We start from the raw sequence: 144,179 nt of genomic DNA on the forward strand, positions 1-144,179 counted from the left end.
TGCATTCCAAACAAGAGATTGTACTGACGTGGCACCCAAATGCAAAGCAAAAGCCCTAAACTATCCTGGCTTTTGTGCAACCAAACACACCCTCAAGTTTTCCATTTAATGGTGCAATGCTGGGTAAACATCGGGACATGTGAGGTCCATTGGGTTTTAATAATTAGTAATAAGGATTTGCTAGCGTCGCAAAAGGCATTTCGCGGCGGATGATCTGTTGCATGTGACAACAACCACATTAGGGGTGCAACTTGGGTCGGGTTGAACCCGAACCCGACGGGATGAACCTGATTTTTGGGCGGGTTGGGTTGACCAAATTCGGGTTGGGTTCGGGTCCGGGTTGGGATTTGGCAACCCGACCAAAATTCGGGTTGGGTTGGGTTGGGTATCAGGCAACTCGACCCAACCCGTAACCCGACAAAGAGTAATACACGTTTTTTACTTTTTGTATTTTGTAGCTTTTGACGTTTTGTTGTTTCTTTCCATCCTTTGCAAATATAATAATAGATACTTATCAAAAACAAAAAAGTAAAGGGCTAAAATCACTAAAGCAAAAACTCTAACCTATAAGAGATCTCAACCGCAAGATTGAAGCATGCAAAAATCGATTGATTGGATGATCTCAACCTTCTTTTTTCTAGAGTAAACACCCGCATATCCTTATGATTATGATTGTCATGTTTTCCTCGCATCATTTGCAGTTATTTAATATGTGCATGTGTTCTAGTAGTGTTTTACTGTTTTTTTTCCTTTGGTTTTGAACTTGGGTGCCATTTCCCTTACTAAATATCTCATCTGAAATGTCTAAACCCGACCAAACTTGGGAATTCGGGTTGGGTTGGGTTGGGTTCGGGTTAGGGAAACACCAATTTGGGTTGGATTGGGTTAGCCATCCCGGGTTGAAAGTTGGGTTGGGATAGGGTTGGAGGTTAAGCTCCTCGGATTGGGTTGGGTTGGCCTCAACTCGACCCAACCCGACCCGAGTAGCATCCCTAAACCACATAGACTCACTTTTCATAAAAAAATTTCTTCATTCACGAGGTGTCTACTCTCACATGCAACAGACCATCCGTGAAATGCCTTTTGCATTGGATGCTAGCAAATCCCTTAGTAATAACTTGTTATAATATATGTGGGAAAGTGATATATTCGCCTTCTTTTCTTCCCCAGGCCAGCCACCTCTAGCGTATTAATGACTACTCTTTTACACTAAATGGGGTGGTCAGGGGAAGAAAAAAGGGCGAATATATCATTTCCCTATATGTGAGTCCCATTTTTTAGCTGTTGGGCCCTCTATCTTAGCCTCACTTGTAGATCATTGATTAATACACATTTTTCATTTTTCGTGCCAACTGCCCTCATGCTCTAGTGGTTTGAGGCAATAATTGCCATAATCTCTGAGGTGTAGGGTTCAGCTGGTATGCCCCAACGTAAATACAACGTACCACGAAAACCATCTCCATTGGATGACCCTAACACTTCTATCTATAGAGATTTCTATATGTTGTAATTTATCTATATGTTAGAGAGTAAGGATCATCCCATGGTGCCTAGTTTGAGGGGACAGTCTTGTAACACTAGGACCCAACGACTGAATTTTTTGGATCTTCGAACAACGTGAGCTTCGTTGTATTTTTCAAAATATACGCTCACCTACGAACAGACGCTATACATTGGGCCCACCTCACCTACGAGCATATAGCATATAATGCATATGTTTTAGAAAATTCATTGGGCCCACCTCACCTACGTACATATATCATACAATGCGTATTTTGTGGAAAATTCACTTGGCCACTTTTTTGAAGATCCAAATCGTTCATTTGTTGGGCTCCAACGTAAATAGTGTAAAATATTGAAGATTTCCACTAATCTTTGCTTATCTTACAATCAAGCCCAATGAGTGTTTATATAAAACACTCAAGAGGATAAACATAGAAACTAGTATCACAAGATTTATGAAAAGAGATTTGACAAGATATGAGAAGATAATCTCAATACCTAATCTAGCCTGCCTGCATAATCTTCCCCAATTAATCCAAGTCAAATCTTGGAAGATGTGATTTTATTCTACCTAATCAAACCATAGTTGCCTAATTTAACCTATTGGTGAGATCTCACATATTCTAACATGTCGCCTCAAATGTATATATATTGAAAATCGATATACGTTTGATTACAATGAATATCCCAAAAAAATGTAAAAAATTGCCAATTTTGTTGCACGTTGTCACGATTGATGTCTGCTTGATGTATGTTGCCAATATTGTTGAAGATGATGGCCGCCTGTTGTTGAAGAATGTGTCGCATTAAAAGGTGAGCCGCGAAGAGCTTCAATGAACTGGATTGGACTCAAGCCTGAATGGGCGAGTCATTAGGCCGATTAGAATATCGAATCTTCTGAAAATGGGTCATAATAGACCAATGCCGGAATGGGCAAGAAATGCGTCACAATGGGCGAATGCCAGAATGGCCAAGAAATAACCTCTATGGGCAAAAGAAACCCTTAATGGGCAGACTTCACAGGTCAGCTTGAGATACCGATCCTTATGAAAGAGAGAAATTGCTCTCTCAGGCACGAACCTCAAGGAAAGAGGCCCCTCAACTGAGTAGAGCTCCTATTTCAGGCACGCACCACAAAGAGGTACCTCAACCGAAATAGGCGAAAGACAAAAATATAAAAAAAGAGAGGAAAGAAATAGAAGAGAAAGCGACAAATAGCGGCTAGGAATGGTGGCAACAATTATCAACGAAAAATTGGACATTGTGAAAAAGTGTGCAAATATCAAATATGTGTTTTGAAAATGCAAATCCCTTTTTTTTTGTGAAGGTGTTGACAGCAAAATAAGGAGACCGTGTAATTGGCACAAATTGATGAGATTGGCGCATTCAAGAAGAGGAGGGGTTATTAAAGACAACAAAAAAAGTCTTGAAAATTAGATGGGAAAAGAATGCAAGGAGATTGAACAAGAATGCTAAGGAATTATGCTAAGGATGCAAGGAGATTGAAACTAATGAAGCTGGTAAGGAAGGCACTACTAGTGGTGTTAATTTGAGAAAGAGAATGTGGGAGCAATGGTGGCCGGGCGGACGGCTAGATCGGCCGTTCGCCGGAGAGAGCAGCTATTTGTCTTGTGGTCACTCCAAGATCGGTGGCTTTGATACCATGTAAAATATTGAAGATTTCCACTAATCTTTGCTTATCTTACAATCAAGCCTAATGAGTGTTTATATAGAACACTCAAGAGGATAAATATAGAAACTAGTATCACAAGATTTATGGAAAGAGATTTGACAAGATATGAGAAGATAATTTCAATACCTAATCTAGCCTGCCTGCATAATCTTTCCCAATTAATCCAAATCAAATCTTGGAAGATGTGATTTTATTCTACCTAATCAAACCATAGTTGCCTAATCTAACATATTGGTGAGATCTCACATATTCTAACAAATAGGTTGTGCCCAAAAAAATCATTTCAATGATCCTAACTCTCCGTAATACAACGACACCATATATGAATCTCTATGGATTGAAGAGTTAGGATCATCATAGGGATCGAGATGATTTTTGGGGCAAGGCCTATTTACGTTGGTTTGCAACAAATAAACGGTTTGGATCTTCGAACAAAGTGAGCCTGTGATATTTTTTTTTTTTTTTAAATACACATTTTATGGTGTCCACCTTCAAAGATCTAAACCATTCGGTGTTGGCCCCACTAAGGGTTCGTATTAAGAGAAAAGACAGGGAGCACCGATTGTAGGAATAAGCACGGGTGGGGCATACCTTCTTCTAGGGGTGGCAACGGTTCGGTTTTTGTTTGGTTTGACCCCCAAACCGAACCAAACCGAAATTTGAATCAGTTTGGTTCTACCGAACCGAAACCAAACCGAAATTTGAATTTTCGGTTCGGTTTCGGTTCGGTGTGGCCAATTTCGCCACGCCTTACTCATAATCATTGGAAATCAGGGGCAACAGTTCGGTTTCGGTTTGGTTTGAAATTTGAATCGGTATGGTAGAACCAAACCGAAATTTGGATCGGTTTGGTAAACCGAATTTTCGGTTCTGTCTCGGTTCGGTTTCGGTTGGATTGCCACCCCTACCTTCTTCAGAGATTTAAACAATTCAACTGTTGGGCCCCACCAATGGTTCATGTTAGAGGGAGAGAGGGTGAGTACTGGTTGTACCAGTTGTGGCTTCACAAACGGTAAAGGGGTTGAATTTATCCTAGAAGGGGATGAATTTATCACTGTCTATCTAGTAGTGGGGTATATAGGGCCAAATAGCAAAACGCCAATGGAAACACCCTGTAGTAATGATTTTATACTAGTAGGATCTGCAAAGAGGGTCTAATGGCCCAAAACCAATGGAACCAACATGTACATAGTAATCATTGATCTATTAATAGGGGCTGCGTGCGTAATAGGAAAAAAATAATATGGGACTTACATATATGGTACCAAGTTATTTGGAAGTGATATATTAGCGCCCTTACCCAACCCCAAGCAACTACCACATGTGTGGATGTTGCCCAACATCTGCATAAAAAATTTTAAGACAAAAAATAGATATTTTTATTTTCAAATAGAATGATAGTTCCTTCTAGCTTTCTTGGAAAGCCTTTTCTTTGCGCATTCGAATAAAAAGAAAAGTGGCGAAAAATTGGGAAAGGTTTTCTTTCCATCACTTTCCTGCCAACCTAATAGGTAGAGAGAAATTTAACTAGATTTGAGGTGTCTTGCTAAAAAAATGTTTCTTTGGCTATAAAAGATATGGAAGAACTGCCATTGTGTCTTGTGGGAGGATAACAGATGAATTTGGAGTGGTATTTATTTAGGTAGTATTTTGAAACGAGACAAATAGGAATGGATATGATTTTTGGGGTACATCCTATCTATGCTGGGTAGCAATAATTGAATGGTTACGATCATCCAAATATGTGGGCCCTGCTAGTATTTTTGCCAACCACATAATTCCTCCCTGTTGGCTTCATATTTTAAGAAAACAGACTATAGCTTATAAGTTTTCAAATTGGTTCTCAAAATCTTAAGAAAACAAACTCTAGTTTATAAGTTTTCAAATTGGCTTCATATCTTAAGAAAACAAACTATAGCTTATGAACTCTGAGTGCAATAATCAATTTTGGAATCAAATTGGTTCTCAAAATCCAAAACATAGGGCTTGTAAGTTTTGGATTTTGAGAATTGATTTTGAATCATATATTAGACAATGCTTCATCATGTATTCGTCTACGGATATTAGACGATGCTGCAAGAAGATATCTCTCGGTAGGGAGCGTGAGGAGATTGTCGCTCCTAGGTGGGAACCCCTAACCCTGATTGGTTAAAGTTAAATTTTGATGGGCCTAGCTTGGGGAATCAAGGTCGGACATATATTGTAGGGGTCCTTAGAGATGAAAACGGATCTATCAAGTGGGCATTTTAGGACTGATTGGTATCAAGGATTCAAATGAGGATGAATTCATAGTGATCCTCCATGGTATTAGATTGATGGAGGCCAGAGATTTGGACCGTCTCAGTGGAGGGAAATTCCCTTAACGTTATCAGAAGGGTAAACGGGAGGTCACCTCACCCTTGGAGATTCTCGTAGCTCATGGATGAGATCTTCGGCCGTGTGGAGGGTCACTCAATTCATTACCACCACGTTAGGAGATCGGCCAATGGAGAGGTGGACCGGCTAGCTAGAGCCAGAGTTTCGAGATCTAGGCTTGAGAGTTTTGACTTCCTTCCCCTTGAGTTCTATTGTCCATGTCAGTTTTTTCTCTTTTCTTTGCAATATTTAGTCCCATTAATGTCTTGGTCGTCCTCTTTCTTTCTAATATAATCTTACTATTTCAAAAAAACAAAAACAAAAAGAATTCATTTTGAATCAAAAACTGATTATTGTACTCAAAATTGCAATTAAATTTGAGTCTTAATAATCAAATTTGGACTTAAAATCAATTGTCAAAATCCCAAAGTTGTTTGGATAGGCAGTCTAATTAGATATTCTGTGCAAGTTCTGTAAACATGAAATCTAAGACTGTTCGTTTTGGTCCTCTTTGTTTGAAATTGTGACAACCGATTGTGCTGCCCAAACCAATTATTGGACTCAAAATTTACCGATTGTGCTGCCCAAATCGAATATTGGACTCAAAATTACGTTAAATTTTGAGTCCAATAATCGGTTTAAATTGAACGTAATTTTGAGTCCAATAATCGTTTTGGGGACCACAATCGGTTGTCACCATCTCAAATGAACAAGGCCTTAAGATTTTCTTTACCGATTTGGATTTCAAAATCGATTATTGGACTCAAAATCATGTTTATTGGACTCAAAATTAAACATGATTTTGAGTCCAATAATAGGTTTTGGACTCACAATCAGCTGTAAAAAACTAAAGCGAACGGGAAGATAAGTACTAACAAGAAACACCCAAGAATACCTAAATTACACAAACTGACAAACACAAATAGCCTCCAAATACTAATGTCAGAGTACATTATTCTGAAATCCGCACAAACCACACAATGTCACAACAAATACAGAACCTTCCGTGTATATTATTATACAAAGATATACCAAACTAATAATTCATTTCCTAAAGTCAAGGCGTGGACTACTATTAAAAGAGTGGCAATACCAAAATAGTAGGGCAGATAATGATAATATTATTAAGAAATGTGATGTGCTTAGCGACGGAAGCTTCTGACCTGGCGTTCTGTGGGGTCCACTTCGTCACCTTGAAGCTTCACGGCCGTGTAGATAGCAGCGCCCATGAGGGCCCCAGCAGTGGGGGCCACCAAGTAAATCCAAATCCCATGATAATTACTGGCTGCAATTGCTGACCCCAGAGTCCGTACAGGATTCATGGACGCACCGGTCGCCGGCCTGAAATCACATAAAAAATAAAGTACTATAAGAACCACCTTCCCTTGTTTTAGTAATGGCACTCTGCTCTTTGTTCGTACCATGTGTGGCCGTATAAACTCCTATTTTTCAAAAACTAAGGCACAGGATGATCCACGGAAGGTGAGTTGAAATAAATAAATAAATAAGGAGTGCCATCCAATAAAAAAAAGTGCGGATATCAATTCAGTACAATTTGTATGTTAACTCAGATCCTTTTACTATTAAAAGGAATTGACAAGAATAACCATCTATGACTTTTACATGTTTAGTTATGGGGAAATGATATCTGCACTCCCATATTTTGATGACGACACTCCCCACTTTGTTAAGGACTTTTCAGATTAGATCCCAATGGCTTGTTGAGAAATTTTAATAGCTAATTAGAAAAGCATAAACTATCAGATATGGAGTACAAATATCATTTCCCTTTCTCTCTTTCCAACAAGAGATTTAATGTAAATACCATTTCTATTTCACTCATTCCAACAAGAGAATTAAAGGGACCATTGGCTTGGCCCCCTTATTAACTCGGTCGGTGCAATTAAGAAGGGTGTAAAACCACCATTTTGATTTGCTTCTCTACAACCATTTAGATAGATACACGTGTAGAGAAATTCAGCTGGGGTCAGTTGGATCTAGCCAAAAGAACATAATGGAAAATAACACCCCTAACTTATTCCCCTACTCTTCGAGTCTATTCCACGCAAACAAACACTACTTATCAGTTATCACTATTCTCCCGGAGAGTTCTGGGCAAATCCAATGCTTGTCTCCTCCATGTTGACTACTTATGTCACTACTCTCCGAGTCTATGCTGACTACTTACTCTACTACTCTCCGAGCCTATGTCACGCAATGAAAAAGCCGGGAGAAAAAAGATAAATATTACGATGATACAGTCATTCACCGCAATGAAATCTCTTACAATAGGCGCGTCACTGAATATAAAGAACAGAAAATATTACTAACCCGGCCACGAGAATGTTGAGCATAACGGTAGCCCCAACTGCAATTCCAGCCAACTCTCCCACCTGAAAACAACACACCAAAGTGATAGAGAGCTGAACCTGTCCGAGCCGAATAAACTCTGGGGGGGGGGGGGGGGGGGGGGATTTTTGGGCACATTTGGCTACCAAGAATTTGTTTTCATGCTAAATCGGTGTCTCCAAGTGGATATAAGGGGTGGAGTGGCTAAACATTCGGAAACAAAAAACAAGAAGCTAGTGTCTCCGGTGATGAGAAGTGGCAAAAAAATCGGGAAATAGTCGATATGATTTTGAGTAGAGTTTTTTGTTTCCTGATTTTTAGGTCATTCTCACCACCGCTAGTTTCCTGTATTTTGTTTCCTGATTTTTAGCCACTTCACCTGCCCAACCCATCTCTCGCCACTTGGAGGCGCCAATTTAACATGAAAATGAATCCATGGTAGCCAAATGTGCCCTTATCTTTGAATTTTTTCCATGGAAATTAAAGCGAGGTTTCCAACAATTTTTTTTTTTAGAACATTCCTCCCCATGAAAAAAATCCAAAATTTTCCCCTTAGCTCCTTTCGACGTTAAATGATCCAGCAATATTTCCTGTAGAAATATTCCATCCCATGAAAAAAAAAATCCAAAAAATTCCCCCCTTAGCTCCTTTCAATGAAAATGAGCCCAAAAGCAAATTTTACTTTACGCCCAAGTTTACACTATGAGCATAAAATTTGTTTTACATCAACACTCCAGAGAAGAGACAAGAAGGGGTCTCGAATTTTTTATACCGCCCGGGTGTCTGTGGCAACGGCGGTGACGACGAACATGAGATTGAAGGTGATGATGAACTCGAGCATAAATGCCTGGGAGGAGCTAACATGAGGGACGGTGACCCCACCGGACATGAAGGGGTGGAAGACACCCTTGAGTGCGAAAGAGGCACAGATGGAGGCAGATACCTGCGTTGAAGTATACATGATTAAATAACTGTGCGGCCAACCCAAAAGAGGAGCCACATGCGCCACGTGTATGGCAAAACCAAAAAAGAGGGCCACGTATAAGGGGAATGCATGAGTATATGTTGGAGTTCCACGCAAAAGCAAATAGTCCCACATCGGAAAAGTGCTGGGGATGGGGCTGGTTATAAGGGAATGGGCACCCTCCCTCTAACAGCTAGCTTTTAGGGGTGAGTTCTACCCGGTTATATTCCCTAACAAATGGTATCAAAGCTGGGGCGTGGTAACTCCCAGGAAGATCTCCGTAACCCCAGTGTGCCTCCGAGGACGGTGAAATTCCCTCGGAGAAGATCTCGTGGTTCCCACGTAGCCTTCGCGTGGAGGGGCGAGATGGTCCACGTTGCTTCCGCTTGGAGGGGAAGATTGTTGGAGTTCCACGCAAAAGCAAATAGTCCCACATCGGAAAAGTGATGGGGATGGGGCTGGTTATAAGGGAATGGGCACCCTCCCTCTAACAACAAGCTTTTAGGGGTGAGTTCTACCCGGTTATATTCCCTAACAGTATAAATGATTAAAGAGGAGTACAATAAACTCATGGGCGCGTCCTTGCAAAAACCAGATGAAAGGGAGCCCCCATTGATGGAACAGTGAAATTATATGATAAAAGGCCGTATAAACACATAAAGGTGTTATGACATAAGTACCACCCTTGATATCAAGGATGGGATGATGAGTAAGTATTTATGTGGCCCTTCATCATATAATTTCTCCGGTGGAACGTGACCAAAGTGCATTTATAACATGTGAAAGTTAAAAGAACATTAAATGCACTTTGGTGATATTCCACCCATGGGGAGCATACTTTCATCTTGTTTTCTCTAGGGCTCCCCTTGAGTTTAGCATTCCACATGATTAAATAACATCAACTCTAACAACTTAAGCTTTTGGAGTAATTGGTTGTGTCAAAACCTGGGCCACAATGTACGCAGGGACGTGGATCCAGGGGAAGTGTCGGAACGACGCGAATGCGATGGTTATCGAAGGGTTGAGATGGGCTCCGGAGATGTGGCCCGTAGAAAGGATCACGATCATCACCGCCAGTCCGGCTGTGGCCGCATTGCCGATCAGCGTCTCTACGCCGTTGTACTTCTGGTTCACGATCGGTGCAGCCGTGGCCGCAAAGATTAGTATGAAGGTCCCCACAAACTCTGCTCCAAGCTGTATATATATAGTATATATATATATACACACAATCGAGGGTATTTTAGTCACTGGAAAACATTTCGAAACCTTTAAGAACAATGATATGGTAACTGAGTTGGGTTCCACTTTATGACATGTGGCATGTAGGGATTTGTTCGGTTTCACTTTCGGTTAGGCAACCCGTTTGGTAGCAGTACTCAACTTCCAAGATCGGCAGGTAGGACATCTTAGTCCTCATTCGCATAAGATTGTGACAACCCAATTGGGACTTTAATACCTGATTATTGGACTCAAAATTCAATAATCAGTATTATATAGTCCCAATCAGCTGTCAGAATCTTAAGGCCCAGATCGATTGAGAATATGCCATGCAACTTATTGTGAGTCTAATATTTGGTTTTGGACTCACAATCAGTTGGCATATTCTCAAACAAAGAGGGCCAAAAACGAGTAGGGCCTTATTCGTTGTGAATTATGAGAATCAATTTTGGGTCCACACCTGATTATTAGAATCATAATTTAATTTTGACGTTTTGGACACAAAATCAATTCTCATAATCTAAAGCAAATAGATCCCTGTTCGTATATTTTAAGTCAAATAATAAGTTTTGGACTCACGAACAGTCTTAATCTGTTTAGTTTCTTGGATGATATTAAAAATTCGCAATTATTAATGAAGACGGCACAAATCGAAATAAAAAATTTAACTGCCACGTGTCTTGTTAGCATTCGTTCTTATGTGGGCCATTTTAGCAAAAATGCCAGGCACAACTGAAGAAAGAAAATAAAATAAAACTATCCAAGTGACGAAATCACAGAAAGGATACGTAAGAACATAAATAAATAAAAAACCTTCCTACTTAGAATCACTCTACACTGCACAAGAAACAAAAGCGCCTGATAACATATAGTTATCAATAAATAATAGTGATAACTAACACAGGGCAGATCCCCTCGGAATTAATGAATTGTAAATACTTAAATAAATATAAAAGTGTAAGCAGTTTATAAGATATATCTTATTTAATCATTAATAATTTAATCAGAAAACTGTTGGTGAGCTTAAGCGTACCATTTTTTTAGTGCGCTTAAATTGTTATAACGCCTTCCATTGGTGCGCTTAAGCGGGACCAGCGGGACCCAAACATTTAAACGAATGGGAGGCGTTATAACAATTTAAGCGCACTAAAAAAATGGTGAGCTTAAGCGCACCAACAGTTTTCTTTAATTTAATTAATTAATAAGAAATAGTTGTTTGATTCAATTCTAATTAATTTACCTCATTGAGCATCCTTGCTATGGATGAGCCACAAAGTTTACTCACATCGGCCAATTCTGACCCTCCAAATTTGTAGAGACGTTCTTAATGAATACACGGTTGCCGTTCATTTGGTGGTCACGTACAAATTAGAGGGTTAGAATCATCAAATGAATATTTTGCTCCATGGCCCATCCACAACAAGGCCTGGGAAATAAATGGGCATTCATCATTAAGTAAGTGGGCCCTATTTGTACTTTTGACTGCTCATATTTTTCCTATGAGATGGTCCTTAGATGATGGATATGCATGTTTTTCCAAGGAAAAACATAACAAGTAGAAGTACAAGTGAAGTCGCACTTTGTCATAAAAATACACTCCAATGTGAATACAAACCATTGTTTCATTTTGTCTCTGTGTTCACACCATCCATTTAGTAGCCCCAAATTGGTTGGTTAGAATTGTCCGATGAGAGTGGACTTTGATGCAATGAATCATCCATGACGAGTCCTAATATAGATAACTTATTTTGATTATTTTGGCCCAATTTGTTTTCGATTTTGAGAAGGGAAGTGATATTTACGCCCCTTTTCATCACCAGGGATACCCAACGGCCAACGCCAGTGTACGTGGCATTCAAGGCCACTAGATTCTTCTGATGTCAAGTATATTAGTGCCCCTATAGTCATTGATACACTTTCGCCGGGTGTCCCTGGTGATCAATAGGGGCGTAAATATCACTTCCCTTTTGAGAATTTGTTTTGAGTCCAATACTGATTATTGGACACAAAATTTAGACTCAAAATCGATTTTCAAAATCCAAAACGAACAAGGCCTGAACAAATGGGTCTCACTTGTACATCTAATCGAAAATATTTGTATTTATAGTGTGAAAATGATATGTGCATGTTGGTGGAGTTCGTTAGATTGTGGTTATTAATTATGTGGTTATGGGTTTAAGGTTGTGGATGTTAGTTATTTCCTGTGTTATGTAAGTGGGTTAGTGGGGTAGTGATGTAAAACTACCTTTATGCTTGTATTTAAGTTCGTATTTCAATGGAATGGAGAAGAAAAGAAATTTATAGCAAATGAGACTTTGTTTAGGAGAGTCATGGTTCCTCTCGAATTGAGCCATTAGGAGGTCCGGTTGCCTCGAATCAACCTCTCTCCCCACTCTTTTCCTTTTATTTGTTTGTGTTACGGACGATTAGGCACGTAACAGAAAACCTGGTCGTCTAGTTGTAAACATCTCCTAGTAGTGTTTGGTGGGAAAATCAGTGACATTTCGAATGTTACACTTGTGCCACAAGTAAGGATGATCCTATGATCGATGGAAGTATACCACGTAGAGACATGTACATTTAAGCGTAAGAACAGATAAGTGAAGCTTTTGAATGATTGGCTATCACATATGAAGTCCACTATGTGCATGATCTAAACCATTCATTTATCAGTCCTGGTCACGATAAAAAAATTTAAGACTTTATAGTCCATTGTTTTATGGCACATAGCTTAGTGTTAACTTACCAACTTTTCCAAAAGCTTAAGCTGTTGGAGGAAGGCGTTATATATCTTTGTTACTTTAACACTCCCCTGCACTTGTAGCCCACTTGGCAAACACGTGGCACATGTGGTCCAACTTTGGGCCGACCATCGCATGTGGACTTTTGCTATCCGGGAGTTTTGAACTTGAGACCTTTGGCTCTGATATCATGTTAAACTAGGACTCCAAAGACTCGTTCACTTTTAAGTGACGAGATTTCTAGACATTCTTTAGAGCACCCAGAGTCCACTGGAGTTTGCCAAAGTGACCCACAAAGTTCACAAGAGATCCAAAATCCCAAGCGAATCCAAGCAGCAAAATTATCCTCGGCCGAAAGGGCAAAAGACAAGATAAGGAAAGTTCGCATCACTTTTCCCGCAAATTAAACGGGAAGCCTGTGGATACGGATCCGTATGGAAATCCGTATTATACGCCCCCTCATTGTTTTACAAATTTTACTTTAACTGCCACAGTGCCCCAGCAAAAGCGAAAATGAAAGAGATGGGTGGACATACCAAAACAAAGGGGTCGAAATATTAGATAATATACATTTACCAGCATAGTCGGACCTTTAACGGATCTTAAACGGAGCATAAGAGAATTGCGTACCTTTCTAGTGAGAGAGACATTGGGCCGTGGGAAATCCGCGAAGCAGGGAGTAGATGGAAACACCGAGTTAACAGCAAAACAGTTATTACAGCGAGGCATCGATTTCCGGTCATAACTCAGCGAGTCGACTCGGAGAGCCGAAATTAGCGGGCCTGGCGTACCGGGCGCCGATACATTCGGCGTTACGTTCTCAGATTCCGGCATTTTGACAGACAACTTTTTTTTTTTTTTTTGTTTTTTTTTAAGTATAAGTTTTCTTAGTGATAACGAGTAGCTAAAACCTTTTTTTTTTGTTTTTTTTGGGTTTTTGATGAAGAGCACTAAAGAGAGGAAACTATTACATGATGTGAAGGATTTTATAAATGATTTTCTAAGGAACAGGAAGAAGGAAGGAAGCCAGATTAATCACTACAAATGAGAAGAAATTCTAACCTCCAAATAGTTTAAGAATGCTGAATGAAAAGTTTTTTTTTTTTTTTTTTTTGGATTTTTGGTTGGTGGAAGAAATGAAGGCGAAAGTTACATGCTTGCAAGGTTTTTTTCCAAGGAATTGTCAAGGAATATGGAAAATGGAATTAGCCAGCTTCACAGAACCAGATTTACAAATAGGAGTTAGGAAACCTAAATGGGTTTTAGAGGGTGAGAGGAGTGAGATGAGAGTGCAACTCAAAATCAGGGTTCTTCTATTGGGGAAATGGGCATTTGGGTGGATGGGAAAATTTGTAAAGGAGTAGGAAAACTGATTGAAAACAGAGAGAAAAGATAAGAGGAATTTGGTGAGGGAAGAGATTGGAATTGCAAAGTGAGGAAAGGAAGGGTTTGAGGAAGTATATGTAAATGAAAGAAGAGGTCAATGCCTACCGCCCACAGCTAATAACACCCGGCAAAAACAAAATAATAATGGGATATGATATCAGCACAACCACGCTTTAATAATTGCACTAGGTCTTCTTGTTTTTTATTATTTAAAGAGCTGTCAAAGTTTGTTACACGCAAGGTTTAAAATTTCGGTTTCGGTACCGGTTTCGGACCCTGAAATTTCGAAATTTCGGTCAAAATCTGGTACAAAAATCAAAACCAATATTTTATTCAATATTAAATTTCGGCCGGAATTATAGAAATTTCGGTGAAATGTTAAATTAATTAAAAAAAACAGATTTTTTGGGTCAAATTTCAGGAAAACCAAAATTTCGGCCGAAATAAATGACTGTTTCGGTTTTTGTTGGTTTCGGTGTCTGTCTCCACCGAAATCCAAAATTTAAAACCATGGCTACAAGTGCCAAAAAGCTCTCACAAGCCGACTACAGAAGAAAAGACAAGCTGTGTTTGTGCAATTAGATTTGCTTGGCAATTTCGAAGAAAGTCATTTCGCGGCTCACTTTTGAGGGAGAGAACAGCCACCTCATATGTATTAAATAAGTAAGACTAGGCTACTGATGTTGGCACTATAACATGTTTTAATAAACAACTGTTAAAGGTTATGGTTATTACAGTTACCAAAAAAGCTCTCACAAGCCACTTAAAAATGAAAGGACAATCTGAGTTAGTGCACTTATCAAAACATGCTAGTGCCAACATAAGTACCATAAGACAAAATTTGCCAAGAAGTGAGCTTGTGTGGTATTGTCTCTGAGGCTGTTGTCTCCTGCAAAATTGAACTGCAAAATCGCTCTCCGCAAATTACCAAGCACATCCCATAAAATAAATAAGAAAAATTCTAAAATGCCCTTGATTATATTAACAAATTTCTTAGTGAAGAATAGTAATATCACTCGATTCTACCATTTTTTATAAACAATTTTGTTAATGAGGAATCCTCGTTAGGGGATTCGGTTTGAGCTTTTACCGTAAAATTGGGTCGGGTTGATTCCAATTCATTTTTTTAGCAAAAGCCCAACCCAACCTGACCCAAATTGCACCTCTAATTCCAACCGTATATCATCTCTCAATCCAACTACTGGATCAAAAGTTATGATCGTTTGATGTTTAGACTCTTCAAATTACCTTCTTTTGATCTTGCACACTCTGATACTCATTCGTATGATGTTCTGCTCTCATGCTAGAATCAATCAGACCCATTCCTATAAATGTGCTGAAACTTAGTCTTAACATAGCTACAAAATTATCGGTCCAGTTGAAAATTTCTTTAAAAACATCCAGAATAACTCAAAATTAGAAATTTGGCGAACAATTCATCAATTTCTAATTTTTTATTTGTAAATTTAGAAGGAAATTCAAAACGAAATTTGAACTCACATCCTAATCTAAGTAAACACTTGCACTAAAATATAATTCCATGCATTTTGTTGCATTGTGTTTTAGGAAAACAAGCATACATATATAGTAGATATATGCATAGTGTGTGTGTGTGTGTGTATATATATATATATATATATATATATATATATATATATATATATATAAAATCATGCAGTTTTTTTTTTTTTTTTTTTTCCCCCGAAAATTTCCCGACTCCTCCCGTATATTTTTTTAAATTTCCAAACATTTGCCTCGCGGATTTATTCCCTAATCCGAACTTTGTATGTAAGTCTTAAACACCTCCATATGGTCGGCAGCACACCCAATTGGTCTCACCACTTCTAAACTGAAAGCTTCCTTAATGGGATTTGCTAGGCAATTTTGTGGAAAGCCATTTTGTGGGTCACTTTTGCAGGTTAGAACAGCCACACATGCTCACTTTTTAGCAGAATTTGTCTCATTCAGTTAATATATCTGAGGTGGCCATTCTCTCCCGCAAAAGTGAGCCGCGAATTGGCTTTTCGCAAATTTGCCTAGAAAATCCCTCACTTAGTTTCACATGTCAATTACATGGCATGAAAAAAATAGTCAATGGCATGTTTTGCATATAAAATATAATGAATTATTTCATATAATATATTTTATTTCTATTATTAATATTTTTCTATATGTAAGTTATGTTTAGAAGATAAAGTCAAAGTCACCATAGTTAGGAACTAACCATTGGCCATGAGAGTACACCATTCCACCACCATTTAAAACAAACCGTGGCACTAAGAAGTACTTGTGTAATGTATGGCTGGTTTTTTCCATAGAAAATTTTACTTTTTAAGTTTTCAGTTTACCAGATCAAAACACGAGGATTTGGATGTAAGTAATAGAAAAGTAGAAAGGAAGGAAGACAGATTCCTACTTCTTTCTTTTCCTTTGCCTTTTATCCTGATTTGAGAGGAAATAAGTAAAAAATAGGGGTACAACTCGGTTCGATTATTGGGAATTTGGGTTGAGCTTTTACCATAAAATAGGGTTAGGCTCGGGTTGATTCCAATTCATTTTTTTAAGCAAAAGCTCAACCCATCCAGACCCAAGTTGTACCCGTGATTTGAAAAAGGGCTTGCCTTTGAAAATTTTACAGCAATGAGAACTCTCATGTGAACATTAAATGGCAACTTCTATTTCAGACAGAAAGTAAATGGGAATCAAACAATGCTAGGAAAAGAAAATTTTTGTTCTTTTACTTTGATTTTCCCAATTTTCGGTACAACCCAACATTCAGGGCATGTTTAATTTCCCTCGCATAAGGAAGGTAACCACCTTTTAATAATGGAACTCACCTCTTCATCTTAGATATACTTTTCTCATTGGTTGTTATAGGGCTGCAACAGGGTCGGGTTTTTCAAAACCCTAGCCCAACCTTAGATCCCATTATCTCGGCCTTGACTCACCCTGACCCTGAGTCAGGGCCGAAAAACCTCAACCCATTACCCGCCCTACAGGGTATTGTGCTGGCCTTGGCCCGCCCTGATTGGGCAGGGCCGGGCCCTAATTGACCCTAGTGCAAATACCTGTTAAGAGTGTCAAAAATAAAGCAACCACTTATCATATGGAACAAAATGATCAATAAACAGAGACAGAACAAAATAAGACAATATGAATTCAACAACATGCGGGCAACAGAGACAATTAATAATAATAATCTAGAGAAACATCAATCCAAGATAATAGAAAACATTAGCAAAGTTCAATTATATAATAGAAAACTCAGGGTTGGACCGTATCAGGGTACCCGATGCATTAACCCAAAACCGGCCCGACCTAAGCCAGGGTAAAAAAAAAATGAACCCTGACCCGCCCTTAGGGTTAGAAAATCCAGCCATGACCCTGTTCGGGCTCGGGGCAGGTCAAGGCTGACAAGCCAAACTTGCACCCCGAGGTTGTTATAGATTCTTACAGTCCCCAAAAAATATCAGCAGCCAATAAAAAGAATAAAATAAAATCAAGATTGGTCTTATCAAAACAAGGGAAGGCAAATGTCATATACCATAAAAAAAACCCTTTCACTTTATTTTAAACATAAAAAGACCGTATCACTGTCGTCGTAGAATTCTTCTTTCCGAATTTCAAGAAAGATTGATTTTGACGTTTTGATCTCTCTCTTTCTGAATTAATCAAAGCTTAGCCTTCTCTTGCACCCACAGTCAAGTGGCTTTGGAGTAGGACCCCTTTTGTTGTAAGTCCTCCCATCTTGATTGCAATGTTCTTTTATTCTTGCATAGTAATTGTTCAGCGAACATAATCACAGAATACTTAGGCCCGGTTTGTTTTAGATTTTGAGAATTGATTTGGAATCGAAAACTGACTATTGGACTTAAAATTAAACGCAATTTTGGGTCCAATAATGAGTTTGAACTCAATCAATTCTAAAAATCCAAAACTGCCTTGGTGCCCATGTTTTCCGGTTCCTTTTCATCTGCAGATTTTTAACCGCTTTTTTTTAATTCAAAGCCACACCTTATAAACTCAGATGGAGACCAAGACTCCTTTGTCCCTACTTTTGCAATGGTCCCTAGCTAGTTTTACTCATACTTCAGTGAGGCTATGTGACCTCACAAGCTGAAGTGGGTGACCAATAAGGCAACAAAAATGATAGCTGAACACACACTTAACAGAGGTTTCTTAAGGACAAAATCTTGTGTTAGCCATTTTCAAGTTGTTTAAATGATGAAACTGAGCTTAGTAAGGCCAACCAATATATGCTCATCTCCCTTAGCCCTAAACCTTTTTGAGAGTCTTCAATCCATCCATGACAACAACCCAACTAACCAAACAAAAGTATGTTGTAGTCCTATAAAACCCAACCATCCCCTACATGACGAAGCCCTTAAATGATTGACTCTCCATGTCGAGATAACATATTTGTTTTTTTATTCATTTCTCTCATCAAAAGAATCAAACCCATTTTCTCTTAACCATCCATGCATTTATGACACATGAGCCTTCCTTTCTCTTAGATTAGAGGAACTTCTAAAAGATTCATAACATGCATTATTGTGGGGGTAGTCATGACTCATGACTTAAAGATGCTTTAACCATAATAGAAAATGTTCCATGTTCCCTCGCACTCCTTATAATTGTAACAGTAACTTTCATACTATTGTGAAATATAGTGATTTGGTCGGTCTTATATGAAAAGCAATGGCAATTTTCTATGCAATGAAAGCCCATAATCATGAAGCAAGTAAAAGAAGGAAAGCCACGAGAACCTTCTACACTACTGATCTAAAGGTACCTACCTGCTTTTGAAAAAGTATGAACAAGAAAAAGGTGTTTGGCTATTTGTATTTCACCCCTGGATGCATGTAGGGGTGTAAATGGATATTCAAAAATTCGATTATCGTCCGCATCCGAATCCGTTTAAAGCGAATATTATCCGGATCTGTTTCAAGCGGATATTATCCGAATCCATTTATGAGATATCCGGCTCTTAGCGGATGCGAATCTGGTAAATGGTATATCCGATCCGGTTAACATCCGAATCCGAGAAGTAAATCATTTTTATTTATTATTAATAATATCATTAATATTTATTTTTAGTAATGACACACTATCTTTTGTTTCTAAAAGAAAAGTGAATTTTCTTTTTAGAAAAAAACAGAAAAAAGTGTTTTGGGTAGGAAATGAAGTAATCTCTCATTTTAAAGGCATTCTTGGAGTTTGACATGGCTTCTTTATGAAGCAACAAATGTGGCCTGTAGGATGAAAAAGACAAATGGATGATGATAATTGAAAGAAGATGTCATAGTTTCTAGAGAGTTCTAAAGCAAAAAGGCCACCTAGGTCATTGATGGTAAATGGACGGCTCATATCAATTTTCCAACTTAGGGTTATGTAAAAACCCAAAATGTAATTAAAAGAGGGGACTTCTAAGGTTTGCAAGGAGAAACAAGAGAGAGGAGAAATGAGGAGGCTGAGACACCATCTTCGACATTTCTTGGTGCCTCCAACCCCACAAAAATCCACCGCCGCCCGCCTCCACCTTCTCACAGCCACCTCCATCACCGCCAGTCACCTTCATCTCTAACCCAATCCCCATCTCCATCCCCATTTCTCTTCATCTTTCACAATCAGCACCCCCACTTCCCCTGTTCAAAATAGCCCAACCCATTCCATCATATACACACACAAAAAAGAAAGAAAAAACCCAAAGACCACTACGAACACCATCATTCATCCCGACCGCCTTTCTTTCTGCCTTTGTTTTAAAAGGAAGAAGATGATCTCATATATTTTAGGGTTTGAGAGTTAATTTTGTGAAGAGAAGGTAGAGGTCTGGTTTTAGGATTTGGAAAATTCATTTGAGAAGTAAGAAGGAGAAGAAAGATAAAGTGTTGCAATAAAATGTTCGAATTTACCGGATAAACGGATACAGATAATATCCGAATCCGAAAAATATCCGGCGGATACGAATTCAGTAATAGATATTAAATATCTGTCAAATTCGAATTCGGATAGTGTATACGATAATCGAATTCGGATATAGCCATATCCGATTCGAATTCGATCTGTTTACACCCCTAGATGCATGCTAGACATAATACCAAGAGATGGGTAATGTACATGGAAATTCGTTTATACAAGATGTTTTAAAATGAAGGGTCTTTCACCAAGATATTTATGCATTTTGTATGATTTGCTTTTACTTTTACATGAGGCTCAGTTTCTTTCAACGTAAATTTGGTGTGAAACAAATTTTACATCCATTTTTATACAGTTTCTTTGGATGTAAATGGGCGTAAAACAAATTTTACAGCCATTTTTTCACTTAAAATGGGCATAAATTTACATCAAAAGAAATGGAGCTAAGGACAAACTGAAATAGGTGTCATGTCTAACTTTTAGGGCGTCTATATGGGCTCCTACTTTGGACATTGAGAACAATTTTCAACAACTTTAAAAAGGTCGAAGCATCTAGCAATAATGTAGGTCTGACAAGCATGGAAATTTATTTTGGAATTGAGCTAGAGACATTAGGTTAGGCTGCAGCTATGTATTGATTGATGAGAAGTATGAATCTAACAATTCAGAAAATGACAAAACAGGTTGGAATGAAACCATCAACATCAATCAAAGGCAAAAATCATTCTAGCAAGTGTTTTTTCTTGCTGGAAAGTGTCATGTCTCAGATGCTGAAATTACACACAGTTAACTATAGTTATGCTGAAAAAAATGTGGTAGTCGAAAGTTAAGCTGAATGAAAATGTTGTGGAGAATACTAGTTTACGAATGCTAAACGTAAAGTCATATGGGTATTGTCTGGTCATTTAGAACTTTTTCTTTCTGTTTACTCAAATTATATGAGCAGAATCCTAATTGTGTAGAAAGAAAACAAGAAAAAAATAGAAAGTTCTAACCACCCTTAGGGGTGGTTAGGACTTTGTACTTTGAGGAGACCCAGTGTGGTGCTTTGGAATCATATTATGATCTGGTGCAGATGCACTGCACAGAAGAGAGCCACCTCTGATTAATTCAAACAGTCCACCTAGAGCCCATTCTTGGAACTTGGCTGAGTGATCTAACATTAGTAATCTTTGAGGCCATATTTCTTGAGCAGATGAGTGAGAGGTGAGTGATGAAAGATTGAATCTGCGTTCTAGAATTTACATAAAAGAACAAAAGTTCAGACATTCTGGGCTTTCGATTTCCATAATTCTGTTTCAAAATTCTGATTAAGGTTATAAATAATAATCAAAGAAAAAAAAAATTCAAGCTATTTCCCAATTAATAAGTTCTTCAAAATAAATATCCCATATGTCGGGTAATTTGAAGTTCAGAAATGTAGTACTATCAACTGTGTTTAATCCATCTCAAGAAATTTTTTTTTAGTAAAACCTAAAAGAACTAAGAGCACACAGAATAGGAAAAAGGAATGTGTGAGATGATTTAGGAAAATAAAATATCTTCAGTAAAAACATGTTTTAGCTGGATCTTCAGGGGATCACTGCTTTACAGAGATTTCAGAAGGAAAAAGAACAATATGCAAAGCCTCATGCCTGAAGGGTGATTTCATAATTCAGAGTTTAAGATGGTAGGAACAGTGTGATACTTCAAGATGCAAGGATCAAAGCACTGCAAGCACACTAGGGTTTTCAACTGGCCCTATACCATGTCAGTATTGTGGAAAACTTATGTTCACTCATTAAAAGGAGTTCAACTACAACTGGGTTACACTTATTAAATTGAAGATGACCTAAAACAGAAAATAAAAAAAAAATTATAAATGCATAACTAAAATTGTTCCTACATGCAGTATCACACTGGGTTGCAAATCTTTAAGTAAATACGACCTTTTTTTTTGCATTTTTAGTGTCTCACATCATGTTGCGAAAGGAAAAGGCTATATGCTGACAAGGACACATGAAGGCAAAGAAACCTCTGTTTCACTGGGAAGGAAAGAGCCTTATATTCATTTGAAATTCAAAATGAAATTGAAGAACCCTTCTGACGTGCTAATAAGGTTAATTTTACATGGGGTTGAGCCTCTAGCTCATTGGAAAAAGGCTTTGCTCCTCAAACAAGATGTCGGAGGTTCGATCCCAGCCTACCTACCAAAAAAGTTTAATTTTACATAAAGGGAAATGATGTAATCGCCCCCTGTTTTACTAGGGAGAACCCTCGCTAGGGTAAAAGAGTGTCATAAATACACTAGAGGGGGCTGTCAACTCAACTCAACGAAGCCTTTGTCCCCAACCTAGAGGGGGCTGTCCCAAGTAAAAAACAAGGGGTGAATATATCACTTTCCTTACATAAATAATATATATTACAAATTGACGAGGTTTTACCAAACATTTCCCGAGTTTAATAGTAATGGAAACTCACTGAGCCATTGAAGACATGCACTCCAAGCATCTGCTTTCTATGAAAGGGATGTCTGAACAACATGGTAGGGTGTGGTGAGAAAATTCATAGCCCATAATTTTCAAGTAGTGTGTGTCACCTCGGAGTCTCTTTGTTGAAGATGTACGTCAATGGAGAAACCAAAACCCCACTGCCTCCAATCTGCATAAAATAACAACATTCATAGAGTACACTGAGGAAACCCTAAACCTCCCTGTCTATAAGAGAAAAATAGAGAAGGAAACTACCCAATTTCACGAGTTAAAAAGAATGCTCCAAAACATGATAACATTATTTGATTTTGAAGATTTTATACGAAATGCCAAAAGCTAATGGGAAGTGGAAGGATTTGCTAAAGTCCGTATATAATGTTACATCAAGAAGGCATTCAAAATTTGAAACCTATGGTCCTAAAACATGGCTCCAACCGCAATGCTATAAAACCGCAAGGCTGGAGCATCCAACACGGGTTTCTAAACTTTTTCCAAATTCAAGATTCAACAATTTAAGGAAAAGAATAGTTACGAAAGGAGAACTATAGATTAGTAGAAGAGAAAATATCTCACGGCTCGCAGCTGCTGAATTGGTCGATAAAGTGCCTTTTTGGGTACAAATATGACAATTGCATAATAGTCTGCAGAGACATGCTCACCGCGTTTGCAAAAGACCTTACTTATGGTAGGTCCCTGTGTAAATTAACCAAAAATTTAGCAAGTGGAAGAACATGTGAGAAGGAACATTATTAAACTTTCAATCATGTCATATAGCCCCAATTCTGTGACAATGACCAACTAGGCTGGCACTCATGAAAAACAAATCATCTGGCCTTGACAAACCATAAAACTCAAAATTATCATTACAAGAAAAAAAAAAAACAGATTTTGCTTAGAAACATCTATAACCACCTCACATTTAGTTGAAAAAAAGAGTCATTCTATAATTTTTTGTTTCAAGGGAGCTTGGTAACAATGAGGTACCAAGAAATAGCTAAACTAACCGCTTAAAGGAGAGCCTGATCCCTTTTCCTCTTTCACTTTCAAGAGGTGAATTTTCAGATAAAGGACATATAGATGAATTATGCTTCCCAGACAAGAAGAGTGGAACTAGATAGCACAACAGGTCGTGGACTGCCCTCCACCAAGATTTCCCTTGATCTTACACCACTTTAAGGTAAAGGTAACACTGGCTTGAAGAATTTATAACTACATGAAAAATGGCAAAAAAAAGAAAAGAAGAGAAAGGATACATGATGCAGAAGCATGGAAGGAACATGGTGTAACAGATTAATTTCAAATTTAAGAAAAAGATGAAGGAAAAAAAGGTACCAACCCAATTTCATGTGACCCACATAACAGAGCATTGTTTTAAAAATAACCCTTCCTAAGAGCACTTTATATTCTAATTTGCATATAGCAGTGCACTGTACTTATTCACTGAATTTCACGAGGATTCAATCTATCTCGTTGAGATTGGAACTACTATTTTATTTTCTTTCTGAAAACTTACTTCCAACCCAGATAATGATGCCTGGCTTAGAACTCTCTTGGCTACTTCCTCTTCACAGCTCCTTCGCATGTTCGCAGTCACCTACCATTAGTAAGTGTCTGTAAGATGGGATTTTATTTTAAAAAAAAAGGTAGATGGGATTCAAGAAAAAGAACAATGTACAACTACCAAAGAAAGGCAATTAAGCATTAATGATACCATGAATTGACCAGCAGCCATCAAGTGTGCTTCTAGCCTTTCGAGAATCTCACATGTTGTAGCCAGTAGACCTTTACTATGGATAAGAGATGTCTTACTTGCAACAATGGTCTGGTAAATGCGACTGCCATATTTAGTGAAGGAAGAAAATTCCATCTAGCTGCAGAAAATCCCATCAATGGTAAACGCAGAAGCATGGTTTTAAATTTCGGCCGAAACAAAACGAAATGACCGAAATATTTCGCCACGGCCGAAACGAAATTTACATGAAGTCATTTCTTTACAAGATTTCAGTGAAATTTCACCGAAATTCTTAAATGTAGCCAAAATGTCGCCGAAATATCGGTTGAAATTTCGTTTTTAGCCCTTTTTAGAAAATTTCGGCGTATCCACTGAAATTTAAAAAATATTTACCGAAATTTCTACCGAAATAGCCGAAATTTCTACCGAAATAGCCGAAATTTCTACCGAAATAGCCGAAATTTCCACCGAAATTGTTGAAATTCACACCGAAATTTTAGACATTTCGGTAAAAAAAAAATAAAAAAATGAAATCATTATCATAATTTTACATGATTTCGGCCAAAATTTCGGCCAAAACAGAAGGTGGTGGCCGAAACTGACACTGAAACCGAAATTTAAAACCTTGGGCAGAAGTACATAACCCAGCTGCCAAATTTAGTATGAAATGGAGGACGCAATTAACGATACCCTATTTAAATGGATGCATTATACGAAGATCCAAGGAATGGCTAAGAACAAGGATGGACCTGGCGAACAAGGACAATGCCACCTTCAAATTATTTTCACGTAATGTTGTTCCACTACTCACAAGTTCTAAAATAGCATCTGCTATGCCCATCTGCAAAAGAAAATCATGAAGAGATCAATATAAAATGAAAAAAGTTCCAAATGATGATGTAAATGCAGCACAGTATGAGAACACTACAAAGGCTAGCCAAAACTATAAATTCATTTTTCAACATAAACATTTAGAAGGCGCAAAACGAGCGTCTAAATATAAATGGATATCTAACAGCTGCAACATATCTGGGGCAAAACATTAAAGTCCCACAAAAAGGGGATGGTCAGCATGGGTTAGACTCAACTCAACTCAACTCAACTCAACAAAGCCTTTGTCCCAAAATAGTTGGGGTCGGCTAAATGAATCCTTTAGAAAAATATCATAAAGAAGGCGAAAGGAATCTACCCGGTTCTAATCCTGGCTCTAGTTGGGTAGGTGCATCATTTTCTTCCATTCTATCCTATCCAAGGTCATGTTCTCTGTTATGTTCCTAGCTATCAAGTATTTCCTCACTGTTTCTACCCAAGTTGTTTTCGGTCTGCCCCTACCTCTTTTCACTCCATCAATTTGGCACAAGTCGCCTCTTCTCACCGGAGCATCCAAAGGCCTACTTGGATATGTCCAAACCATATTAAGCTGTGCTCTCTCATCTTCTCCTCAATTGGTGCCACCCCCACTTTTTTACGAATGTCTTCATTTTTAATTCTATCTAAACCTTGTGTGGCCGCACATCAATCTAACCATTCGCATCTCCGCTACACTCATCTTATGCACATGTTGCTTCTTGGTGGCCCAACATTCTGAGCCGTATAGCATGGCTGGCCTCACAGCTGTCATATAAAACTTTCCCAACTTGCTAGGGATTTTACGGTCGCACAGAACTCCTGAGGCAACCTTCCACTTCAACTACATGCTCTTATTCTATGGTTAACATCCTCTTCAATCTCTCCTTCCTTATGTAGAATTGAACCAAGATAGCGAAAGATATCCCTCTTAGGTACCTCTTGTCCAGTCATATTTACTACATCCTCATCCCGCCTCCTTACATTACTAAAGTTGCTTCCATATATTACGTCTTAGTCCTACTTAGTCTAAAACCTTTGGATTCCAAAGTAGTTCTCCATAATTCTAAGTTAGCACTCCTGCTTTGGTTTCGTTGATTAATACTATGTCATCTGCAAATAACATACACCACGGCACCTCATCCTGGATACCCACCGTAAGCTCATCCATAACTAGCGTAAAAAGATAAGGGCTTAGAGCTAATCCTTGGTGCAATCCTATTGTAATTGGAAACTCACTAGACGTGCCATCCGTGGTTCTGACACTAGTTATTGCTCCATCGTACATATCCTTAATCACATCAACATATTTAGTAGGCACTTTTTTCTTTTCAAGAACCCACCACATAACACTCCTGAGAACCCTATCATATGCTTTCTCCAAATCAATGAAAACCATATGAAGGTCATTTTTATTTTCTCTAAATCTCTCCATTAACCGTTTAATAAAAAAGATAGCTTCCATAGTCGATCGTCCGGGCATGAAGCCTATTTTCTGAATCGATTTTGAATAAGAGTCAAAATAAGAGTCAGCTGGGTTAGAATAATGAAGATTTGAATTGATTTTGAATTTAGTGGAAATTGCTGTAATTTAATAATAGATGTGGGAGAATTATGAAACTCAAGGAATTGCCGGATATTGGCAGAAAGTAAATACCAATAGAAAGGCTTTGACTCTCATCTGGAATATTGTGAGTGATGAAAGTGAAACTGCAACACTATGTTAAATGCTTTAGTTTCCACTCTCAGAAATAGGAGAGAATAGACAAATCTAATATATAGAGGTCAATTTATGGAACAAGTTAGCATGTAAATGTGTTTGCTTTATTCAAGATAGCGACTAGGAAGATGAAAGGGAGAGGTCATTAAGAAGGAAATTTTTTTATCCATTTTTGTGTTTAGTTCAACACATTCATGAGTGCAATTGAAAGAACATCGCTCGGCTAGTGGCCTTGCATTCATATACAGAATCCATAACTGTCAAAAGATATTGAAAAATAAGTTTGCTTCATCTGATTTTCAACTATTTCACTCATCTAAACCACTAACAGTTGGTTTCAATTTAAAGTAACTTGCAAGTCAGAAAGAAGCTGAAGCAATGCCAAGCATTAACGGTAATTAATTGGCAACATGAGTAATTTTTCCAACACTAGTTTTTTCCTTTTTCAAAAGCTAAGGAAGAAATTTACTGAAATAGAGAAAACTATTTACAGAGGGGGAAGAGATTCCCCACTAAAAGTGTGTCCCCATCGCCAGAGCTAGCAAGTCCACATCACTAGAAAACAAGAAATCCTTTTAGCGACACAAGTTCAAATCTCGTCACTAATGTTTGCCAACCTCCATGGACCTAGGCTGCAATTATTAGCCAACAATAATAATGTCTGAAGAGCACCCTCCAGGCTTAATTCCCTTCCCGTTGATAAATATATTGAGGCCAGTAAAAATGCATGAACCTCCACTTCATTTGCCACTTCTATTGCCCCCCAACCCCTGAAAAAAAAAACCCAGAGAAACTCTCTATATTCAATGAGCTCGAATTCCCTAGAGAGGACTCATCAAACTTTATCATAACAATTTTAGTGGTAAGTGGATCCATTTCACTTCTTTTTCTCTGTGATTTCTAATCATGATGAACATATAACACTTTCTAAATAATATATTGGAATGAATAATCCTTGAACTCCTTCATCGCAAATGCCAACTAACAATGAGATGCTTACTTCTCAAATAAGCTTCACAAGCAGACACGTATTCTTCAATGATTCTTTGAGTTCTCTCATTCCACAAAACAAGCCATCACAAACAGGACCAGACTCCACAACATACAACCTTTCTCTCCCAAAAGCCAACTTGACCACTATTCAAGAAGGGAAAAAGAGCGGGGAAAGGCCCATTCAATGCAAACCATCAAAGCGTTCTTCCCATAATCGCCTAGCCAACATACAATGAGTAAGAAGGTGGTTGTGAGATTCTTCAGCCTCCTTACTTTATAAACATCGGTTAACCAAGTAGCACATTCTCCTTTAGCATTTCTCATCTTCAGCATTTCAATTGTATTGATCTTTTACAAAACAGTTGTCCACCCAAAGCATTGAATCTTAGGACGAACATGAGACTTCCACGCACAACTCCCAAGGAAAGGTCTCTTATTCAAGATATGGCACCGAAAGAAAGACCTAACCAAGAAAGAAGCATTTGGTTTTGGGGCCCAAATCCTATGATCTACAATATAATTGGATACAAAAACATCTTCAAGGTGACTAAACTCCTAAAGAAAACACTTGCACTGCCGCACACTCTCATAAAGAAAAAAAAGCATTTAAAAAAAGCTACTAAAGAAAACACTTGAACACCTCATCTTTGTGGTTAAGACGGAGAACTAAGCCCCACTTTGCACTGCCATCCACTCTCATAACACACACAAAAAAAAAAAGAAATTTGTAAAGCCCCTTCTCACCAACCTACAGAATTGGGCGTGCATGGCACAAGAGACTAAGTAACTCAAGCAAAGACTCAAACTCCTCATCTTTGAGTATAAAAGGGAGAACCCAACCCAGTCTTCCCTACCCCTTACCCTGAACTCTCATAAAATTAAAAAAAAAAATGCAAAGCACCTTCTCAAAAAATAGCCTAAAGAGGATTTAGCATGCATGACACAAAGGACTAAACTCAACAATAAGTCTTCCTAAAACCTAATCCCTTCACCACTCCCCACCCTATACCCAACAAAAAAGGGAAACTCCAAATGCCAAAAAACCAACTAGCATGCATCGAATTGCTTTCCTCTAGCCCAACGCACCCATCCCATGTTCCTCCAAAGAAGACCTCTTTCCTCTCCATCTCCATAGCTACTTCCCAAAGAGTTTGATTCTAATGCATAGTTTATCGATACACAATCCCCCATGCTCTGAGTCTACCTACATCCTCTTATTTCACAAAATGCTTCATGCTCTTTCCTTTTGCCTTTTCCTCCCAAAGAGAACCCCTTCAGAGCTTCTAAATCTTCTTAGCAACAGCAACTGAGATTTTGAATCTCAACTCAACTCAACAAAGCCTTTCTCCCAAACTAGTTGGGTTCGGCTAAAATGAATCCTTTAGAAAAATTTCATGAAGAAGGTGAAAGGAATCTACGCTCCTCTAATCCCGGCTCTAGTTGGGTTCTTCTACGTGGATCATTTTCTTCCATTCTATCCTATCCAAGGTCATGTTCTCTGTCACAACTTTCCTCACTGTTTCTACCCAAGTTGTTTATGGTCTGCCCCTACCTCTTTTTACTCTATCAATTTGACACGAGACGCCTCTTCTCACCAGAGCATCCAACGGCCTACGTTGGATATGTCCAAACCATCTTAAGCGGTGCTTTCTCATCTTCTCCTCAATTGGTGCCACCCCCACCTTTTTACGAATGTCTTCATTTTTAATTCTATCTAACCTTGTGTGGCCACACATCCATCTAAGCATTCACATCTCCGCTACACTCATCTTATGCAAATGCTGCTTCTTGGTGGCCCAACATTCTGAGTCGTACAACATGGCTGTCCTCACAGCTGTCTTATAAAACTTTCCCTTCAACTTGATAGGGATTTTACGGTCGCACAAAACTCTTGAGGCCAACTTCCACTTCAACCAACCTGCTCTTATTCTATGGTTAACATCCTCTTCAATCTCTCATTATGTAGAATTGAACCAAGATAGTGAAAGATATCCCTCTTAGGTACCTCCTGTCTAGTCATATTTACTACAATCTCTCCCCGCCTCCTTACATTACTAAAGTTGCACTCTATATACTCTGTCTTAGTCCTACTCAATCTAAAACCTTTGGATTCCAAAGTAGTTCTCCATAACTCTAACTTAGCATTTACTCCTGCTTTGGTTTCATCGATTAATACAATGTCATCTGCAAATAACATACACCACGGCACCTCATCCTGGATACCCTCCGTAAGCTCATCCATAACTAGCGTAAAAAGATAAGGGCTTAGAGCTGATCCTTGGTGCAGTCCTATTGCAATTTGAAAGTCACTAGACGTGCCATCTGTGGTTCTGACACTAGTTACTGCTCCATCATACATATCCTTAATCACATCAACATATTTAGGGATATAAAATATCTGGGGAAGTTAGAAAGCATCGCCACAATAAGACTTTTCGCCAAAACGAGAGGTAGTTTTTCTTTCAACGGGCTAACTTCGGAATGTGTTCCATCGCCGGATCAAATATAAGAAATACAAAAGCCAAGAGGCAGCCAAAGGTAAGTAAAACGAAGATTGCCCAAATTACAGCTAACAGAGTATGCTAGCTTGGTAGCACTTGCTGCCTCCATGTTGATTCACACAATGTAACCTGTTCCCATATTAATCATTAAGGCTAAAACTTCAAACCAGAAAAGGATAACCTTAAATTTTTAAGTTGCAATGCAATCCCCAAAAAAATAAAAGGTGAACAAGGAAACCACATTGTTTCTCACAGTAAAGAAACCATCAATCAAGTTGCACCTTTCCACCCTACACAAGATCTTACTAAGGGGATTCTCCACGAAAGTCAAAATGAATGGAGAAAGAGGATCTTCCTACCCCAAACCATGGGTGATCTTAAAAAAACCATGGCTTTCCCACTAGCCATGATGGAAAACGGGAGGAACATATGACTCACAAATCGACTCCAAACCCATCCTCTTAAGAAAGACGATGAAGGCCCAATAATCGAACATATTGTTCTTGCAAATTATAGTTGGTTTACCATATTTATTCCTTGATTCAAGTCATCTGGCTATAAGGACCCATCTAGAACATGTTTCCAACCACAAGCCCCTTGATCAGAGGAAATTCAACCACCCCCATCCCCCCAACCCCCTCCCCCCATGCCCCACCACACACACACACACACACACACACACACACACTGTTCATTAAAATGATCTCTAAAGTACTATAAATGCAACCCCCAAGAGAGTCTTCCTACCTCGAACCATGGGATCCCTGAAAAAAGCCATCACTTTGCCACTGACCAAGTTGGAAAAATGGGGGGAAGATATGCACCCTCAAATCCACTTTCTGCAAAACCCATCCACCTCGTAAGATGGATGATTCAAGTACCAATAATTGTATGCTTTTTCCATATCGATTTTGCAAATTATACATGGCCTACCATATTTATTGCTTGAGTCAAAGACATTCCTTGGTGATAAGGATCCCATCAGAAACATTTTGCCCCTCCACAGTAGCCCCCTAATTAAGGGAAATCACATCCCCAATAGCCCCTCCTCCCACTCAACCTCTACACTAAAATCATCCCTCCTCCCAAGGAGGGGCACTTGATTGATCATGAGAAACATTCACTACTTCCCCCTTATGCTATGAGGGTCATTAGTGCCACCGATGCATTTGTTGCTATGCATGTTTGCTACCCTTAATAATGCCTTCCGTCGGTGTGAGTGAGCATGTTTCCTACCTCTTGTCCTTTCCAAACAACGGTTCTTATAAATTCAGCATTGTCCCTACGGGTTGGGGTTAGAATTCATAAAGGTGTGTAAAGGCAGTAGAGTCACAATCTTATAAATGCAATCATAAAGCTAACGCCTAATGGGTCTAGTCTTTGATTCCAGCGTCCCCCTCCTGAGGTACCAAGGTCACAAAACTGGGACCACAACTTTACAAGCCTCATGTTAAATTTGTGTTCCCTGATAAAATAATGTAGCAGAAAAAGAGAAGAAAAGTCCATTGTACGAATGACAACATATGGTCTAAATAGCATGTTCAGAGAGGTAGAGAAAAGAGAGAAAGTAAAGAGTGAGAGAAAAGATTGAGTTAGAGTTCTCCCCCTCACTCATGTAATATAAATAATAAAGAGTGAAGTACAAAGACAAGTATGCCCTTAGGCATTACAATAAAGACCTAAAGACCTGTTAACACTCCCCCTCAAGCTGGAATGTAGATATCTAACATTCCTAGCTTGTTACAATTATCAACTAACTTAGCTCTACTTAGAGGCTTCGTGAACATGTCTGCTAATTGATCTGTAGATCTGGTAAACACGGGAGATATGTAGACTCGCTGAATCAAATCTCTAATGAAATGACAATTCACTTCAATATGTTTGGTCCTCTCATGGAAGACTGGATTCGTGACAATGTAAATGGCGGATTTGTTGCCACAGTATAACTGAGCTGGAGAAGAAGAAGGAGGAAATCCAATCTCTGAAAGTAAGGAACGTAGCCACATGAGTTCCCCATTCGTATGAGACATAGCTCTATATTCTGCCTCGGCACTGGATTTAGACACGACACTTGTTTCTTACTTCTCTATGAAACAAGATTACCTCCAATAAAGGTGCAATATCCTGCAGTAGACCGCCTATCAGCCGGAGATCCTGCCCAGTCTGCATCAGTGTATCCTTCAATTCTCTGGTGCCCATGCCTCTGAAATAACAACCCTTTACCTGGCGAACTCTTCAGATATCTCAATATCTGAAGTACAGCAGCCCAGTGTGAAGTGCGAGGTGAGCTCATAACAGTGCTAACTGCAAAAGTAATATCTGGACGTGTAACAGTAAGATAAATGAGCTTACCAACTAACCGTCTGTATCGCCCTGGATCTTCTAATAGGACTCCCTCCTCAGGGAGTAATTTCATATTCTGGTCCATAGGAGTTGAGGGAGGCTTGACTCCCAAATAACCTGTCTCATCAAGAAGATCCAGAACATACTTCCTCTGTGAGAGATAGATACCCCTAGTCGAATAGGCAACCTCAATGCCCAGGAAATACCGAAGACGACCCAAATCCTTAGTAGAGAACTCTGTCTGAAGGAAGGATTTGAGCCTCTGAATGCCACCTGTATCGCTACGAGTGATAATGATATAATCGACATATACTATCAACAGAACACAACCAGCCTGAGACTGAAAACTGAAGACGGAGTGATCAATTGCTCACTGCTTCATGCCAAAGCGAATAAGTGTAGCACTGAACTTCCCAAACCAGGCTCTCGGAGATTGTTTGAGACCATAAATGGATTTCTCAAACGACAAACAAGAGAAGATCTCTCCCCCTGAGCAACATATCTAGTGCCTTGGTGTTGGGACGGGACCAATTCGTAAGCAATGACCAATCACCCCCTTGAGTGATGAAGAAAAACATGTTCTTCTAGCCATGGATAAAAGTCGGTTTGCCCTTAACCATCTTCACATTGGCATGCTGGCTTATTTAAATCCAGCCTCCGTCTCGATGTCTCTTCAACGAAGCACATCTCCGAAACAATCTCAAGGATGAGACCCTCTGAAGCTTCACCTTTAACTATGTACATGAAGCCGATGAGAATCCGCCAAGAGTTCGGCGCTACTTGAGCCGGGGCCAAGTCATAATAACGTAGATCTTCGGCTACAAAGGGATTGACAGGGACTCTGCAACCAAGGTTTTAAATTTCGGTTTCGATACTGGTTTCGGACCCCACCAAAAACAAAATTTCAGCCGAAATCCTGCAAAACAAGAAAAACATTATTTTATTTGATATAAAATTTCGGCTGAAATTATCAAAATTTCGATCGAAATTTGGGTAAAATATTAAAATAATTATAAAAAAAGGTTTTTTGGGTGAAATTTCGGGGAAAAACAAAATTTCGACCAAAATTCCGAAATTTCGGTCGAAATAAAATACCATTTCGGATAAGTGTGATTTTGGTGTCAGTCTCCACCAAAATTTCAGATTTCGGTCGAAATTTAAAACCATGTCTGAAACCACCTTTTAAGGTTTCCTCGTATACACAAAGATCGATGCATGGGTTAAAGCTTGATCCCCCTCTATAGCTACTCTAAGACCGAACTGGTCAGGGATGCAGTACTCGACCCTAACATACTCTAATCTAGCACCAAGAAGAATGTTCATCTCATGAAGAGGGCAATGTTATAGGTCGGGCTAGCTTCCATACGAGCTATCGCCCGCACTTCAAATGACCCTCCCTCTAAAGGGTACTCCAGATCATCATCACCCTCTTCATCATCATCACTATCACCTTCTTCATCTAGTTCGGCCACCTTAGGAGAATCAGGCTGAACTCCCAAGTCAAGAATCTCCTCTCCCTCTACAACCTCTATTCTACTCGATGATGTACTAGAGGAGGAAGAACCTCCAAAACTCAGACTCAGACTCAGAACCCGACACGACAAGAACAGTGGCAAATCTGAAAAGGGTTTGAAAAAAGAAATTATTACAGTTCTAAAGGAGACTTAACACCCCAATCTCAAGAAGCAAAGAACTAAGGGGGACGAAGAGGATCTAATCCAGGAAGGAGGTGAGAAAGAGTGCAAATGAAAGAAATGAGGACCCCTCACCCTCTTATAACCCGTCTGACAAGATGACAGCCGCCCAGATCATGACTATTCGACTTCACGATCGAGATCTCGCCACTTGTCATCATCTCACCAGGATCATTAATTGCGACACGGATCCCAGGGAGAAGCGTCTCATCACCTTCTCCTTATTAGCCAAAGAAAATTACCAAGTGTGGTAGTTCGTCCAAGAGACCCAATTCGTCCCAAGGCTGATCTGGATGCCAAGTTTTAACAAAACGACAAAATTCAGTTCGTCCTATAGACAAGGTGGATACCACGTTTTGAATCAGAAAATTACCAAGTATGGTAGTTCATCTAAGAGATCCAGTTTGTCCTACAGCCGATCTGGATGCCAAGCTTCCACAAAATGATAAAATCCAGTTCGTCCTATAGACGAGGTGGATATCACGTTTTGAATTAGAAACCTAGTTCGTCCTATGGCCGATCTGGATGCCAAGTTTTCACAAAACAACAAAATCCAGTTCCTCCTATAGACGAGGTGGATACCACATTTTGAATCAAAAACTTACAAAGTATGGTAGTTCGTCCTATTGCCGATCTAGACGCCAAGTGTCCACAAAACGACAAGACGAAGTGGATATCACGTTTCCGATTCGTCTTAAGGCTAATCTTGATGCCAAGTTTTCACAAAATGACAAAATCCAGTTCGTCCTATAGATGAGGTGGATATCACATTTTGAATCAGAAAATTACAAAGTATGGTACTTCGTACAAGAGAGCCAGTTCGTCCTATGGTCGATCTGGACGCCAAGTTTCCACAAAACGACAAAATCCAGCTCGTCCTATAGACGAGGTGGATATCACGTTTTGAATCAGAAACCGAGTTCATCCTATGGCCGATCTGGATGCCACGTTTTCACAAAACAACAAAATCTAGTTCGTCCTATAGACGAGGTGGATACAAAGTTTTGAATCAGAAAATTAACAAGTATGGTAGTTCGTCCAAGAGATCCAGTTCGTCCTATGGCCGATCTGGACGCCAAGTTTCCACAAAACGACAAAATCCAGTCCGTCCTATAGACGAGGTGGATATCACGTTTTGAATCAAAAACCCAGTTCGTCCTATGGGCGATTTGGATGCCAAGTTTTCACAAAACGACAAAATCCAGTCTGTCCTATAGACGAGGTGGATACCCCGTTTTGAATCAGAAAACCAGTTCGTCCTATGGGCGATCTGGATGCCAAGTTTTCACAAAACGACAAAATCTAGTTCATCCTATAGACGAGGTGGATACGACGTTTTGAATCAGAAACCCAGTTCGTCCACTGGCCGATCTGGATGCCAAGTTTTCACAAAACGACAAACTCACAAAACGTCTGTAACTCCATCTCATCGAAGGGTAACTACATAATCACACCCTCCAAAAGGAAGGTTCTAGAGCAAATTCTACCTAGTCTCAGGCTGACACCAGTCCAAGCATAGAAGGGTAATCTCATACCCAGACTCCAACTATAAATACCCACAAAGACCCAAAGGTACGGTTCTGAAGCCCAAAATAGAAGATTTTCCTTATCTGTTGCACTTACCGACTTAAGCATCGGAGGACCTTCTTGGATTAATCACTCCGGGTTGGTCGCCTGACCATTTGTTAACTCGCGCAGGTCCACTTCAGCTCTTCCAAAGCCATATAAACAAATCTCCTATTTTTTAGAGCAACAATTCGCATTGCCAAGATAACTTTTGCCAAACGTACTTTAGGCTAACACTGAAGCAAAAATGACGACTATGGGAAAACCACTTGCCGTTGTCGGTTGTTTGATTGATATGAGGGATCACTTTTTTGGAAATTTTTGTTCCAAAGACTTTTCAGAAATATAAAATACTACGATCTAGAAGGATTTAAGAAAAGAAAACTAAGAAAGCCAAAACTTGTGTGGGAAAACTATTCGCTTGCCTGGATATCCAAAAAACCTTGGCGAATTTACTAGGCAAAGCAAGTATACAAGAGGTTATTATCTTCATTAGTCCAGATTCAAGCTTATATCATAGGATTAACAGTGCGACAATTGCTCGACTTAAAGCAATGAAAGAGCCACACTAGTGATCCAACAACAATTTCGACAGTACGGAGCTCGCTCACGTTATTTAAGGATTCAGAAAGCAACCATCATACGTCAGAGATGGTTACGTTGAATTCTTGCTCGTGAACACTACATGAATATGCTCTCGGTAAAAGAACGAGAATCTACGACAAGAGAAGATGTGCATATCCAAGATGATACTTATGTTGAGATGTGCTCAACAAAGTTACCGATCATAGTGTTTAGACCCCCCCCCCCCCCCCCCCCCGCCCTCAATATCTACTATTTGATCAGGAGCACACAAGTGGGCGTCTACGGATCTAAGGAAACCAAAGAATCAGGAATTTTTTTCTGTCTAAACTGTCACGATTCGAAGATTTTATCTGAGAAATCGAAGGCGACTGGCCATCGTCGGTGTCTATGCAAGTACTATCAACATAAGTAACATATATATATATATATATATATATATATATATATATATATATATATAAAAGCAGAAGCAATAAGAAAAATAGGGAAATAAATCGGACATAAAAATACATATAAGGTAGGAGTAAGAACCAAAAAAAAACAAAAAAAACAAAGCATTCCCTCCTCACATGTATAAGGAAGAAATGATATTGTAAACTTTTCACCCTTTAAAAGTGAGACTTACCACCCCTAATTATGGGTGGCTGGATATCGCCTTAGTTTAAGTTGCCCAAGCAATAAAAATCCCTAGATGCTACACCCCAACCTAAGCACATCTACCAAAATTTAGAACAATGCCGCCTATACTCTAATTAATGCAAGCCTATTTTTCTACCAAAAAATAAAATAAAATCTCAACACAAGTTTAGTAATTCCAGTTTACTATTAAGGGCCCGTTTGGATGCCGAGAAGATTTTGATTTGGATTTCTCACATTTGCAGCCCATTTTGCGTGGTGATTTGGATCCGGATCAAATCCTTGGATTTCCAAATCAGTGACTGACAGTGAAAAAAATCAAATTTCCAAATACCCTGTGGAAATAAGTAATTGGAAATCCACAGATCTGGCCATGAGCTGGCAGATCTATTCATTTCAAAACTTAATTCCAAATCCAAATACAAAATATGAGGTATCCAAACCATTCATTTGATTGGCCCTCACATTGATAGGGTGTCCACAAAAAATCAGCTCCATAGGATCATCCCAGCCCTACGATTTGTGGATGTAAAATGGACGTGTATAAACCTTCACAAATCTGTCCATTTTTTGCATCCACGGTTCGAAGGGTTAGGATGATCCTATGAAGCTGATTTTTTGGGCACACCCTATCTATGTGAGGGCCCATCAAATGAATGCTTTGGATCACCCAAACAATGTGGGCCCCCATTGTATTTTAAGCTAGTGTGTATATAACTTATGTACACTTGTGTGTAGAAACCGTTTATATATATATATAGAGGAAAATGATTGTGAGCTTGAAGCTCATATAGCTTATATGAGCTTGAGGGCCCAAACACATGTGGGCCCACATTGTTAGGATGATCCAAAGCATTCATTTGAAAGGCCCTTACATAGATAGGATGTGTACAAAAAATCAGCTCCATAGGATCATCCTAACCCATCCAAAAGTGGAGGGCAAAATGGACAAACACCGTTTGCCACAAATCTGCCCATTTTTGCCCTCCGCTTTTGGAGGGGTTAGGATGATCCAATGGAGTTGATTTTTGGTACACACCCTATCTATGATGGGGCCTTGCAAATGTATGGTTTGGATCACCACAAAAAATGTGGGACCCATGTGTTTGGGCCCTCAAGCTCATATAAGCTATATGAGCTTCAAGCTCACAATCATTTTCCTCATATATATATATATATATATATATATATATATATATATATATATATATATATATATGTGTGTGTGTGTGTGTGTGTGTGTGTGTGTAGGCAGAAGCAATAAGAAAAATAGGCAAATAAATCGGACATAAAAATACCAATATGGTAGGAGTTCGAACTAAAAAAAAAACAAAGCATTCCCTCATCACGTGTAAAAGGGAGAAATGATATTGTAAACTTTTCACCATTTAAAAGTGAGACTTACCACCCCTAATTGCAGGTGGCTGCATATCGCCTTAGTTTAAGTTGCCCAAGCAATAAAAACCCCTACATGCTACACCCCAACCTAAGCACATCTACCAAAATTTAGAACAATGCTTCCTATACTCTAATTAATGCAAGCCTATATTTCTACCAAAAAAAAATCTTAACACAAGTTTAGTAATTTCAGTTTACTATTAGGGGCCCGTTTGGATGCCGAGAAGATTTTGATTTGGATTTCTCACATTTGCAGCCCATTTTACGTTGTGATTTGGATCCGGATCAAATCCTTGGATTTCCAAATCAGCGACTGACAGTGAAAAAAACAGATTTCCAAATATGCTGTGGAAATAAGTAATTGGAAATCCACAGATCTGTCAGTTTCCTTCAACCTCTTTGCTCCTCAACCTCTCCCCTCCAATAGGAAGTACCCCCTACCTGCTCTGTCTCCCTCAACATGAGCTGGCAGATCTATTCTTTTTGTATTCAAAACTCAATTCCAAATCCAAGTACAAAATGTGAGGTATCCAAACGGGCCCTAAAATTTTTCTGACATTGCAAAACGAAAAATAAAAAAGAAAAAACAAATTGAGCACTGCCATGGAGATTTAAGTAAATAAAACGGGCATCTGCACAAACTAAAACCAAAAAATGAAATCGTTACCATTGTACAAAATATGACAACGAAGAAGAAATCACACCTCCAGAATTTCGACAACATATTTGTTAGTGATTTTGGATTTTCAAAATCATGTATTTTGCATATTTTAGTGTTTTGGAAAATGTTTTATCAAAAGCGTTTAGGAAAAAGAAAATGTTTTCTTGGAAAGATTTGCTTTTACAAAATGATGTAGAAGTGTAGTTGAAAAGATAGTCCCGTACCGGATGAGAGAAAGGAAAGAGAAGGGCTTATAAAGCACTACACTTTTCTAATACTTGTTGATTGCACATTGGGTTGAACCCATGGTTGGACCCGTGGGACAGTGCAACGCACCGTTCGCACACGCGCACGCGCGGCGTGGGCAATGGGCTATAAGGCGCATAGTGGCGCTTTATTGGCGCTTTTTTAGGCACACTTCGCACGTACGCAATGTCGCGAGGAGCGATTGGAGCTTTTAATTTTTCCAGATTTGATTTGCACCGTTGGATCAAGATGAAGGTGAACCGGTCGGATGGGTGGGTCAAATGGTTCGTAGGCCCATCAAGCCGAATGGTTTGGTTGGGTTGGTTGGGCTTCGGTTCGGGCCTAATGGTCGGCCCAACGGGCCCATAACTCCAACGGTCAAATAGTGTGATCAGATGGGTTGTGTCCCTTCCCCCAACGGTCAAGTGCTAAGGGGGTGCGATCCACACCATAGATGGTTGATCTAACGATGACTGGGTTGGAGAGAGGTTTTACTCAAACCAACAGTCACCTCTAGGATCGATCAGGATCGTTCAATATCAATGGGTGCGATCTATCGATCAGATTTCAAACATTCTGGAAAGGTACCCTGTAGAGGTGTTTTTCACACTGAAAAGATACCAGGTGGTCTACAAAATGTGCAGAATTCAGTCATTTTATATAGGAAAACGAATTGGCAATTCTGACAGACTTTACACTCTCTTCTACACTCCTACAAAATCCCCAAGTATTTCTACATACTGTTTTTCTTTTGTTTACTGTTCTAGATACTGTTTTTCTGCAGAAACAGTATCTAGAAATTTCTCTAAGGCTTGAAATTTTGGAAGGGCATTTCGGGTTTGATTCCACTAGTGCTACGTGTCATCAAATATTAGTAGGGCTTCCCTACTAGGCTTCATTGTATCTTGGAGGCAGTTCGCGGATCCCCTTTGCACACTACTAGTGGGGGCGAATCTTGTCTTCAGGAAAGTGATATCACGCCTTGAAGCAACAAGTTTCTGTTTTCTATCAACAACAATACCCTCAAATTTTTCCAACAATTGTCTAGGATTCACCTGCTGGACGGATAATTGGCAATCATTTTGTAGAAAAGGACAACAATAATTAAGAAAAATAAAGAAACATAGAAAGAAATCAAACGATTGAAGTAAAGAAAAAAAGAAAGAAAGCGCGAGAAAGAAAGAAATACCCTGAGATGAACCATACTCCTCTCAAAAGCATGTGTCTTGATCAGCTTGGATTGAATAGGAAACTCTTTGTAAGCCAAACGATGAAGTAGGCATTGACATTCACAAGCTTTCTGATATGAAACAAGCAGCCCAAATGTAACTTTTCTGGCACATCATGAAGGAAAGGAAAGCCCATTGGATTGAATGGGTTCATAAAAAATACATTCGAGATCGGGATATTTGGAGTCTAAAAATGCCTCACAGTCCCTCATGGGGGTTTACAAGTATCCTAAACTCTAGAGATATAGTAAAGAAAAACATTTGCTACATTGTGGGAACTAGAAAGGGGATCAAGTTTTGGCTTCACCCTTGCATCCAGCCGGTCCCCTTGCTGAACAAAATTCCATATGCAATAATACCATTTCCAACAAACCCAAGAACACTACCATTGATCGGCTTCTTCATCATGATGTCCGGAAGAATGCCCATAATCTGAAGTGCCCCTTGTTCCCCAATCAAAAGTTCCCAAATTTCTGCACAAGGGAAAAACCAGTTCCAGATATGTTGAATCAGGGTTGTGCGTGTGTGAGAAAAAAAAAAGAAAGGTTAAGGAGAATGGAAAACATAATGCCCCAGAGACGTGGTTTTTAAGAAAACCTTCCACAAAAAGCCCGTGGAAAAACGAGAGAAAATCCCGGACTTGTGTTATTTACCAGTGAAATCCCATCTAGCTATTTTCTCTATCTACTATCTACTATATCTACTATCTACTATAATAAGCCGGAAGCATTTTTTACTGTTCACCCCTGCCGCGTGTCATCGTCCCCTCCTCCCCCAGCTGCTTTTTGTCTGCTTCTTTACGGTTCAGCCCTCCAACAAATTTTGATTTCCCTCTTTAATTTCAATCTTACCCCATATACATGCGGCTTCTGTGTATACCTCCTCTTAAAGAGAAAGATATACACTGTATTTCTGTGTATAGAAAGGCTTTAAAAACTTTGTAACCATTTATTGGTAATTTGTCATTGAAAACTTTATAACTTTAGCTTATTTACTTTTTTTTGTCATGATTACTCTGTTTTTTGCTACCAACATTTGCCATCATTTGACATGCGCATCTTTGCACGAGGATCTTTTATTTGTAATTATTACTTTTTTTTTTGTGTTTGCTAGCAACAGTTGCCATTCGCATCTTTTCACCGAGAAAATTTCAATCCTACCCCTTGATGCTTTTAACAAAGGCACCCATTATATCAAATAATTTCAATCCTACCCCTCCTTTATGCTTTAACAACGGCACCCATTAAAGCCGTATAATTTCGATCTTACCCCCTCCTTTATGGTTTTTTAATTAACAAACTATAGGGTGATCTTGACCATCGGATTTAAGATAAGAGGAATTATGGAAACATCTATAGATTGGAGGGCTAGGATCGGCCTATGGAAATGATTTTTGGGGCACAACCTATTTATGTTGTGTTCCATCACATGGACGGTTTGGATCAACCTATGACGTGGTCCGTACAGTTCTTTCTCGGCCCGTGCATCGCACGGGTTTTTTTACTAGTATTATAAGAGCCATGATAAATTCACCTTCTATTGTTAAGAATTTTTCAAAATGGACTGTATGTGTACAGTCCACACCATACGGACTCCTCAAACTTAAAGCACTGTAGTGCAAACCAGAAGGACTAGAGCTGTTGGAAGGACTTGAGCTGTTGGATGTAAACTCCTCAAACTTAAGGCACTTTAGTACAAACCTCAAACTTAAGGCACTTTAGTAAAAGGACTAGAGCTGTTGGATGTTGCTCAGTGCTGCTATAACTAAACAACCAAAAAAGCTCTGTGTCGAACTTCAGCCCCTTTGAGTTAGCCACAGGTCAACAAATAGCCTCTTAACGCCCCCACACCATTGCGACAGGAGGGGGCTTGCCCATCAGCCTACTTTGCCCTAACTGAGATGGGGGTGGCAGGAGCGCAGTGAACTAGCCCAAACCTATTCAGATGAAGCAGCAAGGCGTATGAAGGGAGCGACGGAGCGGACGCACATATAGCATGAGGGGGGGCCATGCCGCCCCCAATGACATACAAAATCCTTTTAAAGGTGAATGTCTGTACATGCATGCCTAGCTCCTTTAGTGTCCACGGCCCCTTCCCAATGACCAATCAGTGGCTGAGCAAAGGTGGGGGCAAGGGGAAATTTGAAAAAAAAAATCATATTTAAATGCTTATCAATTAATGCCCTTGATAAATGGCCTCCCTATATCTGCAAGTAATACCCCCTCTCTCTTTGTATGCCCTTAATTTATGCCATATTTTCTCCTTAATACCCACCTGCATTTGTCAGTAATTAATGCACAACAATTTTTTTTTACTTTCTTTCCTGTTATGCTAAATGGGACATGCATGCTCCACATCATCATCATGATCATCCTCTCTCTCTCTCCACAAAATACAAAGGGCCATTCATGGATTTTATTATATAGGATTGTAAAGTCCTAGATTTTATAATCTAGGATTTTAAAATCCCGAATGTCACGAAGCTAAAATCTGGATTTCATACGCTAAAGCCGGGAAATTCAGCATTGATCGGACGGTTATGATCATCCTTAATGTGGCTGATAGTCTCTCTTTCACACACTAAAGTTTCTATATAAGTTTGGATTGCAAGAATTTTTTGGAAAAGTTTGGAACAGAAAATTTTCTAAAATATCTTACATGTTTTACACACGAAAAGAGATCAGAAAATTTTCTAAAATATCTTACATGTTTTACACACGAAAAGAGATAACTTGAACGGATCTTATTCAAACTTTACTTAGAGGGACCTTCAAATTATAATGATATCCATCTAAGTTAACAATAATCATAGCATTTCCCTCTAAATGGTGAAAAGAAAAAAAAATCCATTTTTCTGTCAGAAATCAAAAATGTTTTTCTTGCAATCTAAATAGGGCCTTCAAGGAATTCACATTTGACGATTTTATAAGTTGTGTACACGTGAAGTCTAGCATTTTTCAAAAATTTGGACCCACTTCATATGATGATCCAAACTATTCATTTGCTTGGCCGCAATGTAAATAGGTTGCATCTCCTAAATCATCTCCATAGGATGATCCTAACCGTCCGATCTATAAGGGGCAATCATAGGATTGCCTCTTATAGATCTATGATTGCCCCTTATAGATCGGACAGTTAGGATCATCCTATGGAGACGATTAATGCGGTTCAACCTATTTATTTGTGACCCAACAAATGAACAGCTTGGATCATCCTATCATGTGGGCCTCAACGTGCTATAACAGGAGGCCATGCTTGAAGTGAAATCTAAGTGTAAAAGTGTGACCTACAACATGCTATAACAACCATTCTCTGGCCCCATGGACCAAATTCCTTACTTTGCCCCTTGTGACCAATGCAGGCAAGTGAAAATTAGTCCCCCCCAAAGTGTAAATTCCTGGCGACGACCCTTCTTAGAGATCACTCCAAAAGATCAACCAAAAGCAGCTTAAACAGCCCCTCGGATTTTGGAGTTCTTGGCCCGGTCTGAAGGAAGAAGAAAGTAGACCTTGTAGAGAAGCAGATATGAAAGGTAGCCTATAGACTCAAGCGACCAGCCCTCCCTGGATCAAGGGAAAACTAACCCCGTATTCCATGTGAGTTAGTTGACTTAGATTAGACCAGACCGACCCAGAGAGGAACGTGCCAACGAGGGCACACCAGATGTTGTAGATGAACCTACTAAAGAAGAGGTGTAGTATATCATAGCTGACCTCACCATGGAGCTAGCCCATACACCCACTGCACAAGTTGATTACTACTCCTAAGGAAATGATTTTTGGGGCACAACCTATTTACATAGTGGCCCATCAAATGGACGGTTTGAATCATCCTATGGTGTGGAGTGTATAGTCCATTTTGAAAAATACTCGACTATAGAGGGTGAATTTATTGTAGAAGTATCACCCACCCATATCTATATATTATAAGGAGGAAGGGCTGTTTCAGTGTTCACGATGACATGGCAGCGCTCCTCTTCCTCCCTCAAGTCTATGGCGTCATCTAAATTTCCTATGTATCATGTAAGAAATTGAAAGGAAAAAAATGGAATTTTGAGCCTTTACTGGCATTTCCAAAACGCATAAAAAATCGGATATTATTCCCATTATAAATATTGTACCACGTATCCCGAATTTCTTGGTATTTATTCAGAAACTTCCTCACTAAGAAGTCGTTTCAACTAGATTTCCGCCACGACCGAGTCATTTCAACTCGCTTTTCGATTATATTTTTATCATTAATCTAACAAGTCGTCCTCCCTCGCATCTCCATCTCCCCCCTCCCAACGATTCATTACCAAAAGGCATAATCATAACTTGCCAAAACACCCCATTAAATTCTTATAATTCAAAAATTGCTCTTGCCTCGTGCCGAATCTGTTCCAAACGGATTGAAACAACCCTTTCTCGCTCGCCCTACTGGTTTTCAACTCCTTTCACCGCCACCTCCACGGGCTTACAACCGCCGAAGATGGGGTCGATGTGGATTCGTTCGACGATGATGTCTGGAACAGTATGCGGCTCAGTGCGGATGGTAGCATGTATACAAATTGGATTCCAATTTCTATTTTATGCTTCGATTGTTGAATTGTTATGCACCCGTTTACCACGTGATATTTGGGTTCGATTTGATTAGCTTTGGATTTGTTTTCTACCCAATTTATTAGGAACTGATTAGCATTATTTTATGTTTCTTTTAAGTTCAAAATAGCCACATAATGCTAGGACTCTAGGTTTATTAGGAGACTATTGTTTCTGTTTTGTGGATTGTTTATGTATGTTCAGCAGAGATGAATGCAATAAGCAAGCATATTTTGACTTTATCTTGTGTTCTCACACGGGAAGGTCTGGTCACCTTGACAAGCCAATAATGGCGTCATATTTACCTTATTTCTCTTCTACAGGTACCTATCATTTTGGTATCGGAGCAAAGGTTTGATCTTGGCATGACAAATAGATCTCAGCCCAAGAGAAAATCAGCCATGGAAGAGAGAGTGGAGAAGTTGGAAGAGACCGTTAACAATCCTGTAGAGATGTGTTCCAAGTTCATGGAAAATCAAATCCTGTAGAGATGTGTTCCAAGTTCATGGAAAATCAAAATTAGAAATCAACAGAGGTGAGGTTTCCGGTAGCAAGGGGATCTCTTCAAATATTGGGAGTGGGGAAAACGAGGCATCAAAGTCTGGAATAGCAGAAGGAACCATTCAAACGAGGTTCACCAGGCTGGAGTTCCCTCATTTCGACGGTTTTGACGATCCAAGAGCGTGGGCTTATCACGGCGAGCAATTTTTTCCGTTTTCATCTAACACCTGAAGATGTGAAGGCTCATTCCACATGGAAAGAGAAGCCTTACAATAGTTTCAATGGTACGAGAAAACACAGAAGAATATGTAATGGAAGGATCTTAAAATGGCGCTTTCACTACAACAAAATCATCATTTACCAGCGGTTATTTACCAGCTGTTTTAAAAACCGCTGTTGAATGTTGGTATTTAGCCGCGGTTATTTAGCCGCCCGCTGGTATATCTCCGGAGAAAACATAAAGTAGAATACCTACTCGCGTGAAATTTTCACTCCCTCGCTTCTCTCCCTCGCTACCCACTCCCTCGCTTTTCTCTCCCGCTCCCTCTTTTCCCTCTTTTCCATCGTCGTCTGTGATTGACGATCGAGGAGACCTGAAACCCTAATCTCCCGTGTCTTTTTCTCCCTCTTTTCCATCCTCGTTTGCGATTGGCGAAGGAGACGTGAAACCCTAATCTTCCGTGACATCTAGAAGCCCAAAACTGCCGTGAAACTCTATTCTCCACTGCAGATTGATGAAGGAGATGAAACTGAGGCAGAGAGAAGCTTCCATTGCTCTATTTTTTTAGGGTTTGACCATTCTTTTTCCTTTATTTTCCACGGTTTCGACCACCCCTTTCCATTTGGCTCCATCCCCAAGCCATCCCTATTTTTGGCTACTGTGAAACGAAGAAGAGGGCATTTGGGGTTAGGGTTCATTCCTTCTGGCCTGAGATCTACACAAGCGTTCCAAGCATGTGAGTTCTCCCGATTCCTCTATTCTTTCTCAAGATGGGTTTCAAGTTATTGCTTATTAGTTTCAAATCTAGAAGCATTTTTTTCATTTTATGTCTTAGATCATGGTAGGTTTTTTTTCCTCCTCTCTCTTTCTTTATAAATATGTGCCAAAGCTCTGTTTATTGTTTTCACTTTTACCTATTTTCTGATTTTCGATGTAGGGTTCTTTTAATTCATCAGCAATATTGGTTACTTTGAGTGAAATTAGTGAGTTGTTTAATTTTTATATGGATTTGGTTTTTAGGGCTTTTAGTATTTGGTATTGTTTGATCACTATTCTTTTTGTGTGAGTTGCCTGTTTTAGTGTAGTACTCATGCAAAATTATCTCTCGTCCTTTCTCTTTTTTAGATCTGAAGTTTTATTAGATTAGCCTTTTTTTTCTTAAAGAAGAAGATATTCCTTCAACGGATTCTCCACAACAATCTGGCCACCAGATCTTGTTTAACTCCGGCCTTCAGTTTTTGGATCTCTGTTTTAGGTGAGAATTTGTTGTACTTGGTGATTTGGAAATCAATTTTGACATTTTTATTGGAGTAATTGAGTTGTGACAATTTTTTCATTTGTTGTTTCGGTTCAAATTTGGGATTTTTTGTTAGTTTTAGTATAAATTTATTGATTCTTTGCTTTTCCTTGTGTTTTTGATGTTTTGATTTTGGTTGCGTAGTTAGTAATGAATTGTGCAACCATAGACCACTTTGATGAAGGTAAAGACTCCTCCTTTTAGTGTAGTATGCTTTGGAAGTACAGCAATACAGAATAATTAAGAAAATTTTTGTGTAGATGTCTTGTATTCTGATGGTGATTTATTTCATATTTCTTCTCTAACGATATTTCCGGAATTCCTAATGTACTTGCCATTTTATGTGTTTTTAACTCTACGATATGTTTGAGCGGGTAAAAAGACATAAAAGGCTCCTATAATAGCTCTTAGATTTGAAAATATTAAGGTTAAAATAGGAAAAGATGTGGGTCCGGCTGATGCAAGAGCATCCCCTTAAGAAAGTTACATCGGCTTTTGAATGCTCATTAGTGTAGGAAATGTTCTTTTGTTTCATGTACATTTACATAAGTAGGGGTACTTTGGTCATTTTAGCCTTTAATATGCATTTTAGGCATTTCCATAAAATAAGGGTAGTTAGGTCATTTAGAATCTAAGGGGTCGAGAAATTGTGAAGATGTGTTATGACCCAGTAGTGACGATTACCAAGTCTCTGTAACAGAACGAAAATAGGTAGAAAAAGAGAAGGAAAAGAGAAAGAGGGAGAGCAGAAGAAAAAGATTCGAGAAAATTGTATTTCTTTATATTTCTCCTCTCCTGATGCCCTTGTTTATAGGCCTCTTTTACATAACAGGACTTGATTCTCTGACTCAGATCGTAACCAACCGAGCCTAACTGGCATTATTCTCGAATTACATGGAAAGCGTAAACGATAACATCCTAGTTTAACAACCTTTTAATGAATCAGATTATGTTAATCTAACGATGGACATAATCCTTCATCCACCGGGGTGTTCTGGTCATTCTACTGCCTCTGACTCTTTTGTCGTGATCTGATTGACCTTCCGATTGTCCTTCTTTGTCAGCAATCTCCTTCTGTTCTTCTTGTTGGCTCTCTGATATACTCTGTTCTCTATCATTTCCCACCCCTTGAAAAATAACCTTGTCCTCAAGGTTGAAGGATGGGTAATCCGATTGAAGATCGACTAAATTTTCCCAAGAAGTGTCCTCCAGTAAAAGTCCTTGCCATTGAACGAGCACCTGAGTTATTGGTTTATCTTGCTGAAGCACAACTCTTCGGCCTAAAATGGCAATTGGTGAAACAACTGGGTGATTGTTATCAGTTAATGAAGGCAAAATGCAAGGAGGATTTGGTGTTGGTCCATGATATGGTTTGAGTTGCGAAATATGGAAGACAGGATGAATCCGACTATCTTCTGGCAATGTCAATTTGTAGGCAACATTTCCCATAACTCACAGTCTAATCTACGGCACCAACTCATGTATGAATTACACAGTACTCCTTCCGGAGGACATACCAGAGTACTGAGAACATGTTCGAGGCACTCTACGGAAGAAAGCCTCCTATAATAACATCGTACAATTCAGGCTCTTCTTCCATTGAAGCAGTGGAGGACGACCTTCAACAACGTAATCTCACTTTAATCCGCGTCAAGTACACTTTACATCAATCTCAAGCGAGAATGAACTGTCTAGTTGAAGTGGAAGGTGACATTTTCTTGCTGAAGTGGGAGGCGTTGGAAACCCGCACAGGTACTTTGTAGATTTTCTACTGCCTTCGGTAGAGTCTAGAGTGCTACAGAAGGCTTTATTCACGGATTGGATGAAAAGGTACCCTTTCTTTAATGTGATTGTAAATTGGTTAAGCATACATTGGTTCAATGCAGTATTCAACAATGAGAAACTGGTTATTCGGACTTGGTTAAAACACATTATTCTCACTCATGGTCCATGCAAAATTCCAGTTAAGTTATTTGGTTTGAACATAAGATGCATAATTCTCCTAGTCAAGTGAGATGGGCCACATCTTGTTGTGTACCACCACAATGATTGCCCCCACACCAAAAACTGGGTTATTAAGTAGTTATCACAGGGCCCTTGCCACTGCCCTGATAAGCAAGCTATGTTTTCATTTCTCTTAGCACATGCATGTTTTTCATTGTTTGCTCTGATTTATCCATATAACACATTTTCTTCTAGCATTCATCAGGGTTTAGTGTAATGTTGCAAATTCTTTTTTTTATGGGTAGTGGTGTGCACTAAAAATAGACTACGCACATAGTGCCATTTCCCTCACTTTCATGTGTATTCTCCTTGCATGCTGGAAAAGTAAGGAAAGAGTCAGTGTTGCAAAATCTAGCTGCTAGAAGATCGACCAATGATCTTTTCATATTGTGAGGTTGTATTGGTTCATGTTCTTTTGGGGGTTATGGAGGTGCTCAAATATAAAGTAACAGAAAGTAACAGGAAATATAGAGGAAAACATCAAACTCCCATACAAAAGGTTCCTGAACTTTGTCTCTTGCATGCCATATATATAGAATCCCACCAATATTGGCTTAGAGCCTCTAGCTTAAACTTCACCTGTACTGAAATTATAGTTCTGACTCAATAAAGCAAACTTGCTGTAATTAAACTTCTACCGAAGTCCGTAAATCTGGAAATAAGCATCTTAGAGACTTAACATAGGCACTTCTAGAAACCTATCTAAACAGCTCTTACACCTAGAACTGCTGTAGTTCAAGTAACTTGTTTAATTACCTTGATTTAATGTTATGCCTTCCTTGGAGGGATCAGTATAAATTGAAAATCCTCCACTTAAATGAAATTTGAACTGCTGTAGTTCAAGTGACTTTTTTTTTTTCATTTGTAATCAATGGAATGGCAAGAAATTCTGGTAAGTTTTTCTTTTCCTAACTTTTCTGGAAATTCCTGCATTTCAAATGGGGGCCCCAAAAGGTGTAATTTATTAGCTGATTTGAGGCTCTCCACCTTGTGTAGTTGATATGTCAAATAATATCAGGTGGGAGATGTTGTCCACGAAACAGTGATTTCCTCAAGCTGCCTTACTACTCAGCAAAGGCATCGACAAAGCAGTGGGGTCGAACAAAGCAGTAGTGAGATTGTGAAAGCATGTATGGAGCCTTCACTTTATAAAATGCCCATATGCTCGGACCTCTTGACAGTGCAACCATGGGTGAATTGAACCATTTAGTACTGGTTAAGTTCAAGGAAGGGGTACAAGTGGAAGACATACTCAAAAGTTTGAACAAGATGGCTTCTAAGATTGATGTTATCAAGTCCTTTGAATGGTACTTCTCTTCCTTCTCATTTTCAGGAATTCTTCTTTTCCTTATTGTAGCCCTCAAAATAGATTTCAGTTTTGCTAATCCTAGTCTTTAAATATGTGAGAATCTTTTATTTGTGCTCTGAACTTGTGGTTCAGTAGTATCGGAGTGTTGAGTTGGGTGTCTTGAATTCAATCCGCTTATGTCAGAAAAAAGCTTGTTTTGACCCACTTTGTACAAGGGTTTATGGCTTATTTTGTATTTGAGGTTTTCTGAAGAGGGTTGAGAGCTTAGAAAAGGGTGTACATGTGTTTCTGGGTGGGTTTGGTGAGGGATGCCCATTTTCTGCTCTAGTCTCATTCCTATAGCAAATTTTCTTGTTGCCTCTACTGTCACTAAGTAGGCTGTACTCCGTACCCTAAATGATTCATTTAGTTGATTATGTTCGAGGCTTTTAAGATCATATATCATGCTGGTGCATTTTAGTTAGCTTTATATAGATGTAAATTGTTTACCCTATAGGTGACTGCAAATGGAGATTGGGTTATTTTAGAGAAATGGAATAATCGTTTATTGTGAGCTTGCTATATTAGGGTTCTTTGGGCTCATAATCTTCTCTTTCTATGCTGCTTTTATTCATTCAGTGTTCTTTGATGTCTTTTCCAGTTACTCCTTAATCTTGATGTGCTTACTGAAACGTTCCTACTATGTTGCTTTTTTCTGTGAATTCTTTTGTGTTTTGCCTTAATTTGTTAAAGAATAGTTTGGTAATGAATCATCCAATTATTTGCAGACAGACAACAAAGTAGAAGAGAAAGCTCTAAGATTTTCACAGGTGAAACCTTCTTCGAAACGATGACCAAAACCTCATTCTATATGAGTTATTTTGATCTCTTTTCTAACCTGGGCAGTTTTTGCAATGAAATAGGTCTGTGGCTACTAGTTGGGGGTCTAGTAGGGATTTTCATATTGGTAATTATTGTGGCGTGGGCCGTGTGGCACTCGACAAAAAAATGGTCTATATCCAGTATTCCACAAGAAAAAGATGGTATTTCATAGCATTTCCCATTCCTAGATTATTCATCCACTGTAACTTACCACTTTTAACACTTAGTAAATTGAACATTGGCTTGTTTACTTCTACAGATTCCAAGGAGTTAGTATCTGAAGGGTCTGGCTGTCAGAAAATTCCAATTAAGGAGATCTATGCTGCCACGAATGATCTAAATGCTTTGAACTTCATTGGCCAAGGCATAGCAGGTGAACATCTATTTCTACTTGCCACAGTAAATTCAACCTCTGTTTCATTCACCTAATAGCTTGCAGAAAGATACTTTAGAGATAAAATACAATAGAAGTATATGTGAATGTCTAGAGTCTAGACATTATATTTAACATAGTGGTAGCAAAGACATGTATAAAAGTTGGGCAGAATTGAAGAGAGAAATGGGAAAGGGATTCCTTCCTTTTAATTACAGGCAAGACATGTATAAAAGTTGCTCAAGTTGAGACAAGGTAATTGCTCCGTTGCACAATACACTAATAAATTTCATATGTTGGTGGCTCAGAACAACTTGCGAGAAAACCAAGAACAACTTGTCTCGAGATATGTGGAAGGCTTGAAGCCTTCATTGAAATATGCTTTAGTGTTACATCACTGTGGAAGTGTTCAGGAAGCTCGTGCAAGAGCCCAAGCATTGGAAGATTAACAAAAAAGAAGCATTACTAGCAGATTTTCCTATGCAAATAGTGGCGGAATGTCTTCCCGTATACAGCCCACGCCTCCAACAGCCCCTACACGCACCATGCCTCCTCAATCCATCCCTCATAGGCCTGTTACAACTCTTACAAGGTCTCAAACAGCAGTCCAGCCTTGACAACAGAAAAATTCTTCAAATATCAAATGTTTTAGGTGCGGAAATGTGGGTCATTATGCTAATTCGTGTCCAAAGTTGCAGCAACACTTATTAATACAAGGAACTGATGAGGAGATGTATGAAGAGAAACCAATCAGTGAGGAGGAACAGGTAGTGGAAGAGGAAGGTGAATATATAGGAGCCGCAGATGCACTTGGGGAGTGCCTTGTCACTCGACGGTTGTGCCTTGTGCCTAAGCCGGAAGAAGATTGGCTAAGACAATAATATATTTGCTTCCAAGTGTACTATAAAGGGCAAAGTGTGCAAGCTAATCATTGACTCGGGAAGTTGTGAAAATGTGATTTCACAAGAAGCTGCTCAAAAATAAAACCTCAAGGTGGAATCAAACCCAAAACCATACAAGCTAGCATGGCTTAATCACAACAACGAGGATTGGGTAACTAAACGCTGTCTCATTTCATTTAGCATTGGAGAGAGATATAACGACAAGGTGTGGTGTGATCTAGTGCCGATGGACGCCTGTCATGTGTTACTAGGCCGGCCATGGCAATATGATCGAGAGACTATCCATGATGGAAAAAACAACACGTATGCCTTTCATAAAGACCAAAGGAAACTAGTTTTAGTGCCATCAAAAGAAGACAGCGGAAAATCCAACTCGGGCAAAAAGAAAACTTGTCTCTCAAGGCAAGAATTTGAGAAGGAACTCCATGCGGCAGAACTTGTTTTTGCCTTAATAATCAGTCCTATGGCTGATATGCAAGGAGAAAAGGAAATAAACACTTTACCCGCACATGTCAAAAGAATAGTGGAAGACTATCATGATGTTTTTCCGGAAGATTTGCCTCAAGGTTTGCCTCCTCTTAGGGACATTCATCACCAAATAGATTTATTGCCAGAAGCTACCTTGCATAGCAAAGCACATTATAGGATGTCACCAAAGGAGCATGAGGAATTAAGAACGCAAGTAGAGGAGCTTCTGAAAAAGGGGTTATATAAGGGAAAGTATCAGTCCTTGTGTTGTACCGGCCTTAGTAGTGCCAAAGAAAGATGGATCTTGAGGTATGTGTGTGGATAGCCGGGCCATCAAGCGAATAAACATTAAGTAAGGGTTTCCAATTCCAAGACTTGATGATATGTTAGATCAGCTTGGTGGGGCGACGGTATTTTCTAAACTTGACTTGAAAAGTGGGTACCATCAAATTCGAATCCGACAAGGGGATGAATGGAAAACAGCTTTCAAGACACGGGAAGGCCTATTTGAATGGATGGTAATGCCCTTTGGACTTTCCAATGCACCTAGTACTTTCACGAGGGTTATGAATCAGGTGCTTAGACCGTTTATTGGCAAATCTGTGGTAGTTTACTTTGATGACATCCTTGTCTACAGCAAGGATGAAAGTGCACATTTGCAACACCTCCGGGAGGTACTTGACACATTAAGGGCGAAGCAATTGTATGCGTCTTTCAAGAAATGTGTGTTTGTGCCAGCGAAATTGATTTTCTTAGGCTATGAAGTTTCAGCAAAAGGAATCAAACCCGATGAATCGAAGATTAAGGCTGTGGTGGAATGGCCAAGGCCGAGGAATGTCCATGGGGTACGCTCTTTCCATGGCTTGGCTAGTTTTTACAGACGCTTTATTCATGGTTTTAGTGTGATCATGGCTCCTCTTACCGATTGCATGAAGAATGGTAAGTTTGAGTGGACTTCTCAAGCACAAAGGGTCTTTGAGGAGATTAAAGCATGTCTTACTAGTGCTCTGGTGCTAGCACTGCCCGACTTTAATAAAATCTTTGAAGTGGACTGTGATGCATCAAAGGTGGGCATATGTTTTGTCCTTAGCCAAGAACACAAGCCTATTGGAGACTTTGGAGAGAAATTGAGTGGTAAGCTCAATTTCTCAATATATGACTTGGAACTATATGCCATTGTGAAGACTTTACAACATTGGCGTCATTATCTAATTCAACGAGAGTTTGTGTTATTTTCTGATCATAAGGCATTGAAATTTCTACAAGGACAGCACAAGCTTAACTCTCGGCATGCAAAATGGTATCCTACTTGCAAGAATTTACTTTTTCCATTAAACACAAGTCAGGTACACAAAATAAAGTAGATGATGCTCTTAGCAGACGTTTTTCGCTGTTAAATACCATGAAAATGGAAACATTGGGGTTTGAAAAGTTGAAAGAATAGATCAAGGAGGATACATACTTCGGCCAAATACAAAATGCTGTTGAAGAGGGTGGGACAGTATCATGGTCGTTGTAGACAGATTTAGTAAAATGGCACACTTTATTCCTTGTAAAACTACTATGGATGTACAACTACAAATATGTGTCTTGATTGGCAATGTTTTTAGACAATGGAGTGGGCCTTCTTGTATAGATCCTTAAGGTAGGTTATACATCATACACTTAAAGTTTCTATGGCCTGAAGAAATCGTTTAGGCACTGGTTAAGGATTTTAGTCTGGTTCATGAGCAAGCTTGATTTTGTCTGACTTTCTGTGATATATTAGGAAAGGTGTATAAAGGTGTAGTCTCAAAAGGGCAGCATGTTGCAGTTAAGCATATTATCAAGGATGAATATGTGGAGACATTTGTGAGGGAGGTTACGAGGTTACCACATGTTAGACATCCAAACCTTGTGACTTTGCTGGGTTACTGTGATGAGTGTTTTCTTGTTTATGAGCTTTGCTCCAATGGGAATCTCTCAGAATGGCTATTTGGTATTTTCATCTCCTTTACAAGCCTGTTGAGGGCGGAAGGTATTTTTGACAAAGGACTGAAAATGATTTTCATCCCCATATTTTGAATATTAACACACGCCTTTTATTTTAAATTTCAGTTTATGCTATACGAAGCATGGAAGCTGGTGTTTTGATCCATAGAATCCACCATGGTGTGGGTTTCATTTATTTTGATTTAGGGTTAGGGAATAAATATATAGAGAGAAGATTTGGATTGCTTAGGGTTACTGCAACTGTGGTGTTGATTGGGAACAATATATCATTATCGTTTGATGACATCGATGCCAACTTTGGTAACCTTTGTTTTCAATTTATTTCAAGTTTTTTGTATTCAATTGTATGATAAAATGTGAAATTTCGTCAGTATATATTACTTATATGCCTATCCTCTTGATTTTTCAGGAATCCAAAATGAAGGCATCAAGAATGCACATCTACGTTCGAAGAGGCGGTCCAAACTATCAAACTGGGCTTAAAAAAATGCGGGCTTTGGGTGTGGAACTTAAATATCGCACTTGTAGCCTTTAAGGCATCCCCATCGATTTGATCCATCCTTTGTAAATTTTCTTTTCTGTTAAATAAATTAAAAGTTCTTTTGTCAAAGTCTACAGGTTCTATACTTTTGTAAAGCAGGTTTTGCATGTGTCACAGGTTCTTATATGTGAAGCATCTCTATGTGTCACAGGTTTTAATTTGTACAGGTTCTTATATGTGAACCTGTTCTGTATGTGGTTTGGGATATTCAGCGTTCCTGTATTTTTCAAAAAAAAAATTTCACACTTTTAGCAGCGGTTATAACCGCTGCTATATATACAGTTTATCCCAGTTACACCCGCGGTTTAAACCGCCGGTATAAATCTGGATATATACCAGCGGTCATAACCGCTGGTATATATCTGTGGTTCAACTAACGACACTGAGATATACCAGCGGTTATGACCGCCGCTAATTATGACAATACAGTAGCGGTGTTAATAGCAGCGGTTATAACCGCTGGTATATGTCGATATATACCAGCGGTTCTGACCGCCGCTAATGATGACAATACAGTAGCGGTGTTGATAGCAGCGGTTATAACCGCTGCTATATATCGACATATACCAGCGGTTATAACCGCTGGTAATTTTGACATATACTAGCGGTTTTAATAGCTACGGTCCTAACCGCGGGTAAAGGATGCACCGACGAGACATACACCAGCGGAAAGGAAACCGCGGGTAAATTTTATAACAGCGGTGTTACCTAATATTACCAGCGGTTTTAACTGCTGCTAATTTGTGTTCGGTTTGGCCCAACTGAATTTGAAGAGTTTGATTCTGCCCTTAGTAAGTTGTAGCAACTAGGGACAGTTCGAGAGTACCAGAGGCAATTTGAAAGATTAGCTAACATGGTGGAAGGGTGGACTGAAAAGCCTTAGTCGGCATTTTTGTTGGGGGCTTGAAGGTGAAGCTCGGGTCCTTCAGCCGAAGACTCTGAGTCAAGCCACTACCTTAGCAAGGATTATTGAAGAGAAGTTGCAAAAGAGTAAGAAAGCAGTTGAAGGTAGTGACACCTAAGCCTAATGTTGGAAACTCAGTCATTGATCCAAAGGTTCCCAAGAGGTTAACCATTGCTGAGATGAAAGAACGTCGCTCCAAGGGGCTTTGTTACAATTGTGACGAACGATTCGTTCTAGGACACTGTTGTAAGGCACCACAATTTCATTTAATTGATTCTACACACCATATCGACGAAGGGGAAGATGATGGGTCAGGCAAAGATGAGTAAGAAGGCTCACATGATATTTCATTTAGTGCCATGACGGGCTCTTCATGCCAAGAACAATGAAACTCAAGGGCAGAATCCGAAAACATTCAATCGAGGTGCTGGTTGATAGTCGTAGCACCTTGAATTTCATTCACACTCGGATTGCTACACGTCTGGGGTGCGAGATCGACTACAACTCGAGAGTTGAGGTGACTATAGCCAATGGAGTAAGGATCACAGGTGGTGGGGTGTGCAAGGGAGTTCCTCTAGAGATTGGTGGTTATTTTGTTAAGGCTCGATCTCAATATTTTCCCTCACTCACTCACTCTCTCTCTCTCTCTAACTCCATAATAGTAGGCAAACAAATATTTCATAAAAAAAATTGGGAAATGATTTCAGCAAAACTATATGTTGATACATGCGCTCATGTGTCATGTCTTTTAGTATTTAATTGTCTCTTAGGTGCTTTTTGGGAACCGTAATAAACCTTTTACAGCTCTTTAAACACTAGAAGACAAAATACTTGAGCGCATGTTATCAAAATCAGTGTTTTAAAACTCGTCCGTGTCCGCGTTGACTCCCCCGAGTCGACTCCCTTTTACCTTGGCCGCATCCGTGTTGCACCACATCCACGTTTCGCATTTTGCCCGGTCAATAGAAAATCCTTTCTCTCCCGAGTTATGACCGCATCAACGGAGTACTCAGCCGCGTCAACTGTGTTTTTGGCCGCATCTGCATCGAGTCGACAAGGATTTTTCTTGGCCGCTTTCCGCGTCGCATTCGTGTTTTTAAACATTGATCAACACATGTTTGTGCTGAAATCATTTCCCAAAAATTTCATGGTCTCAAAACATGCCCGAAAGCCTCATATATATTTGGTGTAAAATGATAAACTCAAGGCCGTGTTTTGCAATCCTGAATTTCTTTTTCATGGAATATTAGACTGGGAGAGAATTTGAGAGGAAATGAGTGAGAAGATGGTGTGTGAGATGTGGTTGAAAGTAGAAACAAAATTTTTATTTTGAGTAGAGCTTGTTTTTCAGCCACTTGTCACCCTCGTCACACATGCCCCCTCATTTTTCTCCCTCTCCAAACTTCCATCCCCACCACGTGATAAACTAATATTCCACGGAAAAAAGTTTCATAGCTACCAAACATGGCAATTTTTTAGTTTTTTTTAAATGACTAAGTTAGCTCATTTAGGGTGATAAGGCTCCAATGGATAGAGAAATTCCATAATCAAAACACATTTTTATAGGCTGTTGCATATGCAGAGAGAAGCCGGCCACTTCATGAGAATTAAATGAATAAGACAAAATCTGAGCATGTGTGGTTCCTCTCACATGCAACAGCCCAGCCGCGAAATTGCTTCTGCTATGGTCCCTAACAAATCCCAGATATTAGATATATAATAGACACTATCAATGTTTCTTTTTAGTGTCAATCGTTTTCTATCCAAAAAAAAAAAAGTATTTACCGGTAGACCTTCTCTATAAGGTTCTGTTCACTTGTTTTCCCGGGAAAGGAAAGGAAAAGAAAGGAAAGGAATCTGACATGGCAAAAAGGAAAGGAAAGGAAAAGAAACTGTGATTTTCTCTTGCTTTCTCGCTGTTCACTTGCCCATGAAGCGAGGGAAAATATGCAGGAAAGTTTTTTTCTCGTTGTTCACTTGCCCAGAAAGCAAGGGAAAATATGCAGAAACCCATATCAAACATATTTTGCACAAGATTTTTTTTTGGGCATTAAATGCTAAACAACACATAACATAATAGCATTTTCTTCATGTTTTTAATATACTTTCCTCTTAATTTATGGACAAATAACGGCCGAAGAAAATGACAAGTTACGTCTGAAAATATCAAAGATAATCAAAATGCAGAATCAAAATTCAAGCGGTACCTACGAACCTTGAGATCTTGAGGAAACTAATGCACTGAAATGAGATACCAAAAATAAAGAATGGATCGAATAATAATGTGAGCATTGGGTCTCCAACATAAAGGAATGATCTTCAGAGCAGCAATGAAATCGACATAGATTCATAAATCTGGACCTCCCTATCAGCTAGCATCAACAACCATAAGAAAAATAGAATACTAAAGACAATACTGACAAATCCCAACACACAGAAAAGCAAAACAGAGATTTTCCCTACTGCCCTTGCCATTCCATGAAATTGCTAAATGACATAGCCTTTTCACTAATTTAGCTTTTAAACATGAACCTATCGCTTTTAAACATGAACCTATCACCAAGTTTTCACAGGAATAACCAATACATGGGTCAATTTAGTATTCTATAAAGTTGAGGACAACAACTAAAGGTAGAATGTTTGTCTGTACAAATTCCAATTTGGAGAATCATATAAGCTAATTGCAAAACTATGCATGATATTTCATATAAGAAGCAAGGGAAATTTCAACAACTTTAGTTAGCCTCATTCCCATTTACATTGTAGTAAAAAACCAATACAGCAATTATTACTAGATAAGAGACTAATATCATTCATAATAGTAGAAGAAAAAAAGGAACTTGTTGCCACCAATGCATTGAAGGTTCTTTGTCAACCAGATAATAACTATGTCTCTGAAACCAATAGTTTCATCAATGATGTTTATGTCCAAAATCAACCAGATAATAACTATGTCTCTGAAACCAATAGTTTCATCAATGATGTTTATGGCCAGGCCATGAAATTGCTAAATGCCATAGCCTTTTCACTATTTTAAGCAATGGAAAAGAGTGAAGATGGAAAAAAACCCAATTGTTTTTCATGTAATTGTTTTTTCACATGGATTCATGGATTCATGTGAAAAAACCCACTCAGACATGAAAAACCCACAATTACATGAAAAACCCACTCAGACATGAAAAAACAATTGGGTTTTTCACATAACAATTGAGTTTTTCACATAGCAAAACAATTGGGTTTTTTCACATAGCAAAACAATTACATGAAAAACCGACTCAGACATGAAAAAACTAGCATTCATGGAAAAACGCACATGAAACAACTAAACAATCCAAAATGAAAAAACCCACATGAAACAATGAAAACTTCAACTCTTTTCCAAACAATTACTTCTTTGAATAAACCCACATGAAACAACTACCAGCCATGAAAAAACGTCAAGAAATGGCTGAAAAATATGTAAAAACACAACCCCTGAAATGTAGATCTGAACACACATCAAATGAAAAAACTCCATGAAAATGAGTATTGATGTAGATCTGAACACACAGAAGAGAAAAAAACTCAAAACCTTATTTCGTTCATAAGAAACCCAACCCCAAACGAAAAAAACCCAAATCCGAACCCTAGGTTAGTCATTTCTTGCAGAAAATGAAAAAATGAGAGGGAATGACGAGATTGGGCGAAAAAAAAAGCAAATGAGAGAGAGGGAAACGAGCACCAACCTTTCTAGTGTTCGCCGGAGAAGATGATGTAGCCGGCGGGTTCGTCGAGGGTTTCGCCGAGGGAGGGTTTGGAGAGGAGAGAGACACGCGATGAGTAGCCCGTAATATTTTCCCGTGGGCAAGTGATTTTTGTTTTCCCACCGATTTTGCGCGATTTTGCGAGAAAGGAAAATCATGAATCTGTGGGAAAGTAGATTTTCCATGTAATTGTTTTGCTTTTCCACATCCTTAATTCGACTTTCCCGAGAAAGGAAGCGAACGGCGAGAAATAAGGATTCCCGAGAAAATTTTGCTTACTTTGCTTTCTTTCCCTTTCCCGGGACAACAAGTGAACAGAGCCTAAAGAATTTTAAATGGAAATTTTCCGTTGGAGACTTTTAAAACATCTCATGCTTACCATGGCTGGGGCCCACTACCCATGTTTTTCTATGATAGGGCTCTCCTCTCAAACCCATATTGCGTATGGTGAGGCCCTCCATCTCCACCCAAATCAATGCATAAGTTGGGCCCATCATTTTACACTTGTTCTGGTAGGACACGTTGCACCAACTCGTCAAACTCATATAATAATTTTGGTGGAGTCCAGAATAGGCTACCCTAGATTTTGTCTGTGAAATTGCCAAGCAAATCCCTTATCTTGAGGGTTGCTCAACTGAAGGCTCCTATATAAAATAACAACCACAATGGGCGCCTCATTAAATCCAAGTTAATCACCTCCATTTAAATTTGCATTTATCAAGTTAATGAGTGGTATCGACCCAAAATGGGGGGCCTAAGGGTGCGTGGTTCCTAGCAGTGCCCACGTAGTTTAGTTTTTTAACAAGCAACCCTAACTTCTACCATTTGAGCCACTTCTACTAAAAGACAAAAGAAAGGAGCACAAATCCCCAGAAAAGCAATAAATGCACGCTAAATGGTTAAATCAACGGTCATATCAGGCCCCTTTTTAGCTCCAAAACGGAAACACATCAGTGAAAGCAATTATATTAATATATAAGTATATAATTTGAGAAAACAGTTACTGCGTTCGAGCGCAGATAAGCTTATGTTTTCTGCGCTTGAGTGCAGAAGCGCAGAAAACATGATGGGCCCATATTTTTTAGCTGATCCTAAGCATTCATTTGAAAGGCTCCATCATAGATGGGTGTACTAAAAATCAGCTCCATTGGATCATTCTAACCCTTCCATTTGTGGGGTAAAAAATGGGCAGATTTGTGGACAAACAATATCTGTCTATCCCCCTCCCCCCAAATGATGATCCAATAGAGCTGATTTTGGTACACATCCCATCCATGATGGGGCCTTTCAATTGAATGCTTAGGATCACCCAAAAAATGTTGGCCCACCCTTGTTTCCTGCACTCGAGCTATCTGCGCTCAAGCGCATGAACTATTTTCTCATATAATTTACCATGTTATTGAAAAGATATTTAAGAAAGTCATAGTACAGCTATAAAGGTGGTTTTTTTTCTTCTTTAAACCTAACCGATTAGGTCTGGTTTCTCAACCTGAAACCCAACCCAAGTCAAGACCCATGATTTCTAAACCCAACCTAAGTTATTTTCGAGTTAGGTTCATGCAAGTTGCAACTATATATATGGTAAAAGCTCAACCTGAATTGCTAAAATTCAACCCATATTTTGATAATGAGGCACACTCAGCTTGTCTTTTATTTAACCTGCAGTCAAAAACCTATTTACAATTCCCCAAAAAACTCTCATTAGCCAATTAAAAAAGGAAAGAAAAGGAGATCTCGTTACATTATAAATATAAAAAAATGGTAGTGCAAATATTTTAGCTAGATGAGAATTCGTCAAGAAATCATACATCATGTGTGACGAATTGATGCTGGTCAATATTCTAAACAAATAACAAGTTTGCAATTTCAACTCTCTTTCACTATTATTTTACTTGATTTCACGCATAACATATATTCTTCAATTATTTATTCCTTTTTACAAACATAAAAAGTGATATCTGCACTCCCTCTCTACTTTCTCCTTGGAACGATCACCGCTGTAAGGGGGTTCTTCATGACGACGGTAAAGGCCATCTTCTCTGAGAGATCAACCTCTTCCTCTTCCTTGACCTTCTTCCACTCGAACTCCCTCACCAAATTTGCCACGAAGTATTCAAGATGAAGCATGGCAAGACCCATCCCTGGGCAAATTCTCCTCCCAACCCCAAAAGGCATCATTTTTATCTCCCTACTCCCCGTAATATCTACCTCTTCCCCCTCTAAGAACCTCTCCGGCCTAAACTCCATCGGATCCTTCCACACCTTCCCATCCCAACCCATCTCCGCCACCGTAAAATTCAAAGTTGCCTCTTTCGGTATCACATACCCTTCTATAGACATCTCTTCCGTCACGGAATGTGGTAGCACAAAGTGCGCCGGGGGGTGTCGCCGCAGCCCCTCCAAAATCACTGCCTTTAAATACGACATCCTCTCTAAATCCTCTTCTTTGATGGAGTCTTCTTCTTTTACAACCCCTTTAATCTCTTCGAACAATTTGGATTGTATCTTTTGGTTCTTCACTAAATTCGCCATAATCCACTGCAACGCAGTAGACGTTGTGTCTGTCCCCGCGTTTAGAAACTCGGAGCAGAGGGAGATGATCTCCCTTTCCGTAAGCGTCCTTCCCCCTTCATCTCGGAGCTCGAGACCCAGAAGGGAATCGACGTATGAGAACAAGAAGTCTCCATCGTTGCCATCCAACCGTTGTTTCTTTTGACTTTCTCTACTGGCTTTGACAAGTGGGACGAGGAGCTCTTTCTGTTCCCGAAGAATGCCTAATAGCTCGTTCCACCGATTGCGGAAAATAATCTTCCCAATACCAATCTTGGGAAAGAATGCGAAAACGTTGTATCTCTCGACGCCCAAGAGCAATCTCTGTTGCACATATTCTATTTTTTTGACCAAATCTTCCTCGAGGTTCTGACCGAAACACATAAGTAAGAGCAAGCAAAACATGGCATATCGAAAGCCGTCGAGGACGGTGACCGCCCCACTGCTGGATTCGGATTCGGATTTGAACTTTTTGATCAAAAGATTGAGGACCCATTCACGGCCATGAGTGTAAGATTTAACACGAGAAGAGTTGAGAATTTCGGACATTAGGTTGCGACGGAGGAGGCGCCATAGAGGACCGTAGGGTGCAGAACTAATGTTGTGTTGGTTGGAGTTGATGAGGCATCTGGCCTCAGTTGCCGGGGGTCGGTCAGCAAATGTGGCGCCCTTTTGGATGAGGATTTGGTGGGTAAGAGAGTGGTCGGAGACGAAGATAGCCGGACAAGGACCGATGTGGAGGGTGATGATGGGGCCGTACTTTGACCGGAGCTGCCGGAGAATGGGCTCTATGTCGAAGACGGATCCGCGGAGCCATAGGAGGTTGCCTAGAAAGGGGAGTGGTGGAGGACCGGGTGGGAGCTTTTTATGGTTTTTTCTGACTATGGCGGGGATGAGGAGTTTGAGGAAAATGCAGAGAGACAAGGAGAAGAAGATGAGGGACCACATTTCCATGGGAAAGAAAGCAAAAGTTGCACCATACCAATTTGTTATCCATCCAGACATAGTTTTATATTGGTTAGATGATAACTATTGATAAGGGATACTCACGTAATCATGTGTATCAATGGGGCCCAATTGCAGACTTTGACTTTTATCAAGTTTTCATGGAAAATTTTATATGGGGCCGGCCTATACAGTCCAGTCTTTTTTTGTTTGAAAAGTAGAGTGGGGCCCATTCAAAGGATGATCCAAACCGTTCATTTATTGTACCGCGGTGTAATCAGGCTGTACCCCACAGAGCATCTCCATAAGATGTTCGTCACCCTCCGATCTATAGAGATTTCTATAATGTGCATTCAGTCTCTGGACCCTCTGATCTGTATAGGTTTAGTAACATCCTATGGAGATGAGCTGCACATTATAGAAAACTATGGAGATGAACTGCGGGGTAAAACGTAATTAAGCCTTGCGCAACAGATGAACGGTTTCGATCATCCTTTGATGTGGGCCGCAATTCAAACATACCGGACTTATATAAAATCTCTCTTTTAGGAAGCAATTTAATTTGCGGTTGCTGACACCCAGACAATTATTCTCAGTAGGGCCACTTCTTGCCGATGGAAATATTTTTATGGAACGACTAGGCATATAACAGCCTTGAGATCAGTGGTCGTGATTAATTCTAGGATCCCATATGGAACATTTACTTGCAATCGAGACCATTGAACTTGTAGAACATGGTGAGGTGACCCCATAAGGTTCCATCCTATGCATAACATAAAGAACTTCGAAAATCAACTGTTTAGCTTTTGTTAGCCGAACCCTAAAAGTGCTTGATGATCAAGGACCTATGATCATCTGATCAAGGTGTACTCAACCGCGATCCAATCACATAGATGTGGCTAGGGATGAAAATAGACACAACGGTCCAATGGATCCAAAGGATCCAAATGTTAACGGATAAGTTTTAATATTGTGTAGCCGCTCTATAGATCGGAGGGTTAGGATCAACCTATGGAAATGATTTTTTGGACACGGCCTATGTATTTTGTCGCCTTAAAATGAACAGTTTGGATCATCCTGTGTGAAGTGTGTCGTACAATACTTTTTACAAACGGTTCTAGATAAAAACGACTAAGATGATTACAGCCTTGTTTCTCTTCCAATACTTGATAGTGAATAAATCTCTCTAGCTCTCTCCCTCTGCCCCCTCCATAACAGTAGGCAAACAAATATTTCATAAAAAAAAATTGGGAAATGATTTCAGCACAACTATATGTTGATACATGCGCGCATGTATCTTGTCTTTTAGTATTTAATTGTCTCATAGGTGCTTTTTGGGAACCCTAATAAACCTTTTACTTACGGTTCCCATTAGGTGCTTTTTGGGAACCCCAACAAACCTTTTACTCTAATAATTTATTACAGTAAAAGGTTTGTTGGGGTTCCCAAAAAGCGCCTAAGAGACAATTAAATACTTAAAAACAAGATACATGAGCGCATGTTATCAAAACATGTTTGTGCTGAGATCATTTCCCAAAATATTTCATGGTCTCAAGACATGCCCGAAAGTCTCAAATATATTTGGTGTAAAATGATAAACTCAAGGCCGTGTTTGGCAACCCTGAATTTCTTTTTCATGGAATATTAGACTGGGAGAGAATTGAGAGGAAGTGAGTGAGAAGGAGAAGATGGTGCGTGTGATGTGGTTGAAAGTTGAAACAAAAATTTTATTTTGAGTAGAGCTTGTTTTTCAGCCACTTGTCACCCTCTCCTCACTCATGCCCTCTCATTTTTCTCCCTCTCCAAACTTACATCCCCCACCACGTGATAAACTAATATTCCACGGAAAAAAAGTTTCATAGCTGCCAAACATGGCCAATTTTTTTTTTTAATTGACTAAGTTAGCTCATTTAGGGTGATAAGGCTCCCATGGATAGAGAAACTCCATAATCAACACATTTTTATAGGCTATTGCATATGAGAGAAGCCATTTCATGAGAATTAAATGAATAAGACAAAATCTGAGCATGTGTGGCTCCTCTCACATGCAACAGCCCAGCCGCGAAATTGCTTCTGCTATGGTCCCTAGCAAATCCCAGGTATATGGGATTTTTGCTGATTAGTCCCTTCATGGCAAAATAATTGCTTATTAGTCCCTAAGAAAAACATATTTTCTTAGTAGTTCTACTTTTAGAAAATATTTGCTAAAAGGTCCCTAAAACTCTGCGTCAATTTTCCCCATTAAAAATTCTAATATGAAAAATTTACCCCCAACCCATTTAATCGGTTTTAGCTTTATTGATTTCCCTTCCATTATTTTAGGAAAAAAACTAGGAAATAAGCAAAATATTATCTCTTCCAATATTCTCTTGGAAAATCTTGTAAGATTTTTTCAAAGTTGTTAACGGTTTAGAAGTTAAGCATATTTTGATGATCGCACTCCTTACTTTATTAAAAAGTACAGTATGGCCCTCACCATAGGATGATCCAAACCGTCCTTGAGATGGGCCACAACCATAGGTTGTGCTCCAAAAATAATTTCCATAGGTTTATTCTAACCCTCCGATCTATAGAGGGTTAGGATCAACCCTCTAAGATTTAGTCCCTCAATAGATCGGAGGGTTAGGATTAACCTATGGAAATGATTTTTAGGGCACAACCTATTGTGAACCCCGATCCCGAGAGGATGGTAAGCGAGGGACGCGAGATCCCTCGTCAATCCTCTGAGACCTCCACAATGTGAAGGAGAGCTTTACCAAGGAACTCTCGAAATGATGCCACTCACAGCATGGGTGGCGATGTATATGTATGAGATACCTCTTGATCCGGAGACAGGAGCCTCAAAACCAAGACGCACCTAAAGTAACTCAGAGTCGCCATCCAGGGGAGCTGGCCCTGGAACCCTATGAAATACTCTGTTGCAACGGATAACCAGAGATGCAAAGGTTCGTGCCTGGTGACGAATGAGGAAGATCCGAAGAGCACCCCCAATTCGCCCAAGTACAAGCACTTGGTCTCTTATGCCATTTTTAATTAACTTTGAAGAGTTTTGAGGAAAAATCACGTGAAATGGGAATAATCATCCCCGAGAAAACGTCTATCTAAGCATGCATGACCCGGGGATGGGCAAAGAAAATAAACATTCAAATCCTAACTCATCGCATCTAATCCTAACTCGTCACATCTAAGAAAGCAATAAACAATCGCATGCATAGCTACAGCTAAGCAGATAATGATAGATATAATGAGATAAGGAAAGCAAATATCTAAGTTTAGACAGATAATCAAGCTGAGATGAATGGATAAACGCTATAGCTAAGCAATCAAAGCAGTAAAGTAAACACACTAGCATGCGAGCCTATGCAAGAGATAAGACTAAAAAAATGGCAATCGATCGCACGCTAGAAGAACAAACAAACTAGAATGCATAAGAAATCTAAGATAAGCACACAACAAGCTAAAAGGTGCAAGAAAAGAAAGAAATCAGAAAATCAACGGCATGTGAGAACCAAAAATGCCAGGGGAAATAAGATGGAACACACGATAAGCTCAGAGGGCGATTCAAAAAAAGAATCAAGCCCAGCGATCCTAATCTGCTGAAGATCGGACAAGTCTCGCGATCGTCATGACCTATCGTTGGGCTCAGCGAGGACAATCCCTGTGAAGGGACCACGCTACGTCATCGCCCGTCCCAAAATCCGATAAAACGTCGGAAAACCGATGAAAACCGAAAAACTACGATCGAAATCGGAAATGGAATGAAAAGGGGACTCCGAGTGACCTGGCGATCATCATCCTTGCCCATTTTTGTTTTAAAATGTTTGAAAATATTTATTAAAAAGGTTTGACTGGACTTGGGTGGACCCAAGCTACCTACGTACCCTGTGAGAAGGGATCAAGCCAACGTAGTTCGAAACAGCTTTTTCGAAAAATATTTTTGATGTTTTTGACGATTTTTTGATTTTTATGTGTTTTTTATCCCTTTTGATTGGAAAAGGGGGGTTTGGCTCAAGAGGTTGCCGTCCGTCATAGCCTCAACCTAATGGAAACTCTGAAAATCGATGAAGAGCTCGAAAACCGAATGAAGTCCCGAAGACAAAAGGAAGAAATCCCGAAACGCAAGAACTCGAAGGAGAACACGAAGCGAAAGGAAACTCCAAAAATGATAGAAAACCCCAAACCCTAAGGAAACTCGAAAGCGAGGCAAAGGAAAAAGGGAGAACGATTTTTCGCAAGAGAAATCTACTTTACTTTATTAGCGAAAGTGGTCTTCTAGTCCAACTACTTGCGAACAAGGACATTAAATGGGAAGGAACGTCACAAATGGAGTTAACCCATCGATTTGTGATCAAAGTACCCACATGTGCAGAAATTAACAAGGTGGCCTTGAAAAGATCAAAACACTCATGATACTGAAATAGATGTCAATGTGGTGGGTCCTGGGCATTTCGCCCACAAATGGAAGGGTCAACCTTATTTGCAAAATTCACTTCCAACTTAATGACTACACTTACAAGCTGTCAAACTAGGAGCCCCCATTTTACATAAAAATAAGATAAAGGACTATTGTTGCCAAAGAAACCCCAGTACCTGCTTGGAGGGAAATTGCCAATGCAGAGGATTCCTTGGAACTTTAGCGTCGGCATCGAAAATGGTGGCCAAGCATCTCCAGGATTGTGACGGTGCCGGATTTAAGTTGGAATTGCTGAAGCTTTTGATCCGATGGTAAGGTCGACGAATCGATTGCCGGAATTGCCAAAATTGTCGGAGTTGCGGAGATGAGTCAATGGTGATTGGAATCAAGATCGACAGTTGTAGAGGTGATAGTTGGATCTCCAGCTTGCAGAGATAGTGGTTAAAGCTTCCCCCTCTTCTTCTCCTTCTCTCCCTTGTCCCTGTTTCTAATGAAAATGAAAAAACTCCAAAATCTGGGATGAACGAATGATGGTGGCTATGAAAATGGGTTTTAAGTTTGGGAAACGGTGGATCTAGTGGAGAGGAGCAGATGGTAGTGGGCGGTGGTCGGAGGTGGCACGGAGTTAATGGAGGATTTGAGAATGGGTTTAGGCTTAAGATAGAATGAGATGGGTTTGGGTTTGAAATGGAGAAGGAGTTGCAGAGACGATGGAGTTGGGAGAATGGAGGCTCGGATTCCGGTGGGGTTTGCCGGATTCCGACCAGGATTGGGGTTGTTGGCTGCAAGTAGAATAAAGTGGAGGTAGAGCTTGAGATGGGTTTGAGGGAGATGGTGGTCTCGGTGGAGAGGATGGGGATTTGAAGAATATGGGTTAATGGAAGTGGGATTTGTTGGTGGTAGAAATGGAGCTAACAGGGGTCGGATTTACAGGGAATTTGGTCGGATTTGAGATGGGTAGACGAAATGGGTTGGATTTGGGTGGGTGGAGGTGGCACGGAGTTAATGGAGGATTTGAGAATGGGTTTAGGCTTAAGAGAGAATGAGATGGGTTTAGGTTTGAAATGGAGAAGGAGTTGCAGAGACGATGGAGTTGGGAGAATGGAGGCTCGGATTCTGGTGGGGTTTGCCGGATTCCGGTAATGCTACCGGAGAAGATGGTGGATGGGCTCTAGATTTCGTGGGGAAGAAGATGGACGGCTCCGGTGGGATGGTGGTCGAAGGTGTCGGTGGTGGCGAATGGAGCTCGAGCTCCCTCCATCTTCTCTCTCTCTTTCTCTCTCTGTTTCTCCTCTTGGCTCTCATTTTCTTGCTAATGAAGAAAAACTCCCCCAAAACCCTAGTTCGTTGGGTTTTTGTAGGCAAATGATATATTTGCCACCCCGTTTTCCTACCTTGCCACCCCCCTGCTAGTGTATTTTATCATTACTCTTTTACCATATAGGAGTGGCTGGGTAAGAAAATGGGCAAATATATCATCTCTTGTTTATATAGGGAATTAATATTGGCACTCTCCTGTTATTTAAATCACCCCCATCTCTACTTGGAATATTATATTTCGGCCCTCTTTTCTGCCCCGGACAAACTATTTCAATGCATTTAGCATTGCTTTCTCGTGAAGTGGGTGGTCTAAGTAAGAAATGGGGAAAAATATACTACCCTTCTGTAGAAACCCCCATTTTTGCTCCGCTTTAATCAACAAAAAAGTTAGTATTTTTCTATCGGTTTTCTAGTGTCTTTCCTTTCCGCGTCCGTCTCTTACATTTTTAAATCTTTTCGGTCATTTTCTTCATGTTTCGCGTTGTCTTGCTAAGCGTTGAGAAGGGTTATTCACGAGAATCCGAGCAAGGGAGAATTTGGACCCGTTTGGTGGGTCCGCATTGAACATTTGTTTAGATTTGGATCAAACAGGGAGGGCCCGCATATTGTTTTAATGAAAAAATGAGTTTTGAACCTACTTCGATCCAATGCATAAAGATGCCCATCAAGAGAACAGTCAAGATCTCAGGGAGGTCATTTTGCGAAAACAACCAATTTTTGTTGTGTCCATCAAGTTGAACTATTCGGATAACCCTTGGAAATGATTTTTTGAGGCACAACTTTATAAATTGATGGTTTGGATTATTCTCACGCCCATGCATAGACGTCCAGCAGTTTGAGAGTCTTTTACAAGACCACGTATACTATTTCTCATACAAAGGATGATCAAAAGCCATATACATGCATGCGTGTAAACACCCCATTTTGACCGGACCCAAGTTCGTTATGCTTGGGCGAAGCCCCATTTAATCACCAAGTAGGATCCTGGATTGTATTATAAGATAGATTGGGGTCTCACCGAGACTCCCGCCAAATTTCATCAAATTCCGAGCCAATTTGGCAAATAGGACGAGTCGAGAGAGGGTATAGTACAAATCCAAAGGGGGGTGAATTATCTGCTGAAGAGGTTGTCCAGGTGAGAAGAGGGGCGAATTATCCTGTGATGGTCGCGCCCAGGCCAAATAAGACAAAAATGGCGGGCGCGACTCATCCAGATTCGCGCGCCTCATCAAATGGAGGTGCAAATATCAAATTTTTTTTTTATATAAAAAAACAAAAATAAAAAAAGATGAAGGAGGCACTGTTCATTTTCGTAAAAAAAAAAAAAAAAACAGAAATCGGAGAGCGAGAGTTGGGTTTTTCCCTTTTCGTTTTCTTCCTTGCTGATCTTTTTCTCCGATCGTTGCCGGAAAGCTTGCCTCCGATCCGAAGCAAAAATCAGAGAGAGAGAGAGAGAGAAGGAAATTTGGGAGAAATCCATTGCTTGTTTTTTTTTCAGCAATTATTCGATCGGCGATCTCATCTTCTTCGGCCATTTTCTCCGTTCCGACTGAAATTCCGACCAAGTTCCATGGTTTCTGACCATCTCTTCCTATAGATCTGTGCATGTGCCTTAGATCTAAGCCAAAAATTCAATTTATTCCAGATTTTAAACCCTAGCTCTATTTCGTTTAGGTCTGTCTGTTCTCTCTCTTCTATTTCTTGATTTCTACCTTAGAAATCTAATTTCTACCATTTTTTTTTCTGTTTACATGAATTTTTACCTCAGATCCGAAACTTGTTTTGCTTATTTTGTTTTGAAACCCTAGATCTGATCAACCGAGGTTAGATCTGGTTCATATTCATCTTTTCTATTGTCTAAAATTCTAGATCCGGTTGTAGAAACTTACGATTTGCCTTTCTATTACCTTGCAAGCATTGGATCTGGAATTGTTTTTGGTGATTGGAGTTGAAAATTGAAGAAAACATAAGATCAAATATATCATCTGTTTTCGACTAGAAGAGGTAACCGATCAGAGATCCGAATGCGAAGAGCATAGATCTAAGCATAATACAGAGGAAGAAAAGGGAGATCGGAGCAGATTCAAGGTACCTCGCTACTTTGATCTAATTCTTTTCAAGTATGATGTGATTCTTTGGGGCTGAATAATGCTTATCTATAGATCTTGTTCTTCAATTTGTTGTGCTTATAATGCTTGGGGTATAATTTACTTGTTTTTATTTTATTTTATTCGAATGTTTGATGTTTGTGTGGGGGTTTGAAGGGCATTGGTTGTGCTTACATTACCTTTTATCATGAATTTGGCTCAGCTACGCATGTCATTTTCAATTGTGGATCCTCATAGGAAATGCTTCTAACATTTGTTCACTGCACATGACACTCTGATTTGTTACTCATTTCCACATTACAGTTCATGAAATTTTCCACTCATCATTTAGTTATGTGTTGAATAAGAAATACACTATCAAGTTAGTTTAAGATTCTTGATGTGATTATGTTGTGTTTAATTTGCCCTCCCCTCGTTCAATTTCCTTGGCTGATGGCTTTAGCATAACTAAATTTCATTATGTGCTCAATTTCACATTGTCTCTTCTTATTCATTTAGTGTAAAGAATAATAGTAGTTCAAACTTGTTTTAACTGTTGCATGTCATGGTCTGTCTTTTCCTCTTTCATCAACTTATGAGGATCCTTTGTGAATTATAATAGCATTTGGATAATTTATAGAAAATATCAAGATCTATTGGTGTGGCGATCATTTCCCCCAACATGCGTGGACCTGGAATGACTATGCATAGATCACCCCTATTTGTGTGGTCCGTTCTAGTGACAGCATTCCTACTTTTATTATCACTTCCGGTACTGGCAGGGGCAATTACCATGTTATTAACCGATCGAAACTTTAATACAACCTTTCATGTAGCTTCTGAGAGCTGTTAAGACTATTCGACTGCCCTTTGAGCCTTACAAACTAATAGATGCAGCCCACTGAAAATGGCCATTACTCCCTAATCATTGGGTCAAATTACAAGTGGGGATACCCGTTAGAAGCGGAGCTCGAATGGTTACAACTTTCTATTTTACCATTTTCACAGTTTCAGCCCATTGTTGCCCTTGTTTTGGCAATTCTATGAGTGATAGTGTTCCCTATTTCAACACAAATCCAACCTCACTTCAGCCTTTGTTTGAGTACAGTTTTCACCCATGAATCAGCCCTGTTTTAGCACAATACAGTTCATGGCGATACTCCTTGTTTTCACGTAAACTCCGTCAATGTTTGGCCCCTGTTTGAGGTGTACCTGTCCATCATTCCAGCTCCTGTTTTATGCGCATTTCAAGCTTATGTTCAGCTCATTTTTAGCATATTTCATCTTTGTTTTGAAGCATAAGTTCAGCCCTTATTTTTAGCACATTGCAACCTAGTGTCAGAATGTCATGGAGGGGTTACTTTATGAGAATTGTACAGGCGGCTGTTGAAACTGCACTGGATATACACCTGAGCAATGCCTCTCTTGTTTTCATATCTGTCACATTTGCCACAATATACAAATCTGCCTATGTTTAGCATGGTGTGCACATAAAAATCTGCCTATGTTTAGCATAATACATGCACAGGAATCTGTCTCTGTTTAGCACAGATTCATGCACATAAATCTGTCCCTGATTTAATCTCTAATTTCAGCACAATGCAGCCCCTGATTTGGCCACGATTTCCTACACATTTCAGCTTTGTTTTAAGCACATTTCGCCCATGTTTTAGTCCCATTTTTCAGCCCAGTTTCTGCATAATAGTAGTCTCTGTTTCAGTCCTTGTCTCAGCCATGCATGCCTTGTTTGTGCAGGGTTGTTCTATTCATGACTTTAGAATTCCACGAAATGCATTGGTAAGCTTGTGTGGTTGGAGTTTCGAGTATTGGGTCAAATTCCATTTCAACCTATCGTAATCATGGCCGCTTATTGAACCTCCCTAGGTGCCCGGATATTGCATTATATTCTTTCAATTTCATTGGAGTCACTGATAAGTAGATATTTTATTCCCTGTTTTCACTTAATCATATTGAAAATTGAATTGATTGAATTCAGCCAGGCTGAATGGAGATAGCTATTAGCTAATAATTCTCTTTGATTCTAACTAAGATTTGTATATGTATAGATAGGTCTAAATTGAAGAATATTGTCACCATCAGTCATGAGAATTATGATTAGGTGTGAGTCTTAGTTGTTGATCGTTGATGATAGCATTACGATAGTCCGATAGTTACACTAAGCTATCATGTCATCATGATCTTGAGCTCCTAATTTTAATTCAGGCCAGCGGTTGTGCTGTAAGCTTCTTAAAAATGTTAAGAATGGGAATTCATAATTCTGCTACAGATTCTGCTGTTGGCACTGCTGATATCAGGTCGAATGAGTTTTGATATATTCGTGCTTTATTCATTTGCTGGTCAATATTTGAAATATGATCTCAAATGGATTGTGTCTTAATGAGAGTTTCCTATATCCAGCCAGCCTATTGAGGGATGTATGAGAGGTAGTATCAGGTGGAATGCATTTGAAAGAGGCATAACTTAACTGGATAGGTATATGGCCTATTTGGTTCGTTTCCTGTGGACATATGTGAAATGATTTTGGAATGGTTATGCTTTATTATGTATGCATCTTATATAGCTTCTCCCCTTTGGGCGTATGCGGAATAAGGCCATATCAACCATGCTTTGAGAGGTTATATAGTTTGCCCTGGTTCCTTTTGAAGGAGTATGCGAGATAATGTGTTTTGACACTTCGGTCTGAATGTTTTTCTCTAATTCAATTAGGAAGCAGATTTCACCCTCTTGTATTTTGATGCTTATTCCGTAGAGATCTCATGAATATTTGTAGTGTGAGAGCGGGAAATGAGCTTACTGCAGGGTTATATAATTTGAGAATTGGATTTATTCCTCCCAACTTTTAATCATATTCGTTGGTCAAAAGATATTTACCTTGGCTTGTTAATGACCTCCCGGTTTCAAATTCACTGGATAATTGGACGGGCTATAATGGCGAGGCGATAGTCGGAGCCTCCCCTTTAGAGAGACAATTTGTGTCTCTATAGAGCTCCCCTCTTTTAACTAGTAGACTTACTTAGTCTTTTAGACACCATTAGATGGTAGTTCATCTCTTCGTCATTGCAAGGGCAATGATAAGGTTACTTGGAGCCCGTCTTTGTGTTTTGTGGCTCACCGTTTTTTGCACTTGAATCTGCACAAGTTGATGCCCCCTGTTATGCACCAAAATTTATAAAAATTAGAAATATCATTGCATGCATTTGTATAATTTGTTGAAAATTTAAGATTCTTCTTTTATGTTAAGTTTTGAGTTAGGTTCTGAAGATGAATGGACTGTTCAGGTGAGACTATCTTGAAAGCTTATCATACTTATTAATTTTATTTTAAATAAATTGTTTAATTGAAGAAGGAAATCAGATGATTTGCACTATTCGATGTCCTTGACACGAATATCGTCTGATTTCAAGGCGGTTTGTAGAAATATTATACGTGTAGGAAATCAGATGATTACTTTGGCATCATCTGATTTCATTGGAGTCCCTGTATTAGGGTTTGTGATTGGCTTTGAAGTGTTTAATATCATTTTTTTTATTTCATTAGGTTACCCAGCGGCTGGTCTGGGCTAATTAATTTTATTTTAAATAAATTGTTTAATTGAAGAAGGAAATCAGATGATTTGCACTATTCGATGTCCTTGACATGAATATCGTCTGATTTCAAGGCGGTTTGTAGAAATATTATACGTGTAGGAAATCAGATGATTACTTTGGCGTCATCTGATTTCATTGGAGTCCCCGTATTGGGGTTTGTGGTTGGCTTTGAAGTGTTTGATATTGTTTTTACTTCATTAGGCTACCTAGCGGCTGGTCTGGGCTAATTAATGTTGTTTATCATGCTATGATTGCTATTATTACAGGTTGTGTACTCTTTAGTTATAAGTCTTTCTTTGCTTAGTACTTAATTTGTTTATATAAGAATTGAATGGAAATTTGAGATTGCCTAGTAGCTCTTTTCTGCTCTCTTGGTGGACTAACGCAGTCTTCTAGACTTCTTTAGATACTAGAACTTGTACTAGGTGGCATATTCTGTCTCATTAGGAAATCCTCCTTTGGAGGCAAGCCTCATTTTTAGCTTAACCTCAAGGAGGTTGCTTTGATTTTGATAAATGGTGTACCCATAGGAGGCATGCATTGCCTCATTTAGAGAGCCTTTGAATCATTCGTTTGTGTGGTGATGTTATCGGGGGAGTCTTTGACTCATTTGATCTTTATTGATATTATTAGGGAGTCATATGTCTTGGCTTTGTAAGTAATTAGCCTTTAGAAGGCATGCTTAGCCTCATTTGTAGAATCCTCTCTGAGGTTGCACCTCAATTTGTTCCTCTGTTAATTAGAGACCAATTTGGTCAATTAGTTGTCTTAGCCTTGCTTACCCCTTGCAAGGGCAATGATAAGGTTACTTGGAGCCCATCTTTGTGTGTGTTTGGGAGACCCGCCCGGTCTCATTCTCTCGCTAGTTCTCCTCTTTGTGCGTCGTTTGGTTTTTGGGAGAACACCCTACTCGGCTTGGCTTCATACTCCTACCCTTATGGGGTACTGGGCGCACATTTGTTGCACCCTAGGGCTAAGTAGCTGTCCGGCCCGACTGGGTGTTTTACCTCTGCCAAATGTGCAAATTCTTGTTCCTTTTCTTTTAGAGAGTCTTTGACTCATCTATCCTTTAGTTGGTATTAGTGGAGTCTTTGACTCATGTTTCTTTCTCTTTTAGAGAGTCTTTGACTCGTCTATTCTTTAGTTGGTGTTATTGGAGTCTTTGACTCATATTCCTTTTCTTTTAGGGAGTCTTTGACTCATTTATCCTTTAGTTGGTGTTAGTGGAGTCTTTGACTCGTGTTTCCTTTTCTTTTAGAGAGTCTTTGACTCATCTATCCTTTAGTTGGTATTAGTGGAGTCTTTGACTCATGTTTCTTTCTCTTTTAGAGAGTCTTTGACTCGTCTATTCTTTAGTTGGTGTTATTGGAGTCTTTGACTCATGTTTCCATTTCTTTTAGAGAGTCTTTAACTCGTCTATTCTTTAGTTAGTGTTAGTGGAGTCTTTGACTCGTGTTTCCATTTCTTTAGAGAGTCTTTGACTCATTTATCCTTTAGTTGGTATTATTGGAGTCTTTGACTCGTGTTTTCGTTTTTTTAGAGAGTCCTTGACTCATTTATCCTTTTAGTTGGTATTGTCAGAGTCTTTGACTCATATTCCTTTTCTTTCAGAGAGTCTTTGACTCACTTGTCCTTTGTGGTGTTATTAGAGAGTCCTTGACTCATTTGTCCTTTTAGGAGTGTTATTCGAGAGTCTTTGACTCATTTTCCTTCGCTTTTGGTAATGTTTTTTTTAGTTGGGTTTTTCTCTTTAGTGTTATTGTCGTTCTTCTTTGTCAGAGACTAGTACATTCTCATTAGAGTTGTTTCTTATTTTTGATCTTAGATCATTCCCTCGTCTTTGACATTAGTTTACCTGGTTTAGGGGTTTTCCCCTGTTTGCCCTAAGGTTTAGCCATAGGGTTTTGTTTTGTGTGTTCCCTTAGGTCTTTGACCAAAAGGGTGACATTAGAAATTTGAAACTCAAAAATATTTGAAAACTTTAAAAATATCAAAAACATTTGAAAAATATTAAAATCCTTAAATCATTTGAAGTGTTAGGTTTTAGTTAGGAGAGTTCGATTTTCGAACTACGTTGGCTTGATCCTCTTCCGAGGTACGTAGTGCAGCTTGGGATTTACATCCCAAGTCCAGCCAAACTTTTTGTAAATAAATGTTTTAAACCTTCTTCAAAAATCTTTAAAATCTTATTTTTCAAAAGATCTTCCTCTAGAGTTAGGAGTTCCTCTTATATAGAGAGTTTTAGAGTTAGGGTTTTTCTTTTGATAGGTTGTTTGATTGTTTGTTTACTGTGTGCTTGTTTTAGAGTTAGGGGTCTGTCCTAGAGTTATAGGAGCGCCTCCGTCAGGTCAGTCGGCGATCTACATCGCCGAATGATGACTAGAATAGGATACGCTAGTCCACCCTTTATTTTCCTTAGGAAGCACAGCCTAGTTACACATAGGTTGTAGGAACCACCTGTATTAGCTTAGGGCTAATCTGCATTTAGTTAGGGCATATAGGGTGTCCTAAAATTCACAATTCACTGGAATTTAAATAATCGTACAATAAACTTTAATAATTGGTCTGGTCTTTTAGATCGAGTTTAGGATAGAGGGCTAGGTGTCTTAGGCATCATAGCTTAGAATAGGCGCGAAGAACTACGTTGCCTTGATTCTCGTGGAGGCGGGGATACATAGGCTTCTTTGGATGAATACCAGACCATCCGAGGACTCGGGCTAATCATTTAGAGTCTTAGGATTTGTTGTGTAGTCATCGTATGTTTTGATGTGTTTTCTTACTTTCTTGTACTGATCCTATACTTTTAGCTATAGCTTGCATGTGTTTGCACATCAGAATTTAGACACCCATTAGGCATGTCACTCATAACCTAACTATGCTTAGGTGACACATCTTTCATTTTATTTTATGTGTGCTTATTATTTTATCCTCAGGAAATGCATGCTTAGGTAGACGACTCCTGAGGATTGTTCCCATTTCACATGATTTTTACCCAAACTTCTTTGGAGTTAATAATAAATGGCATAAGAGACCAAGTGCTTGCACTCGGACGAATTGGGGGTGCTCTCAGACCTTCCCCATTCGTAACCAGGCACGAACCCATATATATTTCTGGTTATCCATTGCACAGAGGATTTGATTTTAGGGTTCCATGGCATATCCATGGATGGCGACTCTGAGTTTATTTTAAGTATGTCTCGGTTTCGAACCTCGGTTCCGGATCAAGACATATCTCTTTCTTTTTATATCGCCACTCGTGCTATGCTATGAGGGTGGCATCCGTTTCGAGAGTTCCTTGGTAGAGCTCTCCATTCACGTGGATGATCCAGAGGGTGGTAGGGACCCGTTCCCTCGCCGCCTATCTCGGATCGGGGTCCACAATGCGTGGAAAGAGTCAACAAGAATCTTTGATGATGGAAACTTGATATGTGTAGAATACACCATCCATGCAATATCTCTTGGAGCCCATTTTTCCAACTCAAATATTATATTTAAAAAAAGAAGAAGAAGAAGAACAAAGAGGGCAATTCAACTTCCAAATGGATTCTAATATAAACACATGCATGCATGTACAGTGCTATTGAGATGGGATTTTTGAGAGCATGCAAGTGGGGTCAGCTACATTTTCTAAACCATTTGGTCAAATTAGAAAGTGGGGCCCGCTAAGTGTTTTTAATGTAAAACTACAAATATTGGAAAAATGTCCAAGTCTCATGAGGGCCCCACCCATTTTGTTCGAGGAAGATGCTCTACTGTTTCAATGGTTCGGATTATTCCATGGAATTGATTTCGAGGGGGCACAACCCATTTATGGGGAACCCACCAAATGGACAGTTATGATTATCCTATGGAGCAGATATTTGAAACATAACTTATTTATGTTATGGCCCATAAAATGAACGGTTTAGATCATTCTATTATGAATTATTTTGGGGCGCAACCAATTTGATTTTTGCCCCTTAATCGGATAGTATGGATCATCTTATCAAGGTGATGTTGGAGGAGGCGCGGCCAATTCAAGCTGTGGCCTATTCAAATTTGAGCGGTTCAGATCGTATAGTAGCTTATCCAATTTCGCCCGAACAAGATTCGTTCAACTCAAATGGGCTTACCAAAGGTTTCAAAATTTTAATTTTCGAAAGTTATGAGAGAGTTGTGCACAAATGGGGTTCATTTTTGAATGGGGATGCATTAATATTTAAAAAGTTTCGAGATCTAACGGATTACCTGTTCGGCCAATATTTAATGGAACCTCCAATTTTGCAAATTTTGTCTAATGGGACCCACATTAAAAAAAACGTCCTAGAACTCTCTTTTGATAAAAGGTTAAGGTGATAGTAACTTCTTTTTCAGATCCATGTCATCAGATCCTATATTTATTGAAATTAGCAGCCTCCATGTTCATCCGAATTTCTCATGCACTCATGTGTGGGTCCCACTTAGAATATATTATAAGTAAATGCAACTTTGGGGGTCGTCCATACCTTTATGAACTATGATTCCTCATTGGAAGGTTTGCTATAAGAGGATTTGGTTTTTTTTATAAAAAGAAGAAGCTATAAATAGAAAAGACCAATAATCTTTTTTTAATTTTTAAAAGAGGGATATTCCTGTAGATATTTTTGGAGGCTAGCTATACGTGTAATTAACTTTGGAAGGAAGTCTATGCATGCATATTTTTTTAGAAAGCCGTAGCGATATTTGGGAAAGAGATTTGATCTTTGCAAAAAAAAGAAATTTGGAAGGAATCAATTAGTTTTGTGTTTGGGCAACTTCTCCCTTCTCAGTTTATAATATTGGCATAACTCTTTTGGGGAAAAAGAAGAAAAAAAAGACAAAAAAGGGAAAAGCCCATAACAGAGCAGCTCTCATCTTCCTCCAAAGAGCAGTTTTCGTTTTCCCTCCAAACAACAGTTCTCTCCCTCTCCTCCAAACAGCAACAGGTTCCTCTCTCCCTCAACAAGCTCTTGTCTCTCTCTCCCTCTCAACACACTCTCATCCTTCACCTCTCTCAACAGCCCACTCATCTCTCTCCATACACACAACAGCAGCTCTCACGTTTTTCTCTCAATAGCTCTCCCTCTCTCATCCCTCTCTACAGCCCTTTCTCCCTCTCTCTCTCAGTCGGCTCCACACACAAGTGGTGGGGTTTTGTACATTAATCTTTAAATTAAAAGTAATTAAATCACTTAGGACTTTCCATGAAATTAGAATTTTAGGAGAACTTTCACTTAGATTGAATTCAAACAAATTAAGAAAATCAAGATACACATTTAGGAATTACACTGAAATTAGATCTTAGGGTGCATGTCACATAGTCGCACATTAATATAGAATTAAATGAGCCATTTAAAAGAAATTCAAAAGAGTTAACTTTTGGAATTGAAGACCGATTATCGGGCAGGAATGGTGCATGTGGTGGTAACTCCCCATACATTCCATTCTCGTAACCAGGTAACGAGTCTAGATTTCTGGTCAATTATGGGTCCTAGATTCCTCATCTAGGTGGCGACTCTGTCACTCTCTTTTGCGTGGAATTCGGATTGCCTTAGTGATCCCAAATTTACGGAAAAGATGAATTAAATCACACCTTGCTAGGCTCGGCGGCTTACCCCTGCCCTTATGGGTACTGGGTTGCACGTTTGTTTGCACCCTATGGCTTGGTTGCTGCCTACTTGGTTGGGTAATTAAAATCAATAATAAAAAGCACACGCCATTCGCGTGGGTACGAGAGACCAAGAGAGAGCGTGGCGGCTCGCGCGTCATTCCCCTCTCGCGGGATCGGGTCCCACAGTTTGGCGACTCTGCTGGGGACCACCTAACTTCATTAAAATTTCAAAGGATAATTCATTTGAATTTATTTTAATTGGCTCATGAAAACTCTATCATATATGCTTGGTAGATTAGTTTGTTTACTTTCTCATCACATAATACTCAAACTTAATCTAACAAAACCTGAAGGCATCATAGATTTCGCAAACTTATTGCAGACACTTACATCACTTGCATCTAAACCCTTGCATCTCACATGCACACACATCCTATTTTAGGAACCTGGAGTGTTATCTAGCATGGTTGACTGGGATTTCATCACCTGGTGCCTCTGTGCTAGAGAAGCATTCTACTCTTAGCCTAGTACCTTTATGGTACGTAAACGGATCTCTTGTTCACGTACTGATACACCGGACACTGGTACAGTATATTGAGCACGGATTCGCGCTAAGGGAACTCTTGGCCTTACCCCTAGATTAACCCACACATGCATGTAGTATACGAACACACGTGCATCACGTGTGTGAGCCTAGTTTAGGATATCCTACCCATTTGTGTCAAGATTAGGTCGTGGTCCATCTTCCAATGGCTACGATCGGTCCTTAGGTACACAAACAAAGTCATGAGTCAAGATCCTCTCTCCACTCCGCTAGATTAGGATTAGGGTTTGAGGCCTTCAGGTAACACTGTTAAAATGTACGAAGATTAAAAACTTTCCCTTTGGGGTTAGGATATAAATCCCATCATTTCCAAAGATCTCATAGGATTAGTCATTCCTGATCTACCATTTGAAAGCAATCTTATGTAATCTCATCTAATCTTTTGATCATGTGTCCATCATTCGCCTCTTGTGTGATTCGATTATATCTTCATTCCCTTTCTCAATTGGCAAGAATTGTGTTTCAATTCTTGTACCCTTGGTGATCTAATCGTACTTGTACCCTTAGTCTCTTCTTACTCTAAGGACAACCTGTTTCAAGAATATTTTGCTAAGTCCTTCAGAGTTCACTCCCATGATCTTTGAACAAGGGGCATTTCCTTATACGATTTTGTCATAATTGTCATATTTTGGTCCTTTAGGATTCATCTTATTGTCCCAATTACTTGCTTACTCCATAATATTTTTCAGTCATTGAGAAGAAACACTCCATGAATGTTAAGCTCATATACCTCGTGATCATTATTTCCATGACAGGAAGTTGGCACCATAGCTAAGCCTGCTACTCCTTGGGTTCGAATTTCTTCACGGTTAGAAAGGAAATCTGTCTCTCCGCCACCTTCTCTGAGAACCCGAGCATCTCCTCCTTTCTCATCCTCATCCTCGCCAATGGCAGAAAACCAAGATAATCTTCCACCTATTGCTGTTACCGATACTCTCGCCTTAATTCTCCAGCAACTTCAAGAGCTCAAAGAGGAGAACCGAGTTATCAAGACCCAGCTTTCCGAGAAGTTGGCGCCATCGTCTTCCAAAGATAAAGGGCGTATGCACCATACAGCTACTTCAGCAGCACCTGCCCAGCCAGTGTCCATCCCTATCCCAGGTAAAACTGAAGAAGAGTTAGAAAAAGAGCAGTACAGCGAAGGTCACAGTAAGCCTTCTCAGTCAGCGGTTGATAAGACAATTATGGAGAAATTAGAAAATCTTACAAGGAAAGTTAAAAGACATCCAGCTTCAGGACCAGGGTGGTTTCAACCTAAGTGATCTTACATTGTTTCCCGAAATCCGTCTCCCCGCAAGCTTTCAGATGCCAGATTTTGACAAATATGACGGTGTGGGTTGTCCGATCACACACTTGCAAATGTTCACTATCATGTGCCAGCCTCAAGGTCTATCTACTGAGCAAATGGCTCAATTGTTCTCGGTTTCGCTGACAAAGGTCGCTAGAAGGTGATTCATGGTCCTAGACAAGACTCGTTATAGGACATGGAAGGATATTGGAGAGCAGTTCATCAAGCAATTCAAATATGATGATGGAACCGAGATCACTAGGAAGGATCTTGAGAGAACCAAGCAGGACTCAAAAGAGTCATTCTTAACTTTCGTCAAGAGATGGAGAAGGTTAGCGGCTCAAATGATGCAGTGTCCCTCAGAAGAGGAACAAGTCAAGATGATTATGAAAAATATATCCTCTCAGCTCCAATATCACATGTCTCTTCAGTATTATCCAGATTTTAAACACTTCATCAATGCTGGTATGCAAATTGAGGAAGCAATGGCACAAGGAGTTTACAATAGAGGTAACCCCAATTCAAAAGAAGTTAAGATGCAGACTCTAGCTAAGATCTCCGAGGTTGATAATGTATCAAGGACTAACCCGTCACAGAACCCTATGGTATTCAAATATAATCAATCAGGGATTGCAGCTCAGCAAAAGCCCAATAGGGAATTCACCCCTCTCCTGTTTCCACCATCTGTCATACTACAGCAAGGATTGGAATCCGGCGATATCTATTTACCTCGCATTAAGGAACCTCCTAATCCGCTCCCCAAGACATGGAGGACGGAAGAGCACTGCAATTTTCACCGAGGATCGGGGCATAATACTGATCAGTGTATAACTCTGAGGCATGTGATCCAGAAGTTGATCGATGAGCGCAAGCTACCATTTCAGCAAGCGCCAAATATTGTTGATAATCCTATGCAAAACCATGTTGTACCGCCGTTGGATGATGTTTAGACACTTGGGGTTTGACAAGCTCAAGTTCAGTTGCAGTGATAAAGAAGAACCAGAAGTTAAAAGGCACTTGTTATGATGATAATTAAGTTTTCGCCGAGCCTCCAAAGCCAAACAGTTGTAGCAGTCTTAGTCCTTTTGTTATTTTAATTAAGTCCAGTCACGATGTTGAGTCCAGTTATCGAGTGCAATCTTCTAAAAGTTTGAATAAATTTTTAGTCCAGTTGAGTCTTTTCTTACTTTTATTTTTGAGTCAATAATGTAAATCCTGAGTCTGTTCAGGATAAGTCTTATCAGATGTAGTCATTTTCAATTCAGTGAAACTTGCTTTCTCTATACATTCCAACGTGTGCTTCTGACTTTAATAAACAAAGAGAAAAATACTCTCTCCTCGAATGAGAAAGAAGATGCAGACGAAACTCCTCCTGAGTTGCAGCATATGCTCAAACAAGAGGAGGAGCGCCGAGCTCAGCCTATCAAAGAGAAAATTGAAATGGTAAGCACTGGCACTGAAACTTTGTTTCAGTGAATGCCGATTGAAAATACATTACCCTCTGAAGAATGTGAGGAATTGATAAACCTATTTCGAGAATAAAGAGATGGTCCAGTAAACGCTATCATTAATGCCAGGAGAAAGACCCAGATAGAAGGTTCAAGAAAGAATGAAGTAAATGTCACATGCTATACAAGGGACATGGATTCGAAACAACTTCCATATCTCCAGTCAATGGCCCCGGTCACAGGTTTCACCGGTGACAATGTAAAGCCATCAAATTCAATATGAAAAGTGCAAGAGCAATCATCTCAGAGCGATCATCAAAATATCAAGGGCCACCGATTCAAGGATGAAATGATATCCAAAAACCGGTATGCACCCTCAAGGTCAAATTACTTATCAATATCCAGAAGGAAGAAGAATCAATATCTCTTACCGGGAAATGCCGTCAAACTCCGTGAAAAAAAAGAAAAAAGAAATAAATAATCAGTACCAGAGGGACTTTAGTAACCTATATCGATTCCCAATCTGAACATCGGAAGGCCTCCTTTGGCCGAATAAATCCCAAAATCAGAACCCAACGTCAAGAGAATACCGGTTTGCAAACCCTTCGAGCCTGAATGAAATTTTCTTGAAAACCCATCAAACTAGGGGCATCCGCCCCGAACTACGCCAGACCTGATCCCTACACTGGGGTACATAGGCAGCTCGGTTAAACCGAGTTCGGTAGATTCAAAAAAAAAGAGAAAAGAAATTCAATCGTTCCAGAAAAGAAATTCAATCGTTCCAGAAAAAAAAGAGGGACAAGTTCCAAAAGAAGAGAAGTCAATTATTCCAGAAAGAAAAAAAGAAAACAAGAAAAATCAATTAACCTTCAAACAATTTATCTTCAAACTAGGGACATTCGCCCTGAACTACGCACGACCTGATTCCTACCCTGGGATACGTAGGCAACCTGTTCACAGGTTCGGTCGAAATCTTTGTTGAACCTTAAGTCATTCTTTGAAAAGCCCTATCCTACCTATAAAGTCCGTCCGATATTCAGAATTAATGATCTAGGTCCCGAAACACAAAAAGTGAAAAAGAAAAAAAAAAGAACGGAGTTTGAAGATCTGCTAGACTGAAAACCTGAAAGGGTGGTCTAGGCAAAATTTAAGATCATTCCCCTGCTAAGTTGAAAACCCGAAAGGGCGGCTTAGGCAAAAGCTAAGGGGATAGCTTGCTGAGTTGAGAATCCAAAAGGACGATTCAGGCAAAAGTTAAGGCTAACACGGTCCGCCAAGTTAAAAACGCTGAAGAGCTGATTTGGTCACGGTAAGAGAGTCATTATAAGAAGGTTACAGCCGGTATCAAGATTGAAGAAGAGAAAAGAAGTTCGAGCAAGCTTAAATGTCATCCAAAAAACTTGGGGGCATTGAAACCAAGCAATCCTAGGAGTGGTAATAAAATTCTAAGAGCATTACTGTTTAAAAATAAAAATAAAAAATAAAATTCCAGTGCTTATCAGTTGAGAAACTACTCTTTGAAAGGCTAGACTTACCAAACAAAACGATAACTAAGTCAGGAGCATCACTGTGTATCAGTCCAGTTAGTCCATTCCTGTTCGTTTTAGCTCATTCTTTCAGAAACTTCCCGTTCATCCAATAGTGTCTTTTACCATCTTCCCCTTTTTAGTAGAGTCGATCATTGTCCAGTTAGTCAAATGTTGCAACTGTCTCGGTAAAAGATGCCTGGTGTAGCTAACCCCCTGCAATTGTTCCAGAGCTGAGTTAATCCGCAGACAAGGATTTCAGGAGTTAAGAAAAAAATCCAGTCTAAGCAAAGTCAGTTCCAGAAGAATCCAGAAGCAGAAAAATCCGAAAAACCAGTTCCCATAAGAAGATCATACCCTAGAAAAGCACCTTGAGCTTGGAAGAGCCTTAGATGCAATGGTGGTTGAGCCAGTTTCTCATAAAGATGAACTATTAAAAATCGGAATCTCCTTCCAGTCAGTTGAATATTTGTCTAAATGCTTGTCAAAAGAAGAATCCTCTGTACCAGTGTCCAAATATTCCGAGGTCCCAATTCATATCCCCAGTAAAGAAGATCTTGATTTGAGAAATTTCAAGCCCTGTGAGACTTTCTTGTTCATCCCCAGTAAACAATTCAAAATGCTAACAAACTTGTGTAAGAACCAGTTTACTAGTTCATCAATTACCAATTCCTAATTCGCCAGTACCAGTTCACCGATTCCAGTATTCCAGTTCCAGTTCCAGTATCCAGTATTCCAATATTCCAGTTCCAGTATTCTAGTATTCCAGTTCCAATATCCAGTACCCTAGTATTCCAGTTCCAGCATCCAGTATTCAGTTTCAATTCCAGTATTCCAGTTCCAGCATCCAGTATCCAGTTTCAATTTCAGTGTTCCAGTATTTCACTATGCCAGTTTTAGTCTCCAGTTCCAGTATCTAATATTCCAGTATCATAGTTCTAGTGTCCAGTATCCCTATCACCAGTATTCCAGTGTTCCATTTTCCAGTACTCGTATTCCTGTTCCCAGTATTTCGATACTCCAATTCCAACACCCAGTTCCAGTGTCCGAAAATCCAGTGTTTCAGTACTCTAATTCTAGTATCCGGTATGTCTTTATCCTAGATTCCCGGTTCCCGATGTTTAGATCAAGATTCCAGTTTTCAGTTTTCAGTTTTCAGTCCTAACATCCAGTGATCAAATTCCAATTCCAATTGAATCAATCAAAATGTCAATCCAATCTAATCCCTAGTTCACTAATTATCAATTTTTGACTCTTCAGTTTTCCAGTAATCAAATTCTACAATTCCCAGTGAACTAGCTCTTTAACTTCTCAGCTCTTTAATTCTCTAGTTATCCGACTATTGAGTCCCTTAATCATCCAGTTCTTCAATTTTCAGCTCTGCAAATATCCAGTCCCTAAATTTTCTACTTCTCTAGTTTTTCAATTCTTCAGTTCATCAAATCTTCAATTCTCCAGTTTCAAGTTATCCAGTCTTCCAATTCTCCAGTCCACCCATTGTTTGATTATTCGATTTCTCAGTTCTCCGTTCTCAAGTCCTTAAGCCTCTAATTCTCCGGTAATCGAGCCCTCCAGTTTTTTAAATTGTCATTTCCAGTCTCATTCTCAATTGTAAAATCCGATCTTAAATCCATTAGCACCCAAGCTTTTAATTCAAGGTAATCCTCACAAATTCATTGAACTGCAGATTCTACCTGTCGCAGACGAATTTCTACCTTCTTCTCAGAATTGACGACCAATCCTGTTAACGAAGCCACTACTTCTATCTTTGCTCCTCCAGAAATCAGATCTGAGATTTACCGGGGCTCAAATACTCAATTAGCAAAGGAAATTGACAAATGATGAAGTCACAGAATAAATGGGCCAGCCGAGGTTCCAGCTATGCTGCCGGAGAAGTGATTGGAGAAGATCGGAGAAGAGGATCGGTTAGGATTTGAAGAATTTGGGGATGTTTTTTCTCTTCTTAGATCTATCTTTCCTTCTCTCTCTTTCTCTCTATCTCTCCTTTTCTCTCAAATTTTTCACAGATCTCCCCTCCTATCTTGCTCTCTGGTACAATATCTTTCAATAAGCAGATCTGAATCTTCAATTCAATGAAATAAAGAAAATCTAAGCCTATGAGACTCAGATCTAAAGAGAAATTGCATAGATCTAGAGTTTGGGTGAGATGGAACAACAGAAAGTGATAAAAAGAAAACAAAGAAAGAAAACAAAGATTGATGAGGGAGATAATGATCAAGATCTATCAAAGAGAAAGGAAAAGCAACTTGCCACCGGAAATCGACCGGAATCTGACAGATCTGATTGGAGAAGACGATCGGAGGGAGAAAAAAAAAACAAAATCTCTCGCTCTTTCTCTCTCTGTTTTTCTCAAATAAAATTGAGAGAATCCCCCTTTTTTTTCTTCTTTGCCTCTCTTTTTTTTTATACAACTTGGAGGCTGCGGATATTAGCACACCCCAATTGATGGGCGCACCAAAAGTGATGGGCGCGCGAATTTGATTTGGCTCCAGCCAGGCTAATGCACCTCCCTTTTTCCTTTATACATACATGATATTCCGACCCTCCCATTTGAACTGGATAGCCCCCTTATGTAGATAGTTCACCCCCCTTTTCATTCACATTTCCATTCTTATTTGGTTCGTTTGCTAGGTGCAAGCGCTCAGACCTCGACGAAACTTTGCAGGGACCCTGGTGGGACCCTAACCTATCCCAGGATGAAGTTTGGGGCCCAAAATTCACTGATTTGGTAGGCTTTCGATCAAACAAATTTAATAAGGGGGCGGTCAAAATGTGGTGTCTACAATTACCGCCACAATAGGTCGTTTAACATAGAGGCGGTCAAGATCACTACCGCAATAAACTGTCTACAATGCCTCTAAAGGGCGCCTGTACGACGATGCTTACATATATAAAGGCAATCAAGACCGCCTCTGTAGCTTTTAATTTATTTATTTTAATTTCAGAAATCCCAAAAAATGGGTACAATTTTACATGTAACCTGGACATTCAATTTACATACACTACATTGAATTCAAGTTTACATACACCATTCAAATTACAATTTTGCATTCCACTTCATTCAAATTACAAGATTACATCCACTTCAATCAAATTACAAGTTTACATCCATTTCATTCAAATTACAAGTTTGCATTCCACTTCATTCAAATTGCAAGTTTGCATTGCACTTCATTCAAATTACAAGTTTCCATTTCACTTCACTCAATTTAATCCAAACTGAACGGAACCAAATCATATATACGACATTGTCGTGGCTATGAAAACTTGCCAAGAGATGCTCGTTGTCTCTCGGTAATAGCAGCTATGACATCATCCATGTGAGGGTATCCGATTCAGACAAACACTCTTTCCATGTCACAACCCCAGTTATGAGAAGGACAGATAATCCAAGAATAGCATATGTGACAACATCAACCCTTTAGCATTCCTCCAAAGATTCAGAGCCCCACCTGTGGGAAGAACCAGAAAAGTAAGGAAACTATTACCAAGATAAATAACACTTTTGTCGGCCTAGATAAGACTTGTGATGTGTGGATGTGTTGTGTCCAAGTGAAAGTGTCCATGGATGCGTGTTGTGTGGTGTCTTATGCATAAATGAGTGTCCAAACTCCAAAGATATACTGCAAATGAACATAAAAAAATGAACTAAAGTCTAATAAATTTTTGGATATCTTTAATGCATAAAAAAATTGGAGAACAAAACAAACAGAACATAACAAATTTGAGAAATGGGACATCTAAATTTACAAATAAGCAAAATGATGCAGGTCTTACATCTACTTCCTTACCTATTGAAAACTTCATGGATTAAAAGTACATGATAAATTCGGTTAAAAATAAATGATAAATTCTATTATATTAAGATTAATAGATAAAAAGCATGCAGTAAGACAGCTCTAGACTTGAATCACAACTGAATTGCAAACTTAATGTCACGAATTTATTTCCCGCTTACCAGCCAAAGGTGTCTGCACCATCGTGATCTTCTTGCACACGACATTCATTAAAATTGCTTATTACAGATTTCAATAAGCCTTCTTCATCTGCTCTAGAGAGTGTTTGAATGGTGGTAAAACCATACAAGTTCAGAATTGGTTCTTTTTCTATAAACCTCAACCATCTGTAGGGCACAAATAAACTGACATTAAACCCCATGCTCGAATCATACGCAACTGTTCAGGTTTGATAATCAAAAGCACCACCAATAGAATCTTATACCTATCGCAAAACACGACAAGGAGTACTGCATCCAATTTCCAAATCATAGACACGATAGCTTCCTCTACGAGTTTACCACGGATTTCTCTCCAGTGTACCTTAAGTCCATCATGAGGCATCACAAGCTACATAGATTCCTGATAAAACTATATTCCAATACTAGTTCTAGTTGCTCTAACATGAAACAACAATGCCTAACTTATGAAGAAAGCTACTTAATATTAACAAAGCACCATATATTTGATCAAAATATATTTCAAGTTCACATATAATCAGCAAGCTTTTTAGTACAAAAAACACCCAACAATCAACCAGCTATTTAACATCCGTTCAGGTAATGGAGAAGCTAGACAAAAAAAACTTGAAAAGTCACTGCTTTTACACATCCAACAAAAGATGGAAAGAGAACAAAAGAGCACAACTCAAGTGCTCGGAGCGAATTTAACCTGCAAACAAAAACAATAAACAATAAAGAAAGTAATTAGAAAACTTCAATTAAAGTATAATCGTGCACCAATAAGAGAACAAGTCCTTTTTTATAGCAAGAACAGTGGCCATGCAACAGTAGCTCCAATGGCATCCATGATAGTTCTGACATGTCCGGATTGTCGTACCAATGGTTCACTTAGCAAAATCGGAACATCGATCCCGACCTCGGCAAATCCCTGCCCCAATTGTAAATCATCAACTATTGTCATCGGATCCTTACTCACAATAATGCCCCACGCCACTTCAACATCAGGTTCTCTAATGCTCATAAGGGCAACCTTTACAATCAGAGATTCTTAATTAACATAATGAGTTATAAAGTCAAATATTGACATTTTTTAGATGAACAAGTACGCAATGTTTTTACCTCATGGGAGGATGGAACCGCACGACTCGCTGAGCATGACGGGCCATGTGGCTGGGACGGAGTCGCACCGGACTGAGCCTAACATAAAATAACATTTGTACACTATCTAATATGAAATTTCAGAAATATAACTCAATCGATATGTATGTAATTAATATATTACTTGGCTGGCCACGTACTCATCAAATCGCCGAATAATATCGTCCAACTTCGTCTCGAGCGTCGCATTTTTCTTATTTGCTTCTATAACATCTCTCCGATTCTCCATTTGGTCCGATGTTGTGCCACAAAGATCAGTCGGGATGGCTCCGAACCCATACGTCCGCACTCGCCCACGTCTCTCCGGTCCAACAATCTTGGAGAAGGTGTCATCTTTAATACCTGTGCTGATGATAGTGCACTCAAGATGTTGAGTTTCATACTCTTCAAATTGAGCCTGAAAAGAAAAAGGAAAAAAACATCAAGTCCCCTAATGACAACATATGAAATCTAAAGGAAAAAACATTAATATACAATCAGATCCCCTACAGCATCGTCATCGTCTAAGGGCTGTCCATTCTTTTTTGTATGAGTAAGCTTGAACATCTCGGTACGATTGAGCTCCACCCCATTCCTTTCAGTTTTTTGTCAGACAATGAGTATCAGTATATAATGACTAAATGAAATCAAAAGGTGACAAGTTACCTTTGCCTTCCGAATTCGAGCATAGCTTTTTATCCCGGCCATGTGCACGATCTTTTGCTTGGATCGATTAGTCTTGTTTCTTTTACTACGTTCCTGCAATGTGCAATCAATATAGTCAGAATCAGAGTTATGTGTTCAAATTAATTAAAACGTCAAGATGTAAAACTAATAAGCTACTTGTATCTTACCTTTCCCTCATCTGAGTCCCAAAATTCGCATAGCTTTTTATACTGTGACTGCACCACCCTGTCATCAGTGCATGGAAGTTGGTTGTCGTAGAACCGACGCTTCAATATACATTTCCAATCTTTCCATTTTTTTCCAAAGGACGTTAACACCCAATCCTTAATTGAGATGTCAAATTCAAATCTCGCTTGCATTGCATGTTAAACAAGTAAGAGATGAACAGACATACTCATACTAATGAGGAAGTGCAAAAGTAAACACATATACGAATTGTACTATTATACTTGGATTACGGCCCACATGTCATCTTTATTGGTTTGACCCATCTCCCTCCAACTAAACACGTCTACTGGCAATTTCTCGCCTCGTCTAGCTACCATGCCCAAAAAATTCGTAAGAGTTTTTCCATTATCATCTTCTGGCTGCCCCAAGTCATTACATTCAACCTTCCTCCTCTTTCCGTCATGGTTGGCCCAAAGTTCTTTCATGCAAGTAGGGCCTCTAGATGAGGATGGTACACTGTGGCCATGGGACTGGCCTTCCTGTGATAGGGCGTGGTCATCTATAACATCAAGCAGCGCACGGCCCTAGGACTGGGCCTGGGCATGGGAATTGTGGGCAGTGGTTGGGGCTGCTCGGGATGAGGCTCCTGGGACTGTGATGGAACTCTAGACCTTCTCGTCATATTTTCTTATGTCGAAGTTAACCTGAAAATGATTAATAGTTGAATTTATCATATTAATCCAATAGGCATGCATTAATAAATAGACTAGGAAATTAAATAAAAAATTATATCAGATTAATCACATGTCAAACATGTAATAACAAACAAGGGCCAAGTTGGTGTAATCATCCCATAAGCTAAGATTAGCATCCACTCATAAGCCATGTGCAGATGTAGAACTGAAAAAAAGGGAAAAATCCAAAACCTTGTTCAGCTTGTACGGAACTTTGGCTTGCAACACAATTCCACAAGACTGCTTACGCCTTATACTTTTATATAAAATTCAAGGAATATAGGGACCTGAGATGATCCCAGCTGCCTATAGATATTCAAATACATTAAGTGCCACTAGAATGCCACAAAAGATGGTAGCATACAACATGCGAACAGAGTGCTTCTATGCTTTTGCAATTTCAAAACATCTAAAATTCCATAATCTACATAGCAGAGAACTTCATGCAATTGCATCCTAAAGAAAAACAACTATTCATGTATAATAATGTCATTCTATACAATATCTTTACAAGTTAATCCAACCACTAATCACTATGCTATTACATCTAAATGAGAAACAATTATTCATGTTTGATATTATCAAAACAGATCAGAGTTGAATCATGAACCATTTTTCACAATTTTTCAAACAGAATCGTGGTGCACTCTCTGCTCAAAACCCCAATCATGAGAAATACCCTATAAACTTTAAGGGCAAGAATAAAGCAAGTTTTCATCCTTCGCTTTCCCGGTACCCCAAAGAGATGATATAATCAAAGTAACTGACATCCAAAAATAAAGCAAGTATAGAGATTTGGTAGTTTCAAGTAGTCGAGTCATATTCTAAAATAGGCATTTGGAACAGCTCTCAAGTTGCATCCAAAAATACATTTCACTTTTGTAATTAATCAGTATCATCGGTATCAACATCAACTAAGCGCTTGCCATCTTCATCATCGTCGTCTGACTCAGTATCACATTATTCTGTACCAACATCATCAGTATCAATATCAACTAAGTGATTGCCATCATCATCATCATCATCATCATCATCGTCTGACTCTGTATCACATTCTCCGTCTTCTTGAATTTGCTGGGTCAACATTTCCAATGGTTGATCAATTTCCGTCCCAACTATATATGTTCGTTCCCAGCTATCAATGTCTTCCAAATTTTGGATTTCCGCTACCTCTGCTTGCACATAGTCCTCCTCATTGTCTCGATGCACATCAAACAAGTCCCTAGGTTTTGTCTTGATAACCACACGCCAGTCTTTGTTGCCAATTTGATCTTGCACGTAGAAGACCTGCTCAACTTGAGATGCGAAGACAAAAAGGCTCATCTTTATAAATATGACGTGACATATTTACAGTCGTAAAACCGAACTCATCTATTTTTATTCCCCTGTCCGGCATTAGAACATCAAACCAGTCACATTGGAACAATAATGCCTTCAAAATTCCATAGTAGTCAAGTTCGATGATATCTTTCAAAACACCGTAATAATTAACCTCTCATGCTATTGGATTCTGATCCCTGGTACTTGAAAAACTTCTTATAGTTGCAGTGACAACAACTCCACTATTTTGAGTTTTCCTTCTCTGTTCGCGTTCCTTTGTGTGGAAGCGGAAACCCTTTATAAGGAACCCTGTGTATCTTGTAGCGATAGTCGATGGACCGTCAGCTAGCCATCTAAGTTTCTCAGAGAGGTGCTCACTTCTTGAACGATGCAAGTCTTGAATCTATTCAAAATATAAGAATGATTAGCAAAGAGCAACAACATGTCTACTATATAAGCTTGAAGAGTGGCTTAAGGTTCGTACCAAACTTACATGAGTCATATAAGCTTGAAGAGTGGCTTAAGGTTCGTATCAAACTTACATGAGTCATAAACCAATTTGGAAAATCTTTAGTGTGAGTTTGTTCTATATCCCGTCTAGCACGAGGATGCAGATTCTGAAGATCCTTGATGTGTTTTCTGCGTACGAATTAAATTATGTAAGAGAAGATTTTTCAAGGTATTACCTATAGACTAGATAAAAAATAATTTAATTGACTTTCTCACGAAATGGGGTGACTGCCTGACAGTTGAAGAGAACATATTGATGTGCCTGTTCAATTGTGATTCGATCTAGGGTGCACGTCTTAGTGTCGCCTATATGGCGTCCTGTTGATGAGAACATAGAGAATTCTTCTTTAATTTCACACGGACCATCTTCGTCATTCCTTGGTGGTCGATTGAGCTTTGATTCGACACCTTTTAAATATCTCAAGCAAAATATCAAACATTCTTCCACTAAGTATCCCTCTGCAATAGATCCCTCGACACGACTTCTATTGCGCACATATGACTTTAATGTGAGAAGGTATCTGCAAAGACGTTACTTTTATTACATTTAATAATAAGAATCTGTAGAAAGGCTAATAGGTGTAATAAATTTTGAACAATTTCGCATACCGCTCGATAGGGTACATCCATCGGTACTGTACTGGTCCAGTTATCCTAGCCTCATCGGCTAAATGAATAGGCAAATGCACCACAATATCAAAAAATGCAGGCGGGAAAATCTTTCCATATGGCAAAGTGTTACTACAATCCTATCTTTCAGTTTCTTGAGGCCGTTGCCTTTGAGGACTTTAGAACATAACTCTCTGAAGAAGTTACATAATTCAATCAATACCGAGCTTACCTTCTTAGGCAATGATGAGCGTATAGCTAAGGGAAGTAGTTGTTGCATTAGAACATGACAATCATGGCTCTTCAATCCTGCAATTTTTCGCTCCCGAATATTTACACGTCGCGAGATATTAGAGGAAAATCCATCTGGGACTTTGACGTCTTTCAGAATGTTGCAAAGAGCTTCTTTTTCCTTTGTAGACATTGTGAAACATGCTGGTGGCAAGTATGTTTTGTTCTTTCCATTAGTCATTGGGTGAAGTGCTCTCCTTATTCCCATCTTTTGTAGATCAAGCCGCGCTTTTAAACTATTATTTGGTTTTCCTTCAATATTCAATAGCGTCCCAATTACATTATCACATACATTCTTCTCAATGTGCATCACATCTAGATTGTGGAGTAAAAGAAGTGATTCCGAGTATGGTAGACTAAAGAATATATTTTTTTTCTTCCAATTATGTTCCTTAGTAGGCTTATTCTTGGCAGAGGAATTAGAACTATTAACGGATTCTCCTCACGTGGCCTCTTTTGCCCACAGGTATCTGACTTCTTCGCACTCCTGTCTTGTTTCTTGCCAAATGTGACGTTAATGGTTTTTAATTGGTCTCGTATCTCACGCCCTGTCAATGAAATCGGAGCTAACCTGCTTTCCACCATGCCATCAAAACTCTATCTTTCAAATCGAAATATGTGATTGGTTGATAAGAATCGTCGTTGGCATATGTAACATTCTTTCTTTCCATGCTTCAAACGAAGAGAACATGTGTCCTTATTGCAAGAAGGGCAAGCCAATTTTCCTTTGGTGCTCAATTCTGACAAGTTAGCATATGTTGGGAAATCACTAATGGTCCACAACACTGCTGCACGCATTCGAAGTGTCTCATTCTTTGATGCATCATAAGTTTGCAAACCATCCTCCCATAATTCCTTCAACTCTTCTATCAAAGGCTGCAAATACACATGTATGTCATTTTCAGGTGCAGATGGGCCAGGAATAAGCAACCAAAGCATCAAATACGGTTGCTTCATGCACAACCATGGAGGCAAGATGTAAGCCCAAGGGTCTACTCTCCTATCTTGTTTTGATGATTCTAAACATAATTGATTGTGTTATTGAATACTAATCAATTTGCCTTAAAGTGTTGTGTTTAAAATATGATTGATTACTGAAGAAACCAACACACTATACGGTCATGCTTGAAGAAGTACCCAACAAGAGTCAAAGGAGCTAAGCAGAGCTCACATCATCTCTCAAGCAAGCATACAAAAGATGGAAGATCAATTGAAGACCAAGACTAAAGAGAAGTTGAAGGTTACATAGGTATCATTGTACATCCTTTCTCTTTAGATTCCCAAGTCAAGGCAAAGTGTTTTAAAAGAGTTTTTCAAAAACACTTAAAGAACTTAAAATGGATTAGTGAATGGTTATGTGGTGGACCAACATGTTGGGACCCTCATAAACATTCCAAAATTATCATAGGAGTTGAGTTCTAAAAGCCCAAAATCAGATAAGCAATAAAATCTCAAAATTCTGCTTGTTTTAGGCTTCTCGGAACTCCGAGATTTTTCTCGGAGCTCCGAGCTCGGAACTCCGAGAAATGGTCCAGTAGCTTCTGGCCATTTTCTCGGAACTCTGAGAAATGGTCCAGTACAAATTCTCATCTTCTGGCTGTTCTCTCGGAACTCCGAGAATTTCTCGGCGCTCCGAGAACCTCGCGACAGACCAAAAAATAGCCGTTGGGCTTTGAATTAAATTTTTTTTTTGATTTTCTTAATCCCAAACGGTCATATTTTAGCAAGAGGTTATATATACACCTTCAAAAGGATTATTTTCCTCTCTTGAACATTTTGAAAAACCCTCTTAAGCATTTAAGCAAACTTGCAACCTTTCAAGCTTAAGATTTTGTTTTTCCCAAACTTGCCTTGCACTTGCAAATCTATTGAGTTTGGATTTAGAGCTTTCACTTGCAATCACTATTGAAGAGCAATCAAGGGACTTCAAAGAGCATCAAGCTTTCAAGAAGAAGCCAAGTTATTTATCTTCAATTTCTTATAAAGGTGGCTAGGGCATCCTACCTTAATACCCTAGGGAGCATCGCTTAGAACTCGGCGAAGAAGGAGAGTCGGTGTAAAGGTGTAAGGGCATCCTTATTTAATATCCCTTGGAAGTGTAATCGCGTAGGAGTCGGGCATCGTGGAGGTCTCCAATAGTGGAAATCTTTAAGGACGATCTTAAGAAGAGTGGAGTAGGGCTTTGCCCGAACCAGTATATATCGGTGTGTTCTTTCTTATTCTTGCACTTTCATTCTTAATTTTGGTTTGGTATTTCTATTTGTGTTGATCTCATTTAAACTAACCAAAATCTAATTAAGAGAAGAAAATTCAAATTAGGGTTCACAAATTAATTTTCAAAAGGGCTAATTTAGTGTTAAAATCAATTCACCCCCCTCTTGTTTATTTCAATTGGTATCAGAGCCTCGTCTCTAATTTATTTTAAAACCCTAACTGGTATAGAGTAAAGATTCTAAAATTGGCAAACTACCTTCAACACCATGAAGGTTACTCAAACATTAGGCCACCCTACTTTGATGGAACAAATTATGGATTTTGGAAAACCAAAATGAAAATCTTTTTAACCCAAGATTACCAAATGTGGAGAGTCATGAATAATGAATATATATTACCCACTAGAAATCTAAATGATTGGACTGAAGCCGAACAATAAGCCTCAAACTACAACGCCAAAGCCATGAATTCCCTAATTTGTGCTGTCTCCCGGAGAATTCAATAGAGTGTCAAATTTGAATTCGGCTAAGAAAATTTGGGACACCTTAGAAGTCACCCATGAGGGAACCAACCAAGTCAAAGAATCTAAAATGAATCACTTATTTATGCAATATGAACTCTTTCAAATGACACCCGATGAAACTATTGCGGACATGTACACTAGATTCACGAACCTTGTAAATGGATTAAGGGGACTTGGAAAGCAATTTTCAAATAGAGATTTAGTGACCAAAATCCTTAGATCCCTACCTTTGTCATGGGAATCCAAAACCTCCGCAATCACCGAAGCCAAGGACATGAATAAATTGAACCTAGATGAACTAATAGGGTCCTTGATAACCCATGAGATGATTTTCAAAACAAAAGCACCCGAAATTAAAACTAAAATTGAAAAAGGAAAATGAGTTGCTTTTGCTTGCAATGTAGGTGAAAATGAAGATGCAAAGGAATACATGGAAGATGAAGTTGCTCTCCTAACAAGAAGGATCAAGTTCTTGCAAAGGAACATGGGAGGCATGAGAAATAGAAAGACCAATCCTCCATTCAAGAAGAAAGAAGAGCTCGGTGACGGATCGTCTCAACCCCGATGCTATGGATGCAAGAAGCTTGGACACATTCGCTCGGATTGTCCACTCAACAATGAGCCTTCTTCAAATAACCGTTTCAAGAGAAGAGAAGGCAAGAAATGAATGACCGCCACATGGGATGAGGACAATGAAAGTGAAGGTGAACAAAATGATGGAGAAGATTGCTTGATAGCCAAAAACGTTTGCTTCATGGCCTCAACAAACGACAATCAAGAGGTAAATACTTTAAATAATGTCATTGTTTTAAAAGAAGTTCTAGATTCCTTGCAAAATGCACATGATGAACTTGAGATTGAATTTGATAAAAATGCATCACTTGAAAATTCTCTCTCTAACATGACAAAAGAATTTGGTTGGTTAAAGAAAGACCATGAATTTTTAGAGGATGAAAATGAAAAATACAAAGTTGAAATTCATGATTTAAATGCTTCTATCCAAATCTTAAATGAAAATCGTCAAGAACTTTCTATTGAAAACAACAAGCTAAAGCATGAAAATAGTAAACTATCTTTTGAATATGATGAACTAAAGAAACTATTTGAAAAATTTGAACATAGTTCATTGAAATTGGATAGGCTTGTTAATATTAAAAAAATGTCACATGATAAAAGTGGACTTGGACATAAATGGAATACTACAATATCCAACTATAAAAATAAACTTTTAAAGGCTTCTTCTAGTAGTACCAAAACTTGCTTTTATTGTGGTTTAGAAGGTCATTATAAAGTTGCTTGCATGCATGCTAAACAAGATAAATTCAAATTGAACTCTAAAGTGAAAATAAATGAACATAGCAAGATTAGGAAGATTTGGATACCTAAAAGATCTCACTTGCCTATTCATATATAGGTATGCCTTAAAAGCCATAACAAGAAGAGCACATGATACCTTGATAGTGGATGCTCTAGACATATGACCGGAGACCTCACTCAATTTGCATCCCTATCACTCAAGGATGGTGGAGATGTTCCCTTTGGAGATGACAAGAAAGAAAAAGTCAAAGGAGAAGGCACCATAGGTAACTCTACCTCTCCCATACATGATGTGCTTTATGTTGATGGCTTATCCTATAATCTTATTAGCATTAGTCAATTATGTGATAATGGTTTTGAAGTAGTCTTCAACCCCGACAAATGCATTGTTAAAAATAAGATAGATGGAAAAGTAAAATTCATAGGTTCTAGAGACAATAACATTTACACCATTGGACTAGATGATCTTAGACTCCAAAATGTGACATGTCTTAATGCCATTAATGAAGATTCTTGGTTGTGGCATAGGAGGTTGGGTAATGCCGGAATGGATCTCATTTCGACCCTCTCCTCAAAAGAAATTGTTAGAGGATTGTCTAAGTTCAAATTCACCAAAGATCACATTTGTAGAACTTGTCAATTAGGAAAACAATTAAAAAGCTCATTTGCCCTTAAAAATATGATTTCAACCACCTACCCCTTGCAACTACTTCATATGGATCTTTTTGGACCAATGAAGACTAGTAGCCTAGGTGGAAAGAGGTACGTGTTTGTAGTTGTTGATGACTACTCACGATTTACATGGGTCATATTTTTAGCACAAAAAGATGAAACCTATGAAAATTTTCTTAAATTGTGTAATCAAATACAAAATGAAAAGATATTGTCATATCTTACATTAGAAGTGACCATTGAACGGAATTTGAAAATATACATTTTGACACTTACTGTAATGAACATGGCATCAAACACAATTTTTCGGCACCGAGGACACCTCAACAAAATGGGGTTGTAGAAAGAAAGAACCGAACCCTCCAAGAAATAGCTAAAACTATGTTGCATGAAAATGATCTCCCTAGATACTTTTGGGCGGATGCGGTTAGCACCGCTTGCTCATAAATAGAGTATATATAAGGCCAATTTCTAAGAAAACACCTTATGAGCTTTGGAAAAACTTGAAACCAAATATAAGCTATTTTAGAGTGTTTTGTTGTAAATGCTATATCTTGAACATTAAAGATAACCTACACAAATTTGATAAGAAGTCGGATGATGGGATATTCTTAGGGTATTCTTCACATAGCAAGGCATATAGAGTATTTAATAGAAGAACTCTAGTTGTAGAAAAATTCATGCATGTGACATTTGATGAGAGAGAGCCAACACCTCAAGAAATGCCACATGATGAGGATGAACCTATTGAACATCTCTTACCTAAGACAAATGTTCCTCCTCATGCATCTACAAGTGATACATTACCTAGTGAGGAAGTTGAGAATGTAGATGATGACTCATTGCCCAGGGATAGGAGAATATTAGTAGATAATCATGAATCCCAAATCTTGGGTGATGCCACATCGCCGGTAAGAACTAGATCATACTATCGTAGTGTGAGCAATAACTTGGCGTTCCTATCTGAATTAGAGCCTAACAAGTCCATCAAGGAAGCCGAAAATGATGAATATTGGTTGATGGCTATGCAAGAAGAGTTGAGTCAATTCGAAAGGAACAAGGTGTGGAGGCTAGTGCCTAGACCTAGTGATCATCTAGTCATTGGCACGAGATGGGTGTATAGAAACAAATTGGATGAAAATGGAATTATCACTAGAAATAAAGCTAGGCTTGTAGCCCAAGGGTACAATCAGGAGGAGGGAATAGACTATGATGAGACATTTGCTCCTGTTGCCCGTATGGAAGCTATTAGGATACTCTTGACATATGCATCTCATAAAGGATTTAAACTATATCAAATGGATGTCAAAAGTGCCTTCCTAAATGGCTATATCCAAGAGGAAGTATATGTTGAGCAACCTCCATGTTTTGAGGACTACAAACATCCAAATCATGTCTTCAGGCTTGATAAAGCTTTATATGGATTAAAGCAAGCTCCTAGAGCTTGGTATGAGAGGCTCTGCACTTTTCTAGTAGAAAAAGGATTTGAGATGGGAAAGGTGGATAAAACATTATTTATCAAAAGAGAAAATCAAGATATCCTCCTTGTCCAGATTTATGTGGACGACACCATCTGTGGCTCAACAAATCAAAAAATGTGTGATGAATTTGCAACTCTAATGAAAAATAAATTTGAAATGAGCATGATGGGAGAGTTAACCTACTTCTTAGGACTCCAAATTAAACAATACCAAAATGAGATATTTATAAATCAAGAAAAATATACAAAGGAGTTACTAATGAAGTATGGCATGGATAGTAGTAAGACATCAAGAATTCCCATGAGTACAACTGCTAAGCTAGAAAAGGATGAATTTGGCAAATCTATAGATCAAAAGATGTATAGGGGTATGATAGGTAGCTTACTCTATTTGACAGCCAGCAGACCAGACATTATGTTTACTCTCTGTCTCTGTGCTCGACTTCAATCGGATCCAAAGGAGTCTCACCTATCGGCAGTCAAGAAAATCTTCAAATACTTAAGAGGAACCCACAGTCTGGGACTATGGTATGAAAGATTCACTGCCTTCACTCTCATTGGATATTCAGATGCAGACTTTGCTGGATGTAGAGTGGATAGGAAAAGCACTAGTGGGGCTTGTCAATTCTTGGGAAAATCACTTGTTTCATGGTTTAGCAAGAAACAAAATTCAGTAGCTTTGTCCACAACAGAAGCAGAATATGTGGCAGCTGGAGCTTGTTGTGCACAAGTCCTATGGATGAAAAGCACATTGATGGACTATGGAATTAAAATGGAAAATATTCTCATCCAATGTGACAATACTGGTGCTATAAGCTTGACAAAGAACCCCATACAACACTCTAGAACAAAACATATTGAGATTAGGCACCACTTCATTAGAGATCACTCACAAAAAGAGGATATTTGCTTAAAATATATCAATACTGAGGATCAATTGGCGGATATCTTTACAAAACCCCTTAGTGATGATAGAATATGTTATATCCGAAGTGCCTTAAACATTTGGAGTGCGGATCAAGTTAAAGAAATTGTGAAATAAATACTTCGTGCCTTTCACCAGCTTATCTATATAGTATTTATATATATCATCTTTGTTTAGTAGTATCTACATGAATGAGATGTCAAATATTAATCTTAAAAATCACTCAATTGGTACTCTTAGCCTTCTTAGTTTTCTAAGTTGGAGAGGTACCTTCACTTTAATTAAAAATACCTAACAATTTGACATTTGTCAACATCTCGATCATGAACAGGTATATGTACATTACTTGGCTAAATATTTTTATACCATAAGCATTAATTTAGGGAGAGTACCTAACTCAATCTTCCTTTACTCCTAAATTGTTGTACATCTTAGTTCACCCTTTCTGTCGATGACAAAAGGGGGAGAAGTTTGAAATTGATTATCTATTCAATTGACTATATGCACCATATGCTTTTAATTGTTATAATTTATCTATGTGCATATATTGAGGGGGAGTTCCAGCATTCACTTGCCTACTATGTCACTCCACACACACCTCATAATCAATTTTGTTTGTCATCATAAAAAATGGGGAGATTGTAAGCCCAAGAGTCTACTCTCCTATCTTGTTTTGATGATTCTAAACATAACTGATTGTGTTATTGAATACTAATCAATTTGCCTTAAAGTGTTGTGTTTAAGATAGGATTGATTACTGAAGAAACCAACACACTATATGGTCATGCTTGAAGAAGTACCCAACAAGAGTCAAAGGAGCTAAGCAGAGCTCACATCATCTCTCAAGCAAGCATACAAAAGATGGAAGATCAATTGAAGACCAAGACTAAAGAGAAGTTGAAGGTTACATAGGTATCATTGTACATCTTTTCTCTTTAGATTTCCAAGTCAAGGCAAAGTGTTTTAAAAGAGTTTTTCAAAAACACTTAAAGAACTTAAAATGGATTAGTGAATGGTTATGTGGTGGACCAACATGTTGGGACCCTCATAAACATTCCAAAATTATCATAGGAGTTGAGTTCCAAAAGCCCAAAATCAGATAAGCAATAAAATCTCAAAATTCTGCTTGTTTTAGGTTTCTCGGAACTCCGAGAAATAGTCCAGTAGCTTCTGGCCATTTTCTCGGAACTCCGAGAAATGGTCCAGTAGAAATTCTCATCTTCTGGCCGTGCTCTCGGAACTCCGAGAATTTCTCGGAGCTCCGAGAATGGTTCCGAGAACCTCGCGACAGACCAAAAAATAGCCGTTGGGCTTTGAATTAAAAATTGTTTTTTGATTTTCTTAATCCCAAACGGTCATATTTTAGCAAGAGGTTATATATACACCTTCAAGAGGATTATTTTCCTCTCTTGAACATTTTGAAAAACCCTCTTAAGCATTTAAGCAAACTTGCAACCCTTTCAAGCTTAAGATTTTGTTTTTCCCAAACTTGCCTTGCACTTGCAAATCTATTGAGTTTGGATTTAGAGCTTTCACTTGCAATCACTATTGAAGAGCAATCAAGGGACTTCAAAGAGCATCAAGCTTTCAAGAAGCCAAGCTATTTATCTTCAATTTCTTGTAAAGGTGGCTAGGGCATCCTACCTTAATACCCTAGGGAGCATCGTTTAGAACTCGGCGAAGAAGGAGAGTCGGTGTAAAGGTGTAAGGGCATCTTTATTTAATATCCCTTGGAAGTGTAATCGCCTAGGAGCCGGGCATCGTGGAGGTCTCCAATAGTGAAAATCCTTAAGGACGATCTTAAGAAGAGTGGAGTAGGGCTTTGCCCGAACCACTATATATCGGTGTGTTCTTTCTTATTCTTGCACTTTCATTCTTAATTTTGGTTTGGTATTTCTATTTGTGTTGATCTCATTTAAACTAATTAAAATCTAATTAAGAGAAGAAAATTCAAATTAGGGTTCACAAATTAATTTTCAAAAGGGCTAATTTAGTGTTAAAATTAATTCACCCCCCCTCTTGTTTATTTCACAAGATATAAAGCATGAGAATGCTATGTGCAATACTCATCGTCCTAAAGGGATTGAAGCCATCACTTGCTAACCCAAATCTAACATTGCGAGCCTCTGAAGAAAACACCGGATATTTGTAGTCCAATCTTTTCCATGCGGTGGAGTCTGCAGGATGCCTTAATAACCCATCTTTGGTATGACTGACAACATGCCAAGTCATGAAAGAAGCTGTTTTCTTTGACATGTATAGCCTCTGCAACCTTGGTTTCAATGGGAAGTGACGCAGAATGTTGGCAGAAACTTTTTGTACTCTTGTAGATGAAGGACTTCTATCTTCATCTGAATTTTGTACATTTGATTTCCACCTGGATGCCCCACATATGCGACATGCAGAATCGTTAGCCGCTTCCATCCAGTATAGCATACAGTCGTTGGGGCATGCATCTATTTTATTATAATGGAGGCCTAAATCCCTAATAATCTTCCTCATTTCATAAAAAGAGTTTGGCAATGATTCCCCCTCAGGAAGTGCATCTTTCAACAACTCAAGTAACATGGTGAATAATTTATTACTCCATCCATTAAGACACTTTATGTGAAATAGCCGAATAACGAAGTTCAATTTTGATAACTTACTGCCAGGATACAAATCGTGCTCGGCATCCTGTAATAACTTGTAAAATTTCTGTGCATCTGCATCAGGACTCTCTCCAGGTGCAACTGTTGGATCAACCTCATCATCTCCTGGATCAAACTCGTGATCTATTGGCTCAACTTCATCATCGTGACTCAGTCCTCGAAATCTATCGTGCAACAAGTCATGCATACCATCTTGTCTACTCGGCTCATCATGATGGGGGCGATCACCCTCACTCGTGGAACTTGAAGACCATTCACCATGGAAATACCATTTAGTGTATCCTTTAAGCATCCCAATCCATAATAAATGTTCCTCCGCCTCTGTCTCATCAACCACCTTAACATGGACACATTTATTACATGGGCATATTATCTTGTTCCCACGAGGTGTATTGGCAAACACGAACTTTGCAAACTCTTTAACCCCTTCCTCATACACTGGGTCATCCCTATTTCATCCAAAGAGGAACACACGTGAGACATCTTAAAATAATGCATGGATTGAAACCACTTAAGTTTGGAAAACAAAAGTGTGTAGTGATTCGAACCTATCTAATTGAATCCAACTTCGATCCATTACTACTTTCCTGCATTGCTCGAGATCAATTTGATAACGAGGGGAACAAACTCGTGCAATTGAAAAATGCCCACATGAAGAGTATCATTTAAAAAGGTAGAGTATCCATACTCCAAACTCGAGCAAGCATGTTTGCGTACAGAATGCCGAGATTCTTATATTAAATAGACTGTACACAGTTGTCTGTACACAACTAACCTTATCGAAGCATTTAGTCTAACCTTATCTAAGCATTTAATAAAACCAACCATAGTCCGTTGAAAGTATATGATCATTGCCATGGTCTAACATTTACTTTTTATTACAAAATTCAAAAAGCTTAAGAAAATCAATTTCGCACCACAAAATTCGCTTGGAATAGGAGACTAGTGTCACGGGAAAACAGTTCAGGACACAACCGGTATTAAAATCCATCCCGTCTTGTCTCGTTGCGTCTTGGAAATGCGTTGTTTATAGCACCTTTGGTCGCCACTCGCCGCTAAGCTGGTTGGTTGGCCAAACTCTATAGGAGGAGTTGACCCTGTGACTTGCTGACTCCTCCCCCGTTAGGCCCAGCAGGTGTGGGCAGGAGCCTTGGTGGCTTGCTCATGGGTTGCAAGAGGACTTACTTGTGCATTTGTTGCACACAGTAGGAAATCATACTTCAAATCGTAGGCGTGCCCTAAGGGAGCTTTGGGTGCGGACTGCGAGCTATCCATAGGGATGCTCCAGTTTCTTTGGTCGAGGATGGGGGCCAAAGACAGTGTATGTTGGGTTGGGTTCCCACATGCATTGCGCGTACGGACCGGTGCTGGGGGCTACGTATACTGTTTGCCCTTCAGCACCGCGGTACGTCTGGTGGGTAGGCCATTCTCTAGGTCTTCCATCGGTTCGTGCCGGGGCGACTTCGGTTGCCCTCGCGAGGTGTACACCTTGCGGATCAGTCCATGGGGCATCTTGCTCCTTGGATGACCAAGCCCCAGCGCTTGGCGGATTGGTGCGTGGCATCGTCATGCCTCGTACTCGATGGACTTTGCATTAGGCCCCAAGGCCTTATGTTCGATGTACTCGTGATGCAGGCTGATCATGAGTGTGGGTATCTAGAAGAGCATGTCAAGATCTGAGCCAAGTAGCCAGTTGAACAGCTTAGAGTTTGTGTGCACATTTGAAGCATCAAGGGGTGTTGGCGTGTAGGGCCTTTAAAGGCTTGCACGATTGAAGGCTGGCCCTAGCATTCGTGCATGTTGGGGCACCGCATGGGTTATTCCGTTGCTCAAATATTTGGCCCGTGATAGTTGGTATCAGAGCAGAATGTCCAAGTTATGTATTCAGAGTGTGCTTTGAGAATTGGTGCCAGATGGTATTTAGTGCCAGATGGTATTTAGTGCCAGATCAGAGCAGTTATGAATCAAGAGTTTTTCAAGGAGCTATGATACAGTTGGTGTCTGTGTTGGCATAGTTGCAGCAAGTGGCTGTGTTTGCGGCTATGATTAGCGCATCTCTAGTGCATGTTGCTTTGCACAAAGGAACGGGAAATGCTTTCTGTTGTGGCGGAGTTGGAAAGAGCTTGAATGTTAGCACACCAAGTTGGAAGTGCTGAGTTGCGGATGTCTTTGAATCTAACACTCTGAAAGTCCATTAGTCAGCCGAAGAAGAGCTGAAATTGCGTGGGTATGTTCCTTTCGATGGACTCTCCCTTATTCTACTTGAGTCGCGCAACAGAGGCGCGATGGCCTGCAAAGATTAGTACCATCAGTGTTTGTTCAAGCATTGCTCAATGGATTTGCTCGAAGCTTGATACAGTGTTAGAGCTGCAACCGTCAGCGAACAGGTTGGCGTCTTTCAGTGACCCACCGGTGTGTGAGATCGGAAGTGGCAGTTGGGGAGTTGTGAATGCTCCGTTGCAGTGTTGGCTAACATTGATGTGTTAGCATATGGCCTTAAGGGCTTGCTATGAAAAAAGGGTTGGCTGCTGGCATAAGCCTTCCCCTATCAAATGAGGTGTTGAACGTGTCGGCACCAAAGCGCTCATCGAAGTGAATTTGCTTGCTCAGTGTGATGGCATAACCAGTTTGACGAATTAGCAGACATGCTCAGGATGAAGAGCTGGTCAATGACTGAAGTACTTTTATGGCAGTTCACAATTACAATCGAGCATGCGTGATGCTCTTCTCAGAAAGACCTTGGAACGAACGCCAAGGCCGCTTAGATTTGATAATGGGTTTGCTGTGCTGATATGAGACAGTGTGGTGAGCTCAGATGGCATATGGGCAGGCTGTGTTGGTATGGGACGACATGGTATGTTTGTGTGTTTCTTGCTGCTTTAGAATCTCTTTGTTTGTCCAAATTGAAAGGACAGCTCAATCTGAATGATGGAATATTTGGGTGGTTAGCAGTGTGAGTACTAGCCGCAAGTGTCCAAGGAGACCACTTGTGGCATAAGGGTTGTTTGTTCAAATCAAGTTCTATAGTGTTGAACAGAAGCAGGCAAGACTAAGCGTCGCGTTGATTGATCCCAACATGGGATTCTTGGCCTCAGGAGGAGGCGAGACCGATGAGGTGGTCTCTTTGCTTGGGAGTGCTTGTGGACTCCGTAGTTGGCTTGCAGTTTGCGGGTGGCAAGTGCTGCACTTGGCCGAAAGTGAGGCAGGTGCTGTGCCAGAAGTGGTGGCACATTCAGGGAGAGACGAAGTGGTGCAAGTTGGCCATTTTGGAAGACCACTCCAGAGGAAGCTCGAGTGTAGCTAAGGAGGAACTTGAGAGTTGCTTGAGGGAAGGATTCAAGTTTGGTCGCTCTGCCCTTATGGAGTTTGGTCGAGTGCTCAGAACCATCAACACCGGTTGTAGGTGAGCCAAAACCTTCCGTGCCGAAAGTGATGGCACGTTATCCGGTTGTAGGTGAGCCAAAACCTTCCATGCCGAAAGTGATGGCGTGTTATCCGGTTGTAGGTGAGCCAAAACCTTCCGTGCTGAAAGTAATGGCACGTTATCCGGTTGTAGGTGAGCCAAAACCTTCCATGCCGAAAGTGATGGCGTGTTATCCGGTTATAGGTGAGCCAAAACCTTCCGTGCTGAAAGTGATGGCACGTTATCCGGTTGTAGGTGAGCCAAAACCTTCCGTGCTGAAAGTGATGGCACGCTACCCGGTTGTAGGTGAGCCAAAACCTTCTGTGCCGAAAGTGGTGGCACGTCATCCGGTTGTAGGTGAGCCATAACCTTCCGTGCCGAAAGTGATGGCACGTCATCCACAGCGTTTGTAGGCACCGTCAGAAAACCTTCGCCTAGTTTGATGGAGTCCGGGAAAACCATCGTTGTTGAAGATAACTCCAGCAGAGCTATAGTGCAGTGATTGGCAGAACTTGAGGCAGTGTGGTATGCAGTAGAAGTCAGAATACGCTGATTGTCGAAGTACCAGTGGCAGCTGTTTTCAAGATTGAGAAGTCATTGTTATTGTGGAACTGAGCTTCACAGAGCGTTCAGTGTCGACGAGGGTGTCGACGTTATCAGGTGGGGGAGTGTCACGGGGAAACAGTTCAGGAGACAACCGGTATTAAAATCCATCCCGTCTTGTCTCGTTGCGTCTTGGAAATGCGTTGTTTATAGCACCTTTGGTCGCCACTCGCCGCTAAGCTGGTTGGTTGGCCAAACTCTATAGGAGGAGTTGACCCCGTGACTTGCTGACTCCTCCCCCGTTAGGCCCAGCAGGTGTGGGCAGGAGCCTTGGTGGCTTGCTCATGGGTTGCAAGAGGACTTACTTGTGCATTTGTTGCACACAGTAGGAAATCATACTTCAACTCGTAGGCGTGCCCTAAGGGAGCTTTGGGTGCGGACTGCGAGCTATCCATAGGGATGCTCCAGTTTCTTTGGTCGAGGATGGGGGCCAAAGACAGTGTATGTTGGGTTGGGTTCCCACATGCATTGCGCGTACGGACCGGTGCTGGGGGCTACGTATACTGTTTGCCCTTCAGCACCGCGGTACGTCTGGTGGGTAGGCCATTCTCTAGGTCTTCCATCGGTTCGTGCCGGGGCGACTTCGGTTGCCCTCGCGAGGTGTACACCTTGCGGATCAGTCCATGGGGCATCTTGCTCCTTGGATGACCAAGCCCCAGCGCTTGGCGGATTGGTGCGTGGCATCGTCATGCCTCGTACTCGATGGACTTTGCATTAGGCCCCAAGGCCTTATGTTCGATGTACTCGTGATGCAGGCTGATCATGAGTGTGGGTATCTAGAAGAGCATGTCAAGATCTGAGCCAAGTAGCCAGTTGAACAGCTTAGAGTTTGTGTGCACATTTGAAGCATCAAGGGGTGTTGGCGTGTAGGGCCTTTAAAGGCTTGCACGATTGAAGGCTGGCCCTAGCATTCGTGCATGTTGGGACGCCGCATGGGTTATTCCGTTGCTCAAATATTTGGCCCGTGATAGTTGGTATCAGAGCAGAATGTCCAAGTTATGTATTCAGAGTGTGCTTTGAGAATTAGTGCCAGATGGTATTTAGTGCCAGATCAGAGCAGTTATGAATCAAGAGTTTTTCAAGGAGCTATGATACAGTTGGTGTCTGTGTTGGCATAGTTGCAGCAAGTGGCTGTGTTTGCGGCTATGATTAGCGCATCTCTAGTGCATGTTGCTTTGCACAAAGGAACGGGAAATGCTTTCTGTTGTGGCGGAGTTGGAAAGAGCTTGAATGTTAGCACACCAAGTTGGAAGTGCTGAGTTGCGGATGTCTTTGAATCTAACACTCTGAAAGTCCATTAGTCAGCCGAAGAAGAGCTGAAATTGCGTGGGTATGTTCCTTTCGATGGACTCTCCCTTATTCTACTTGAGTCGCGCAACAGAGGCGCGATGGCCTGCAAAGATTAGTACCATCAGTGTTTGTTCAAGCATTGCTCAATGGATTTGCTCGAAGCTTGATACAGTGTTAGAGCTGCAACCGTCAGCGAACAGGTTGGCATCTTTCAGTGACCCACCGATGTGTGAGATCGGAAGTGGCAGTTGGGGAGTTGTGAATGCTCCGTTGCAGTGTTGGCTAACATTGATGTGTTAGCATATGGCCTTAAGGGCTTGCTATGAAAAAAGGGTTGGCTGCTGGCATAAGCCTTCCCCTATCAAATGAGGTGTTGAACGTGTCGGCACCAAAGCGCTCATCGAAGTGAATTTGCTTGCTCAGTGTGATGGCATAACCAGTTTGACGAATTAGCAGACATGCTCAGGATGAAGAGCTGGTCAATGACTGAAGTACTTTTATGGCAGTTCACAATTACAATCGAGCATGCGTGATGCTCTTCTCAGAAAGACCTTGGAACGAACGCCAAGGCCGCTTAGATTTGATAATGGGTTTGCTGTGCTGATATGAGACAGTGTGGTGAGCTCAGATGGCATATGGGCAGACTGTGTTGGTATGGGACGACATGGTATGTTTGTGTGTTTCTTGCTGCTTTAGAATCTCTTTGTTTGTCGAAATTGAAAGGACATCTCAATCTCAATGATGGAATATTTGGGTGGTTAGCAGTGTGAGTACTAGCCGCAAGTGTCCAAGGAGACCACTTGTGGCATAAGGGTTGTTTGTTCAAATCAAGTTCTATAGTGTTGAACAGAAGCAGGCAAGACTAAGCGTCGCGTTGATGATCCCAACAGGGGATTCTTGGCCTCCGGAGGAGGCGAGACCGATGAGGTGGTCTCTTTGCTTGGGAGTGCTTGTGGACTCCGTAGTTGGCTTGCAATTTGCGGGTGGCAAGTGCTGCACTTGGCCGAAAGTGAGGCAGGTGCTGTGCTAGAAGTGGTGGCACATTCAGGGAGAGACGAAGTGGTGCAAGTTGGCCATTTCGGGAGACCACTCCAGAGGAAGCTCGAGTGTAGCTAAGGAGGAACTTGAGAGTTGCTTGAGGGAAGGATTCAAGTTTGGTCGCTCTGCCCTTATGGAGTTTGGTCGAGTGCTCAGAACCATCAACACCGGTTGTAGGTGAGCCAAAACCTTCCGTGCCGAAAGTGATGGCACGTTATCCGGTTGTAGGTGAGCCAAAATCTTCCATGCCGAAAGTGATGGCGTGTTATCCGGTTGTAGGTGAGCCAAAACCTTCCGTGCTGAAAGTAATGGCACGTTATCCGGTTGTAGGTGAGCCAAAACCTTCCATGCCGAAAGTGATGGCGTCTTATCCGGTTGTAGGTGAGCCAAAACCTTCCGTGCTGAAAGTGATGGCACGTTATCCGGTTGTAGGTGAGCCAAAACCTTCCGTGCTGAAAGTGATGGCACGCTACCCGGTTGTAGGTGAGCTGATTGTCGAAGTACCAGTGGCAGCTGTTTTCAAGATTGAGAAGTCATTGTTATTGTGGAACTGAGCTTCACAGAGCGTTCAGTGTCGACAAGGGCGTCGACGTTATTAGGTGGGGGAGTGTCACGGGGAAACAGTTCAGGAGACAACCGGTATTAAAATCCATCCCGTCTTGTCTCGTTGCGTCTTGGAAATGCGTTGTTTATAGCACCTTTGGTCGTCACTCGCCGCTAAGCTGGTTGGTTGGCCAAACTCTATAGGAGGAGTTGACCCCGTGACTTGCTGACTCCTCCCCCGTTAGGCCCAGCAGGTGTGGGCAGGAGCCTTGGTGGCTTGCTCATGGGTTGCAAGAGGACTTACTTGTGCATTTGTTGCACACAGTAGGAAATCATACTTCAACTCGTAGGCGTGCCCTAAGGGAGCTTTGGGTGCGGACTGCGAGCTATCCATAGGGATGCTCCAGTTTCTTTGGTCGAGGATGGGGGCCAAAGACAGTGTATGTTGGGTTGGGTTCCCACATGCATTGCGCGTACGGACCGGTGCTGGGGGCTACGTATACTGTTTGCCCTTCAGCACCGCGGTACGTCTGGTGGGTAGGCCATTCTCTAGGTCTTCCATCGGTTCGTGCCGGGGCGACTTCGGTTGCCCTCGCGAGGTGTACACCTTGCGGATCAGTCCATGGGGCATCTTGCTCCTTGGATGACCAAGCCCCAGTGCTTGGCGGATTGGTGCGTGGCATCGTCATGCCTCGTACTCGATGGACTTTGCATTAGGCCCCAAGGCCTTATGTTCGATGTACTCGTGATGCAGGCTGATCATGAGTGTGAGTATCTAGAAGAGCATGCCAAGATCTGAGCCAAGTAGCCTGTTGAACAGCTTAGAGTTTGTGTGCACATTTGAAGCATCAAGGGGTGTTGGCGTGTAGGGCCTTTAAAGGCTTGCACGATTGAAGGCTGGCCCTAGCATTCGTGCATGTTGGGGCGCCACACGGGTTATTCCGTTGCTCAAATATTTGGCCCGTGACACTAGGCAAGAAAATGAGCACCACACCAATTTATATGTTCATGTGCATGAAGTACATTGCAATATGTTAGCTATTTCTAAAAGCATATAAATGAGTGAAACCCAAAAACAGGAACATGGAAAGCAAAGAAGCTAAAACCACAAACCAAAGGGTTCTACAACTCAAGAAACAATTAATAAACGAAAAGCAATGAATGGATTACATACGGATTGCAAATTCAACTTACTATAGATAAAGATTATATTACACAGCAAGGGTCGTGTCACTAGGAATGCTAGATACAATAGACTTTAGATCTAATAATTTATCCATTAGAAAATATGTACGTTATTTGCCTAAATTAGTGTATTGTCCTGTCTCTTTATATTCTACCAAGTGAGAAATTCAATCAAAAGGGATACAAGAGGACATGGGAAAGAACATACTCTCAAACAATCAAAGGAAAGAAAACAGAGAAGGAACAACATCCAATAGAAACATAAGAAATAACCTTACCAGAGAAACTGCTAGGAAAAGCCCAAAGACCAGTGAGCAGGGTTCAAGAAATATAAGAAATTTGTTATCATTAAACGAACAACATCCATTAGAAATATAAGACTGCACTGCAAACACGTGCAAGGAGCAAGCATGCAGAAGAAAGAAGAAAGAAATGTTCAGGAACATAGATAATCAAAGAAACATCATTTGGACAGGTCCAGGAAAAATGGTCACAGTATTAAGAATCCATGGAACAAGAGCATGAAAACATCTACACCAGGAAGCACAATAAAATATCCTAAAATCTAAGTAGCTAGTCTATGAATGTAAAACCCTAATAAAATGGATTCCCACTATCACTAGGTCATTAAGTGTATGATCAAAGAAACCTCTCATAAAAAAATATGCATGTAAACCTCCGGTTTTAGAAAGAGGGAACCAAACTTGCTCACGAACAAAAAGTTTAGAGCAGGTACTAGCATAAAGTGACTCATTCGAGTCAAGTGGAAGAAGCTAAAGGGTAAAAGAAAGCAAATCTAATAAATATTCACAAATGGACACATATAAGACTTGACGGAGAGAAACAAAATCACTTAAATATATTTTAAGAAAATTAGTAGACTTCCTACTTCTATCCTTGTCCTGCATCATTGACACAATCAAAATCAAATAGAAAGCACTAAAATTAAGTGAATTGATCACCTCTTCTGAACAATAGGTTATGCATGAACATCAGCTTCTTTGGGGAAAAAAAATCTAATAGTCAAAAATAAAAATGAACACAAAAAAAATGAAAAAAGGGAAGACCAGATATTAAGAGACTTGTCCGGTCAGTAAATTGACAAATTAATGTCCTAGAAACACTATAGAACCCATTTGGATACATGGATTTTATAATCCAGGATTGTAAAATGTTGAATTTTAAAAACTAAAACCTCATTCTATAAGCTAAAACATTTATTTTGTAAGCTAAAACCTAGATTTTCTAATCCATGTACTGTAATTCAACATCTAATCAACAAACTCAAAGGAAAGTACTAGATTACAAAACTACAAAACTACTGAAAATTAAACAAGAGAGTAGAAAATTGAAACTAGCCTCATTGAAATCAGGGAATGCAATACAACTAGTACTAGATTTCACAATAATCAAAACCTAGAAACAGTAAACAAAATTGAAATTTATGCTTCCTAGAACAAAAGGAATCAAGAGACGAAAAATGGTCCCCAAAATTCCCATAAAGGGCAGGATTGCATGAACAAAAACAATCAAGAGATGAAAAGGCAAAGAAATTTGGAAACCCATAAAGGTGATTAAGAAAAAAAAAGGAAGCAAAGATTAAAATATCTGAGAACCCTCAAATAAAAGCGGTGGAAATCATCAAAAAATCACAAAAACCAAGATGAAAGAAGGTTGAAACAAAACCTAGAAGCAGAAAAAACTGCAATGAGAAGGAAAATGAGAAATGCAAAGGAGGAAAACGAGAGAAATTGAAGAAATAATTGACTTTATAAGTAGAAAAAGGGTTACAACAAGAAATTATACAAGAAAATGCACAGAAATAGAGAAAAAACCATTACATGCCTGTTGCTGTGAAGGATCTCATATACAGCCACGGCAAGAAAAGGTAGTAGTAGCGACCGTTTTTTAGCAACCCAATTAAAATGGGGTAGCTAATAGTACTAATTGTGACCCATTTTCTAATGTCGTCTCCACAAATTAAAATGATACTGTTTTAGTTGCGACGAGTCCAAAATTGGGTCGCTAATAGTTGTTTCAGCGACGGTTTTATTGTAGTAGCTAATACTTGGTCGCAAAAAAGTCGGTTTTTTTGGCGCCAAGAATTGGTATCCTGTGGCGCGAGGACATTAGTGACTAATTTAGAATTAGGGTCGCAAATACCACTTATAGCGACGACTAATAGTTGGGTCGCCATAGTTGTATTACCCACGGTTTTTGATGGCGTAGTTAATAAATGGATGCAGAAAGTGAATATATTGGCGCCAAAAATTGGGGCCTTATGGCGCAAGAGTATTAGCAACGAATTTATAATTAGGGTCGCAAATAATACTTTTAGTGATGGCCTATGTTAGGATCGCTAAAAAGGCTTATATTAAAAATAGGGCGGTGATATTTCCCCTCTCTCTAGGATAAAATCTCCTTCTTCTGGTCCACAGCCAGTACAACACTAGGAGTGCAACTCGGGTCGTGTTGGGTCGGGTTGAGGCCAACCCGATCCGACCTAAGGAACCCATTTTTCTAACTTAATCCGATCTGATTTCCAACCTGACGAGGTTCAACCCGACCCGACCTGAGGAACCCCCTTTCCCCAACTCGAACTCGTCACGCCCCAAGTTCGACCTGACCCAACCTAAGTTTTTAAGCTTTAAAAAAATAAAAAAACATAAAAAAACCAGGTTTCACTCGGCCCAGGAACTCGAACCCAACCGAACTCAACCCGGGTTCAACCCGACCCGAGTTGCACCCCTAACAACACTCCTTCACCGGTCTCTCTCTCTCTCTCTCCCCCCAATATAAACTGTTGGTGGGCCCAACAATTAATTTGTTTAAATCTTTGAGCAAGGTAGGCCCCACCCATGTTTTTCCAAATGAACTGTATGGCCCACACCATAGGATGATCCAAACTGTCCATTTGATGAGCCACGTCGTAAATAGGTTGTGTCCCAACCACTGGGTGATCCTAGCCCTCTAATCTAAAGAGAAACGGCATATGATGGAACCTCTACAGATCAAAAGGTTGCGATCACCAACCTCTATAGATCAGAAGGTTGCGATCACCAACCTTTGATTTATGTTTGCCGCTTACAAAATGAAATTTTCTATCATTTTTTAATTGCCGCCCTCAATTTTAAGAAAGTGCGCCAGCAAATTCAATTTTCTACTCGACCCGCAACCAAAAACATGATGCCTTCTCTCCTTTACCTCCATGCAACAAGGATTTTTGTGTTTTGGGCTGGGGTAAGGGTTTGCCTCTATCTCTCTCTGCCATCTCTTTTATCTCCCGAGAATCCCTAAACCCTTTTCCCTCTCTCTCTCTCTCTCTCAATTTTTAATATTTGTTAATGTTTTTTTTTGCAGGTTAGGGTTTTGATTGGGATTCGAATGGGTTGTCCTCCCTTCCTCTCTCTGCCTTCTCTTTTTTGTCTCAATAATCCCTGATGGGGTCCGGATTCAGCACTGATGGGTCCGAACTTAGCACTGATGGGTCCGAACTCAGCACTGATGAGGTCTGGACTCAGCAACCAATTGGCTGCTGACACGTGGCCCTCACAGGGACCGCTGCAAAGCCAACACCTGTCCTGGCTAGGTGTGACACCTGGACCAATCAGGGACTTCCACCTACCTTTCCTATGTATGAGACCTGGTCCATACAGAGGCCACCACCTGTCCTGGACAGGTGGCTCAGAACTACCACCTGTCCTAGACAGGTGGCTCAGAATCACTATAAATAGCCTTCACTTGTGCTAAGGTGAGGGATCTGAAAATCAAAACCCTAAGCTTTTGCTCTGACATTGCTCTGCACTCCTGCTCATACTGACTTGAGTGTTGAAGCGCCCGTCCGGAGCACCACTCCGGGTTGGTCCTCTGACCCTTTATCTTCTTGTTTGTGCCCTTGTGCAGCGCAGGACTCCACCAGCCCTTCAGTTGTGGTGTGTCAGATCAGCCTTCCCGGCCCTACCATAACCTGTTACCAATTTTAGACCTAACAGATTTGGCGCCATCCATGGGACCCCGCAACAAAAAGCTGTTCGGAACCTCACTTAAGCAATGGTAGGAAAAAACGGAAAGCATGTGCCAACCTCTCGGACGACCCGGGCTACAGCACCCCGCGAAGGAAGAAGCGAGCGATTGGCCTCGCAGATAGAGGTCGGGGCGCCAGGGGAGCGCAGTCCGACTCGCTCGGACCGTTCAGACCCTACCCCGACCCCGAGGGAGATGCAGGCCCTTTTCCAAGAAATGACTGCTGTGATTGCGCAGTTCAGGAATCCGGCCACCGCACTCCAGCAGCACCCAGCCGAGGCCTCTCAGCCCGGCCAGAGGAGGGGAAGCTCCCGCAGAGAGCACACGCCCCCGCCCCGGGAGCAGACTCGTCACTCTACAAGACGAGATCACCTCTCCCGGGACAAGCATGTGCGCCCCGAGCCTCGCCTACATCACCGGTCACGATCTCCTTCCGTACAAAAGCATGGTAGCAAGAGAGACGCCACGCACGGAGAGGGATCGCGGCACCGGCGAAGGAGTCCGGCCAGTCAGTCCGGATCGGCTATGAGCCCGCCAGCAAGGAGAGAGAGGCCCGTCCACCGGGCTGAGGAAAGAGAGGACCCGGTGCTGCGAAGGATCCGGCAGATCGACCACCGGATCGAAGAGCTCGCCAGAGAGCAGGGCCGGCCTGCCTCCCGGATCTTCACAAGCGCTCAACCATTTTTGGAGAAAGTGCTTAGCGCGGAGGCCCCCTCGGGCTGGAAGATGCCGCAGATTTCGCAGTATGACGGGACCATCGACCCCGTGGACCAGTTGGAGACTTTCAGGACCACAATGCTCCTCCACGGGGCGTCGGATGGATTCCTTTGCCGAGCATTCCCCACCACGTTGACTGGAGCAGTGCGGGACTGGTACTCGCGGCTCAAACCCAGGTCCGTGGATAATTTTGATGATTTTGGGGATGACCTGGCCCGTCATTTCATGAGCAGCAGAAGACCCAGGAAGACGACGGCTTCGCTGATGGCCCTCAAACAGGGAGATGATGAGGCCTTGAAAGTGTTCGTTGGTCGCTTTAATAGGGAAGCTCTTCAGGTTCCCAACCTGGATCCCTCCGCGGCCACGAACGCCCTTCTGGCCGGCGCCCGATCAACTGACTTCAGGCGAGCAGTGGCCCGGCGCAACCCGCAGTCCCTCGCAGACCTGATGGCCGGGGCGGAGGAGAACATCTCGGTGGAGGAAACTCTCGCCGCCCTGGACTCTGCTAGCAAGAGAAGGCCCGAGGAGAAGAACCCTACCAAGCAGCGTAGGGATGATAAGTCTCAGAAGAAGGAGAGAAGCCCTTCTCGAAAGGGGAGAAGCCCCCAACCGAGAGAGCATTACACGCGGCTGACCGCATCCAGAGCACAGATCCTGGCAGCCATTCGGGAAGAGGACTTCATCCGGTGGCCGGAGAGGCAGAACTCTTCGACAAAAAGAAACATGTCCCAGTACTGCAGGTTCCACAAGGACCACGGCCATGACACCAATGCGTGCACTCATTTGAAGGAGGAGATCGAGCAGTTGATCAGCAGAGGGTACCTTGGAAGGTACTTGAAAAATGATGACAACAAAAAAGAGCGCAAGGACAAGCCGAGGCCTAGAGGCAGAAGCCCCCGGGGCGCTCAACCTCTAGGCGACCGCATTCAAGCTCCGGCCCCGGCCAGCCCCCCTCCTCAGGTACCTCAACCTCAACCTCATGGTGTAATTGGTACCATTTCAGGAGGGCCGACCGCAGGAGGAACCTCTTCATCAGCCCGCAGGACTTATGCCCGGCAGATCAACGCCGTCCATACCTGCAGCAAGAAGGCCAGGCTAGAGAACGAGATATCCTTTTCAGATGCAGATCTCGACGGCCTGATCATTCCGCATGATGATGCCCTGGTCATCACCATGCTGGTGGCGAACTGGGAGATGAAGAAGATCTTGGTCGACAACGGGAGCTCCGCAGACATCCTCTATTATTACGCCTTCGAGCGGATGCTGATCGGAACCGACTGTCTGAAGCCGGCCAACTCTGATCTGTTCGGGTTCTCCGGAGAAGTTGTCAAAGTTGAAGGGCAGATCGAGCTTCCAGTTCTTATCGGGGAGCCGCCCTGTCAGTCCGTCGCCATGGTGAACTTCTTGGTGGTAAGGGCCAAGTCGGCCTACAATGCTATCCTGGGTCGCCCCGGCCAGAATCTCCTTCGAGCCGTTCCCTCCGCCTATCATCAGAAGATGAAGTTCAGTACACCAGGGGGAGTAGGGGAGGTCAGAGGGGACCAGCTCAGTCGAGGCAGTGCTATGCAGCAGCACTGAAAGGGAAAAATGCGTCCGAGTCTCTGCCGATCGAGCTGTTTGATCTAAGGGACGAAGCCCAGATCACAGTAAACGAGCCGGCCGAGGACATTATATCTATCCCGTTGTATAGCGATGACGACCAGAGGGTTGTTCAGATCGGCTCTGCCCTGCCAGAGGCCGCGCAGCAGGATCTTGCTCAGTTCCTCAGAGCCAATGCAGATGTCTTTGCCTGGGCTCCTTCAGACATGCCCGGCATCGACCCTGCAATCAGCACCCATGAGCTCGGGGTTGATCAGACCTGCAAGCCCGTGAAACAGAAGAGGAGGCACTTTGCACCGGAGAGGCGAAGGGCCATCAGAGAAGAGGTGGAAAGGCTTCTGAAGGCCGACTTCATCCGCGAGATCCAGTACCCGGACTGGCTGGCGAATGTTGTGATGGTGAAGAAGTCTAATGGGAAGTGGAGGACCTGCATAGATTTTACAGACCTGAATAAGGCCTGCCCGAAGGACAGCTACCCGCTCCCAAAGATCGATCAGCTCATCGACGCTACTGCAGGTCACGAGCTGCTAAGTTTCATGGACGCCTTCTCAGGATACAATCAGATCAGAATGCATGAGTCCGACATTCTGAAGACATCCTTTGTAACCGATCAGGGGACTTATTGCTATCGAGTTATGCCTTTTGGACTGAAGAACGCAAGAGCCACCTACCAGCGGCTCGTCAACAGGCTGTTCAAAGAGCAGATCGGCCGCAATATGGAAGTATATGTGGACGATATGCTGGTCAAGAGCAGAGCTGCCTGCAATCATGTTGCCGACCTCAAAGAAGCGTTTCAAGTCTTGAGGGAGCACAACATGAAACTCAATCCGACCAAGTGTACATTCGGCGTCGGAGCAGGCAAGTTTCTGGGCTTCATGGTAAGCCAGAGAGGGATAGAGGCAAATCCTGAGAAAATCAAGGCGGTGATGGAGCTGACTCCGCCTAGAACTATCAGAGAAGTACAGCGCCTGACCGGATTAGTAGCTGCCCTGGGGCGGTTCATCTCTAAGTCCGCAGAAAGATGTCTTCCGTTCTTCAACGCAGTCAAGGGTATAAAAACCGCGCCCTGGACTTCGGAGTGCCAAGTGGCATTTGAAGAGCTGAAGCAGTACTTATCCTCTCCACCGTTGCTGTCGAAGCCAGAACCAGGAGAAGAGCTGGTTCTGTATCTCTCAGCGGGACCTTTGGCAGTTGCAGCAGTACTGATCAGAGAGGAGTACCACCAGCAAAAGCCGATCTACTATGTCAGTAAGGTCCTCCATGATGCAGAGACAAGATATCAGCGAGTCGAGAAGCTCGTATACGCCCTCGTTATGGCGGCCAGAAAATCAAGGCCGTATTTCCAGGCGCATACGATCAAAGTCCTGACAGGACAGCCCCTGAGGCAGATCCTCCACCGTCCAGACACTTCAGGCCGACTTGTGAAGTGGGCCGTGGAGCTCAGCGAGTTTGACATCAAATATCTGCCCAGGCCAGCAATCAAAGCTCAGGTTCTTGCAGACTTCATAGCTGAATGTACCATGCCAGATTCAGACCCCGGGTCAGAAGCAGCGCTTCCTTCAGAAGCAGAACCGGTTATACCCGAGCAGCAGATCGAAGCCGAAGCGGTCCCGCTTCCCGGGCTTGAGAGTGCAGCTCCTCCCACCAGCCCGCTTCCATGTTCTGAAGAGCCGCTCTGGGAGGTATATGTTGACGGGTCTTCAAATAAAAGTGGCAGCGGTGCCGGACTAGTTCTCACAGGACCAGATGACTTTGTCCTGAATTATGCCGTGAGGTTTGGATTCCGTGCGTCAAACAATGAGGCAGAGTACGAAGCGCTCATCGCCGGAATGAACCTCGCCATTCAGGCCCACGCTCAGAGACTGAAGGCGTACTGCGATTCACAGTTAGTCGTATGTCAGATCCAAGGAGTATATGAGGCATGAGAAGAGTGAATGATAAAATATCTACAAAGGGTCCGTGGCCTGGCCAGCAAGTTCGGAAGTTTTGAGGTCATCAGAGTCCCCCGGACTGAAAATACAAAGGCTGATGTGCTCTCAAAGCTAGCGGCATCAGGCTACACCGCTCTCAGAGAAATCCGTATGGAGTTCATAAAGACCTCCAGTATTGATGACCAGCCCGTCGTAGTAATGCAGATCGACGATGAGCCATGTTGGATGGATGAGATCATCAGATATCTGCGCAGCGGAGAGCTCCCCGGGGAGAAAAAAGAGGCCCGTAAAGTAGTACAGCAGGCAGCAAGGTTTTCACTTGACGGCGAGACTCTGTACAAGAGATCTTACACGCTCCCGTACTTGAAGTGTCTCCGGCCAACCGATGCCCTGTATGCCCTGCGAGAGACCCATGAAGGGATTTGCGGAGAACATCTTGGGGGCAAGGCCCTCGCCATCAAAGTCCTTTTAAGAGGCCTGTACTGGCCTACATTAAGACAAGATGCACTGAGCCTTGTGAAGAAGTGTGAGAAGTGTCAGAAATTTTCTCCCGCCGTTCACCAGCCTGCCGTGCCAATGGCTCCGATCATCAGCCCTCTCCCTTTTGCTATTTGGGGAATGGACATCTTAGGTCCTTTTCCGCCAGCCTCTGGAGGCCGCGAGTTCGTCGTTGTCGCCATCGACTACTTTACTAAGTGGGTAGAAGCTGAACCTCTGGCCAAGATCACCGAGCAGAACGTCCAGAACTTTTTCTGGAAATCAGTGGTGTGCAGATTCGGGATACCCCAGGTCCTCATAACAGACAACGGCAAACAGTTCGACTCAAGGAACTTCAGAAAGTTTTGTGCAGATCTGAAGATTGAGCAAAGGTTCACTTCCGTGGCACACCCTCAGACGAATGGACAGACCGAAGTGACGAACAGGACTCTGCTGTAGGGGATAAAGAAGAGACTGGATGATAAGGCCGGACGCTGGGCTGACGAGCTGTACCATGTGCTCTGGGCGTATCGGACTACCCCACGCACTGCAACGGGTGAGTCGCCTTTCAATCTCTCCTTCGGAACAGAGGCCGTGATTCCGGTTGACATCGGCGTTCCTTCCCCAAGAATTGTTAACTTCAATGAACAGCTGAATGGGGACGGGCTCCGTGTCAACCTCGACTTGCTTGAGGAAGTCCGTGAGGAGTCACAGATCAGAGCCGCAGCGTATAAACAGAAGGTGTCTAGATACCATGACACGAAGATCCGACCAAGGGAGTTCCGCACAGGCGACCTAGTTTTAAGGAAAGCGGCCGTCTCCCAGCCAAGAAGGGTAGGCAAACTCTCCCCGACTTGGGAAGGGCCGTACCGAGTCAAAGAGGTCATCCGTCCAGGAAGCTACCGCCTAGAGACACTTGACGAGCAGCTGCTGCCGCACGCCTGGAATTCCAGAAATCTTCGAATATACTATCAATAGTCTTTTCCTTTGCCTTTGAAAGCCTGTAAAGAATCTCTGTAATTAAATTTCAAAGAGAAATAAAGTGGAGTTGTCTCTGAACTGTGTCCCTCACTTTTGAGTCACTAGTATATGCCAGCTCCCCCATAAAAAGATTCTAAGTGTTTGCAGACTTAGCTCTCATTCTAAGTGTTTGCAGACTTAGAGAGCGGCAGTGGTACACTCCGGCGCGTCCAAATTGGTGTGGAGATCAGTTCCGACCACATGGACCCGCCCTAGTGGAAACCACCTCAAAGACCTGCCCGGCCTGGCCGCCCTTAGCCGGAGCCGGACAGGATATGGCGCAATCGCTAGACGCCAAAAAGATTCTAAGTGTTTGCAGACTTAGCTCTCATTCTAAGTGTTTGCAGACTTAGAGAGCGGCAGTGGTGCACTCCGGCGCGTCCAAATTGGTGTGGAGATCAGTTCCGACCACATGGACCCGCCCTAGTGGAAACCACCTCAAAGACCTACCCGGCCTGGCTGCCCTTAGCCGGAGCCGGACAGGATATGGCACAATCGCTAGACGCCAAAAAGATTCTAAGTGTTTGCAGACTTAGCTCTCATTCTAAGTGTTTGCAGACTTAGAGAGCGGCAGTGGTGCACTCTGGCGCGTCCAATTTGGTGTGGAGATCAGTTCCGACCACATGGACCCGCCCTAGTGGAAACCACCTCAAATACTCTAAGTGTTTGCAAACTCAGAGACAGAAGTGGTTCACTCCGGCCAATGACATCCGGTTAACCACTCCGTCTCGGCAGAAAGATAAGGAAGAAGCACAGACGTCATAAATACAAAAAACAAGGCAGCCGTACAGACAGTTAGACAAAATTGAATTTGTATTCATATCACAAAAGTGCTCTTTTCGCCGAGCTGGCTTACAAAGAATGAGCCTCGTGGGCCGTTACAAAATTTACAAACAAAAATTAAGGATAGGAGCAAGAGGGCGGCCACACAGGCCTCCCCGTCGGCCACCTCGTCGGTGACTGCCTCTGCAGTAAGGGCTGCAACCTGGCCGGCCTCGGCAATTGGAGGGGCGACCTCGGAAGCCAGAACGACTTCCTGTTCTACCTCGATGGGTTGGGAGGAGTCCAGCTCGCCTTCTTCCTCCTCGTCCTCTTCCTCCTCTGGAGGTGCATACGGGACGGCCAGTCCGTCCAGAGAGATGTCGGGGTGAGCCTTCTTAACCTGCTCGGAGCAGAGAAGGAACCCCGCCTTATAGGCTTGGAGGCCCAGGTTGAAGAACTGTGTGTCCTTCCTCTCTTCGGTCTTCTGCACGGCCTCCCGCACTGCCACTTTCACGGCCGCCTCGATAGCCGCCTTTTCTCTCTGATCGGCTCTCTCCCTCACAGTTAGGAGATCCTGCACGGCCTGGTTCTTGACCCTCTGCACCTCGTCCTTCAGGCTGTTGCATTCGGCCTCTTTGACCTGGACGGCTTCACTAAGCCCGTCCTTGTCCTTTTGGAGCTCGCCCTTCTCGGACTGTATCTGTGTGAGCGTCTCAGAGAAGAGATAACTCTTCTTCGCCATATCCCTAGAGTACACTTGGAGCTGATAGAGGGCGGAGGCGATCGCCTCTGCACAGGTCTCCGGCGCCTCTTTCTCGACTTCCCGTCAGTCGCGTGGGAGGACGCCTTGGTACATCAATTCTGTGGCCACCCGGCTATCCCCTAGGCCGGTGTCCGTTTTCTGCACCGCCCAGTTTGGGCGGAAGACGTTGTCGCCTCTCGCCGCCGTGGCAGCAGGGATGCCCAGGACTGGCCCGCTTTGTTGGGGCTTTGCCACCCGTGCAGACCCGGAGCTCTGCCCCACGAGATTTGGCCGGCTCGGCTTAAATGCAATCTTATGTGTCGCCCGGCTGCTTTTGAGAGGCTCAGCCAGCGCGACCATTGCCGGAGTTGACTCCGGCACCTTTCTTTTCTTGCCCTTGGGTTGGGGCTGCTCATGCGTTGGGGACGCCTGGGAGCTCTGCCTGATTCTGTCCATCATGGACATCTGCTTCACCATTTCTAAACGTGAAAACAGAACAGAGTTAGAACTATAAAAAAGAAAAGAAAAGAAAGGAACAGTTCAAAAAATAAGAGTTGGCCTAAAAAAGTCTACGTACGTGCCGGCGTCGCACGGCTGATACCGAGCTCTACCAGGACGGCCTCTTCGGAGAACTCCGAGTAGTCTATTTGACCGCGCTTCAGCTCTTCTTTGATCAAAACGAAGGTCATGTAGTCATAGCCCTTAAGGGCTGGCTTCCGACTAAGGTTCTTGGTGTCTGGCGTTCTCCACTCCAATGAGAACAGCCAGTGGGAGCCCTGCTCGGTGTCCCTAGCGTAGAAAAACTTGTTCTTCCATGTGTGAATGGAAGTAGGTATGCCAGTGATCATTTTTACTTCGGGCCGTTGGCTGATGTAGATCCAACCGCCGTCCTTGTGCCTCTTCAGATGCGCACACATCCTGAAGACGGGCAGGGTGGGGTTCCTACGGACCCGAACTCCCAAAAGGTGCAGGAAGCCGACCAGCGTCCTCCAAGAGTTCGGCACGACCTGTGTAACCGCCAGCCCGTAATAATTCAGCACGTCGACAAAAAATGGATGCAAGGGAAGCCTGAGCCCGGCCCGTAAGGCTTCTTCGTATAGGCAGAGATCTGCACTATCGTTGCTGGCCCGGTCCCCTTCAACGGCCGCCCTCAAAAGATACCGATCAGGGATACAGTATTTGTCCCTGACGGCCTGAAGTTTGCCCGGCCCTAGATGATTCACCTCGTACAGGGCCCCGACGTTGTACTGTGGGTTGGCCTCCATCCGTGCCTCCGCTATCACCTCGACGGGTGCGCGCGGCAAGCGAGGAACTTCACCGTGTTCTTCGTCGTCGCTGGTTTCTACCCGGTGCGGTCCGTCCCCACGGACCGGGATTGTGTCTAAGTCCACAATCTCTTCCTCTCCGCTCTCCTCGTCTACTACGATTATTATCTCCTCGTCCTCAACACCGGCCTCCGCAGGAGAGGCCGGCCTCGTCCTCTCCGACGCCCCGGACCCAGTACTACTAGTCGAACCGGACTCCTTTGAGCCGGAGTCCGACTCGGAACTAGTGCTAGACATTAAAAGGGAAGAAAAGAAAAGCTAAAAGAAATTACCGAACTGAGGTGCTGACTGAAGATCTCCGGGCTCACTGATCCGAGGCGGGGAGAAATTTGACTAGCCGAGCAGCAGAGAAGGAGAGGAGAATGTGAAAAGTGAAAAATGAGGAGTAAAAACTCCGGTATATATAGGCTTGGAAGAGCGGGAAAAATCCCGCCCTTTTCCCACCAGCCGGAGTGTGCCACGTCACCTACCGCATTAAATGTGCCGCTCACATTAAATGCACCGTCCGCATTAAATGCGAGGTACAAGTTCCAAAGCGCAAAGTGATGACGCCAGAAGACAAAAGATCTGTCCGGCCTGGCCGTCCAACGCCTTAACCGAAGCCGGACAGGATATGGCGCAATCGCTACGCGACAAAAGACCTGCCCGGCCTAGCCGCCCAGAAGGCTTAGCCGGACAGGATATGACGCGTTCGCTAGAAGACAAAAGATCTGTCCGGCCTGGCCGTCCAACGCCTTAACCGAAGCCGGACAGGATATGGCGCAATCGCTACGCGACAAAAGACCTGCCCGGCCTAGCCGCCCAGAAGGCTTAGCCGGACAGGATATGACGCGTTCGCTAGAAGACAAAAGATCTGTCCGGCCTGGCCGTCCAACACCTTAACCGAAGCCGGACAGGATATGGCGCAATCGCTACGCGACAAAAGACCTGCCCGGCCTAGCCGCCCAGAAGGCTTAGCCGGACAGGATATGACGCGTTCGCTAGAAGACAAAAGATCTGTCCGGCCTGGCCGTCCAACGTCTTAGCCGAAGCCGGACAGGATATGGCGCAATCGCTACGCGACAAAGACCTGCCCGGCCTAGCCGCCCAAAAGGCTTAGCCGGACAGGATATGACGCGTTCGTTAGAAGACAAACCACCTGCCCGGCCTAGCCGCCCAGAAGGCTTAGCCGGACAGGATATGACGCGTTCGCTACGCGACAAAACACCTGCCCGGCCTAGCCGCCCAGAAGGCTTAGCCGGACAGGATATGACGCGTTCGTTAGAAGACAAACCACCTGCCCGGCCTAGCCGCCCAGAAGGCTTAGCCGGACAGGATATGACGCGTTCGCTAGAAGACAAAAGATCTGTCCGGCCTGGCCGTCCAACGTCTTAGCCGAAGCCGGACAGGATATGGCGCAATCGCTACGCGACAAAACACCTGCCCGGCCTAGCCGCCCAGAAGGCTTAGCCGGACAGGATATGACGCGTTCACTAGGCGACAGAGGACCTGTCCGGCCTAGCCTCCCCGTCTAGGAGATCTGCCCGGCCACGATGCCCAGGAGGTTTGGCCGGCCAGACTTCTGGTTCAAATTTCGACCGGACTGGATTGCACAGGGGCTCCTGCCCGGCCATGCTCCTTCAGGCCAAGTCTCAAGGTCGGACCAGGCCGCCCAGAGGCCCCTGGCCACCGCGGTTTTTTCTGGCCCATGCCTGAGGCCGGCCTCAGCTGCCCAGAGGCCTCAAGGCCGGCCAGATGCTGCTTTAACCCTCTTTTTGCTTCCCCTAGCCGCTGTCACGACTCGGAGAACCAGGGGGCAACTGATGGGGTCCGAACTCAGCACTGATGGGTCCGAACTCAGCACTGATGAGGTCCGGACTCAGCAACCAATTGGCTGCTGACACGTGGCCCTCACAGGGACCGCTGCAAAGCCAACACCTGTCCCTGCTAGGTGTGACACCTGGACCAATCAGGGACTTCCACCTACCTTTCCTAGGTATGAGACCTGGTCCATACAGAGGCCACCACCTGTCCTGGACAGGTGGCTCAGAACTACCACCTGTCCTAGACAGGTGGCTCAGAATCACTATAAATAGCCTTCACTTGTGCTAAGGTGAGGGATCTGAAAATCAAAACCCTAAGCTTTTGCTCTGACATTGCTCTGCACTCCTGCTCATACTGACTTGAGTGTCGAAGCGCCCGTCCGGAGCACCACTCCGGGTTGGTCCTCTAACCCTTTATCTTCTTGTCTGTGCCCTTGTGCAGCGCAGGACTCCACCAGCCCTTCAGTTGTGGTGTGTCAGATCAGCCTTCCCGACCCTACCATAACCTGTTACCAATTTTAGACCTAACAATCCCTACACCCTTTTACCTCATTCTCTCATATTTTATTATTTGTTATTGCAAAAACAGTTTCCATTGTTAGGGTTTTCCCTTCGAATGAGATTCTAATGGGGGGGTTTTTTGTTGCAGGTTGGAGTTTCGATTGACATTTAAATGGGGTTTCCCTCTCAATTGCCTCTCAATTGCAGGGTAATTTTACGGCTTTGTCAAAATTCCTTCTCTCTGTGTTCTCTCTGTTGATTGATTAGTAGCAACACCTCTGTTTTTTTTTTTGGGTTTCTTTCTTTTTTGTGGTTTTTCATTTGATAGCCTCACACAAATACCAATTTGTGTTTCTTTTATGGGCTTTCCTTTGTTAGACAGCAATCGGCAAGAAGGAGCTCAAGAGAGATTATTTCTTTAAATATTTTTCATGACAAGATAAGGCACTCATCTTAGTTCAACAGTTCTCAAGTAATAATTAGTTAATTACAATTGATATGAAATCATCTTAGTGTGATCTTTGATCTCTGACCATGTTTTTGTTGTCCCTGTTTCTGTATACATATCAAATGTTATCATCATCCCTGGAACTTCTTTTATTTTGTTTGTATGAAGCAAAAAAAATATTTTTTAGGTAGTGCTAACCTGTTTGCAATTTCAGCATCTCAGACATGACACTTTCCATTCAAAAACAACACTTACAAGAGTAATTTTCTCCTTTGATTGATGTTTATATATTTTCTTCGCTATATGTTTGTGATTTAAATTATTTAATCAAATGTCTAGGTCAATTCCGAAATAAACTCTCACATTGGTAGTTCTCCATTATTTTTAGATGATTCTACCTTGGAAGTGTTCAAAATTCTCATGTATTTCCAAAGTGGGTCCTTAGTTTAGACACCTTATAAATTAAGAATTACAACCATGCCAGTTTCTCCTGTGTAAAAAAGTAAAAGCAAATCATACATAATGGTTAAGGTTGCATTTTGATGTGGATCAAATGCCAAAAAAAAAAAAAAAAAATTCAATGAACCTACTCGAGACTTGCCTAAGATTATAATCGTGGAACAAGAATGGAATGAATCTCAAACAAGTTCAGATCCAGTAATATGTAACGATAATAGGAATGAACATTTGATCCAAATTGCAAGCTGATTGTTCCTTCTCTTGTATCAGTTATTACTTAGAACAAATCAGCTTGTGTAAGCAAGATGTCTGCTTAAACACAACTGATAAATGGATTGAAGAAAGAAAATGACCGATCTTAAAGTAAATTTCAGAGACAACACCTTCACAGAACTAGATCTGAGTTTACATTTGAAGACAGAGTGAAGAAAAATATTTTGTTTTCACACACATAATTTCCTCTGTTAAATACCCATTTCAATGAGTAGAAGGTTATGGTGACCTAATTTCCTCATGTTGCTTGCTTCATGATTGTGGGTTGTCATTGAGTAGAAACCAGTCATTTCTTTTCATACAAGAAAGAACAATTCGCTGCATTTGATCGAGTCTGTAACTTATTGCTACTAATATAAGACGCAAGGGGGGGAAACTTGGAACATTTCAAATGGATTGATGGGGCTTTGGCTATTTCTTATTTTCCATGTATTTAGTGTTCATGTTATTTGTAAATCCATTGACAAGTTTTGCATTTTGGAGATGTAAATAAGTAGCTACATAAACAATTCCATAAAGCAAGTTTAGAAGGTAACAATAGTTTTGCATGACTGGCATGTCGAATTCTTTGATTTTTTGTAACTAGAGTTTTTCATGTTTATAAGTTGTGGAGATTTTATATGATGAGTGGGCGTGCATGCACTGTCATGGGCAGCCTACCTTTATATTTGATCCAATAGCAGCCCACTTTTTCCACTTTTGAAGAGGCTGCTGTTGGATCAAATATCAAGGGCTGCCGCCCCTTATGCTTGCATGGATGCCCACTCATCATATAATTTCTCTTTGTTGTGTAACCAAAGATCTTAGAAATGTATTTTGAAATCACATGCCCTTTTCTTTGTGATTAAAATATAACCATTTATTCCTAGGACCGAATTAATGTGAACTCTGTTTTTTTACCTCAATTTATTGTACAAATTTTCTTCGTTGCTTATGGACTCCAACCAATTGCATCGGAGTGGTGCAAAATCATTTCCTATGCCTTTTGCTGTGAAATACTTGCTCTAAAGACTGATTAGTTATTATGATATTCTATATATTATCTAACTAATTTAGGTTTCTACGGAAGTTAGTCCCATGTACAGACTTCTAACTTGATTTCACGAAGGGCTGAAATTACTATTTTAAAATTTTCATCGTTCAGCTTTACTCCCAATAAACATGAAGCAATGCAACAAGTTTCAGTAGAGAATCACAAGCTGTTTGAAAATTAGAGGGTTTTAGTTGCTTCTAGCTTCCTAGCACTAAGGGAGAAGGCAGACAAATAGGCTTCATGTTGCATCATTTCAATTCTGCTCAATTGTTATTGTTTCCACGGCTATTGGAATGGGGACTGGTTTGGTTGCCCCCGGGACTCCTGAAACTACATCTTACTCAATATCCGCTATCCACATGCATACATGTGGTGACTGGTGATCAGAATGGGAATAGGTGCGCCCACGGGTAATGTGCCAAAAAATTACAGATGTGATAGTAGTATTCAGTCGTTGGTCTAAAACAAAAGGTTAAAATAAGTGGCTTAGATTTGTTTTCCTTAAGATCTATTTGCATGTTCGATTATTGCTTTCTTCGCTTATTTTTTATATTCCCCTACTCTTGAATGCATGTGTATTATGAAAATGCATGATGTTTGTGCTTTTAGTTTTTCTGTTGTTGATTTTAGATGTGTGGGGTAAATGGTTCTTTTCTCCTATTCCTAATTGTCTAAGATGTGCCTTTTGTAATGATTTCCATATGTACAAATATATGGATTTATTCTTTGTTGGATACATGTAGAAATATATTAGCGACCAACATATTTCATCGCTATAAATATATTAGCGACCGCTCCGACCGTCGCTAATGCTTAATTTGGTTGTCTTTTTTGGTTGCCTACAAACCTTTAGCTACAATTGTATGATGTCATTAGCAACGGTTTGATGGGTCGCTAATGGGTAACATTCAGCGACTCTCATATTAATTTGGCTCGCTAAAAGACTATTAGCGACGATCGAATTAGCGACCACTCATATTAATTTGGCTCGCTAAAGACTATTAGCGACGATCAAATTGGCGACCACGCAGCGACCAAAAAAAATGGTCGCTATTACTATTAGCAACGGTATTTTTAGTATTAGCGACCCAATTTAGTGGGTCGCTAATACCGATGTTTCTTGTAGTGAACACTTGTATGGTACTGTATGCCTCTTCCTATTCTATCATATGGAGGTTTGGCTCATACAAATGAAAGGAAATTGAATCAAGCATAAGATTAGAACAACATGAATCTGATTACAACTTGTATATGACTAGGGTTTTGCTATATACATTCCAAAACCTTGAAGAAACTGAAAAAAAAACCAAAATCTCGCCCAGATTTTCATGGAACAGTAACATGGATACATTAGAACTTGTACCTCTAGCGGATTCGCCGCTCCTCAGAACCGTTTAGGGTTTCTTCGCTTCACGTCCAGATTTCCCCCCTTTCTACTGCAAATCAGTACATTGGTGAACATCACTTACAAATAGAACTATGAGATCTGAAACCCTAAATGAAAAGGAGAAAATAAAAATCCAAAACAATCTGACAAACATCTACTGAAAACCTAACCCTAAATGTGTGAAGGAAAACCACGATTCAATACAAAATAACTCATATCTCTGCAGGAATCATACTTAGCAAAATAATCAAAACAAAGGAGTAGAGAAACCTAGATCTAAAACGAAAAATGCAAGAAGAAAAATCAGATAACTAAACTGGAAATTAAAGATAAACGGATGAGAAATTTTTTTTAGAGAAATCAACAAATATCAGAGGTATCAGAGAGTTACATGTACAGATCTACAGAAAAACGAAGAAGAAAATGAGAAAATACGAAGAAAAAGAAGAAAACAGAAAATAGCTTTTTGATATACATAAAACCTAGAATAAGAGAGTAAAACAGCAGAAACAGCTCTCAATACCTGCAAAACCGCTCTTGGAAAACCGCTCTTGGAAAACCGCTTTTTTGCTCACCGTCAAAGAGAAGCTCAAAAGACTAATCGGAAAGTGATTTCAGAGTAAGAGCGATAGAAAACCCCCTTTCCCCTCAACAGACTAATCGAAAAGTTCGTTTTCTCCTCTTCTCTACTAGGGTTTCTCCTCTTCTAGACCTAATCAAATGAAAACGAAGATGGAAAACGGGGAGGAGACCGATTTGTGATTTTGGATTTGGGATTCTAGGTTAGCGGCAAAAGGAAGAGGGAAAAACAAAAGTCGAGGGTTGAGGAATAAAAGTTAAGAAATTTTGTCTTTTTATTTAGAATTTCCAGAGGCAGCCATTAACTGAATTATAGAGGCGGTATGGACAGACGACGTAAAAAATACCGCGAACGTAATTCCTGTTTCGCGGTTCTCATTTTTGGGAACTTGACGAGGCAGTCCAAACGACCTCTATAGATATACGAATTCGACCGCCTCTATTTTTGTACCTGTAGAGGCAGTTTCTTTGGCCGCCTTTGTAGGTCCGCCTCTATAAGACAACTTTCTTGTAGTGTTCCTTAAATTTCTTCCTTTATTCCTACCTGTTTAATTTATTTTAGAGAGATTTTCAATTTGTTTAATTCCTAAAATGATTTTTTGTTGAAGGATTTTCGAAGAGAATATTGGAAGAGATTATTTTGCTTATGTCATAGGTTTTTTCCCCAAAGTAATGGAAGGGAAATCAAAAAATGGTATAATAGATTAAATGGGTTGGGGGGTTTTGTAATAGAATTTTTAACGGAGAAAATTGAAATCGTTGAGTTTTAGGGACCTTTAAGCAAATATTTTCTAAAAGTAGGACTAAAAAGATAATATGCTTTTCTTAGGGACTAATAAGCAATTATTTTGTCATACAGGACTAATCAGCAAAAATCCCTAGATATATGATAGATACTATCAGTGTTTCTTTTTAGTGTCAATCGTTTTCTATCAAAAAAAAAAAAGTATTTACCAGAAGACCTTTTCCATAAAGAATTTTAAATGGAAATTTTCCATGGGAGATTTTAAAACACCTCATGCTTACCATGGGTGGGGCCCACTACCCACGTTTTTCTATGATAGGGCTCCTCTCAAACCCATATTGCGTATGGTGAGGTCCTCCATCTCTACCCAAATCAATGCATAAGTTGGGCCCATCATTTTACACTGTTCTGGTAGGACACGTTGCACTAACTACCTAGGATTTTGTCTTATTCAATCAATTCATTTTCCCTCCCGCAAAATTGAGCCGTGAAATGGCTTGTTGTGAAATTGCCAAGCAAATCCCTTATCTTGAGGATTGCTCAACTGAAGGCTCCTATGTAAAATAACAGCCACAAAGGGCGCCTCATTAAATCCAAGTTAATCACCTCCATTTAAATTTGCATTTATCTAGTTAATGAGTGGTATCGACCCAAAAAGGGTCGCCTAAGGGTGCGTGGTTCCTAGCAGTGCTCAAATAGTTTAGTTCTTTAACAAGAAACCCTTGCTTTTACCATTTGAGCCAAGCCCACCCAAAGACAAAAGAAAGGAGCACAAATCCCTCGAAAAGCAATAAATGCACATTAAAAGGGTTAAATCAATAGTCATGTCAGGCCCGGGAACTTGTTTTCTCCATTTGAGAAAACAGTTCCTGCACTCGAGCGTAGATAAGCTTATCTAAGCTCGAGTGTAGAAAACATGATGGGCCCACATTTCTTGGGTGATCCTAAGCATTCATTTGATTGGCCCCATCATGGCTGGGGTGTGGACCAAAAATTAGTTCCATTGGATCATTCTAACCCCTCCATTTGTGGGGAAAACTGAGCATATTTGTGGACAAACAATATCTGTCCATCCCCCCCAAATGGACACCCTAAGATGATCCAACAGAGCTGATTTTTGGTACACACCCATCCATGATGGGGCTTTCAATTGAATGCTTAGGATCACCCAAAAAATGTGGGCCCACCCTTTGTTTCTTGCACTTGAGCGCATATAAGTTATCTGCGCTCGAGCGCAGGAACTGTTTTCTCCTATGATTTACGATGTTATTGAAAAGATATTTAAGAAAGTCATAGTACAGCTATAAAGGTGGTTTTTTTTTCTTTAAACCTGACCCATACCAGGATTAGGTCCTCTTTCTACACCTGAAACCCAACCTAATCAAGACCCATGATTTCTAAACCCAACCTAAGTTATTTTTGAGTTAGGTTCTGTCACGCCCCCAAGCCGCACACATAAGACCTGGAAACATGACAACGCCGTACACCTGCAAGGAAACCTTACAAGTATACAAGGCTAACAAAGCGATAACAAAACCATTCATATCATAATATCCTTAGAGATCCACAATTGCTATTCACATCCAAATAGTCAAATATTTTAATCTTTCTCTCACTCTCCCTAATAGCCAATATTGAAATGAAATAACAAAGTCTTAATAATGCCTAAGCAAATACTCATTATCTAATGAAACTAAAAGAATAGACTAAAGCTGAAAATCGAAAGGTCATGCCTGCGCTCCCTTGTCCGCTCCACAAGGGTCAATGTCTGAAAATCATAAATCACAGTCAGCTAAAAAGCTCAGTACATAATGACACACCACAAAAGTAGGGTCAAAAGCATGCTGTAAAGAGAGGGTCAATAGGCAACTGAAGATAGTAATGTTGTATATGAGATAACTGATAAAATTGCTATAACTAAGAAGCAAAGCCTACGAAATCATGTTTCAAAGTTTCATATCAAAGAGGTCACAAAGTCTTAAGAGATCACTGAAAGCGATAAGAAGGGTACGAAATCACCCAAAGGTCATTGGCTTAGCCCAAAAAGCAAGTTATTTTATCCGACTGCCCACAGTTCGAAACTAGTTTCTAAGTTCATATACCTGTCGACAGGGTTAGCATATAGCACCCACTGACGGGACCCAAAAGCAAACGTACAACCCCCATTTGTGCGGGCTCTTACAGTTCATATATATCCTAAGCCTCCACAAAAGGTGTTCACATAATCAAAAGGATCCAAAGGTTCGTACAAAGTTCCAAAGTTCATACAAAGTTGCAGTTCACATTGGTTCCATAAGGATTTCCAAAGATATTTGTGTATACAATGATCAAAATATTCTTATATCTTAGAGGATCACAAATTCAATGCGAAATTCGTATGCTATCAATGAGTACAAAATTCAATAAATTGTGTTTAACAAACGATAAGCATGCAAGACCCAAATCAAGACTAAGGGTATCATAGATTTCACATATTAAGAAATTAGAGGACTGCAAATCGAAAAGACATATGATTCAATGGTGGATCACATCACTAAAGTGGTACGAAATTATGTACCTCCAATGACGGATATTTCCCTCTTCAAATTCACCTACAATCAATAGTATGAATTTTTTTCATGAGTTTCTTCATTAGTTTTAGTCCTATTAGGCACGTATGTCCTTTCACTAACACATGACACCCTTTAGTGTCCAATTGGAAAAGGCACGGTAACCTGTCTTATGGTTCTTTTTAGTATTTTCAAATTTTCATCATCATGGAGACTTCAAACATTTCTGAATTTATTTTTATCATAAAGTACGTCTTCTGTCGAGTCCATAGAGTACAAAAGCATAAAAAACAGATAAGATATGAAGAAGTTATGATTTTTCAAAGCTTTTGTAAAATTTCAGGGTTCGGGAAGGAAGCCCGAAGGCCATGGACCAATTCCACTGGCTTCCCTTCGGAAGTCCGAAGGTCCCAAACTGTGTTTTTTACGGAAATTCCAGATTCATCCCAAAACTTCAAGAGGCCATAACTTTCTCGTTTTAGCTTTGATTCGCACGTGATTGGATCCGTTGGACTCGTATCGACGAGAGGAATCCATTAAACCCAATTTCACGCTCCGAATCAATACACATAATTATCGAAAAAATTATCTAAACTTGTACTATCAACCCTCGAAAGCCAAAACTTCCAAAAGCCAAGACGATCTGATCCTAGATTCATTAGGAATTCTGGAACAAAGTAAACCCTGAGGAATTGAAGGTCAACCCTTGAACATATCTTAAACAAAAAAAATCAAAACCTTCACTTTTATTTTTTCAAGATCACCTAATCCTTGTTTTAGGGTTTCTAAAATCATAACCCAAAGAAGAACATAGTTCTTACCTTGTTCTTCACTTTCTTCTTCCAAAACTTGTTCTCGTCCTTTCTCACGAAAATCCTCTCTTGGGGCTGTAGAAAACAAGTTAGGGTTTTCTTGATGGCTCTAAAGTTCTTCTAAGATGTGTATTTATAGGCTTTCTTAAAGAGGCCCTAATTTTAGTCTAATTCACATGGACAAAAACGCCCTTCATTTTTAGAGGGGAACGAATTTTTAAGAGGGGACAATTTGGGTATTTACATTCTACCCTCCTTACAAAAATTTCGTCCTCGAAATTTACTCACTAAGAAAGCTTCTTATTCTGAACAATTCTTAAACTGAGTTATAACACACAAGGCGTTATAATTCTATACTTGATTTTTTGTATTTACTTTGAAGACTGAATAATTACTAAGGGCCTTATCATAAGGTGACACATGATATCTTGGGGAGAATATGTGTCCAAAGGCTAGGTTTCATACGATATTCACTGAGCACTTTCCAAACAATTTCATTTAATTCCCTCACTAAGGTAGCTAATTGTGGCTTTCAAAGTACAGCTTAATAATGCACTTATAGGTTTCAAACAAAAATTTGTTTTCCTTTCTATGTTCATTACATTCCTGAAGGTAGAATCCAAAATGTGAATGGTTCTATAGTCCATAACAACGATAAAGATCTCTTACGGTTTATCGAATAAAATTTTAAGCTAGATTTAATACATACGAGATAGATCTCTCTCTAAACATGGAACAAGGGATAAACTTAAATGGTCACAATACAATAAAATTCATAGGGTTCTAGCCGAAGGCATAGATCAAACATCAAAGTCCACATAACCAAAATCTAATAAAATATAAAAGGTTCGAACGTGCATCATAAGTCGATTTTCAGAGTTCAGTTTTTCACATTCTGATAGGATTCAAAAGGGTATATGTGTTGAACATGGATCACTTAACTATTCAAATGTCACACATTCATATTCTAATGGATTCGAAGGGTCAGGTCTCACTACTAAGTTCTAATATATTAGGCGGTTTCTTTCGATTACAAATATACAAATTATTTTCCTCTTTCTTTATATATATACATATATATAAATATAGCTCTGAGATTTTAAAATTTTAGTTTAAAAGACTTTGTTAAACTAGTTCAATACTGAATTCTTTTATTTCAAAGTTTTTTTTTTTAAATCTTAGATTGTGGGGTTTTAGCTGACCCAGTTCAAGCTTTTCTTTTCTCAAAATTTTTGTTTGACAAACAGAGACGAGAAGTCACCTAAGAGGTGGAATGATGGGCAACTACGATAACTTATATTAGAGTTCAAATTCAGAACACATGTTCCTTTCATATTTACCAGAGTACTAATTTATCTCCTTAATTAACGATTTGAGGTCAAAACAAAGTTTAGGGTCAAATTTAGATTACAATAACACACATAATATCAGATAACAACAATACTAACTGAATTCGGTTTTCCTAATTTTAAGGGAAAATTTTGCACAGAATTTATTCAAATGCCACACTAATAATCTTTGATCTTATTCGATTAAAGAAGTTTATCGGAAAACAATCAAAACTTTACCATGTATGGTAGGAAAACGTAAGAAAAGATATAGAATTCTTATCGGATTGGTGATGAACAATCAACCATATCTTAGCGAGGATGCACTCAAGATAGGACAATTCGATCAGATTCCCAATCAAAGAGGATTACAAGATGAATGTGATTCAAAGTAATCACAGACCAAAATCAAACGGTGCATGTCACAGAAAGTCAAATTCCTAACTTATTTCATTCTCTAGCTTCGTCTTACAACACTTGAACCAATCATATCTTCTCACACTAATACGCTGAATCGCAATTCAACTAAGGGCTTCTAGTGCATACAACTCACCACACCGTCCCATACCAGCTTGGTTAACTTATATGCTAAACCAAAATGCCCCTAGTTCAAATGAGTTGACTATATTGTCCTATCCATAACTCACAAATTCTGATTCCTACAAGCTCACCATGACAAAACACTGCATCGCATAAAATCTTTCTCTAGAAGTTCTTCTATCTGCTCTTTCAACTCCCACATTTCCACAGAAGCCATCCGGTACGGGGCCTTAGAAATTGGTGCCGTACCCGATGCCAAATCCACAGTAAACTCCACCTCTCTATCGAGGGGAAGACCCAGAAGGTCTTCAGGAAAAATATTTATAAATTCATTGACCACAGAGATATCTTCAACTCTTACATCATTACTCTCAACTCCCACTATTGATGCTAGAAATGCTTCATAGCCTTGTCTAAGCAAATGACATGCATGGCAGATAGAATCACAGGGGTAGAGCAAGCTCCACTCCCTTCAAAACAGAATCTCTCCTCTTCAAGAATTTTAAAGTTCACTATTTTCTTATTGCAGTTCACAAGGACATGAAGGGCTGACAACCAATCCATGCCCAGAGTCACATCAAAATCATAAAGGTCTAAAAGTATTAAGTCTGCCACTAACTCCCTATCACAAATCCTGATAGGACACATCTTATTGACACTATTGGCTACAAGGTCAGATCCTACAGCTCCTCGTCTAACCATTCTACAATTCCATAAAACACTCAATTAGTCATTTGTCCCATGTTTCACAATTCATAAATATCCATACTATATATCAAAATACCCCATGGAGCTATTATTTATCACTTGAGTTTCTTACGATTCTTACCCAATTACAAATCGCATGCTTCCCAAGCGTCCCCAGGTGCATTTGAATTCACAATTAGGCCCTGGTCGTGTGATTGACTTATGTGTTCTCAGACGTCCATGGAACACACAAATCTATCAAGCGCTTCCTAAATTGCTCCTTACCTAAGTTCCCAAATCTCACAATCAAAGTCCTTTGTTCAAATATTCTACCCAGGACCTAAAGCTTAGGCTTTGATACCACTTTTCTGTCATGGCCCCAAGCCGCACACATAAGACCTGGGAACATGATAACGCCTTACACCTGCAAGGAAACCTTACAAGTATACAAGGTTAACAAAGCGATAACAAAACCATTCATATCATAATATCCTTAGAGGTCCACAATTGCTATTCACATCCAAATAGTCAAATATTTAATCTTTCTCTCACTCTCCCCAATAGCCAATATTGAAATGAAATAACATAGTCTTAATAATGCCTAAGCAGATACTCACTATCTAATGAAACTAAAAGAATAGACTAAAGCTGAAAATCAAAAGGTCACGCCTGCGCTCCCTCGTCCGCTCCACGAGGGTCAATGTCTGAAAATGATAAACCACAGTCAGCTGAAAAGCTCAGTACATAATGACGCACCACAAAAGTGGGGTCAAAAGCATGCTGCAAAGAGATGGTCAATAGGCAACTGAAGATAGTAATGTTGTATATGAGATAACTGATACAATTGCGATAACTGAGAAGCAAAGCTTACGAAATCATGTTTCAAAGTTTCATATAAAAGAGGTCACAAAGTCTTAAGAGATCACTGAAAGCGATCAGAAAGGTAGAAAATCACCCAAAGGTCATTGGCTTAGCCCAAAAAGCAAATTATTTTATCAGACTGCCCGCGGTCCGAAACTAGTTTCTAAGTTCATATACCAGTCGACAGGGTTAGCATATAGCACCCATGACGGGACCCAAAGGCCAACGTACAACCCCCATTGGTGCGGGCCCTTATAGTTCATATATAACCTAAGCCTCCACAAAAGGTGTTCACATAATCAAAAGGATCCAAAGGTTCGTACAAAGTTCCAAAGTTCATATAAAGTTGCAGTTCACATTGGTTCCACAAGGATTTCCAAAGATATTTATGTATACAATGATCAAAATATTCTTATATCTCAGAGGATCACAAATTCAATGCGAAATTCGTAGGCTATTGTAGACACCCCATTTTGACCGAACCCCTAATTGCTTTGATTGAATGAAAACCCCATCAAATCAGTGATCCAGAGCCCCAAATTTCTCCCTAGAGTAGATTAGGGTCCCAGGAAGGTCCCTGCAAAAGTTTGTCAAAATCCGAGCAAAAATGCCTAATAAGACGAGTCGAGTTAGAGCAAGTGGTGCAATAGGGAGTGCAGTAGCCATTAATTTAGCTAGCTTTTACACTAGAGTGAAAGGGGGGTGATTTAGTTAATTATACTAAGAAAACTTCGCTTTGGATGTAAGCTACCTTTAAAGGGGGGTGAGTTATCCCACATTAATTTTTGACCCATTTTCTTCTCGAAACCCCCTATTTCGGCAAAACCATGTTTAAAATACCTAGGAGGGGGTATCTTAGGGTAACCAAAGGGGGAATAGTTTATGTTAATTTTTCATTAAAGCTTTTACCTTAGACCACCCTAATTAACAAAAAACTAAGTCAAAATATCACATTTTGGGGGTGCCCTAGCAACTAATGGGAGTAAAAAATTATGCCTAACATCTATAAATAGAACATTTGGGCTCTCATTTGAAAAAAAGATTAGGGTTTTTAATTTCTTTTTAGAAAGAGAGAGAGAGAATTCTAGAGAGGGAGAGAGCTTTCTAGAGAGAGAAAGAGAGAAAGAAGAAGAAAAAGACCTAGCAAGGGAGGAAATCAAAGGAGAAGCTCAAGGCTGCTAGAATTCACATCAAAAGCTTCAAGATCTACTCAATTTTGGCTGGATTTTTTTATTTTTTGCCTCAAAGGTGAGTAGATTTTGAGTTTTCTTTGAAAATCTAGCCAAAAATAAGAAATCTAAGTGGAAAATACTTAAAAATGGTTAGATCTAGCAACCTAGGGCTAAAATCTACCAAAATATGTTTAAAAATATGTCTCATATGAAGATCTAAAGCAATTTCCTCAAATTTTGAGTTCTAGTTGAATTTCAATGTGAAAATAGCAAAAATAGGTGCTGTCTAGATTCGTTTTTGCCATTTTTTTATTTATCAATTTTCAGTTGGAATTCGTGAAAATTTCTCGCGTAGAGGTGTAGAGCTCGTTGAGATCTTCAATTTGGCGTATAATGGTCCAAAATTGATGAAACGAAGAAGTTATGCTAATTTTAAGATTTCAGCTGAAAATTTAGGTTAAAATGATGAATTCATAGATGATTTTTGTAAAAATCTTTAGATCTGATGTGTTAGGCTTTGAAATTCAAAAATATATGTGTTAATATCTGTGTGATTTGAATATCTAGTGAAATCTATGATAGATCTAGGATTTTGATGTGAAATGCTCTTGTAAGATGATGAAAACTTCAAAATACATGCTGTCCAGATTTTGTTTTACGTTTTTCACTAAAATCCTGTTAGAACTGAGTGTTTTACTTCAATTTGGCATATTGCGGCCCAAATTTGGCCAAAGGATGAGAGTTATGCTCTTTTTAAGTTTCAGCCATTCAATGTGTTAATTTTCAAAGTTTTTGAAAATTTAATGCGTCGAGTAACTTCTGGGCCGCTTCTGGCAGGATTCGGCTGGAGACATAAAAGACAAAGTTGTTTGCCACAAGATTTTCTAAAACTTTGTCGTTATGTGTATTTTTCCATAAACAATGTCCGGTGTGTTAAAAATCACTTTCAAAGTTTTAGTTTTCTGGTAAAACTGTGTTTGCTGTAACAGCAAATTGTCGGCCATTTTTGGGGCACGTCTGGCTGCATCTAGCCAGATCTGTTGAAGACAAAGTTGTTCCTTGAACGATTTCCTAAAACTTTGTCCTTGAGCAAAGTTTCCAGAAATGATGTTTTGAGTGTCAAACAGAGCGCGAACTTTCAGCTGAAACACTAGTGTCTTTTAATGACGATGGATCGGAAGCAGCCATTTTTCGGCCACTTCTAGCAGGATCCAAACAAAGTGGTTAACTGAGAGAATGTCACTCATGCTGAGATCTACAATTTTGATTAGTAGGATTTTTGATGATTTTGATGTTTGAGGGGTCCGAAATTCAATGCAAAGTTGCATTTTTAACACTATATGACATAACTACGCAATTTCTTGAAAATCATGGATAACATGAGCTCTAACCATTTTTAGTTGTTGTTTTTGGATGTTTTGAGTATGGTAGCAAGTCATGAATCATCTTTTGGATATTTTTCATGATTTACTTGCCATTTTTTGGATATTTTTGTTAAAATTGCCACTTTAGGTTTGATTTTGCCTTTTATTGCTTTTCAAGGCTATTTTGAGCCTAAATCATTTTCATTGCTTATAGTTGGACATGATGAAAGTGCTAACAAGTTTTTTAAATTATATATTGAATAATTTTCATGAATTTTTTGGCATTTTTACCATTTTTCGTGAAAATTGCATATTTGGTGGAATTTTTTTTAAGGTAGTTTTAAGCTTAGATTAATTCAAATGGATGCTTTTGATTATGTTGAGCATGCTAGCAGATTATAAATCATATATAGAGTAATTCTTATGATTTATTTTGAATTTTTGTGCATTTGTAGTGAAGTTTGCATGTTGTGTTGTGTGCTTTCAATACCTTTTCAATGCTAAGTGATTGAAATTAATGATGTATGCAAACAAATGATTTAATCATGACCAAACCTTAATAAAACATGTTGAAAATATCTAAAAGAAGCTGAAATTGAGCATTAAAAGATGCTAGGAACTTGCTAGAGACACACCACGAACAAGCTTGCTCCATTCTTCCGGTTCTTGAACTAAATGACAATTTAGCATCTAAAACTCATAGGATCACTTCTAAAATATGTTTAAACCTTCCAAATCTTGCGAGTTTCATTCTTGGAGACATGCCATGTCTCATTCCGTCTTTGAAATCCATTGCTTACATCTCTTACCTCTCGGTTGCATCATTCCTCATTGATTACATCTTTTGCGCACATCATCATTTTCCTTTAATTGCAAGGGCGATGAAGGCGTTAGCCCAAGCCTATCTTTAGGGGACTTGCTAGGTCCAAGTAGCACTCCCCTCTTTATTTCGTAAGCTAGCCCAGCCTTTTAGATATTTTTAGACATTAGTTTTTCCCTCATTGCACGGGCAATGAAAGAGTCATCTAGAGCCCCTACTAGGAGACACATTTTGTCTCATTAAGGCAGTTCTCATTTGGAGACAAGCCTTGTTGTTTAGAGCCTATCCCTTAGGGAGTAAACCTTGATCTTGGTATAGAGTTAGCCAATAGGAGGCATACCTTGCCTCATTTATGGAATCCTTTCTAAGTTGTGCCCCAACTTGTTCCCCCTACTAGTTGGAGACCAACTTGGTCTGTTAGTTGCCTTAGCCTTTATCATTGCAAGGGCAATGATAGGGATACTTGGAGCCAACCTTTGTGTTCAGGAGACTTGCCTAGTCTCACTAGCACCCTTGCTTATTTGCCTTTGATAGCGTTATTAGAGAGTCTTTGACTCATTTGCCCCCGTATTTTGGTAGCTTTATTAGAGTCTTTGACTTATTTGTACCCCTTCATAGAGTGTTAGATGTATTCTTATTTGCACCCCCTCATAGAGTGGTAGATGTGTTTTGACTTGCATCTCTTGTAGTATTGATTGTTTACGGGTCTATCTCATAGACTATTAGTTTGTCTTCTAGCTTAGGAGTTCATACTTTAGTGTTGTTGTCAGCTCCCCTTAGTTAGAGACTACCTCAGTCTTATTAGAGCTTTGCTTACTTGGGATCTTAGATCATTTTCACTTTCATAGTGGGACACTAGTTTACTCGTTTTGAGGTTATTTCACTTTTAGTGAGTTTGTTTATTTGGGGTTTCCCCTTTGCCCTAAGGTTTGGCCCTAGGGTGTTGCTTTGTTTGTTCCCTTTGGCCTTTGACCAAAAGGGTGCAAACATTTTAAAAATCCAAAAAACACTTGAAAACTTTAAAATTCAAAAGCATTAAAAATTTAAAACTCAAAAATACCTGAACCATTTTAAAAATCCAAAAAACACTTGAACATTTAAA

The 144,179-nt window shown here is 40.5% G+C and overlaps 7 protein-coding genes, 1 long non-coding RNA gene and 1 pseudogene across 14 annotated transcripts; 2 read left to right on the forward strand and 7 right to left on the reverse strand.

Annotated features, from left to right (window-relative positions):
• Positions 1-6,414: 6,414 nt before the first annotated feature.
• On the reverse strand, positions 6,415-14,292 carry LOC143885275 (putative aquaporin NIP5-1). Of its 2 annotated transcripts, none has more exons than XM_077389359.1 (5): positions 13,454-14,292; positions 9,810-10,058; positions 8,673-8,843; positions 7,883-7,944; positions 6,415-6,892 (listed from the first exon to the last, which is right to left on the reverse strand). In XM_077389359.1, exons 1-5 carry the CDS (start codon positions 13,655-13,657, stop codon positions 6,694-6,696), a joined length of 885 nt encoding a protein of 294 aa, XP_077245474.1. In that variant the 5' UTR covers positions 13,658-14,292; the 3' UTR covers positions 6,415-6,693. The 2 variants fall into 2 exon arrangements, with proteins under 2 accessions (XP_077245474.1, XP_077245475.1); XM_077389360.1 differs by lacking the exon at positions 13,454-14,292 and adding an exon at positions 11,323-13,427.
• A 2,640-nt stretch (positions 14,293-16,932) lies between these two features.
• On the reverse strand, positions 16,933-41,399 carry LOC143885277 (ATP phosphoribosyltransferase 2, chloroplastic-like). 5 transcript variants are annotated; one of them, XM_077389362.1, is made up of 8 exons: positions 41,347-41,399; positions 40,710-41,222; positions 25,081-25,172; positions 24,311-24,470; positions 24,113-24,193; positions 23,173-23,292; positions 22,589-22,768; positions 20,813-21,362 (listed from the first exon to the last, which is right to left on the reverse strand). In XM_077389362.1, exons 4-7 carry the CDS (start codon positions 24,464-24,466, stop codon positions 22,703-22,705), a joined length of 423 nt encoding a protein of 140 aa, XP_077245477.1. In that variant the 5' UTR covers positions 24,467-24,470; positions 25,081-25,172; positions 40,710-41,222; positions 41,347-41,399; the 3' UTR covers positions 20,813-21,362; positions 22,589-22,702. The 5 variants fall into 5 exon arrangements, with proteins under 5 accessions (XP_077245478.1, XP_077245477.1, XP_077245479.1 ...); XM_077389364.1 differs by having other exon boundaries at positions 40,710-40,820; positions 41,057-41,391; XM_077389363.1 differs by lacking the exon at positions 20,813-21,362 and adding an exon at positions 16,933-17,277 and having other exon boundaries at positions 40,710-41,391.
• Positions 41,400-46,455: 5,056 nt separating this feature from the next.
• On the forward strand, positions 46,456-55,932 carry LOC143883595 (uncharacterized). Of its 2 annotated transcripts, XM_077386940.1 has the most exons (7): positions 46,456-46,786; positions 50,370-50,658; positions 51,428-51,469; positions 51,563-51,682; positions 51,781-51,894; positions 55,362-55,556; positions 55,666-55,932. In XM_077386940.1, the coding sequence occupies exons 2-7, from the start codon at positions 50,637-50,639 to the stop codon at positions 55,737-55,739; spliced, it is 567 nt and encodes a 188-aa protein (XP_077243055.1). In that variant the 5' UTR covers positions 46,456-46,786; positions 50,370-50,636; the 3' UTR covers positions 55,740-55,932. The 2 variants fall into 2 exon arrangements, with proteins under 2 accessions (XP_077243055.1, XP_077243056.1); XM_077386941.1 differs by lacking the exons at positions 46,456-46,786; positions 55,362-55,556 and having other exon boundaries at positions 50,116-50,658.
• Positions 55,933-62,260: 6,328 nt separating this feature from the next.
• Positions 62,261-63,989, reverse strand: LOC143885278 (cytochrome P450 89A2 pseudogene; annotated as a pseudogene).
• A 26,688-nt stretch (positions 63,990-90,677) lies between these two features.
• LOC143883596 (uncharacterized) lies at positions 90,678-91,540 on the reverse strand. The gene is made up of 4 exons (XM_077386942.1): positions 91,469-91,540; positions 91,120-91,376; positions 90,941-91,018; positions 90,678-90,851 (listed from the first exon to the last, which is right to left on the reverse strand). The coding sequence occupies exons 1-4, from the start codon at positions 91,523-91,525 to the stop codon at positions 90,839-90,841; spliced, it is 405 nt and encodes a 134-aa protein (XP_077243057.1). The 5' UTR covers positions 91,526-91,540; the 3' UTR covers positions 90,678-90,838.
• Positions 91,541-94,042: 2,502 nt separating this feature from the next.
• LOC143882921 (uncharacterized) lies at positions 94,043-96,234 on the reverse strand. Its single transcript, XM_077386300.1, has 5 exons — positions 95,934-96,234; positions 95,219-95,592; positions 94,987-95,096; positions 94,610-94,898; positions 94,043-94,270 (listed from the first exon to the last, which is right to left on the reverse strand). Exons 1-5 carry the CDS (start codon positions 96,232-96,234, stop codon positions 94,043-94,045), a joined length of 1,302 nt encoding a protein of 433 aa, XP_077242415.1.
• Positions 96,235-104,436: 8,202 nt separating this feature from the next.
• On the reverse strand, positions 104,437-105,917 carry LOC143882922 (uncharacterized). Its single transcript, XM_077386301.1, has 2 exons — positions 105,835-105,917; positions 104,437-105,508 (listed from the first exon to the last, which is right to left on the reverse strand). Exons 1-2 carry the CDS (start codon positions 105,915-105,917, stop codon positions 104,437-104,439), a joined length of 1,155 nt encoding a protein of 384 aa, XP_077242416.1.
• A 14,856-nt stretch (positions 105,918-120,773) lies between these two features.
• On the forward strand, positions 120,774-122,523 carry LOC143882923 (uncharacterized). The gene is made up of 3 exons (XM_077386302.1): positions 120,774-121,267; positions 121,415-121,783; positions 122,520-122,523. Exons 1-3 carry the CDS (start codon positions 120,774-120,776, stop codon positions 122,521-122,523), a joined length of 867 nt encoding a protein of 288 aa, XP_077242417.1.
• Positions 122,524-131,424: 8,901 nt separating this feature from the next.
• LOC143883597 (uncharacterized) lies at positions 131,425-132,173 on the reverse strand. Its single transcript, XR_013252436.1, has 2 exons — positions 132,144-132,173; positions 131,425-131,669 (listed from the first exon to the last, which is right to left on the reverse strand). It is a non-coding gene; the product is annotated as an uncharacterized LOC143883597 (long non-coding RNA).
• Positions 132,174-144,179: the final 12,006 nt, after the last annotated feature.

Source organism: Tasmannia lanceolata, unplaced genomic scaffold, assembly GCF_043159265.1.
Source record: "Tasmannia lanceolata isolate RefF3 unplaced genomic scaffold, GAP_Taslan_0.1 ptg000008l, whole genome shotgun sequence".
Classification (NCBI taxonomy): Eukaryota; Viridiplantae; Streptophyta; class Magnoliopsida; order Canellales; family Winteraceae; genus Tasmannia; species Tasmannia lanceolata.

Coding starts and splice junctions, on each gene's coding strand:
- LOC143885275 (XM_077389359.1), bottom strand. CDS start 13,657: ATGCCGGAATCTGAGAACGTAACGCCGAATGTATCGGCGCCCGGTACG. Junction 10,059..13,453: donor ATGTCTCTCTCACTAGAAAG/GTACGCAATTCT, acceptor ATATATATACAG/CTTGGAGCAGAGTTTGTGGG. Junction 6,893..7,882: donor CTCAACATTCTCGTGGCCGG/GTTAGTAATATT, acceptor ATGTGATTTCAG/GCCGGCGACCGGTGCGTCCA.
- LOC143885277 (XM_077389363.1), bottom strand. CDS start 24,466: ATGGAATTTTCTTCCTTCACTAAATATGGCAGTCGCATTTACCAGACC. Junction 24,194..24,310: donor TGGCTGCTGGTCAATTCATG/GTATCATTAATG, acceptor TACTAATGGTAG/GTGACTGCGAACATGCGAAG. Junction 22,769..23,172: donor CAATTCAGCAGCTGCGAGCC/GTGAGATATTTT, acceptor TATTTTATGCAG/ATTGGAGGCAGTGGGGTTTT.
- LOC143883595 (XM_077386940.1), top strand. CDS start 50,637: ATGTTATCAAGTCCTTTGAATG. Junction 51,683..51,780: donor TATTCCACAAGAAAAAGATG/GTATTTCATAGC, acceptor TTACTTCTACAG/ATTCCAAGGAGTTAGTATCT. Junction 55,557..55,665: donor TGACATCGATGCCAACTTTG/GTAACCTTTGTT, acceptor TTGATTTTTCAG/GAATCCAAAATGAAGGCATC.
- LOC143883596 (XM_077386942.1), bottom strand. CDS start 91,525: ATGTTCAAGCTTACTCATACAAAAAAGAATGGACAGCCCTTAGACGAT. Junction 91,377..91,468: donor CCTTAGACGATGACGATGCT/GTAGGGGATCTG, acceptor TTTTCTTTTCAG/GCTCAATTTGAAGAGTATGA. Junction 91,019..91,119: donor ATTATTCGGCGATTTGATGA/GTACGTGGCCAG, acceptor ATTTTATGTTAG/GCTCAGTCCGGTGCGACTCC.
- LOC143882921 (XM_077386300.1), bottom strand. CDS start 96,234: ATGAAGCAACCGTATTTGATGCTTTGGTTGCTTATTCCTGGCCCATCT. Junction 95,097..95,218: donor GCTCATCATTGCCTAAGAAG/GTAAGCTCGGTA, acceptor CCATATGGAAAG/ATTTTCCCGCCTGCATTTTT. Junction 94,899..94,986: donor TGGATGTACCCTATCGAGCG/GTATGCGAAATT, acceptor ACGTCTTTGCAG/ATACCTTCTCACATTAAAGT.
- LOC143882922 (XM_077386301.1), bottom strand. CDS start 105,917: ATGGCAATGATCATATACTTTCAACGGACTATGGTTGGTTTTATTAAA. Junction 105,509..105,834: donor AGACTAAATGCTTCGATAAG/GTTAGTTGTGTA, acceptor TGGATGAAATAG/GGATGACCCAGTGTATGAGG.
- LOC143882923 (XM_077386302.1), top strand. CDS start 120,774: ATGGCGGCCAGAAAATCAAGGCCGTATTTCCAGGCGCATACGATCAAA. Junction 121,268..121,414: donor GCGTCAAACAATGAGGCAGA/GTACGAAGCGCT, acceptor ATATCTACAAAG/GGTCCGTGGCCTGGCCAGCA.